Source organism: Pimephales promelas, chromosome 6 (genome assembly GCF_988280905.1).
Source record: "Pimephales promelas chromosome 6, fPimPro1.hap1.1, whole genome shotgun sequence".
Classification (NCBI taxonomy): Eukaryota; Metazoa; Chordata; class Actinopteri; order Cypriniformes; family Leuciscidae; genus Pimephales; species Pimephales promelas.
In genome coordinates, this window is record NC_142774.1 from 4120759 (window position 1) to 4242654 (window position 121896).

The 121896-nt window shown below is 37.1% G+C and overlaps 9 protein-coding genes across 14 annotated transcripts in view; 6 read left to right on the forward strand and 3 right to left on the reverse strand.

Annotated features, from left to right (window-relative positions):
* Positions 1-10814, reverse strand: part of LOC120488878 (cadherin EGF LAG seven-pass G-type receptor 2-like) — a 20281-nt gene extending 9467 nt beyond the window's left edge. Inside the window, exons 1-14 of the mRNA XM_039685495.2 lie at positions 10664-10814; positions 7862-7933; positions 5682-5851; positions 5507-5551; positions 5320-5409; positions 5140-5229; positions 3935-4048; positions 3221-3334; positions 3046-3139; positions 2658-2770; positions 2392-2565; positions 1448-1573; positions 1097-1348; positions 887-985 (exon numbers count right to left, since the gene is read on the reverse strand). Of these exons, the coding sequence (XP_039541429.2) occupies positions 887-985; positions 1097-1348; positions 1448-1573; positions 2392-2565; positions 2658-2770; positions 3046-3139; positions 3221-3334; positions 3935-4048; positions 5140-5229; positions 5320-5409; positions 5507-5551; positions 5682-5851; positions 7862-7933; positions 10664-10739 (1629 nt within the window). The 5' untranslated portion in view covers positions 10740-10814. The remainder of the gene's footprint in view (positions 1-886; positions 986-1096; positions 1349-1447; positions 1574-2391; positions 2566-2657; positions 2771-3045; positions 3140-3220; positions 3335-3934; positions 4049-5139; positions 5230-5319; positions 5410-5506; positions 5552-5681; positions 5852-7861; positions 7934-10663) is intronic.
* Positions 10815-15051: 4237 nt separating this feature from the next.
* LOC148978471 (cadherin EGF LAG seven-pass G-type receptor 2-like) lies at positions 15052-31725 on the reverse strand. The gene is made up of 25 exons (XM_089131958.1): positions 31582-31725; positions 30274-30342; positions 27266-27435; positions 27091-27135; positions 26904-26993; positions 26725-26814; positions 25417-25530; positions 24928-25041; positions 24753-24846; positions 24350-24462; positions 24084-24257; positions 23191-23316; positions 22840-23091; positions 22656-22754; positions 21393-21565; positions 21132-21280; positions 20668-20975; positions 18550-18660; positions 17938-18129; positions 17737-17828; positions 17220-17384; positions 16423-16620; positions 16012-16107; positions 15838-15856; positions 15052-15717 (listed from the first exon to the last, which is right to left on the reverse strand). Exons 1-25 carry the CDS (start codon positions 31655-31657, stop codon positions 15703-15705), a joined length of 3144 nt encoding a protein of 1047 aa, XP_088988084.1. The 5' UTR covers positions 31658-31725; the 3' UTR covers positions 15052-15702.
* A 3985-nt stretch (positions 31726-35710) lies between these two features.
* LOC120488910 (cadherin EGF LAG seven-pass G-type receptor 2) lies at positions 35711-49685 on the reverse strand. 2 transcript variants are annotated; one of them, XM_039685515.2, is made up of 23 exons: positions 49520-49685; positions 49095-49114; positions 48891-48980; positions 48711-48800; positions 46839-46946; positions 46375-46488; positions 46200-46293; positions 45936-46048; positions 45670-45843; positions 43883-44008; positions 43533-43784; positions 43349-43447; positions 42691-42863; positions 42428-42576; positions 41963-42270; positions 41593-41703; positions 40212-40403; positions 40007-40098; positions 39494-39658; positions 37463-37660; positions 36632-36727; positions 36486-36504; positions 35711-36366 (listed from the first exon to the last, which is right to left on the reverse strand). In XM_039685515.2, exons 1-22 carry the CDS (start codon positions 49593-49595, stop codon positions 36486-36488), a joined length of 2859 nt encoding a protein of 952 aa, XP_039541449.2. In that variant the 5' UTR covers positions 49596-49685; the 3' UTR covers positions 35711-36366. The 2 variants fall into 2 exon arrangements, with proteins under 2 accessions (XP_039541449.2, XP_088988085.1); XM_089131959.1 differs by lacking the exons at positions 35711-36366; positions 36486-36504 and having other exon boundaries at positions 36628-36727.
* A 16542-nt stretch (positions 49686-66227) lies between these two features.
* LOC120489387 (uncharacterized) lies at positions 66228-70481 on the forward strand. Its single transcript, XM_089132835.1, has 6 exons — positions 66228-66418; positions 66555-68421; positions 68632-69356; positions 69456-69525; positions 69742-69783; positions 70202-70481. Exons 1-6 carry the CDS (start codon positions 66238-66240, stop codon positions 70269-70271), a joined length of 2955 nt encoding a protein of 984 aa, XP_088988961.1. The 5' UTR covers positions 66228-66237; the 3' UTR covers positions 70272-70481.
* Positions 70482-71452: 971 nt separating this feature from the next.
* Positions 71453-80723, forward strand: commd1 (copper metabolism domain containing 1). The gene is made up of 3 exons (XM_039686016.2): positions 71453-71663; positions 72848-73135; positions 78340-80723. The coding sequence occupies exons 1-3, from the start codon at positions 71490-71492 to the stop codon at positions 78445-78447; spliced, it is 570 nt and encodes a 189-aa protein (XP_039541950.2). The 5' UTR covers positions 71453-71489; the 3' UTR covers positions 78448-80723.
* Positions 80724-82656: 1933 nt separating this feature from the next.
* b3gnt2a (UDP-GlcNAc:betaGal beta-1,3-N-acetylglucosaminyltransferase 2a) lies at positions 82657-99831 on the forward strand. 2 transcript variants are annotated; one of them, XM_039685766.2, is made up of 2 exons: positions 82657-83411; positions 96515-99831. In XM_039685766.2, exon 2 carries the CDS (start codon positions 96535-96537, stop codon positions 97777-97779), a length of 1245 nt encoding a protein of 414 aa, XP_039541700.2. In that variant the 5' UTR covers positions 82657-83411; positions 96515-96534; the 3' UTR covers positions 97780-99831. The 2 variants fall into 2 exon arrangements, with proteins under 2 accessions (XP_039541700.2, XP_088988087.1); XM_089131961.1 differs by lacking the exon at positions 82657-83411 and adding an exon at positions 91931-93806.
* Positions 84459-91921, forward strand: LOC148978472 (uncharacterized). 2 transcript variants are annotated; one of them, XR_016168794.1, is made up of 2 exons: positions 84459-91331; positions 91775-91921. XR_016168794.1 is itself a non-coding variant. In XM_089131960.1 (2 exons), exon 2 carries the CDS (start codon positions 85252-85254, stop codon positions 91132-91134), a length of 5883 nt encoding a protein of 1960 aa, XP_088988086.1. In that variant the 5' UTR covers positions 84459-84620; positions 85064-85251; the 3' UTR covers positions 91135-91768. The 2 variants fall into 2 exon arrangements, 1 of the variants encoding a protein (XP_088988086.1); XM_089131960.1 differs by lacking the exon at positions 91775-91921 and having other exon boundaries at positions 84459-84620; positions 85064-91768.
* A 1153-nt stretch (positions 99832-100984) lies between the features above and the next one.
* Positions 100985-109075, forward strand: LOC120489021 (uncharacterized). Of its 2 annotated transcripts, none has more exons than XM_089131962.1 (10): positions 100985-101144; positions 101215-101245; positions 102371-102784; positions 104191-104412; positions 105704-105763; positions 105867-105955; positions 107890-107948; positions 108029-108180; positions 108276-108413; positions 108529-109075. In XM_089131962.1, the coding sequence occupies exons 1-10, from the start codon at positions 101085-101087 to the stop codon at positions 108909-108911; spliced, it is 1608 nt and encodes a 535-aa protein (XP_088988088.1). In that variant the 5' UTR covers positions 100985-101084; the 3' UTR covers positions 108912-109075. The 2 variants fall into 2 exon arrangements, with proteins under 2 accessions (XP_088988088.1, XP_039541587.2); XM_039685653.2 differs by having other exon boundaries at positions 100986-101144; positions 104191-104844.
* An 831-nt stretch (positions 109076-109906) lies between these two features.
* Positions 109907-120054, forward strand: elmod2 (ELMO domain containing 2). 2 transcript variants are annotated; one of them, XM_039685870.2, is made up of 9 exons: positions 109907-110044; positions 110660-110807; positions 112066-112094; positions 112216-112313; positions 112882-113011; positions 113164-113297; positions 113384-113452; positions 113537-113670; positions 119187-120054. In XM_039685870.2, exons 2-9 carry the CDS (start codon positions 110663-110665, stop codon positions 119342-119344), a joined length of 897 nt encoding a protein of 298 aa, XP_039541804.2. In that variant the 5' UTR covers positions 109907-110044; positions 110660-110662; the 3' UTR covers positions 119345-120054. The 2 variants fall into 2 exon arrangements, with proteins under 2 accessions (XP_039541804.2, XP_088988090.1); XM_089131964.1 differs by having other exon boundaries at positions 110022-110134.
* The last annotated feature ends 1842 nt before the right edge of the window (positions 120055-121896 follow it).

Sequence of the window (121896 nt, forward strand, 5' to 3'; positions counted from 1 at the left end):
ATACTGGAGCATCTGGAATACTGGAGCGTCTGGAATCTGGAATACTGGAGCATCTGGTATACTGGAGCGTCCGGAATACTGGAGCATCTGGAATACTGGAGCGTCTGGAATACTGGAGCGTCTGGAATCTGGAATACTGGAGAGTCTGGAATACTGGAGCATCTGGAATACTGGAGCGTCTGGAATACTGGAGCGTCTGGAATCTGGAATACTGGAGAGTCTGGAATACTGGAGAGTCTGGAATACTGGAACGTCTGGAATCAGGAATACTGGAGCGTCTGTAATACTGGAGCGTCTGTAATACTGGAATACTGGATTGGGTTACTGGACTGGAATACATTTGGATTGTTGATTTTTTGGATTATTTGTCCATGTGTTTGACCCTTTGCTCGTAAAATGGATTACGATTCTGGATTGTCCTAATAAAGCTGCATTTGGATCTTCAACCGAAGTCTCAGGGCAGTCCGTAACTGTTGCTCATTGTTAGTAAATATTAGTTAATGGATCAAATAACCTTAACTAATGGAATCATATTCTAAAGTGTTATCCAAAATCTTATGTCATAGCCATGAGTTCTTTTTTTGTGTGTGTGTGATGAGCGGGCTTTTAAAAAAATATGCATCAGGCAATCTGTTAACAATCTGAGGTAATGCCATTGTGAAATGGCCCCCCAGTTTTAACTCTGTAAATGTTTTGTGCTGGCATAACTGTAGTAACAATAGCACTACATTAGAACTAGAATTTTTCTGCCTCTTTGTGGACATATTTACAGTATTAAGGTGGGAACACACTACACTTCACAATCAATACATTCACTATTTGTATGGAACAACATACATTTACATCATGCAATAATACAAATGAATAGAAATGATGTACAATGTACATTTCTCTGTGGGATTGCATGATCCATAGCAACAATGACCACATCATACACATCCTGTGTCTCTCGATCCAGCTCCTCAATAGCTAGTAGAGTCCCATCCTACAAGTGAAGGAAATTAACATGTTTTTATAAGATCTGAACATTACAATGTCATGTTTATAAAAATATGTCATAGACTGTAGATATCATGTACTGATTAAGTCCCCTTACCTCTCTGAATCTGAATATTTCATTCTGTGAGAAAGTAGTGATGGTGACACGACCGTTGTCTCCAATGTCAGCATCTGTGGCTGAGATTTTGCTCACATCTCCAGGTGATGAGGGTGTGTACACACCTTCCTGAATCTCAATGATCTCTGGGAGAGGAAGGAATTGTGGGTTGTTGTCATTGAGGTCCAGAACAGTGATGATGACCTGAGCTGTGGAGCTTAAACCATCGACAGGCTGGTCTACAGCTACAACCTGAGAAAGACAACGCAAGCATCCCATACAGAATGAATAGTCATCCTGAACATTTTGTAAGTAGTTGCATTTAAGAAATGAATGTGATTGCTTTTGTACCTGTAGGATGTAACTGTCTACAGTTTCTCTATCCAAGGTAGCGTCGCTCCGAAGTGATATTACTCCTTGACTGTTGATAGCGAAGGTATCGCTAACCATGATAAAGTGACCTTTGGAGAACCCACCCTGATCGGAGAGAAAACTAGATAAGGTAAGTACATTAAAAAAAACTTTGAATGTTGGCTTGACAAAGCCTTAAATGGAAGTTTATATCAGCTTGGTTTAAGTTTGAAGACTTGGGGAGTTAGATGAGAGTTTTAAAGGTGCAGTATGCATAGGGAGACCAGAAGTCCCGAAATCTAAGCTGCTGTCCCGAATTCCGAAACCGGCCTTAATTGTCCCGAAAATTATACTAAAGCAAAATCTTGATATAAAACATTAAAAAACTGTCTGTGGAAGTTGAGTCGTCCTGCAGCCAGCCCCCTCAAGTTGCAGCAGCCGCAGCCGCGAGGACAGTGAATGTGCTGGCAGACAGTCTAAACTTTTGTTTTTTACGAACGTCAATTTCGCTCTTGACGCGCGAATGGATTCAAAGTGTTCACTTTGAGTATACTTTGAGTATACTTTGAGTACACTTCGAGTATAACTAGACTTTGATATTACTGCTGATAAAATTACTGAGGAGCTTATATACAGTATGTATACAGTGATAGGCGTCATATTCCTGTAGGTAGACGTGGATCAGCTGAGAGTCAGGTGATGCAAGCTTGACTAACGTGACCTGCCAGAACTGGTGCTACACTTGATTTTTGGGTGAACTAACCCTTTGAGGTGTTCGAATTTGTTAATGTGTGGTTAAGTGGTTGCTTAGTTTTTTTGAGTTGTTGGTAGCTCTGGATGATTGGATCATCATTTTTGGTGTTTAAAAATGGTTTACTGTATTTTTTATTTTTGTGTTTTTTATCTACTTTACAAAGAGACAGTGATGTTTTCAGGAACTGTACCAGGTCTAGATCAGTGACTCTAGTCTGAAGCACAAACTGAGACTGTGGTGAATTTTCCAGAATAGATACGGTGTACTCATCCTGGTCAAATTTTGGAGGGTTGTCGTTCACATCCTCAATGGTGACGGACACCACAGTGTTAGCCGTCTTACTGGCATCATCCTGCTGAGTTGCCTATTTATAAGGAAATCATGAATAGAAAATATTAACAAACACATTACTGAAACCTCTTTAGATTCATGAATGTCTTCAGAAACGTCTGATACCTGTATGTAAACCGTTATCTGGTCGATTTCCTCTCTGTCTAGTGCCGTTTTCACAAAGATGACTCCACTGTTTTGATTGATGTCAAAGTTACTCTGATATTCATTTGGAATGACTGGAACAGAAATGTGGATATTTGCTGTGTTATTATCAGAAACTTAATATAGAATATGACTATATTTCTTTATTCAAACGGAAGTGTGTTATTAGCAGTGTAAAGTACTTGTTTTATCACAATTACTGTGCTTGACTAGAGTTAGGTAGATTTATTATCAGAATTAAAATCAGTGTTTCACTCTTGCTCTCACGCATCTACAGTAAAACTTTATTTGGAAACAGGTGGAGGAGGTTATTTATATTAGGACTCGTGTCATGTAAGTGTGTTATCACCTGCTGTTATGTTGTAAAGTACAGTCTCGTTGATGCCCGTGTCGCCATCTTGAGCTTTTATGGCCTCAGGAGTGACTTCTGAAAACGGTCCTACCTGTGCATGGACAGAAAAGACATGAAGGGTTCATTTGTTTGATCAGACATGCGTTTAAATATTGATCATGACGTCATTTACCTGATTTTCCTCAATGGATGCCTTGTAGAAACTGTGATCAAAATAAGGGTTTAGATTGTCAAAATCTTCAACTGTTATTGTAACTGTTGTGGTGTCACTGAATTCTTCTTTGTCCTGCAAGGAAACATAGTGTTTTAATACTATCTACATTAAAATGATAGTTCATCCAAAAAAATTATATTTCAATGAATGGGAAATAGCAGTTTGTACAATTCTACTAAACAGAAGAAAGTAAGTCCTGCACTCTTAGAAAAAAGGGAAATGGAGTGGCACCCTTTCAAAATGTATTACATATATTTGTAACAATGAGCCCATTCTCATCCCAAGATATCGTCAATATGAGACGCAGATATATATGGGCCAGAAGGCGCCTCCTAGTGGTCTAACCCTAACCCTACCCCAGACCTAAACCTACCCATAACCGAAGCGTGTTATATTGACACTAAAGGGTGCCATGTGCGTTAGATATAATGCATTGTCAAAAGTGTCATATATGACGCCCTGGGATGAGAATGCGTTGTAATAATAGGCTATGCCTGCACCGTTTAGGTGTAAAGAAGGATACAAAGGTGTACCTTTTGTAAGAGTAATGCCCCAGTGACAACTTTTGTGGGTGAGTAAAATAATTTTCACTCTTGGAAAACTATTCCTTTAAATGTAAAGCAATGCTTAGTAAAATGGATGTGGGACTGGCATGTCAAAGTTTGTCTTTACTTTGTCTGTAGCTTGCACAGTGAAGATGTACTCTTGAGCATTGTCGTAGTTCAGACGTTGTTTCAACCTGATGTTTCCGTCACTTCTCACTTCAAATTCATCTGGTGCTGGAGACTGTCAAGAAGACATGATTTAAATGACACAAACTGAGCTCACGCATTATTACACTCAAATATTTATATATTTTCTAAAAAATAACTGAATACATTGGTGTTAAATATGATCTAGGGGCGGCAGTGCCTCAGTGGTTCATGTAGGTTGTCTACAAACCGAAAGGTTGGTGGTTCAATCCTCGGTTCCACCTGACCAAGTGTCGAGGTGTCCATGAGCAAGACACCTAACCCCAGCTGCTCCCGACGAGCTGGCTGGCGCCTTGCATGGCTGACACCGCCGTCGGTGTGTGAATGAGTGTGTGAATGGGTGAATGTGAGGCAAATGTAAAGCGCTTTGGTGGCCATTAGGTCTATGAAAGCGCTATATAAATGCAGTCCATTTACCATTTAGCATCTATATTAAATATTTCAAAAATTTTAAAACATTGATTAACCGGCATATAATAAAATTAACTTAGAAATCATTTAAAATTAAATTAAAGTTTTTTGTAAACAATTAACCAATCACAGAGCATGATTAACAGAGCTTGACATGTTAGTCATGGTGATTCTATTTTGATGTGTCTGGCTGTATTCTGCTTTTCGTTTGAGATTCTCTGAGAACTGCTCGAGAACTCCTGGCTGTAATATTAAGCATTTAAAGGACAGTTACTCAAGTCTGTCTGTCTGCACAGCAAGAAAACAAGTAAGTTAGAATTATCGACTCGGCTGTAGTCGTCTGGAAATGGCAATATATCTAGACGTGCTAGCGTATGAGTTGTGGTAGTATAGTTCATTTTAGGGAAACAAATCTATAATAGTTAGGTTTGAGTAAAAATCTATAACAGTATCTATATGGTAGTCTTCTAAACAAAAGTGAGCATACGCATATAAAGCAGATCCAATTTTATCTCTTAAATTTAGTTTTTCTTTTTTGGGAAAATGGATCAAACATGTATGATTATTTTTGCACTTTTTGTCCAGCTATGTAGCAAATCATAGGTCAAGTTTTCAGAGAAATGTAGTTCCAGGAACATGTCTACTATCACGGTATTCTATAATTTTACTTTTGTGAAAGCCTGTTATGTTTGTATTATATCAAATTAGACTCACCTGTATAGAATATGTAATATTGTTTTTTTCTGGAGAAACATCAGCATCTTCCGCTATAACCCTGAGCACATCTGAACCCACCGTTGTCGTCTGGAGCAAAAGACACAGTTTACAAAGAGATGCGAGTCTCTGAGTGACCAAACACACTTCTGCTGTTTAAAGATGTGACATTACACACACCTCTGACACTGTGGCGCTGTATGTTTTATTCTGGAAGATCGGAGGATTGTCATTGACATCCTGAATATCTAGCGCCCGTGCATTTTTCAGCTGAAATCCACAATGAAATATTTGTAATGAAGATTTATGTGAGGATACCTATTTCCATCATTCTTATTGAATTATGCTAATGTGTAAATAAACATACCCCTGTGTTTGAGCAGGTCACTGAATAATACAAACTCCCTCCCGACTGGAAGAAATAAAACACACAAAGAGACACACAGTATGTGGCACTTTCTTCCATTATAAAAGTAATATGTATGGTTATGTTCTTTTTATATTTATATACTTTATCTAACAAATATAATAGTGAAACAAACCTCCTTAAGTTCATCAGCATCCAGTGGTTTGATGGTTCGTACAGTAGCGTTTGAGGTTCCATTGAAGTAAATCAGCTCCAGAAAGTTTTCAGCAATGGAATCAAAATATCCCTCCAGCACCAGACGATCATCAGGTCCGATATTAGTGATGAAAATAACCTCTACATTTCCTGAAGGCCAGATCAGATGCATATTTTAATACTCTTCATAGACTGTCTAAAACATAATGCCAGTATTGATCAATCATTACTACTTGTAATACTTGTAATGCTGCGCCCAGACGGAAAAGTGTTTCAAATGACCACAACATTAAAACATTTCAGTACATTAATAAAACATTAAAGGGGTCATGAATTGAGAATGAGAAAAATAAAAACATCCTGTTAGTTTTAGAACTCAAGACATCCTTGTTGTGTCAGTAAATCAAGCCTTCACATTGTTTCTGTTATTTACATTGTGATTAAATTATATCCAGAAAACAATCAAAGAACGCTCCCTTTGCCAATGACCTCCCAGATGACCCGACCCCTATTCTTAAGGTCATTCAACTAACTTACTTTTGAGAGTTAAAAAAAATTCTTTCTGTGGACATTTATATTTTCCATAACGAAGGTCTTCAGCAATTGGCCACGGACTTTGAGAGAGCGTAGAATTGTCTTTATCAAAGCACTGCCTGCAGCTGCAACTATGGAAGCTGGTTTCCACCATTGAATAAAAAATATAAAAGTGAATTGCTTTATTACACTCAATTCTGACTTCATAACTCACAATTCTGACTTAATAACTTGCAATTGCAACTTTTTATCACTGAATTCTGACTTTATATCACGCAATTCTGACTTTATATCACGCAATTCTGACTTTATATCACGCAATTCTGACTTTATAACTCGCTATTCTGACTTTATATCACACAATTCTGACTTTATATCACGCAATTCTAACTTTATAACTCGCTATTCTGACTTTATATCACGTAATTCTGACTTTATATCTCACAATTCTGACTTTATATCATGCAATTCTGACTATATCACGGATTTCTGACTTTATATCCCGCAATTCTGACTTTATATCTCGCAATTCTGACTTTATATCTCACAATTCTGACTTTATATCACGTAATTCTGACTTTATAACTCGCAATTGCGACTTTATATCACGCAAATTCTGACTTTATAATCACGCAATAATGACTTTATAACACGCAATTCTGACTTTATAACTCGCAATTGCGACTTTATATCACGCAAATTCTGACTTTATAATCACGCAATAATGACTTTATAACACGCAATTATGACTTTATAACACGCAATTCTGACTTTATAACTTGCAATTGTGACTTTATAACACGCAATTCTGACTTTATAACTTGCAATTATGACTTTTTTATATCTCGCAATTCTGACTTTATAATTCGCAATTGCGAGTGCGACTTTATATCGCGACTTTATATCAATTGCGACATTATAACTCGCAATTCTGAATTGATATCATGCAATTCTGACTTTATAACAAGAAATTATGACTTTTTAACTCACAATTCTGACTTTATAACTCACAATTCTGACTATAACTCGCAATTCTGACTATAACTCGCAATTCTGACTATAACTCGCAATTCTGACTATAACTCGCAATTCTGACTTGATATCACGCAATTCTGACTTTTTAACTCGCAATTTCCGACTTTATATCTCGCGATTCTGACTTTTTTTGACTCGCAATTGAGACTTTATAACACTTTATTTTGACTTTATAACTCACAATTCTGACTTAATAACTTGCAATTGCGACTTTTTATCACTCAATTCTGACTTTATATCACGCAATTCTGGCTTAATAACTCGAAATTACATCTTTATATCACACAAATCTGAGATAAAAAGTCAATTGTTTTTTTTGTTTTGTTTTTTATCCGGTGGCAGAAACAAGCTTCCAATCAGAGGGCTAAAATAAGGGTAGGAAAAATGCATTTTATTTCTAAATAATTTTTGATGTAAAAATCTGAGTAATGTAATAAGTGCATAGGAAACATTCTAAAATACTAAATGCAGTTCATGACCCCTTTAATATTACATTAATCAAAAAACAAATTGTTGCTTGTAAATGAAAAACTAATATTGTAGACTAGTTTATACATAGTTAGTTTGTTAAGTCATGTGGACATTTCTTACCTGTATATCCCTCCGGGACACTCCCTAAATACTTATTAGTTCCAGTCTCACAGTTTATCTCTGACGAGGTACCTTAAACAACAAGTCATTGGTTTAAGGACTTAACAAAAAGATAAAAGGCTAAATATAGTAATACACAATATATTGAAAAAGAGAAATTAAGCATTCAGTTTAAAAATTGTTGAAATTTAGCTGAAATAGTATGGCTCAACTATGGGGATATAATTGTTGCTTTATTCCAAATTATTATGATCCACTAATAAATGTAAAGACATATATAATGAGATCTACGAATAATCTTTAGGAGTATCACTTAAAGTAATTAACAACGCATTCTCACCCCAAGGCGTCACCTTTGACCATGCTTCAATATTTGACGTTTTAGGCGCCCTTTAGCGTCACTTACATGACGCGATCCTATGGCGTCATCTAACTGACGCTAAAGGAAAGCGTCAGTTAGGTTCTCAAACTGGGGGCCGTGGCCCCATGGGGGGCCACTAGATGGCGCTAGGGGGGCCGCAAAGAAATTCTAGAATATGAAATTATTTAAAAAAATTATTTTACCTGTATGTAAGTTTGGATTGTCCTATGTGAAATCTGCATTGCATGATTTCTTTTATATTGTAAAACTTGTATAAAATTGTATGTCTTCTATATTGAAAAAGTATTTCTTTAAGTAGAGTAGAATTTTTTTGTTTGTTTCTTGCTGAAAAAACAGATTGCTGTTCAAATTTGCAAACCAAACTTGAGCCACTGTCATTTACTACCTTAAAATGTAAGAAGTTTAATGCACTTTTTTACAATCAGCAAATTAATTTTTCAGTGTTTATCTTTTACTATGAACATCACAAATGTTCAGTATTCAATACTTTTGTTGCACTTTTCAGACAATATTACTGTTAACTGTCAAAACCATTTTTTATAAAAAAAATGTTATATTTAATGAAATGTACAATTATACTAATTTTGTATATTCAAAGACATAAAGCTAAAAACAGAACTGTTGTTCCAGCATTGTACAAATTCATTTGTTTTTGGTACAATCTAAAATTTGTAAGTAAAATTGTACGTTTGAGGATGTTTTCGTTATGAGTTTTCTTTTGGGGGGGCCACAAAAGGATTCACCCTACACAAGGGGGCCTCCTCCTAACTGTTAGAGGACGCGGTTAGGTTTAGGTGTGGGGTGGGGGTAGGGTACACGCGATCCTAGGACGTCATCTAACTCAGTGTTTCCCAACCCTGTTCCTGGCGGCACACCAACACTGCGTGTTTTCATTGTCTCCCTAATCAAACACACCTGACTCAACCCATCAGCTCATAATCAGGTGGGTTAATGAGCTGATGGGTTGAATCGGGTGTGTTTGATTAGGGAGACAAAGAAAACACAGTGTTGGTGTGCCGCCAGGAACAGGGTTGGGAAACACTGATCTAACTGACGCTAAAGGGCGCCTAAAGCGTCAGATATTGAAGCATGTCCAAATGCTTCCCAAGGCGTCAGTTAAGTGACGCCTTGGGGGTGAGAATGGGCTGTAATTAAATTCACAAGTAAATAAAATGACATTTGGCAATAAAATATTCACAAATATGTGTTTTATGTCCCAAACACAACTCTGCCCACTCCGCATTTGTGGAATTTGCTCAATTTTTCTGGTGTCAAGAGTCAAGACCATAGACTAAAAAAATCAAGACATGTAGAGTGGAGACAAATTTACAAATAAGTAGACTCCACCCACCGTCTACTCAAGTCAATCAGACAACAGCCACATTGCCCAGACCTATCATACTCTAGCATGCCCTCGCTCCAACCAATCACGATTTGCATTGCACTGAAATTATTTGTTCATTCTGCATTGGCTCAGACTACCCTATCTCACGACCAATTCGTACGAATTCGTACGAGTGATTCAAAAGTGGCTAATTCGTACTAATTCATACGACCTCACTCGTACAAATTTGTACGATTTGTCTAAACCCACGTGACGGTTATGTTTAGGGGCGGGGTCAGGGGTAGGTCATTCGTACGAATTCATACGAATTGGCTAATTCGTAAAATATGTACGATTTAGCTAAATCGTACTAATTCGTACGAGTGAGGTCGTACGAATTGTTACGAATTAGCCACCTCGTAAAATTCGTACGAATTCCCGTGAGATCGGGTTGGCTCAGATAGGAAGTATAAGGTCCATACAAATTGGTTAAGTAAAAGATGTTTAACATTTTTATTTCGTTGGACCATTACGTATCAATCCAAGCCACAGTTTTAACTCCACCCACCGTTTCTTCAAGCCAATCAGATAACGGCCACATTGAGCTGACTATCTATTTGTGAATTTAGTAAATGTTTGTGAAACTCCAAACGTATATTTGTGGATCTCATTCTATTTATTTGTGAATATGTCTAAATGTTTATTAATTTATTTGTGGATCATAATCTATTAATACGGAATAAAGCAACAATCATATCTACTCAACTGCTATTCTCAAATCTTCTCCTTGCATAAATCATTTGCCACCATGGCATGCAAGTTGTTCAGAGAGTAGCTAAGTTAATGAACAGTGACTTAGAATAGAAAATATAAATGATGATGTAAACAAATCAACATCATCATGAAAAGTATTTACTTCATTAGAAGACCTTTGTCCTGTAAAACATGTTTATAAACAGGCATGTACCATAGATAGATAGGTCTGGATATACGATAGTCGCATTTCTTTTCTGGTAAACAACACAGTCAAATTAACAAAGTTCCAGTTCTGCCCACCATCTTAAACTTCAGCTGGTTATGAATAAATTTGACTTACCAACAGCACTCCTTACACCGTGTACATGAAGACAAGCTAAAATAAATAAAATGTAGAATAAATCAATTTTTTCCATAATTCACTGTCAGTGCCGCCTGTATTATGAAGGCTGGCAGGGAAGAGAGTGAATATTCCTCGTGTAATTTCCCCATCTGAGCTGTTCCTTATTGTATGCCATAAACATGTTATTATCCGGTATCAAAGTGTCAAAGGTGCTTCATAAAGGCCAACAGGAGTGTTGTGGGAGGGATCTACTGGAAAGAAGTTGATGATTCAAAAAGTTGACAAGAATTTTATAGAATAGTTTATAGTTCAGTCAGTGTTTCACCAGTAGACCAATTCAACAGTAAAAGTTTATAATCTGAGTGTGATTGTATTTCAAACCAATTAATACAGTTATAAATATATTTTAAAAAAATCTTATATATGTTATCGTTTATAGTAACCTTATCAATATCAGGAGTCTTTGCCCTTTTTCAGGCCAGGGTAGAAAGATTGAGTAAGGAATCCTATTACATTGTATAACATTGAGTGTTGCATTTTAGACTTGTATTTTTAATACATATTAAAAAAAAAATCTCTCAAAGACTAGCCTTTCACTCAAATATAAAGACTTCTGTAAAGATACGTGAAAACAATATATATTTCACTCTGCACTGCTGTATAACTCAAAAGTTTATTATTATTATTATTATTATTATTTAGGGCTGTGCAAAAGTTAATTGAGATTAATCGCATCCAAAATCTGTGTTTATATACAGTAATATATTTGAGTGTGCTGTATATAATTATTTTGTATATATAAATACCTATGCATGTATGTATATATTTAAGAATGATTTGCGCTTAAATTCTGTATATATATATAAATACATAATCTATATTATATAAATATTTTATATAGGAATAACACATTTTCTTAAACATATACATGCATGTGTGTGTATTTATATATACAAAATAATTATATACAGCACACACAAATATACTATGTAAACACAGACTTTTATTTTGGATGCGATTAATCGCAATTAACTTTTGCACAGCCATTATTTAAATACTCTTTTCAAAGATTCATTCCCTTGTTCTGTTTCTCATTCACTTTCACTTTTCCATTTTGCATGTATGCATGATTTTTATTTGTTTAGATTAGTTATGTGTTTGTGATTTAGTTCAAACTTTTGTGCACATCTCTCACATGTGCATTTCTTGTCATTTACATGTGTAGTAAAATGCTTCTTTTGATTTAAGAATTTTTATTTGGACTGGAAACAAGACAAAAATACTAAGTAAGAAAAGCATTTTTTTTGCAGTGAGGCTACAAATCCACCACAAAACACAACTCATCCTACCTGCAGGAAAATAGATTCAACAAATATAAATTATGAATTGCAAAAGGAATTATATAACGTTATTATTTTCCCCTGAAGTTCATGTTACTAAAGTTCACTCAGGCATAATCGGTATAATTTGATTGTTTCGGGTTGTGTTGTTAGTTAAAGGAAGAGCAGTCAAAGACATTTTGTCTTTTTGTACAAATCTGAAATTAAACAAGGGTATGTGATATAAAATAAAATATTTTAAAATACAAATAAATCCATACCTGCAATCGTTTATGTTGTTCTTTCACAATCTGTAACATTATTTAGTTGCTACCTATATTTCTACTGCACTCTGCATGGTAACAAACTATACAGAACATAGAGAAAAAAAAACATTTAAATGAATGATCTCTCAATTGGCAAAGTCAGATTTGTGGCGATCTTGTTGCCTTTAAAACAGACAAACTGCTTGTTAGTGTTTTCCTGTTGTTAAAATGATACGTCTAAACTGTTTGTATTTATTAAATTAATTTAATTTTTTTATATATATATAGATATATATATACACAGGGGTTACAGACCGGAACGGTCCGGAACTGCATTTGACATTAAGAAGATACCAAATATCTTCTCATTAAACGGTCTGCAAACTTGCAAAGTTCTCAATGCTTCGTTTTGCATGTAGGGACCCTCATTATGTTACTGTGTTAGTGTGGGGCTATTTTGAGCCTTGTTAGTGGTATTTTTACTAATTATATGCCCCCATATACTAGCGTTATAATCTAAACAGTTTTTAGAGATAAAACTCTTTACATTCGATTATCATGAAAACAAATCTCAGAGAACCGTTGACTAGGTACCAATGTTTTATTAGACCAAAGGTTAATTTTGTGCCTTTAAACATATTGCCTATTTTGTATTATTTAAAATTATTTTCAATTTCCAAAGCTTGTAGAAGTTGGCAATACTGACCTGGTAGCCTTTGAGTAAATTAACTTGTTTACGATCATGATTCAAACATATAATTATCAGTTAAGCCTATGTTTACATATGTTTTTTTCACTGACACAAACGAAAATGAAAGACTATCAGTCAAAGTTCAGCTTTAGGAGGAGAAAAAATAGGGCAGGATAAGGAGACTGAGAGAAAAAGAAAGACATTGACAAAATAATCTAATGCGCACTGACATGTAAAGCTTTTTATTATACTTTTTTTGGCCTTCTAAAGTCTTAAATTGCACATATGTAGGCAGTGTTCGAATTATACCGTGAGCTTCAGGGGGTACAGTTATTTCGACTGGTGACGTCACTCTCCATTTTATATAGGCTTTCTACACACATGAGAATCACTAATCACCAGTATGTGCTTTGTAAAGCAAAATCATTTTACTATAAAAATTCAGGATGATGAATGTATCAATCCATCATCTCAACAGTTATTATTATCAATAAAAATGTGGATGCAAACCACACGAGGGTGCATTTGGCGTCAGTTTTGAATCAGGGTAGCCTTCGTCGAGCCGCAATTACAACCAGCCTTGGAACACGCAAATTTACATGGTTTGAAAAACGAAAATGAACAGTTGTTCTATTTTTAAAACGCAAAATTTGAAATATAGACTACACAAATGCTGCTAAAAAACAACAACATTTTCATTACTTTTGCCCCTTTATTAAACATTTAAAATGTTCAGAAATTAATATGGAAAAAATCGATCTTGGTGGTCTTTAAGGGCAAATTACAACCGAATCAGAACAATGACAATTTTTGATATCAGGAATAACAAGCTACAATGTCGTCTGCCATTTTAAATGCGCAAGACCTCAAATTAGAATGGATTCTGATTGGCTTTCAGTGTTTTGTCGTTTGACAGCTGAAAAAAAAATCATACTGAAGGTGATCCCAAAGATATCCTTCATTACACCTTAATCGTTATAGTTGTGGTGTGAACTCTGCTTAAGCCTAGTATGAATGTGTGTAGTGTATGAATGAAATTTGAACGTATACTACATCCACCATTGTGTTACTCTCACGTTACCTACCAGTATCAGTTGCGTCGCTTCACTGTTATTCTCAAATCCTCTCGCATATTGGCAAACCGAATTACCATTAGTCTAAAACCCCTGCATGGCAAGGCCCTGTATTAACATGTAAAACTATGTTTTGACTATCCATAAATGTATATTGGATCTTGTCAAAATATTATTTAGACTAGAGGTATCTACAAGTATATTAGCACCAGTAAGAAATCTGATTTGGGATAGCCTATCTTTAAATACATTTTGACTAGTCAAACTCCATTTATCTGTAACAGCATTTAAGATCTTCATACATACATCTTCATAAAACAAATGTTGCAAACTTTTCTTCCAGCATTTTACTAAATTAAATACATCATTAAAAGTAACAATTAGACATTTTTTTTAGTATATGTTGTTTGATGGAAAATTCCAAACCAAAGCATTCAACCAAATTCCTTCATTAAGGACCCTTTTTCTAGCCTATAGCAATCTAGATGCACCCTAGCGGCAGCAAATTTTATTTTGCAGCCAGGGTCTAGCAACTCTCCGTTGGCTTTCAAGCTAGAAAAACCAAACTCTAGTCAGGCCAATCACATCGTGTATAGAGTTGGCAGTCGGGCTTAACATAATGATGACAGAGTTGCAACGGTTCCTTGCTACGTGTAACTTTCGAATCGGCTTTGGCCGTGATTATGTTAAGCCCGACTCTCTGGAGGATTTAGAGTTAAGCTTTTCTTTGAGAAAAGAACAAAGAACGAAAGAACAAAGAAATTCTTAAAAAAGCAAGATGTGTTCATAGTTTTGCCGACCAGATGCGGCAAAAGTTGAATCTATTACTAGCTCCGCTGGTTGGAAAACGCTCTGGTTAGTTGTAGCGCTAATCCTATTGCATGCAGAGGGACTTTGAAAGATAACCATTTATCCCGCACCGCCAATGGTGAATTCCCATAAATATTTTACCTGGAAATGTAAGTAAATATCTCTAACATAACACACTTTTGTTAGTTTACCAAATGCCAAATGTGAATTAAAGACACAGAAGCTATATTTAAAAAATAAATCTACATTTATTTACATTTATACATTTGGCAGTTCTTGTATTCCTTGGGAATCAATCCAATGACTGGCGTATCCAGCACCATCTCTCCTGTTTGCTGTACAGGACTGCTACATCTGTCTTAACATCTGTATTTTTCAGTATGAATTCTGTTTTAAAATAACATTTCAGTTCAGAATAAAGTGTCAGTGACGTCCGACTTCATGTCGGGTGATCCAGACAGCCACTGTGAGACAGTAATGCGTAATGAGTGGAGCAAAGTGATGCTCGTCTCTTTGAAGGGAATTGGCCCTGTGTTGTGTCTGTTGTGGCTTGAGTTTGTCATTGACGGCTGATCCTGGAACTGAGGACACATGATCAGAGATGTTAATCCTGTAATGCTGAAGCCCAGAGCCTGATTTCTGTCTTTAGAAGTCCCGATGCTTGAGTTGTTTCGTCCATAGGAACTCAACCCTTAACAGCTGCCTACACCTCAAGTTTAGGATCAGGGCTATAAATGTTACTTAATCAAGACATAAGTTCATGAAGTCTTGTACACCACTGAGAAGAAGAGGAGCTTTGATCCATCAGGGTGTTTTCAGAGGGCAGAGATGCTGTTTCCACCATTATCACTTCCATTCTCTGATTCTCTGTCAATTTTTATTCAACCTCATCCTGGGAAACACAAAACATGAGGAACAAAACTATAAATAAGAATTTATATTTCATGTTTAATGAAAAAAATGATACTTAATGAAAACTCTGTGAGTTTGTTGTTACAGCAAAGGGCTTTACCCTTATTGGTTCTTGGTCTCTGTTAACAAAAGAAGAAACATGTTTAGTCAAACATCTCAATACAAATCAATGCAGATAAAACATGCTAACTGATGCATAATATCAATTTTGTGTTTGAGAACAATCTTTTCAAACTTTTTGTATCAGATATTTTAACGATATTTTTGCACTTACACGTCGAAGTCAACAAGGCGGTCAATACTGACTTTCCTTTCAGGTAGATCAATGCCAGTACTTAAACTTTGTCCATCAGACTTGGTGCCCTTTTTCCTGCGTCAGCAAAAATATATATTATTACTAATTTACCAAACATAATCAGTTTCTTCACTTTGAAAAAATGACCCCTAAAACATGAGCAATGTTCAACTTGAAACATAATTTTATCACTAAACATTACAGCGTTTTAGGAAAGCTGTATAGTACACATGAAACAGAACAGACAATTTAATCAATCCTGATTTCATGTTGACTTTAAGCTGTTCTTTTCATGTTAGTTACAAATTAAGTTATTATTCGGTCATTCACGAAAGAAAGAAAGAAAGAAAGAAAGAACGCAGTTACTGTATATGGCCAGTAATATCTTACCTGACAAGATGGATAATCTTCAACGCTAAAGTCACACTGACTACAGCCAGCACAACACTGACAGCGATGAGAGCGATTGTGACGGTTTGACTGGATTCTCCAGAGCCTCCAGAACTGTCCTCCACTTTGATTTCCAAACCAGGTCCAAAAACTTTCTCCAGCTCAAAAGTTAAATCTTTGTTCTCAGTGTTCAGTTTCCTGTGCAAGTGAAGATATTTAAGTTTCAGGCCATAACACTCTCTCATCCTTATTATAATTACATGTGTAAGAAAATGTGGGCAGTCTGGTTGAGAAACAATCACTCCCTGAGAAGGCAAAGGACCTTTCTGGAAATTAACATTTGAACTCTCTCTTGTGAATTAGCATCACCATTCGAGACGCAAGTCTCACCTAAGCATCATCTTAATCTACACAGTAAAATCCCCAGCGTTAAATGAACACTGAAGCAGTGTTGAAGTTAATGAGATAATGAAGTGAATAATTGAGTGATGATTGGGCATTATTAAAGACACCAGATGTTAACAAGGAGAATCACTGAAGGAGAAAACCATAATTTTTAAGTCACCATTATGGTGATCAGTGTTTGGTTTAGTTGAGCCTTACATATTTGCTACATATTAAGACTGTTTACGTGCGTTTAAGCTGGGAAATCTGGCACCCGATTGAACGAAGTTGAACTGAGAGAGCATGCTTTCACAGACACCAGAATCAGAATGAACGCGTTCACAGTAACGTTCATTCATAACGTTCATCTTTTTACAGTTTAGTCTGAATAAACTAATATTAGTTCAACTTACTCTTTGACCTCCGTGGCTTGGATGAGCGCACCACTGGAGTCCATGGCGATGAAACTGGTGTAAGTCTTGCCTGTAGATTCTCGAAGATTGGTGCGCATCTCAGTCCTATCCTCAGCTCTCACACTGAGGATTTTCACAGTCCAGCCTAAAACTTTCCCCATTGAACTGAGGAAAAAGCACACTATCAGATGGTCTATTGAACAATAAGAGCAGGTGAGAAGTACCAATTCAGTCCAATTTGTAAAACAGTTTTGTTTTGTCTTATTTAAAATGGTCTTTACTGACATTGTGTGGAAAAGAGCTGTATGAACATTTTCTTTTGTATTTCAGTGAAAACAGCAGAAGCAACAGATTAGGAATGCCATGAGGTGAGTAAAATAATTCATTTTTAAATTATTTTGAAAATTAAAAATAATTTTTTCTATTTACATTCTTAGCTCAAAACACATTAACACTTCACAAATGGAAATGCTCTTATTCTGTTTACATGTTTCAATAACAAACAGAGATTACTCACTCTTCCATCTCTGCTATATTCTTCTCCACTATGTATACGGGCTGGTTTAGGGAAATGACTGCAATGCTGTCAAAACTTTGTTTTACTTCGATCTGCATGTGGCAAACACAAGAAGCCCATCTTTGTAAAGGTGTTCTGTTCTCAATCAATGCCATTGGTCTTACAAAGCTTTCTCTTTTTTCTCCCTCTGTTTCTGCTCACCTGTAGTCTTGTAGTCGTGAACAGCCCATGTTTATCAGTGGCTTTAACCTGAAAGGTGAACTGATTGTCTCCGAATCTGGATGCATCCAGTACGTAGATTTGACCAGTGCTTGCCTCCACATCCAGCAGAGTTGTAGACTCCATCAGGGAATACTTCAGTTCTGAGCTCTCGCCCACATCAGGGTCCCATGCCTGAGGGACACACCACCACATTTCAGCCAGTTTAACTACAATACATTTATGAAATCAATTGTAAAAATTGGATTTAATTTTTAATATTAATTACATCTAATAAAGTAAGCAGCTCATAAACATAAGTTATCAAAAGAATTTTCTTAATAACCTGTTAAACATGAAAGTATTTTCTACTTAAATATGAACGGTTCTTTAAAATTGAGTCAGGAATCTTAGAGTTCTATGTAAAACCTCACTGAACCATTTTTCTAAGCTGCTTTGGGGAAAACATTTTAGAGATCAAATGTTAAATGTCAGGAGAAAAAACAGTAATATTAGTAAGAGAAATGTCTGCCTTAGTGAACACCACTAATTATAAAATAGATCAGACTACATCCACTGCATTTATATCTGATGAATAAGCCAAGCCACACTCACCTGGACCTTCACTATAGGATATTTGTATGGAGCGATACTGAAAATCTCTCCTTTATATATTTCAGCGTCAAACACAGGAGCCTCATTCACGTTCTCAACCTGAACACTGACCTGAAGATTGTGAGAGAAAAAAGTCAAATACAAATATAAATGACCCCTGTGACAGCTTTCTCTTAAGAAGATAAATTTTGATTTCGATGTGCTTGAAGAGAAGTACTTAGACCAGAAACTTACTCTATTCTAAGTGTGGGAATGCAAACACTTCAAACACATGTAGCTGCACAAGCTTGTGTCATTGCATTCTGATACATATGTACATGTATTAATGTAAATTGTGATTTACATTACACGAGAGTAGATGTTAAAACTTCATGCTGATTTATACTTGGCTTTCGCCAAGGTAAGCTAAGACGTAGCTTTATAGTAAACTATGCTTCTCTATCCATTTACGCTTCTTTCCATATGGTGGTGTGACTCCCCTTCTGTCCGGCGTTAACGGCTGCAGTGTACTTGCCGCGTCAGCACACACGACGGCTGCAACTACAGTGTGGTCTCCCTAGTGGACCACCACGACAACCGTCTGGATTGAGCCGAGTAGGGGACATCTCTAGGGTCTTCAAGTGGGCACCTTCCGTCCTCAGTGTTTCGTCGACTAGCCCACGACACATCAAGAGGGCTCGACAGTGACCCTGGCGTCCCAGAGTCACCCCCCTCGTCCCCCACTCAACTCAGCCCAGCTTACTGACCCCTACAGAGACCTAACCACAATAACGCGCAACCCAACCATACGCTCCAACCCGTTTGATAATGGCTGTCGAGCCCCATTGGTGCGTTATTAAGCAGTTTCAGTGGCAAACGGTTCCGTATGGCATACCATCTACCGCAAACCACAATATCTGGCCAACCACCGTCATTCAAACAATATAGACAGGAACGTAATGACTGTAATTTCAGTGCAGCCTATACAAACAGACTCTTCAAGAATTCTACGAAACCGTAGCGTGGCGGCCTGTACATAGCCAGCTAGAATCTTTCCGTCTCAACCACAGCCAGAGCTGCTCCTTTCTGCTGCTTCAGATAAGTTCTTTACTGTGCGACGCAACCTCAGTGGCCAGATGAGTATACCGCAATTTCTTCCTCTCATATGCTTCATCTACCGCATCCTCCCATGGCACTGTTAGCTCTATCAGCTGAACAATGCGTGCTGATCCAGACCACAAAAACAATATCTGGTTGTAAGTTAGTGGTAACAATCTCAGGTGGAAAAATAAGCCGTTGATCAAGATCAGCCAGCATCTTCCAGTCCCTAGCAGTTTCCAGTTGTCCTGGGCGATAATTGGTGTTAACACCTTTTCTTGGTGGTTGCTCGCCTGGGCGGAGGAATATTGTCTTCTGCGTGTAATGTTTTGCAGGCGGCAACTTATTGGTCATACTACGCTTGCCCTCCAATGATAAAGCCAAACATTGCAGTACTTGGTCATGGCGCCAAGTAAACCGACCCTGGCTAAGAGGCACCTTACATCCTGTCAGAGTGTGCCTTAATGTGGCAGGTGATGAACACAAAGGACAAGAGGGATCCTCTCCTACCCAGAGGTTTAGGTTCTGCGGTGATGGGAGGACATCATATGTTGACCTTATAAGGAAACTGATCCTACTCTCTTCCATTGACCAAAGGTCTTACCAGCCCAACTTGCGTTGTTCCACACTCTCCCTGCTTGGCCTGGCAAATGGCCTTTATACACCTCATCTTCTCCTCCTGCTTTCACACCTCGTTGACTACCAGCTTCCTCCTTTGGGCTGGGCCTGCCTTGTGCCACTTAGGAGAAGCTACGCTAAGCCCAAAACCCCCTCTTCCATGCTGTACCTGTCCCACAATATCCCCAATATGAAGGGCAGCCTTTGCCTCTACTACAGCTTTCTCTGCTGACCACTTCCTACCAGTTTTTAACACAGGGGCTGCCTCCCTTACACATTTGTCACGTGACTCTACTAAGGTCATTTTCCAGCCTGACTTTGGCACACTTAAACTCCTCGGTTAAAGCAGAGACTGGCAGCTGCAATACAAGCTGCACTTGAGTAGAGTTTGTTTCTGTCCTCAGTTTATAGTAAGAACAGTACCGTTGTCTCTGCAGTGTTTGCAGGAGTTCTGGAGTCTATGGCTTCTACTGTGAGGATGTACCACTCCTCTTCCTCCTTGTCCAGGGGTCTCAGAGCTTTTATGGTTCCCTCACCATCCACAGAGAAGATATCCTCATGTGTCTTCATGTTATAGCTGACTGAAACCAGTGGACTTCCTGTGAATGCCTTGACCGTCCCCACTGTTGAGGCCTCAGGTTCATTCTCCTTTATTGTGAACTTGTAGGAGGAGTTTTCAAAACTCACACCCTCAGTGAGAGAGGCAATTTTGAAGTAGATCAAGACTTCGGCTACAGAGAGAAGAAAGATGTTAATCTTGACTTATTTATTAGAGAAGATTTGAATACTGAAGAGGGAATTAACGGCTCCCAATAAGAATTGCCCACATTATCTAAATTTTTTAACACCAGAATCTCTACAGGAATTACGCAAACTAAGCCCCAAACCTTCATCAGATTTTGGTGGTGTTCCATGATCTGTCGCTATGGCAGTGAGGTTTAGCAGTGTGTCTTCTGTGACCTCACTAAGGTCAGAGGTCAAAGTGATGTTTCCTGTGTCGGCATCCAATGCGACCATTGATGAGCCTTCAGAGAAACTACAGAAACACAACATTCATGCATCTGTCTTAAAGGAGTTATGTAGGTACGTGTGTTCATGGTTTAGCCTTCAGATTATTGATCTTAATGAAAGTTTAGTCTTAAGATTACCTGTAACTGATTAGCGAGTTGATTCCAGCGTCTTTATCTGTGGCCGAGAGCGTCAGCAGCACCGCTCCAACCTTGGCATCTCTAACCAGAATGCTTTTGCTGTATGTGTCAGAGCTGAAAACTGGAGCGTTGTCATTGACGTCTGTGATACTGACCCTCAATGTGGTGATGTTCTGCAGAAAATGAACCCCACAAATCCTTTGTAGTGCAGACCAAAAGTTCATATTTGCAATGTGTAGTATCTAACTTAAAGGAGTAGTTCACTTTTCAAAAAACTTTTGCTGATAATTTACTCACCCCCGTGTCATCCAAGATGTCCATGTCTTTCTTTCTTCAGTCGAAAAGAAATTAAGGTTTTTGATGAAAACATTCCAGCATTTTTCTCCATATAATGGACTTTACTGGGAACCAAACAGTTTAAACGATTTCAGATGATGAATCTTATCAAACGAAACGATCGCTCATTTAAAAAAATAGTTTAAGTTTTATAAGCTCAAATTCGTTCATTTTGTTCGTTGAATGAACCAAATGTCTTGTAAAAAGATTTGTTCATTTTGATGAACGAGTTCGAACAGGAGAGTCACGAACGTGCGTCACAGAACAGAGCATTTGAGCTTATAAAACTTAAACTTTTTTTTTTTAAATGATCGATCGTTTCGCTTGATAAGACCCTTATTCGTCGTCTGGAATTGTTTAAAGTCATTTGAACAGTTTGCAGTTTGTACTGAAAGTGTCTTTTGGGCCTTGAACCGTTTTTTTTTTTTCCGACTGAATAATGAAAGAAATGGACATCTTGGATGACATGGGGGTGAGTAAATTATCAGCAAAAGTTTTTTCAAAAGTGAACTACTCCTTCAAGGATTGTACTTGTATCAGGTATCAAGAGCTTTGAATATCAATATAGAGTTGGATCTACAGATTAAAATAGATATAATAATTCTGCCTCTGGTTTGCTATATGTGTCATTTGTAACCTTTGTAGCAGGGGTTCTCAACTCTGGCCTTGACATCCACTTTCCTGTAGAGTTTAGCTTTAGTATCAGATATCCAGAGCTTTGAATTTGTACTTTTTTGTCATTTGTCACAATTTGTATCCTGGCAGATATTTACACTCTGACCTCCATATATTGCATAAAGCTTAATGGACAGATTGGAGCTTGCATTTCGAGATATGCACTTGCAGTCCATGAAGAGACTCAAAACTGCACTGAAGTGCAGAGTCACATCATGGAAATCATTAAAAATTACATTAATTACAAATTACATTTCCCTGTGCCATCCCATGATCCATAGCAACAATGAGCACATCATACACATCCTGTATCTCTCGATCCAGCTCCTCGATAGCTTCTAGAGTCCCATCCTGAAGGAATGAAATAAAGGAATAGATTTTTAGATCTGAACATCTGACAATACATTGTCATGTCTAAATATGTTTATGTCCTCACCTCTCTGAATCTGAATATTTCACTGTGTGAGAAAGTAGTGATGGCGACACGACCGTTGTCTCCAATGTCGGCGTCTGTGGCTGAGATTTTGCACACATCTCCAGGTGATGAGGGTGTGTACACACCTTCCTGAATCTCAATGATCTCTGGGAGAGGAAGGAATTGTGGGTTGTTGTCGTTGACGTCCAGAACAGTGATGATGACCTGAGCTGTGGAGCTTAAACCATTGACAGGCTGGTCTACAGCTACAACCTGAGAAAGACAATGCAAGCATCCCATACAGAATGAATAGTCATCCTGAACATTTTGTAAGTAGTTGCATTTAAGAAATTAATGTGATTGCTTTTGTACCTGTAGGATGTAATTGTCTACAGTTTCTCTATCCAAGGTAGCGTCGCTGCGGAGTGATATTACTCCTTGACTGTTGATAGCGAAGGTATCGCTCTCCATGATAAAGTGACCTTTAGAGAACCCACCCTGATCGGAGAGAAAACTAGATAAGGTAAGTACATAAAAACAAACTTTGAATGTTGGCTTGACAACCTTAATAGGAAGTTTATATCAGCTTGATTTAAGTTTAAAGACTTGGGGAGTTAGAAGAGAGTTTTAAAGGTGCAATATGTTTCCTAAACGTCTGCTAGCATATTATGGCATTTTCGTCAAAAAGTTACATACACCTTAAGTTTATCAAGCGACGAGAATACTTTTTGTGCGCAACCCTCCCTGAAAATAAAGGCTTTATTCAACAATGCATTTTCTTCTGTGTGGGCCTCTGAGTGAGTTCATTAGAGCGCCACGACGCATGTGCAAGAAATTAGTAGATCAGGACCACTATCGCAAAATATAATATGACAATTAGCATCCAGTTTGGATTGGCGATATGTTTCTTTTCTGGGCGAGAACTCCCTGTAGCATAGCATGGATAAGAGCAGCAATAACCCCCCTTAGGGTAAACAGAACAGAACCAACATGAATGTATGCATATATAATAAATTCAAGATTTTAAAGTACAACATAATTCGAGAATTTATTCTGATTCAGGCGAGAGGAGGAGCTGGGGATGGAGGAGGGATACTGTATTATATGCATACAGTGATAGGCGTCACATTCCTATAGATAGATGTGGATCATCGTGGAGTCAGGTGATGCGAGCTTGACTAACGTGACCTGCCAGAACTGTAATTTTTATTTTTGTGTTTTTTATCTACTTTACAAAGAGACAGTGATGTTTTCAGGAACTGTACCAGGTCTAGATCAGTGACTCTAGTCTGAAGCACAAACTGAGACTGTGGTGAATTTTCCAGAATAGATACGGTGTACTCATCCTGGTCAAATTTTGGAGGGTTGTCGTTCACATCCTCAATGGTGACGGACACCACAGTGTTAGCCGTCTTACTGGCATCATCCTGCTGAGTTGCCTATTTATAAGGAAATCATGAATAGAAAATATTAACAAACACATTACTGAAACCTCTTTAGATTCATGAATGTCTTCAGAAACGTCTGATACCTGTATGTGAACCGTTATCTGGTCGATTTCCTCTCTGTCTAGTGCCGTTTTCACAGAGATGACTCCACTGTTTTGATCGATGTCAAAGTTACTCTGATATTCATTTGGAAAGACTGGAACAGAAATGTGGATATTTGCTGTTTTATTATCAGAAACTTAATATAGAATATGACTATATTTGTTTATTCAAACAGAAGTGTGTTATTAGCAGTGTAAAGTACTTGTTTTATCACATTTACTGTGCTTGACTAGAGTTGGGTGGAATTTTTTTGTATTATCAGAATTAAAATCAGTGTTTCACTCTTGCTCTCACGCATCTACAGAGAAACTTGATTGGGAAACGGGTGGAGGAGGTTATTTAGATTAGGACTCGTGTCATGCAAGTGTCTTCTGTTAACAGCACCTGCTGTTATGCTGTAAAGTACAGTCTCGTTGATGCCCGTGTCGCCATCTTGAGCTTTTATGGCCTCAGGAGTGACTTCTGAAAACGGTCCTACCTGTGCATGGACAGAAAAGACATGAAGGGTTCATTTGTTTGTTCAGACATGCGTTTGAATATTGATCATGACGTCATTTACCTGATTTTCCTCAATGGATGCCTTGTAGAAACTGTGATCAAAATAAGGGTTTAGATTGTCAAAATCTTCAACTGTTATTGTAACTGTTGTGGTGTCACTGAATTCTTCTTTGTCCTGCAAAAAAACATACTGTTTTAATATCATCTATATAAAAACTATATATCTAAAATAAAATATTTCAATGAATGGGAAAAAGCAGTTTGGACAATTCTACTAAACAGAAGAAAGTAAGTCCTGCACTCTCAGAAAAAAGGGGCATTGGAGTGGCACCCTTACAGAATGTTTTACATATCTTTGAGGTACTAATAATATGCCTGCACCCTTTAGGTGTAAAGAAGGATACAAAGGTGTACCTTTTGTAAGAGTAACGCCCCAGTGACAACTTTTGTGGGTGAGTAAAATAATTTTCACTTTTGGGAAACTATTCTAAATGTAAAGCAATGCTTAGTAAAATGGATGTGGGACTGGCATGTCAAAGTTTGTCTTTACTTTGTCTGTAGCTTGCACAGTGAAGATGTACTCTTTAGCATTGTCGTAGTTCAGACGTTGTTTCAACCTGATGTTTCCGTCACTTCTCACTTCAAATTCATCTGGTGCTGGAGACTGTCAAGACATGATTTAAATGACACAAACTGAGCTCACACATTATTACACTCAAATATTTATGTATTTTCTAAAAAATAACTGAACACATTTAATATTCATATTTACACATAGTGTTAAATATGATCTAAATTAAATATTTCAATTTTTTTTATAAATTGATTAACCACCATATAATAAAATTAACTTAGAAGTCATAAAAAACTTAAATTAAATTAAAGTTGTTGTAAACAATTTAAACAAATAACTTGCCGTTGTTGACGTCAACTAGACAAAGGAAAAGCATCGTTCGTCGAACGATTCATATCAGCGACTCACAGTCGACTCTTACTTTTGAGTGACAATAACTTTGTATACGGTGAACTTTCATGTTTAAAACTTTGTATGTTTTCGTTCACTTAGATCTATGTTACACACTACATGAAGGGCAATTTTCAAAAATCCATAATAGGTACCCTTTAATAGAGCGTTATATGTTAGTCATGATGATTCTATTTTGATGTGTCTGGCTTGCTGGCTTGCTGTGATCTTCTTTTCGGTTGAGATTCTCTGAGAACTGCTCGAGAACTCCTGGCCATAATAATAAGCATTTAAAGGACAGTTACTCAAGACTGTCTGTCTGTCCACGCAGAAAGAAAACAAGTAAGTTAGAATTATCGACTGGATATGGCAATATACTGTATATAGACATGCTAGCGAATGGACTATGGTAGTATTAGTTTTAGGGAAACAAATCTATAATAGTTAGGTTTTAGTAAAAAATCTATAACAGTATCTATATGGTAGTCTTCTAAACAAAAGTGAGCATAATCATATTAACATTTAGCTGATGCTTTTTATCCAAAGCGACTTAGTAATGCTATATACATCAGAAGTCGGGCGCGTCTGGAGAAACTAGGGGTTAATTGTCTTGCTCAGGGACACATTGGTGGCATCACCACCCCTTATCCACTGCGCCATCACCACCTGATATAAAGCATTTCCAACTAAATCTCTTAAATTTTGTTTTTCTCTTTTGGGAAAATGGATTAAAAAAATTGTATGATTATTTTTGCACTTTTTGTCCAGCTAAGTAGCAAATCGGTCAAGTTTTCAGAGAAATGTAGTTCCAGGAACACGTCTACTATCACGGTATTCTATAATTTTACTTTTGTGAAAGCCTGTTATGTTTGTATTATATCAAATTAGACTCACCTGTATAGAATATGTAATATTGCTCTTTTCTGGAGAAACATCAGCATCTTCCGCTTTAACCCTGAGCACATCTGAACCCACAGCTGTCGTCTGGAGCAAAAGACACAGTTTACAAAGAGATGTGAGTCTCTGAGTGACCAAACACACTTCTGCTGTTTAAGATGTGACATTACACACACCTCTGACACTGTGGCGCTGTATGTTTTATTCTGGAAGATCGGAGGATTGTCATTGACATCCTGAATATCTAGCGCCCGTGTATTTTTCAGCTGAAATGCACAATGAAATATTTGTAATGAAGATTTATGTGAGGATACCTATTTCCATCATTCTTATTGAATTATGCTAATGTGTAAATAAACATACCCCTGTGTTTGAGCAGGTCACTGAATAATACAAACTCCCTCCTGACTGGAAGAAATAAAACACACAAAGAGACATACAGTATGTGGCACTTTCTTCCATTATAAAAGTAATATGTATGGTTATGTTCTTTTTATATTTTTATACTTTATCTAACAAATATAATAGTGAAACAAACCTCCTTAAGTTCATCAGCATCCAGTGGTTTGATTGTTCGTACAGTAGCGTTTGAGTTTCCATTAAGGTAATTCAGCTCCAGAAAGTTTTCAGCAATGGAATCAAAATATCCCTCCAGCACCAGATGATCATCAGGTCCGATATTAGTGATGGAAATAACCTCTACATTTCCTGAAGGCCAGATCAGATGCATATTTTAATACTCTTCATAGACTGTCTAAAACATAATGCCAGTATTGATCAATCATTACTACTTTTACTACTTGTAATGCTGCGCCCAGACGGAGAAGTGTTTCAAATGACCACAACATTAAAACACTACAGTACATTAATAAAACATTAAAGGGGTCATGAATTGAGAATGAGAAAAATAAAAACATCCTGTTAGTTTTAGAACTCAAGACATCCTTGTTGTGTCAGTAAATCAAGCCAGTGACTAAACGGTCAACTTCACATTGTTTCTGTTATTTACATTGTGATTAAATTATATCCAGAAAACAATCAAAGAACGCTCCCTTTGCCAATGACCTCCCAGATGACCCGACCCCTATTCTTAAGGTCATTCAACTAACTTACTTTTGAGAGTTAAAAAAATTCTTTCTGTGGACATTTATATTTTCCATAACGAAGGTCTTCTGCAATTGGCCACGGACTTTGAGAGAGCGTAGTATTGTCTTTATCAAAGCACTGCCTGCAGCTGCAACTATGGAAGATGGTTTCCACCACTGAATAAAAAATATAAAAGTGAATTGCTTTATTACACTCAATTCTGACTTCATAACTCACAATTCTGACTTAATAACTTGCAATTGCGACTTTATATCACACAATTCTGACTTTATCTCGCAATTCTGACTTCATAACTCACAATTCTGACTTAATAACTTGCAATTGCGACTTTTTATCACTCAATTCTGACTTTATATCAAGCAATTCTGACTTTATATCATGCAATTCTGACTTTATAACACGCAATTCTGACTTTATATCACGGATTTCTGACTTTATATCTCGCAATTCTGACTTTATATCTCACAATTCTGACTTTATATCTCGCAATTCTGACTTTATATCTCGCAATTCTGACTTTATATCTCACAATTCTGACTTTATATCACGCAATTCTGACTTTATATCTCGCAATTCTGACTTTATATCTCACAATTCTGACTTTATATCACGCAATTCTGACTTTATATCTCGCAATTCTGACTTTATATCACCCAATTCTGACTTTATATCTCACAATTCTGACTTTATATCTCGCAATTCTGACTTTATATCTCACAATTCTGACTTTATATCTCACAATTCTGACTTTATATCTCACAATTCTGACTTTATATCACCCAATTCTGACTTTATATCTCGCAATTCTGACTTTATATCTCGCAATTCTGACTTTATATCTCACAATTCTGACTTTATATCTCGCAATTCTGACTTTATATCTCACAATTCTGACTTTATATCTCGCAATTCTGACTTTATATCTCACAATTCTGACTTTATATCTCACAATTCTGACTTTATATCACGCAATTCTGACTTTATATCTCGCAATTCTGACTTTATATCACCCAATTCTGACTTTATAACTCGCAATTCTGACTTTATATCTCGCAATTCTGACTTTATATCTCGCAATTCTGACTTTATATCACCCAATTCTGACTTTACATCTCGTAATTCTGACTTTATAACTCACAATTGCGACTTTATATCACGCAAATTCTGACTTTATAATCATGCAATAATGACTTTATAACACTCAATTCTGACTATAACTCGCAATTCTGACTTTATATCACGCAATTCTGACTTTACAATTCGCAATTCTGACTTTATAACTCGCAATTCTGACTATAACTCGCAATTCTGACTTGATATCATGCAATTCTGACTTCACAACTTGCAATTCTGACTTTATAACTCGCAATTTCTGACTTTATATCTCGCAATTCTGACCTTTTTTGACTCGCAATTGCGACTTTATAACACTTTATTTTGACTTTATAACTCACAATTCTGACTTAATAACTTGCAATTGCGACTTTTTATCACTCAATTCTGACTTTATATCTCGCAATTCTGGCTTAATAACTTGCAATTGCGACTTTATAATACGCAATTCTGACTTTATATCACGCAATTCTGACTTTGTCACAAATTCTGACTTTATATCACGCAATTCTGACTTTATACCACGCAACACTGACTTTATATCTCGCAATTCTAACTTTATATCACGCAATTCTGACTTTGTCACAAATTCTGACTTTATATTACCCGATTCTGACTTTATACCACGCAACACTGACTATATCAGGCAATTCTGACTTTATATCTCGTAAATCTGACTTTATAACTCGCAATTTCCGACTTTATATCTCGCAATTCTGACTTTTTGACTCGCAATTGCGACTTGATGTCACTCAATTCTGACTTTATAATCACGCAATTCTGACTATTTTGACTCGCAATTGCGACTTTATAACACTTTATTTTGACTTTATAACTCACAATTCTGACTTAATAACTTGCAATTGCAACTTTTTATCACTCAATTCTGACTTTATATCTCGCAATTCTGGCTTAATAACTTGCAATTGCGACTTTATATCACACAATTCTGACTTTATACCACGCAACACTGACTTTATATCTCGCAATTCTGACTTTAGAACTCGAAATTGCATCTTTATATCACACAAATCTGAGATAAAAAGTCAATTTTTTTTTTTTTTTTATTCGGTGGCAGAAACAAGCTTCCAATCAGAGGGCTAAAATAAGGGTAGGAAAAATGCATTTTATTTCTAAATAATTTTTGATGTAAAAATCAGAGTAATGTAATAAGTGCACAGGAAACATTCTAAAATAATAAATGCAGTTCATAACCCCTAAATATTACATTAATCAAAAAACAAATTGTTGCTTGTAAATGAAAAACTAATATTGTAGACTAGTTTATACATAGTTAGTTTGTTAAGTCTTGTGGACATTTCTTACCTGTATATCCCTCCGGGACACTCCCTACATACTTATTAGTTCCAGTCTCACAGTTTATCTCTGAGGTACCTTAAACAACAAGTCATTGGTTTAAGGACTTAACAAAAAGATAAAAGGCTAAATATAGTAATACACAATATATTGAAAAAGAGAAATTAAGCATGCAGTTTAAAAATTGTTGAAATTTAGCTGAAATAGTATGGCTCAACTATGGGGATATAATTGTTGCTTTATTCCAAATTATTATGATCCACTAATAAATGTAAAGAGATATATAATGAGATCTACAAATAATCTTTAGGAGTATCACTAAAAGTAATTAAATTCACAAATAAATAAAATGACATTTGGCAATAAAATATTCACAAATATGTGTTTTATTTATTAATTTGTGGAATTTGCTATTTTTTTCTGGTGTCAAGAGTCAAGACCATAGACTAAAAAAATCAAGACATGTAGAGTGGAGACAAATTTACAAATAAGTAGACTCCACCCACCGTCTACTCAAGTCAATCAGACAACAGCCACATTGCGCTGACCTATCATACTCTAGCATGCCCTCGCTCCAACCAATCACGATTTGCATTGCACTGAAATTATTTGTTCATTCTGCATTGGCTCAGATAGGAAGTCTAAGGTCCATACAAATTGGTTAAGTAAAAGATGTTTAACATTTTTATTTCGTTTTATTTCGATTTTATTTCCATTTTATTTCGAGACCATTACGTATCAATCCAAGCCACAGTTTTAACTCCACCCACCGTTTCTTCAAGCCAATCAGATAACGGCCACATTGAGCTGACTATCTATTTGTGAATTTAGTAAATGTTTGTGAAACTCCAAACGTATATTTGTGGATCACATTCTATTTATTTGTGAATATGTCTAAATGTTTACTAATTTATTTGTGGATCATAATCTATTAATACGGAATAAAGCAACAATCATATCTACTCAACTGCTATTCTCAAATCTTCTCCTTACATAAATCATTTGCCACCATGGCATGCAAGTTGTTCAGAGAGTAAGCTAAGTTAATGAACAGTGTGTAGACTTAGAATAGAAAATATAAATGATGATGTAAACAAATCAACATCATCATGAAAAGCATTTTACTTCATTAGAAGACCTTTGTCCTGTAAAACATGTTTATAAACAACAGGCATGTACCATAGATAGATAGATATTAAAAATCTGGATATACGATAGTCGCATTTCTTTTTTGGTAAACAACACAGTCAAGTAAACAAAGTTCCAGTTCTGCCCACCATCTTAAACTTCAGCTGGTTATGAATAAATTTGACTTACCAACAGGACTCCTTACACCGTGTACATGAAGACAAGCTAAAATAAATAAAATGTTGAATAAATCCATCTTTTCCATAATTCACTGTCAGTGCCGCCTGTATTATGAAGGCTGGCAGGGGAGAGAATGAATATTCCTTGTGTAATTTCCCCCTGAGCTGTTCCTTATTGTATACCATAAACATGTTATTCTCCGGTATCAAAGGTGCTTCATAAAGTCCAATAACACAGGAGTGAAGTGGGAGTGATCTACTGGAAAGAAGTTGATGTTACAAGAAGTTGACAAGAATTTTATACAATAGTTTATAACTATATAGTTCAGTCAGTGGTTCACTAGTAGACCAATTCAACAGTAAAAGTTTATATCCCAAATCTGAGTGTGATGTATTTCAAAACAATTAATACAGTTTTAAATATATTTTTAAAAAAAATCTTATATATGTTATCGTTTATAGTAACCTTATCAATATCAGGCGTCTTTGCCCTTTTTCAGGCCATGGTAGAAAGGTTGAGTAAGGAATCCTATTACATTGTATAACATTGAGTGTTGCATTTTAGACTTGTATTTTTAATATTTAAAAAAAAAAAAATCTCTCAAAGACTAGCCTTTCACTCAAATATAAAGACTTCTGATATGTGAAAACAATGAATATTTCACTCTACACTGCTGTATAACTCAGAAAAGTTTATTATTATTATTATTATTATTTAAATACTCTTTTCAAAGATTCATTCCCTTGTTCTGTTTCTCATTCACTTTCACTTTTCCATATATGCATGATTTTTATTTGTTTAGATTAGTTATGTGTTTGTGATTAAGTTTAAACTTTTGTGCACATCTCTCACATGTGCATTTCTTGTAATTTACATGTGTAGTAAAATGCTTCTTTTGATTTAAGAATTTTTATTTGGACTGGAAACAAGACAAAAATACTAAGTAAGAAAAGCATTTTTTGCAGTGAGGCTACAAATCCACCACAAAACACAACTCATCCCACCTGCAGGAAAATAGATTCAATAAATATAAATTATGAATTGCAAAAGGAATTATATAACGTTATCATTTTCCCCTGAAGTTCATGTTACTAAAGTTCACTCAGGCATAATCGGTATAATTTGATTGTTTCGGGTTGTGTTGTTAGTTAAAGGAAGAGCAGTCAAAGACATTTTGTCTTTTTGTACAAATCTGAAATTAAACAAGGGTATGTGATATAAAATAAAATATTTTAAAATACAAATAAATCCATACCTGCAATCGTTCATGTTGTTCTTTCACAATCTGTAACATAATTTAGTTGCTACCTATATTTCTACTGCACTCTGCATGGTAACAAACTATACAGAACATAGAGAAAAAAAGACATTTAAATGAATGAAATTGACAAAGTCAGATTTGTGGCGATCTTGTTGCCTTGAAAACAGACCTTGTTGCCTGTTTGTTATGAAACGTCTAAACTGTTTGTATTTATTTAATTAATTTTTTTATATATATATATATATATATACAGGGGTTAAAGACCGGTACGGTTCGGAACTGCATTCGACATTAAGAAGATACCAAATATCTTCTCATTAAACGGTCTGCAAACTTGCAAAGTTCTCAATGCTTCGTTTTGCATGTAGGGACCCTAATTATGTTACTGTGTTAGTGTGGGGCTATTTTGAGCCTTGTTAGTGGTATTAACTAGCGATTTATTTTTACTAATTATATGCCCCCATATTCTAGCGTTTTATAATCTAAACAGTTTTTAGAGATAAAACTCTTTACATTCGATTATCATGAAAACAAATCTCAGAGAACCGTTGACTAGGTACCAATGTTTTATTAGACCAAAGGTTCATTTTGTGCCTTTAAACATATTGCCTATTTTGTTTTATTTAAAATTATTTTCAATTTCCAAAGCTTGTAGAAGTTGGCAATACTGACCTGGTAGCCTTTAAGTAAATTAACTTGAATGTTTCAAACATATAATTATCAGTTAAGCCTATGTTTACCTATGTTTTTTTCACTGACACAAACGAAAATGAAAGACTATCAGTCAAAGTTCAGCTTTAGGAGGAGAAAAAATAGGACAAGATAAGGAGACTGAGAGAAAAAGAAAGACATTGACAAAATAATCTAATGCCCACTGACATGTTTTTAAAGCTTTTTATTATACTTTTTTTGGCCTTCTAAAGTCTTAAATTGCACATATGTAGGCAGTGTTCGAATTATACCGTGAGATTCAGGGGGTACAGTTATTTCGACTGGTGACGTCACTCTCCATTTTATATAGGCTTACTATACACATGAGAATCACTAATCACCAGTATGTGCTTTGTAAAGCAAAATCATTTTACTATAAAAATTCAGGATGACGAATGTATCAATCCATCATCTCAACAGTTATTATTATCAATAAAAATGTGGATCCAAACCACACGAGGGTGCATTTGGCGTCAGTTTTGAATCAGGGTAGCCTTCATCGAGCCGCAATTACAACCAGCCTTGGAACATGCAAATTTACATGGACCCAAGACATCAAACTTATCTACAAATACATTATTTGAAATATTTAATGTAGCCCATGTAATTTTTCTCCATTCGTTTTTCTTTTTTAACCCGTATTTGAAAAACGAAAATGAACAGTTGTTCTATTTTTAAAACGCAAAATTTGAAATATAGACTACACAAATGCTGCTAAAAAACAACATTTTCACGGCTTTTGCCCCTTTATTAAACATTTAAAATGTTCAGAAATTAATATGGAAAAAATCGATTTAGCTGGTCTTTAAGGGCAAATTAGAACCTGGAATTTTTCCCACAGTGCTGAATCAGAACAATGAAAATTTTTGATATCAGGAATAACAAGCTACAATGTCGTCTGCCATTTTAAATGCGCAAGACCTCAAATTAGAATGGATTCTGATTGGCTTTCAGTGTTTTGTCGTTTGACAGCTGAAAAAAAAAATCATACTGAAGGTGATCCCAAAGATATCCTTCATTACACCTTAATCGTTATAGTTGTGGTGTGAACTCTGCTTAAGCCTAGTATGAATGTGTGTAGTGTATGAATGAAATTTGAACGCATACTACATCCACCATTGTGTTACTCTCACGTTACCTACCAGTATCAGTTGCGTTCCTTCACTGTTATTCTCAAATCCTCTCGCATATTGGCAAACCGAATTACCATTAGTCTAAAACCTGCATGGCAAGGCCCTGTATTAACATGTAAAACTATGTTTTGACTATCCATAAATGTATATTGGATCTCGTCAAAATATTATTTAGACTAGAGGTATCTACAATTACAGTATATTAGCACCAGTAAGAAATCTGATTTGAGATAGCCTATCTTTAAATACATTTTGACTAGTCAAACTCCATTTATCTGTAACAGCATTTAAGATCTTCATACATACATCTTCATAAAACAAATGTTTCCAGCATTTTACTAAATTAAATACATAATTAAAAGTAACAATTAGACATTTTTTTTAGTATATGTTGTTTGATGGAAAATTCCAAACCAAAGCATTCAACCAAATTCCTTCATTAAGGACCTTTTTTCTAGCCTAGCAATCTAGATGCACCCTAGCGGCAGCAAATTTTATTTTGCAGCCAGGGTCTAGCAACTCTCCGTTGGCTTTCAAGCTAGAAAAACCAAACTCTAGTCAGGCCAATCACATAGTGTATAGACTTGGCAGTCGGGCTTAACATAATGATGACAGAGTTGCAACGGTTCCTTGCTACGTGTAACTTTCGAATCGGCTTTGGGCGTGATTATGTTAAACCCGACTCTCTGGAGGATTTAGAGTTAAGCTTTTCTTTGAGAAAAAAAACAAAGAACGAAAGAACAAAGAAATTCTTAAAGGAAGATGTGTTCATAGTTTTGCCGACCAGATGCGGCAAAAGTTGAATCTATTACTAGCTCCGCTGGTTGGAAAACGCTCTGGTTAGTTGTAGCGCTATCCTATTGCATGCAGAGGGACGAAAGATAACCATTTATCCCGCACCGCCAATGGTGAATTCCCATAAATATTTTACCTGGAAATGTAAGTAAATATCTCTAACATAACACACTTTTGATGTTAGTTTACCAAATGCCAAATGTGAATTAAAGACACAGAAGCTATATTTAAAAAATAAATCTACATTTATTTACATTTACGCATTTGGCAGTTCTTGTATTCCTTGGGAATCAATCCAATGACTGGCGTATCCAGCACCATCTCGCCTGTTTGCTCTACAGCACTACATCTGTCTTAACATCTGTATTTTTCAGTTTGAATTCTGTTTTTAAATAACATTTCAGTTCAGAATAAAGTGTCAGTGACGTCTGGCTTCATGTCGGGTGATCCAGACAGCCACTGTGAGACAGTAATGCGTAATGAGTGGAGCAGAGTGATGCTCGTCTCTTTGAAGGGAATTGGCCCTGTGTTGTGTCTGTTGTGGCTTGAGTTTGTCATTGACGGCTGATCCTGGAACTGAGGACACATGATCAGAGATGTTAATCCTGTAATGCTGAAGCCCAGAGCCTGATTTCTGTCTTTAGAAGTCCCGATGCTAGAGTTGTTTCCTCCATTTTCAAGGAACTCAACCCTTAACAGCTGCCTACAGATCAAGTTTAGGATCAGGGCTATAAATGTTACTTAATCAAGACATAAGTTCATGAAGTCTTGTACACCACTGAGAAGAAGAGGAGCTTTGATCCATCAGGGTGTTTTCAGAGGGCAGAGATGCTGTTTCCACCATTATCACTTCCATTCTCAGATTCTCTGTCATAATTTCTCTTTAACCTCATCCTGGGAAACACAAAACACAATTATGACAAATAAGAATTTATTTTCCGTGTTTAATGAAAAAAAAAAGATACTTAATGAATTATACTCTATGAGTTTGTTGTTACAGCAAAGGGCTTTACCTATCTTGGTTCTTGGTCTCTGTTAACAAAAGAAGAAACATATTTAGTCAAACATCTCAGAACAAATCAATGCAGATAAAAACATGGTTAGCTACATGGTTTTCAAAGTATTTGTATCAGATATTTAACAATATTTTGGCACTTACGAGTTAAAGTCAGCAACAATGTCAATACTGTGTCTCCTTTGAGGTTCAACTGGGTCAGTTCTGCATCTCCTTTCAGTTTCAGCTGTGCCCTTTTTCCTGAGGCAGCAAAAATATGTATTATAACTAATTTAACGAACATATTAATTTGCTTCACTTTGAAAAAAAAGCCCCTAAAACATAAGCAATGTTCAACATGAAACATTTTATCACTATAAAGACAACACATTGCGTCATTTTAGAAAAGCTGTACCTCTGGCAGTCCAGGTGAAACAGAACAGACAATTCAGATCAACCAAATAAAGAAAATCAATTCTGATTTCAAGTTTATTTTTCAATCAGGAATTATTTTCAAATCAGGTGACTCACACACACACAGTCACACCCACTACATATTTGATAGCCATTGATAGATAGATATATAGATAGATAGATATTGATAGATAGATAGATAGATAGATAGATAGATAGATAGATAGATAGATAGATAGATAGATAGATAGATAGATAGATAGATAGATAGATAGATATTGATAGATATTGATAGATAGATATTGATAGATAGATAGATATTGATAGATAGATAGATAGATAGATAGATAGATAGATATTGATAGATAGATAGATATTAATAGATAGATAGATAGCTATTGATAGATAGATAGATATTGATAGATTGATAGATAGATAGATAGATAGATAGATAGACAGATATTGATAGATTGATATTGATAGATTGATTGCTAGACAGATAGATAGATAGATAGATAGATAGATAGATAGATAGATAGATAGATAGAAATAAATGCAGTTACATGGCCAGTAATATCTTACTTGACAAGATAGAGAATCGTCGCCACTGAAGTCGCAATGACTAGAGCCAGCACAACACTGACAGCGATGAGAGCGTTTGTGGTGGTTTGACTGGATTCTCCAGAGCCTCCAGAACTGTCCTCCACTTTGATTTCCAAACCAGGTCCAAAAACCTTTTCCAGCTCAAACGTTAATTCTTTGTTCTCAGTGTTCAGTTTCCTGTGGAAGTGAAGATATTTAAGTTTCTGCCCATAACACTCTCATCTTTATTATAATTACATACGTAAGAAAATCTGGGCAGTCTGGTTGAGAAACAATCACTCCCTGAGAAGACAAAGGACCTTTCTGGAAATTAACATTTGAACTCTCTCTTGTGAATTAGCATCACCGTTTGAGAGGCAAGTCTCACCTAGGCATCATCCTATCAATAGGCCTATGGTTTAATGTGAACAATTATCATACAAAACTACACATGTTTGGTATCATTTGAAATGTCTCAGTTTAGAGACAAGTTTAGGGATAAGTTGTACGCAGAGGAGGGTGTGTCTTCCAGGCAAATGGCATTCTGCTCCCAAAAGGTGTAAACACTGAATGCAAATTCCCATTGTTAGCAAATGTCTCATAAAGAAATGCAATAAGAGGCTTGTCGCGATTCTGTAACTCAGATCAGCCCATAATGTTGAAGGACCTCAAAGACTTCAGCATTATGTATTTTTCTAAATGTCGGGTTTAGCCTACATCTTTACTCTTTATCTCTGAGCATTTTGATGTTATTGTATGGATTATCTTTGAACTGATTATGACATTGTCATGATACATTTACCTGACATAATAAAATTGTAAACATTTGATTTTATTCTGATTTGCTCTGGAATTGTTTTCCCAAGTAGATTTGTAACAGATTCGTTTGTTACCGCAAAATCTGCGACAGATTAGTGTTGACTAGTATTTTGCACTAATTCAAGTGTACTTGGTTTTTTATAGACAAGAAAAGAAGTGAATTTCTGTAACCAAAATGCTAGCCTGGATGCCAACTGAACTTAGCCCCGCCCCCAACATTTGAGGATGGGAAGGTCTGTTGGACTTTATCCGTTGTGAAGCAAGAATGCACGAACCAAAGCTGTTCAGACCAATCAAATTGTCAGGGCGGGCTTTATTCGATGATGGACAGATGATCAACCGTTACGTTATCATCCACGTCACTATAGAGCGCTTGGATTGAATCCGTTTACAACAAAGAATGGCTGCCGCTGGAGAATTTAGATGTTTAGATTCAGCCATCGTGTCGACAGCGCATTCATTTTAAAAGAGGAGCGGAGAACCGCGATCAAGGCATTTGTTGATCGGAAAGATGTTTTGCCGTCCTTCCTACGGGTTTCGGTCTATCCAGTTGTGTGCAGTGGCATTTTCTTTTCTGGTTCAGTTGAAACACACACCATAATCACAGCCCAATGGAGCAGTATCACTCACATTCACACTAGAATTGGAGTATGATGACGTCAGGCTAGCAAAATGCTGCTTGGCCAACCTAAATTTGGGTATGTCTTACTTCTGTTTTAATTTAATGTTACTTTGTGTACATGGGAAACCATGGCATGGCCAATCCAAAACTTTTATAAGAGAAGTAATGTTGGTCAACTTATATCTGTAGTAGTGTTCATACCTCTACCTGAAGTAAACGTTACTTTAAATTTAAGTGTCTACTACACCAAAGTATCTTTGATTGTGTATGCAACCGACTCGGGTATATATAGACAATACCTCTGTTCCCCTAACCCTAACCCTTTTCTTTGTTTGATAAATTAGTTTGATATATTACTCAAAAACATTAGGTTAACATTTCAGGATGTGGTGGCAGCAAGTAATAGCCTCTTTATCAGTCAAAGATAAAATGAAAATGAATGTATTCAGATCTCAGATCAGTTTTAAAACGAATCAAAATTATAATTGATTTACAGTCGGAGCACTGACCACAAGGCTATCAGCTATTGAATATTTCCACATCATCTTTTTACAGTTTAGTCTGAATAAACTAATATTAGTTCAACTTACTCTTTGACCTCCGTGGCTTGGATGACCGCACCACTGGAGTCCATGGCGATGAAACTGGTGTAAGTCTTGGCGGCAGATTCTCGAAGAATGGTGCGCATCTCAGTCCTATCCTCAGCTCTCACACTGAGGATTTTCACAGTCCAGCCTAAAACTTTCCCCATTGAACTGAGGAAAAAGCACACTATCAGATGGTCTATTGAACAATAAGAGCAGGTGAGAAGTACCAATTCAGTCCGATTTGTAAAACAGAAAAAAACTATTATTTTGTCTTATTTGAAATGGTCTTTACTGTATGACATTGTGTGGAAAAGAGCTGTATGAACATTTTCTTTTGTGTTTCAGTGAAAACATAGCAGAACACACAGATTACGAATGCCATGAGGTGAGTAAAATAATTCATTTTTAAATGATTTCTTAAACAACTCAAAACACATTAACACTTCACAAATGGAAGTGCTCTTATTCTGTTTTAATAACACATACATGTTTCAATAACAAACAGAGATTACTCACTCTTCCATCTCTGCTATATTCTTCTCCACTATGTAAACGGGCCGGTTTAGGGAAATGACTGCGATGCTGTCAAAACTTTGTTTTACTTCGATCTGCATGTGGCAAACACAAGAAGCCCATCTTTGTAAAGGTGTTCTCTTCTCAATCAATGCCATTGGTCATTTGAAAGAGTCTTTCTCTTTTTTCTCCCTCTGTTTCTGCTCACCTGTAGTGTTGTAGTCGTGAATAGCCCATGTTTATCAGTGGCTTTAACCTGAAAGGTGAACAGATTGTCTCTAAAACTGGAAACATCCAGTACGTAGACTTGACCAGTGCTTGCCTCCACATCCAGCAGAGTTGTGGACTCCATCAGGGAATACTTCAGTTCTGAGCTCTCGCCCACATCAGGGTCCCATGCCTGAGGGACACACCACATTTTAACTACAATACATTTATGAAATCAATTGTAAAAATTGGATTTAGTTTTTAATATTAATTACATTTTATGTTGTTTTGTATGTATGACTGTTAAATAAATAAAAAATACATTTTATAAAGTAAGCCGCTCATAAACATAACCTGTTAAACATGAAAGTATTTTCTACTTAAATATGAACGGTTCTTTAAAATTGAGTCAGGAATCTTAGAGTTCTATGTAAAACCTCACTGAACCATTTTTCTAAGAGAGGGGGGAAATGTTTCAAACATCAAATGTTAAATGTCAGAAGAAAAAGCAGTAACATTTATAGTAATGTCTGCCTTATGGCTCTTTCAGACTGCACGATTTTCAAAGTAGTCAGGTCGCTGCTCTTTTCACACTGCATGACTATCTTGGCCAGCATTCAGTCGCTGCTGTGTTCACACTGGCCGATGGATCGGCGACAGAAGGTTTCACACTGCATGACTTTAGAAAAATCGCCGACAGACTCTGTCTAGCACGCTGCACGCAAACTACATTTCACAACAAACACGCGTGAGATATGAAAAGGAAACAACGCGCGACACCACACGTGCAAGACCGGAGTTCTCACGTGAGACTTTTTTTTTCGACCCGGTTGTGGTACAGCTGGTGAAACAGACACGAGTGCTCCTGCCAAATTTCTACTAATTTTTCTTCCATTTATTGTGTCCAAATAGACCGAGAAGAAGCTTTTTTTGTTGAAACAATGCCATATCATGTTGATATGTGATCTATAACTCCTCCCCGAACTCCCTGCTGCTCTGTATCTTGCTCTCTCACTGGCTGCCGGTGATCGCCGATGTAGTTTTCAGTCAAAACACTTTTCACACAGCAGGATTTTGAATCGCCGACAGGTCCAGATATTTAGCATGCCAAATATCTCAAGGGCGTCGGCGACTCGTCGGTGATTCTCTCAGTTCGCGTCTTTGTTCATTCACACTGCGTGATTGTCACTCGCGTGAACGAGCGCCGATTTGCCTGTGATTTCGGGCATTTGTCGGCGATTTCTCAAAACCTGTCGGCGATCCAAAATCGTGGCTAAAATCATGCAGTCTGAACTCGGCATTAGCGAACACCACTAACTATAAAATAGATCTGACTACATCCACTGCATTTATATCTGATGAATAAGCCAAGCCACACTCACCTGGACCTTCACTATAGGATATTTGTATGGAGCGATAGTGAAAATTTCTGCTTTATACATTTCAGCGTCAAACACAGGAGCCTCATTCACATTCTCAACCTGAACGTTGACCTGAAGATTGTGAGAGAAAAAAAGACAAATATAAATGAGCCCTATGACAGCTTTCTCTTAATAAGATAAATTTTGATTTCGATGTGCTTGAAGAGAAGTACTTAGACCAGAAACTTACTTGATTCTAAGTGTGGGAATGCAAACACTTCAAACACATGTAGCTGCACAAGCTTGTGTCATTGCATTCTGATATATATGTGCATGTATTAATGTAAATTGTGCACTTGTTTCTGGGCTTAGTTTAAAATAAGAACAGTACCGTTGTCTCTGCAGTGTTTGCAGGAGTTCGGGAGTCTATGGCTTCTACTGTAAGGATGTACCACTCCTCTTCCTCCTTGTCCAGCGGTCTCAGAGCTTTTATGGTTCCCTCACCATCCACAGAGAAGACATCCTCATAGGTCTTCATGTTATAGCTGACCGAAACCAGTGGACTTCCTGTGAATGCCTTGACCGTCCCCACTGTTGAGGCCTCAGGTTCATTCTCCTTTATTGTGAACTTGTAGGAGGAGCTTTCAAAACTCACACTCTCAGTGACAGGAGCAATTTTGAAGTGGATCAAGACTTCGGCTACAGAGAGAAGAAAGATGTTAATCTTGACTTGTGTATAAGATAAGATTTGAATACCGAAGAGGGAATTAACGGCTGCCAATAAGAGTTTCCCACGTTATCTACATTGATTTAACGGCAGAATCTCTACAGGAATTACGCAAACTAAGCCCCAAACCTTCATCAGATTTTGGTGGTGTTCCATGATCTGTCGCTATAGCAGTGAGGGTTAGCAACGTGTCTTCGGTGACCTCGCTAAGGTCAGAGGTCAAAGTGATGTTTCCTTTTTCAGCATCCAATGCGACCATTGAGGAGCCTTCAGAGAAACTACAGAAACACAACATTCATGCATCAGTCTTAAAGGAGTTATGTAGGTAAGTGTGTTCATGGTTTAGCCTTCAGATTATAGATCTTCTCTTGGAAGTTTAGTCTTAAGATTACCTGTAGCTAATAAGTGCGTTGTTTCCAGCGTCTTTATCTGTGGCCGAGAGCGTCAGCAGCACCGCTCCAACCTTGCCATCTTTAACCAGAATGCTTTTGCTGTAGGTGTCAGAGCTGAAAACTGGAGCGTTGTCATTGACGTCTGTGATACTGACCCTCAATGTGGTGATGTTCTGCAGAAAATGAACCCCACAAATCCTTTGTAGTGCAGACCAAAAGTTCATATTTGCAATGTGTAGTATCTAACTTAAGGATTGTACTACTAGTATCATCTATCAAGAGCTTTGAATATCAATATAGAGTTGGATCTACAGATTAAAATAGATAAATAATTCTGCCTCTGGTTTGCTATATGTGTCATTTGTAACCTTTGTAGCAGGGGTTCTCAACTCTGGCCTTGACATCCACTTTCCTGTAGAGTTTAGCTTTAGTATCAGATATCCAGAGCTTTGAATTTGTACTTTTTTGTCATTTGTCACAATTTGTATCCTGGCAGATATTTACACTCTGACCTCCATATATTACATAAAGCTTAATGGACAGATTGGAGCTTGCATTTCGAGATATGCACTTGCAGTCCATGAAGAGACTCAAAACTGAACTGAAGTGCAGAGTCACATCATGGAAATCATGAAAAATTACATTAATTACAAATTACATTTCCCTGTGGCGTCCCATGATCCATAGCAACAATGAGCACATCATACACATCCTGTATCTCTCGATCCAGCTCCTCGATAGCTTCTAGAGTCCCATCCTGAAGGAATGAAATAAAGGAATAGATTTTTAGATCTGAACATCTGACAATACATTGTCATGTCTAAATATGTTTATGTCCTCACCTCTCTGAATCGGAATATTTCACTGTGTGAGGAAGTAGTGATGGTGACACGACCGTTGTCTCCAATGTCAGCGTCTGTGGCTGAGATTTTGCACACATCTCCAGGTGATGAGGGTGTGTATGCACCTTCCTGAATCTCAATGATCTTTGGGAGAGGAAGGAATTGTGGGTTGTTGTCGTTGACGTCCAGAACAGTAATGATGACCTGAGCTGTGGAGCTTAAACCATCGACAGGCTGGTCTACAGCTACAACCTGAGAAAGACAATGCAAGCATCCCATACAGAATGAATAGTCATCCTGAACATTTTGTAAGTAGCTGGATTTAAGAAATGAATGTGATTGCTTTGTACCTGTAGGATGTAACTGTCTAAAATTTCTCTATCCAAGGTAGCGTCGCTGCGGAGTGATATTACTCCTTGACTGTTGATAGCGAAGGTATCGCTAACCATGATAAAGTGACCTTTAGAGAATCCACCCTGATCGGAGAGAAAACTAGAAAAGGTTAGTACATCAAAAACTTGGAATGTTGACTTAATCTAACAGGTTGCGCATGTTGAAGCAGTGTTAAAGTTAATGAGATAATTGAATATTTGAGTGATTATTGAACATTATTGAAGACACCTTATGTTAACAAGCAGAATCACTGAAGGAGAAAACGGGAATTTTCACAATGGAAGTCACCATTACGGTGATCAGTGTTTGTTTAAGTTGGGCTCTTGACCCTTACATCACTAACTTTAGATTTTGTTTGAGTTATAACAGCCAGACGAACAAATAGAAAAGGTGATCTGGTGGTGTTGGTTGTGTTTTAACATAATCATTATATCACAATCATTTGACCCCAATCTCTGAACTCATATAGGCTAGAACCCTATTTTTGAGTTGATTTTACCTTATGTGTCATTGTAGAGAATACCATTTTTAACATTTTCAATGAAATCCAAATGAATCAAATCAATAATAAAAGAAATTTCTTAAAAAAATAGTTTATGTAGACATTAAGAACATCATACACAGACATCTCATCATCATTCAAAACTCATTCATGGCTCCCATCATGCTTTGCTGCATGAATAAATATTGAGCTTTTGTTCAGAGGTGATCTGTTTGTCACCATTGCTGAGATTCATACAGTAATTCTTGACGTCTTTCTCTGCATTGAAATGTTGTTTTTTTCAATTTGATCATTTGGATTTCATTGAAAAGGTTATACTCTACAATGGCAGTGCTGTTATAATCCATAAGGTAAACTTTTTTATTTGTTCACCTGGCTTTTATAACTCAGATACAGCAGCCAAACAAAATCTTAAGTTAATGATGTGAGGGTCAAGAGCCTAACTAAAACAAATACTGATCTCCATAATGGTGACTTAAAATTCAGTATTTGTCCTTCAGCGATTCTGCTTGGTAACGTCAGGTGTCAATAATGCTCAATCATCACTCAATTATTCACTTAATTTTCTCATTAACTTTAACACTGCTTCAGTGTTCATTTAACACTCAGCTCAGAGTTAAATTGGATCGCTTAAAATTAATTAATTCCATTGTTAAAGTTACAAATTAATTATGTTAAACAAATTATGTTTGTTTTACGTAACCCAGTTATGTGGAACCTGTTTACATAAAAAAGTTAAAGTCAACATATTTTTTTGAGTGTAGGTGTGTGCTGTCTGCCACTTTAAGACCGACTGCACTGACCAACATCCGGCTTTTCTCAACTATTCACTTACGACATACTGTAAACGAGAGAATCCGTGCCGGGAAGGGCAATTAGATGGGTACATTGACATCATTTTGTGTTTATGTGTCCGTTTAAGGCCAAGAAAGCGCAAAAAGGAATTAATTATGTGTTCTAGCACTATCTGAAATGCGCCTCTCTCTCTCTCTTTCTCTCTGTGTGCACTTCAACTGTGTGCGACTGTGAGTCCAGATTTTCGCCTCTTCTTCTGCGTTTAAAATTGTTTGAATGTGTAAATTGGCAAATCAAAACATCTAAATTATAATCTTTCACTCTATGATGGTTCAATTTGGCAGTTAGTCCGCAAATCACACGCGTGCCGAACCGTGGGACCTGGTCCGTACAGTTCTCATGAGTTTTACCGTTTTAGACACCATTTCAGAAACAACAGTACAGTACCATGTCTGGATCAGTGACTCTGATCTGAAGAACCAACTGAGACTGTGGTGAATTTTCCAGAATAGATACGGTGTACTCATCCTGGTCAAATTTTGGAGGTTTGTCATCCACATCCTCAATGGTGACGGACACCACGGCGTTAGCCGTCTTACTGGCATCATACTGCTGAGTTGCCTATTTATAAGGAAATTATGAATAGAAAATATTAACAAACACATTACTGAAACCTCTTTAGATTCATGGATGTCTTCAGAAACGTCTGATACCTGTATGTGAACCGTTATCTGGTCGATTTGCTCTCTGTCTATTGCCGTTTTCACAGAGATGACTCCACTGTTTTGATCGATGTCAAAGTTGCTCTGATATTCATTTGGAAGTACTGGAACAGAAATGTGAATATTATTATCAGAAACTTGAATCCGAAAAACCAACAGCCCTAAACCAATCCATAATCCTACCCTAACCTTAAGTATATGTAAATCAATGTTACTCAGTACTTGTGTAACCTAGAAGTCTTCTGTTAATAGCACCTGATTTTATGCTGTAAAGTACAGGCTCGTTGATGCCCTTGTCGCCATCTTGAGCTTTTATGGCCTCAGGAGTGATGTTTGAAAACGGTCCTACCTGTGCATGGACAGAAAAGACATGAAGGGTTCATTTGTTTGATCAGACATGCGTTTGAATATTGATCATGACGTCATTTACCTGTTTTTCCTCAATGGATGCCTTGTAGTAATTGTGATCAAAATAAGGGTTTAGATTGTCAAAATCTTCAACTGTTATTGTAACTGTTGTGGTGTCACTGAGATCTCCTATATCCTGCAAGGAAACATAGGGTTTTATTACTATCTATAGCTTCAAATTATAGTTCATCCAAAAACGTATATTTCATTGTATGAGAAAAAGCAGTTTGGACAATCATACTAAACATCTGCTTTTGTTTTCCACAGAAGAAAGTAAGTCCTACACTCTCAGAAAAAAAAGGGCAATGGAGTGGCACTCTTTCAACAACAGGTATTATATGTACCTTCAAGGTAGTAATATGCCGTGTACAGGTTTAGAACAACATGTGGGTGAGTAAATAACGACAAAATTTTTACTCAAAAATTATTCCTTAAGAACTATAGTTAGTAAAATGTAGGTTAGGATGTCAGAGAGTTTGTCTTTACTTTAGCTTGGACGGTGAAGATGTGCTGTTGAGCTTTGTCATAGTTCAGAGGTTGTGTCAAACGGATGTATCCGTCACTTCTCACTTCAAGTTCACCTGGTACTGGAGGCTGTCAAGGGTATGTCATTATTATTACACTCAAATTCAGATCACACACTTGATATCAATTCACACACATACTTAAACACCCTATATAAAGAGACTCGTACATTTTCACACTCTTTGTGAAGTATACGCTCATTCCATGTTGTTTGAGATGTTACCAAGATTTTTGTGATCTGAATTCTCTTGCTTTTTTGATTTTGGACTGGTATCTCTTTGGAGATTTTGTTCTTTGCCTCTACTGTGTTATATTGTTTGTTGATCGCCTGACCTCTGCCTGTTGGATTTTGGACTCTTTGGCTTGTGGTAGATTTAAAAAAGCTGCGCATCTGTCTTGTAGTCCATACTTAACAATATTGAAATGTCTTAATTTTTTGCTTTTCTCTTTTGTGAAAATTGGACCAAATATATTGATTAATTGTGCACTTACTCATTTTGTCCACACTGAAAAAAAAAGTTGAAATTTACGGTAAAAAAAAAACGGCAGCTGTGGTTGCCAGTATTTTATATGGTGGCAACCTTTATGTTTTATATGGGACTTAAATTTACGGGGGGAAAAAAAAACAATGTAAAAAAAACCTGTGAAATATACTGTAAAAAAATGTCAGCTTGGTTGCCAATATTTTACCGTAACAAAAATATGGTATGCCATAAAACCTTAAATATTTAAAGGTTTCCACCGTATTTCAACACAGCTCCCAGTTTTTTACCGTAATCTTTACTGCCGTAAAACCAAAAATATTACTACCACATTTTTTACGGTAAAGTACTGGCAACATAGCTACCAGTTTTTTTACCGTAATCTTTAGATCACTGCCGTAAAACCTAAAATATTACTACCATATTTTTTACAGTAAAGTACTGGCAACACAGCTGCCAGTTTTCTACCGTAATCTTTAGATCACTGCCGTAAAACATAAAATATTACTACCATATTTTTAATCGCTTTAATTTAAATTTTTAATTTTTAATTTAAATCGCTTGCAACCAGCTGCCAGTTTTTATGGTAAACTTTAGTTCTGTGCTGTAAAACATAAATATTTCTACCATATTTTTTACAGTAAAGTACTGGCAACACAGCTGCCAGTTTTCTACCGTAATCTTTAGATCACTGCCGTAAAACCTAAAATATTTTTACCACATTTTTTACAGTAAAGTACTGGCAACACAGCTGCCAGTTTTCTACCGTAATCTTTAGATCACTGCCGTAAAACATAAAATATTACTACCATATTTTTAATCGCTTTAATTTAAATTTTTAATTTTTAATTTAAATCGCTTGCAACCAGCTGCCAGTTTCTACCATAAACTTTAGTTCAATGCTGTAAAACATATATTTCTACCGTATTTTTTACAGTAAAGTACTGGCAACCACAGCTGCCAGTTGTTGTTTTTTTACCGTAAATTTTAGTTCATTGATGTAAAACATAAAAATTGCTACCGTATTTTTTACAATAAGGTACGTTAAATGCAACAGGAAGGTTCATTTTTACAGTGTACTTCCAAAATCCATACATTTAACAGTATTTTATTGTAAAAATTACATGAAATGTCCCGTGAGAGCTATTACAGTTTTCCACTGTATATAGGGGAATATGCTGTTAAGCAATTAACATGTCTTTCCGTTGCTTTTTTTTTGCAATAGCAATTAGCAAATTCCAGTCCAAGTTTTCAGAAAAATGTATTTCCAGGAACATGTCTACACGGTCAACAGTAATTCAGTTTTTGTGCATACTGTACATCAATTACATTAGACTCAGTTTAGACTCACCAGTATAGAATATGTAATTCTGTTGTTTTCTGGAGAAACATCAGCATCTTCCGCTATAACCCTGAGTACATCTGAACCCACAGCTGTCGCCTGAAGCAAAAGACACAGTTTACAAAGAGATGTGAGTCTCTGAGTGACCAAACACACTTCTGCTGTTTAAAGATGTGACATTACACAAACCTCTGACACTGTGGCGCTGTATGTTTTACTCTGGAAGATCGGAGGATTGTCATTGATATTCTGAACTTCTGACTTCTGGGTGTTTTTCAGCTGAAATGCACAAATGACTTTTATAATGAAAGTTTATTTGCTAAATTATTATTTTTATAATGATTTGTTTTATTGAATTATTGGATTAATAAGCTATTGTGTAATTAAACATACCTCTGTGTTTGAGTCGGTCACTGGTTTCACATAATAAACAGATAAAAGACCACATAAGACAAATTAAGCATTCAGTTAAAAAAATTTCTGAAATGTTTTAGTGTCGTGACATGGCTCATCTCCAATCCCAGAAAATATTCTCTTTATGTACATGTGTATTTGTCGACATTGCAGCAATTTAAAGAATGTAGAACGAGAGTGAGCTGAACAGTTTACACTTAAAAGGAAATAAACTTAATGTAAACAGATCAACACTAAATCCTGACGAGCATTTTACTTCATTAAAAAACCTTTGTTCTGTAAAAAATATTTTTGAGATGAAAATATTAAAAAAATTTTGATAAACAACAGCGTCATGTCAGCAAAGTTCTGCCTCCTATCCAAACATTTGAACTTCAACTGGTTATGAATGGATTCTGACTCACCAATATCACCCCTTACACTGTGTACATGAAGACAAGCTAAAATAAATAAAACCGAGAATAAATCCATCTTTTCCATAATTCACTGTCAGTGCCGCCTGTATTATGAAGACTGGCAGGGAAGAGAGTGAATATTCCTCGTGTAATTTCCCCATCTGAGCTGTTCCTTATTGTATGCCATAAACATGTTATTCTCCGGTATCAAAGTATCAAAGGTGCTTCATAAAGGCCAATAATACAGGAGTGATGTGGGAGTGATCTTCTGAAAAGAAGTTGATGTTACACGTTTATTTAAGGATATTTGAGATGTTTTAAACTCAGATTTTGTTACCGAACTTGTTTTGAGTTTGTACCACCACACCTTCTCATGCAATATAGACCAATACAACAGTAAAAGCTAACATCTCAAATATCCCAAAGTACAGTTTTAAATATATAAATTACTTTTTTCTTAGTATATACCTTATCAATATCAGGAGTATTTGCCCTTTTCAGGCTATGGACCCTTTATAAATATAATATTGAGCAAGGAATCATTGCATTTTAGACTTGTATTTTTAATGCATATTATTTTTTAAAATCTCTCCAAGACTAGCCTTTCACTCAAATATGACTTCTGTAAAGATGCATGAAAACGATGAATATTTGACACAAAAGTTTTGATCTATTATACTGTGCTTATCACCAACACAATCAAAATGACAAACACTGCTTCAAAATGATTAACCTATACATTTATAACATCAAAACAAATCAAAGGTTACTGGACGATAAACAGGGATTATATCTTACCTTGATGGTTTTATAGAACAATTTGTAAGTGAAACATTTACGTTACACCAATACAGTTTACTTTAGCAATCCACACAAATAGACTTGTGCTGGTTTCTTCTGCTTTCCCACGACTGTGGAGGCACACATGCAGCTTGCTGAGAAATTAGCAATTTTTTTGTTTATTGCATGTTTAACTGGCAGAAAACAAAATGTAGGCCTATGAAAAAAATACATATAGAAAAAAAATATTCCATTGTCAAGTCAAGTCACCTTCATTTATAAAGAGCTTTTAACAGCCTGGATTGTTTCAATTCAGCTTCACAGCCGTAATAGACAGTACCGTAATAGATTGTTTAGGCTTTACAACAGCATTAGGATAAAGTTGTTGTCCAGCTAAAGTTAGTTTTGATTGAATCACTTCCATTGCTAAGATCATTAGTTATTAACTTGGGGGCTGCTAACACGACACCGTTTACTCCATTGACTTGACTTGGACAAAAACTACGGTAAAAAAACCTGTTGGAAAGTGTCTTTTGCAGCGATTTTTGTGTGTGTGTGAGACCTCCCCAGACCTCGGTGAGTTTCACTTTTCTCGGGACAGCAGCATGTGTCCAAATTTCGACCTTAACCATTCTATTTAATCAGAAACGTCCTTGAACGGGGCTTTAAGTGTAAAATATCCGCACAAGACAGTGCCTGGTGTCTCGAGAACGCACTCGCACTGGATATTAGATGCATTTCTGGGTAGGATCAAGTTTCTCTCTGTGAAAAAGAATGTTGTAATACTCATGTTTGTGTGTTTTTAAAGTGTGTGTGTGTGTGTTTGGGTAGCGTGTGCATGTATAGACACATGCACAGATCCAATGGCTCAATGTTTGCAAGCACACATGTAAAACTAAGCCTTAAGACAACTTGTCCCACTTGTGGACAATAAAGGAACTAAAATAAAACTTAAAACATACACTAATGTCAAACATATACTAATGTACAACTCTCTTAAGTCTCTAATGCTCAACAAGACTGAATTTGTTTCAGTAAAAACAATATATATAATTATTATATATATTATATATATTATTATATTATATTTATATTTATATTATATATTATATTATATTATTATATTTATATTATATATATTATATTATATATTATAATATATATAATTATAATTATTTCAAAATACAGTGTAAAAACAATAATATTATGAAATAATATTAAAACATTTTTAAAAAACTGTTTTCAACACCGATAACAATCATAAATGTTTCATCATATTAGAAAACCGTTGTGCTGCTTGATATTTTGTTTTTCAGGATTATTATATATTATTAGAAAGAAAAAAGCAGCATTTATTTGAAGCGGACATGTTTGCTCTCTCTTCTGGTAAATTTAATCCACCTTTTTTAGGCCAAACTTTTGAACAGTAAACACTGGTTTATATGTTGGTTTTACTTAACAATGAATAGGTTAGGTTAGGAGAGAGAGTCCTGCAGAAAGGGCTGTGACCTGTTACACTGGTTTACACAAAATATTAATCTGCACAACTGTTTACAACATTGATAATACTCTCTATATTCTGCTTGTTAACAGCAGGTGTTCATCACTAATGCTCAACAATCACTACAGATTATTTTAATTATCTCACTGCAACACTGTCAAACATAATTTTTACTATTTGTAATATGTTTTTTCCTGTGGGGTTGAAAGGGTTAACTTAACAGTGTAAGATAAAAAGACACACCCACAAAATGTATTTTAACAGCAATCAACTGTAAGTGTAGAGCCTCTGCTTCAGTCCAGGAGACATTGGTAATATGCTGCAGCATGTTGCTTTATTTAAAAGGAAGTGACTGTGTAGTTGCTGGTCCAGTAGAAATCTCTTTATTTGGTTTCATATGAAATCAGTTCACAGTAATACGTTGGTCACGTTATTAATGCATTATAAATTTGGTCGTCAATAAATTTAAATGACAGTTGGTCAATTTAAGGCAGTCGGTTTCTGCAAGTGAAATTAGTTAACTTGAGTTTTGGTGCATTTTTACTGTACAAATAACAGTACAATTGCCAGTATTTTACAGTAAAAAAAAACCTGGTAAGGTCTAACAGTGAAGATAAAGGTATACAAATAAAAAAAAGTTGCAACTTGCAAATGTATTTTTATTCAATTAATTTTCAGTGATAAATGAATTCATTTAATCTGTTCAGATTATTTTCTCCAACGTGACTATTTGTCAAGTACATTATAGGAGAATTTGAGTATATTTATACCCTAATGGAAACTAGCCATGGTTTTACCACAGCATTTGCAGTACAACAAAATGAACCATGGTTTCACAACAACCTATGGTTATAGTCATGATTACCATAATTTTACTCTAGTATTACAGCAATATTACTGGTTGAACCATGGTTTGTACACTGAAAAAAATAATATGCTTTATCTAGCCTAATCAATAAAATTGTGGCAACATATTACAAGCAATATTATTAATTAAATTGTACAAATTAGAATTAATTAGAATGTTAATTTGATTAACTATTACTCAATTCTAATTTGTTCAATTTAATAAATAAATCTGTTGCCACAATTTTATTGATTAGATAAAGCATATTCATTTTTACAGTGTAAAAAAACAAACATGGTTCGTACAGTTTTGCCATAGATAGTAGTGATTTTCACAAAACAAATAGTTTCAAAGCAGCTTTACAGAAAATTAATGTATTAATTAAATAAATGTTAAACGCAACCAACACCATCAGATCACCTTTTCTATTTGTTCATCTGGCTGTTATAACTCGCGTACAGCAGCCAAAGTGGGTCAAGAGTCCAACAAAACTAAACACTGATCCCCATAATGGTCACCATTTTACATTCATTTTCTCCTTCAATGATTCTGCTTGTTAATTTCAGATGTCTTCAATAATGCTCAATCATCACTCAATTATTCACTTAATTATCTCCTAAAATTTAACACTGCTTCAGTGTTACTTATAACATAACACAACACTCTGAGTGTGTTAATTTAACACCGGGGATTTTGCTGTAACCATTGATGAATAGGGTTGGGTATCGAGAATCGAGTATCGATTGGAATCGGGACTAACTTTTCGTTTTTCCCGGAATCGTTTAAAAGTCAAAATTTCGATTCCTAGTTTCGATATTCACTGTCCGCCAAGCGGAAGAAGAAACCGCTGAACAACACCAACGAAGAAGCGTCTACCGGCGGTCTACGTCGCGGTCCAAAGTGTGGCTTCACTTTTCTAAAAATAACGAAATCTTGGCAAAATGCAAAATTTGTGACAAAAGGAGTATTTTTACAGAAGGAGTATTTCCTTCAGAAAGGATTATTTCCTTCAGAAAGGCCGTTGGTTAGCAAGGTTAGCTTAACTTTTTTGACCCTGCCTCTTAAAAGAATCGGAATCGAGAATCGTTAGGAACCGGAATCGAAACAAGGAATCGGAATCGAAATCAGAATCGTTCAAATTCAAACGATACAAGACCATTTCACAAGATGTAAACAACACTGGTCCAGAAACACTTCCTGTTGCAGTTTGTAACTGTTTTCTTTATTTCACACGTAAAGAAAACATCTTAAAGATGTTTGTTTAACTTTTTGATTCAGTTTTAAATGTTCTGTTGGTTGTATTTTATCCCAGCTTTTATGTGGTGTTAAAAAACTGAAACAGGAAGTGCTTCTGGGCCAGTGTTGTTTACATCTTGTGAAATGGTCATGTTCAGTTTTGATGAGAGAAAAAAAAAAAAAACGAGACGCTTGGCAAAAGATCTACCACTAGACCAAACAAAAATTTGCGGAGCGATGCATTTCTTTACGGGTTAAACAGCGAAGGCTGCTCAGCACTTTTGAAAATGCACTTCCTAATGCGTCTCTTTCCCCACTACATTTCGAACCAAACTGACGCCCGTGTAGTTCTTGTGTTTCTCTATTTTCTGTTCTTGTTGTTCCTCTTTCCTTCCGTGTTCAGATGTATCCATTTATTTCATTATTTGACAGAATGTAATATGTCCTTTAGCCCAGATCATGAAAAAAAAAAAAAAGATCAATAGGCCTAAATTTGCTGAAAAGTCGATTTTGTGTTATTTTTCTTATTTATCATAATTGTCATGATGTTCATTATTTCACAAATCTTTCTTCAATTCTAAAATCATATACAATAGAAAATAGCCCATCTAACTGCTTGATTCCACTAACCCAGTCACTCACGTTATGAAATAAGATATTCTTGCTCATCAGGATTGGCATAATATCTAGAGGAGTTGAGCAATGGATTTTTTATGAAAAGGGTTTCTGGAGGTAGTTCAACCCTCATCAATTCCAAACATATTTTATGATTACCCAACTCCCACACCTTTATTTCTATTCAGCATTAATAATCATAAGCAACTGTTTCTTTAGTCACTATAACTGTCAGTCATGGGTGGGTACTGGAAGGCACACGAAGAGGAAGCATAAGTTCCAATCCAAAGTTTAATAAGATAATACTTGGAAAAGATGCCAACACACACTAAACACAACGTAGACCGAACAAGCAGTGCAGAAGAAAGGAACATCTTATTGTAACATCTTGATTATTGGAATGCTATATTGCCTAAGGGTTCTATTGTGAAGTTACAATTGACAAAATGCAGCAGTAATAATGAAATTAAAAGGCAGAGAGCACATGACACCAGTTTTAATGGCATTGCATTGGTTATTAGTTCATCAAATAATTGATTCTATCATTTATTGGTTTTTAAAACACTCCAATTTGGCACCTCCATACATTTCTCATCGTCTGTCAAGATACGTCCCAAATCGTAGTTTAGGATCCTTTAATGCTGGTCTTTTGTTTTGACATGTTATAGTAAATCATAAATAATCTGGTGGTACTTGAATGAAGTGAAAGAGGCTAGTCAAGTCAAGTCACCTTTATATGCACTATTTGTATAATATATATAATAGCTAAATAAGATAGCATGAAAATAACACAAGTTTGTTTCTAGAAGAAAATTGAGTCATGGTCCACCTGAAGTAAGGCAGATCAGTAATATTGTTGAATACACTCAAAAAAAAAAAAATGAACTAGGAAGGTTGTGCACTTTACATAATATATTTATATATAGTTTACGTATAATAATTGTGTTTTTTGACCTGAAATGTTTTTTTTTCTATTAAGGTCTATGTAATTGTGTCTCAACTTGACAGTACAAAATCCTAATGTGTTGTCGAAACACAAACCATTTATGTTAATTAAAAAAATGTGTACATCCAGAGGGTGGCAGTATAGTGCGAGCCGAACTTAATTTTATTGTGTTCAATCTGCTTAAATCTACGAACAACTTAAGTTTGCTTAATCCGTTTGTGTTGGATTACATGATTGATTTGTGTTGCCTTAACTGAAACTGGGCAGTGCTTTTAGTTCCCAGCATGCTATGCATATAGTTGAATTAAGAGAGAATAAATGTTAAAATTAAGTGTTATTTGATGATTTTTTGAGAAATTTAGAAAAGGGGAAGACTTGATAGTCTGTAATAGTGTTTAATGTTAAATTACATTGGAATTATTAAACCTTTAAAATTACAGTGGGTTACCATTGTGGAGAAGAGTGGAGCATTTTGTTTGGCTGTCGACTGATTTCATTATTTTCTATTGCTTTGGATGAAGGAGCAATATGTGCTAATATGTGCTTCTGCTAGCAAATAGTCCATCAATTTAATTAAGTCAATGTCACTGAATCAAATGGAATATAAATGGATGAATGAATATAGTAAAATGCCTTTGAATCATGTCAGAAAGCCTTTAAAAATTCACGTTGAGAGTACTTAAATTGGGTAATTGAAAATTACATAATTCCATTATGTTCAAGTTACATGGACAAATTATGTTTGCTTAACGTAATCAAGTTATGTGGAACCTGTTGACAAATTAAAATGAATTAAAGCCGAGATATAATTTTTTTGAGTGTATTAAATGTCCCCAACTAAGCAAGCCAAAAGCCAAGGCAATAGTGGCAAGAAACCAAAACTCCATCAGTGACAGAATGGAGAAAAAACCCTTGGGAGTTCTCCTCTGGCCAAGAAACGAACAGTGTATGATTATGATTCAGGCAACATTACAAGTCAGAAGTCAGATTGGATCAGAACATTCACAATATTTTTCCAGTTCCATCTGGTTGGAGGTCAAAGTCATCACGCCGGTATAGAGACGAGTTTGTGGAGGTGTCCATGAGGCCTTCACAGGGCTGACGAGGCTGGCACTTCAGGGATGCGTTGTGGACGTGTCCAGGCGCAGGTTCACTGTCTGATCTGGATACGGGCCGGATCCGGCTGACTTCATTAAACCTTAGAATAAATGGAAAGACTACATTCTTATGATGTAACACTTGCATCGGGTGTTATAGGATGTGTCCCAGGTTGGCTGACCTAATAATCATTGAACTGATTTGAATAACAGAATAATGTTCTATGTGTATGCCAGGTTGAAGTGTTTTTAGTCTAGATTTAAACTGACAGATTGTGTCTGCCTCCCGGACAATGTTAGGGAGACTGTTCCAAAGTTTAGCTTCTAAATAGGAAAATGATCTACCGCCTGCAGTTGATTTTGATAGTCTAGGTATTATTAACTGGCCAGAATTTTGAGATCGCAATAGACATCTAGCCTTGAGGTCACGAACGCATTAACTAACTGTTCCGAATTTTTCATTGAAATGATGCGTCATGTAATTTAGATATATTTTTAAAATGGAAGAATGCGGTTTTACAGATACTAGAAACATGACTTTCAAATGAAAGGTTGCTATCAAAGAGCACACCCAGGTTCCTAACCGATGACAAGGGCTTGACAGAGCAGCCATCAGTATTAGACAGTCGGACATTATTTCGGGTTATTAAGTGAGGATGTTTTTTTGGCCAATAATTAGAATCTCTGTTTTGTCAGAGTTAAGTAGTAGAAAATTACTAGTCATCCAAAATTTTATATCAGCTTTGCATTCCGTGAAATTCCTAATGAAATCTCCCAAGGGTAGTACGCACAGAGTGAACTGCAATGGTCCTAGTACTGAGCCTTGTGGTACACCATGCTGAACTTGTGATGGATCTCTTCATTTACTGCTACAAACTGATAAAGGTCAGATAAGTAACCATGCTAGTGCAATTTAAACATAAATTTCAAGTCTATTTAAAAGAATATTGTGTACTTCAGACATATCTTTTTAAAGTTGCTAATCAGGATAACAATATGGTGTGTAGTTGTGTGTAAGTCTGTTTTATGTTTTATTTTACCTTCTGATTCTCAGTTGTTTTATAGAGAAATTTAAAATATGTTTGATTTATATTTTATATTGATAATGGCTTGGATATCCCGCTGTAAAAGATCAATTAACTTCTTGTATTAATTGGAATTATTTTGGTCGTGTGTGTGTGTTTTGCGCAACCAAACATCATAAGTCGAGCAGAATTCAAAAAAAGGGTAACACTTTATTTTGATAGTCCACTTTAGACATTCAACTAACTATAAGTAACTTTGCCGATACATGTCAACTAACTATCATTAGAGTACTAGTAGACTGACTATTTTGTTGGTCCCCCAACAGACATTCAACTGACTGTAAGTAACTTAGCAACTACAAGTCAACTTGTTCTCCTAACCTGAACCCTAACACCTAACCCTAACCTAACAGTCTACTGACAGTCTACTACAGCCTACTAATACTCTAATGACACTTAGTTGACATGTAGTTGAAAAGTTAATTATAGTTAGTAGAATGTCTAAAGTGACTATCGAAATAAAGTGTAACCAAAAAAAGTAACTCAACCTGCCTGAGCTGTTTTCTTTGTTCCACAAACTGTTTTACAGAATATAGTGCCTTAAAACACCTGAACGGTTGGTTTGGGTGGATGAAGAAGAAACCTTTGGAGGAAACAAAACTCAGCAGGGAGAACCCCCCCCCCCCCCCTTTTTTTTTAAACATGCTGAAAGAAAAGTAACTCTATTACAACAATGTTGAAGGTGCAGCTGCATTTGGAGGCGACTCTTATATAAGACAGAGAAGACTGAGGAACATTTAAAGACTCTCATTCATCTGTATCTCCAACAACAAAACAACTGGTAAGACATTTAAATATGTTTTTGTACAATTGCAGGTTCTTTGCTCAAATTGTTCACATATGTACTTTGTCTAATAACAAACAATATATTGTTGAAAAATGTATACTTTTTAATCTATTTAACCATATGTTTATAGAGCTAAATCTGCTATTTTTTTATTTTTTTAAGCTCGATATACAATCACATTAAGGTGAATTTTCAGTAACTATAAGTGAATATCGCAAAATACAAACCGACAAAGCCTACATTAAGACCCACCACTGGCTCCACAAGAAGACCCACCACAAGACCCACCACAGGCTCAACAAGAAGTCCCACCACAAGACCCACCTCAAGACCCACCACTGGCTCCACCACAAGACCCACCACAAGACCCACCACTGGCTCCACCTCAAGACCCACCACTGGCTCCACCTCAAGACCCACCACTGGCTCCACCACAAGACCCACCTCAAGACCCACCACTGGCTCCACCACAAGACCCACCACTGGCTCCTCCACAAGACCCACCACAAGACCCACCACTGGCTCCACCACAAGACCCACCTCAAGACCCACCACTGGCTCCACCACAAGACCCACCTCAAGACCCACCACTGGCTCCACCACAAGACCCACCACTGGCTCCACCACAAGACCCACCTCAAGACCCACCACTGGCTCCACCACAAGACCCACCTCAAGACCCACCACTGGCTCCACCACAAGACCCACCACAAGACCCACCACTGGCTCAACAACAAGTCCCGCCACAGAGTCCACCATAGTATCAACAACAAGCACAACCACTGTCTGATTTTTGATGTTAGTGTGTGTGTTTCTACATTTTATTCTCTCAGAATGTATTTAGAAATGGAAATTCAGAATCTTTGGCAATTAAAAATATTGATGATAAAAATGTAATAATAAGATGAAACCTTTTTTTGTGAGTTATGACGTTTGTAAAATATTTTTCTTTGTGATGAGATATATATATATATATATATATATATGTCGCTTAGTTAAATTTTTCTCCCACGCCTTTAATCTCATGAAGCCGAGCTGCCTCCAGCTTTATATATATATATATATATGTATGTATATGTATATATATGTATATATTATGTATATGTATGTATATATATAATGCTGGAGGCAGCTCGGCTTCATGAGATTAAGGGCGTGGGAGAAAAATTTAACTAGGCGACACACAACCTTTTTCACTTAAACATGAACATCTAAATCTCTTTTAATTCTCAAAAACATCTTCTGTATATGATTGACAGAAATAAGGTCAAGCTGGTTTGTAATAAGGGATATTTCATGTATTTTCAGGTTATTTCATCTAAGGCTGTGTCTGGAAGACAGTTGTAATTCTTTTGTTTCTCTTTTCTTCAGTGCTTGTTTTCATCAGGTGTCTTCAAAAATCGAACAATCATCGCTCAGTTAATCACTTAATTATCTAATTACCTCTAACACTAACACTAGTAACACTTCAGTGTTACTTTTAACACCCTTCTGGTGGTTCCCATATGAACACCGATTTACTGCAATTTATTTCCTCTGGCCAAGAAACGAACAGTGTGTGATTATGATTCAGGCAACATTACATTACAAGTCAGAAGTCAGATTGGATCAGAACATTCACAATATTTTTCCAGTTCCATCTGGTTGGAGGTCGAAGTCATCACGCCGGTATGGAGACGAGTTTGTAGAGGTGTCCATGAGGCACCTCATAATAATCATTTAACTGATTTGAATAATAGAAATATGTATAATGTTCTATGTGTATGCCAGGTTGAAGTCTAGATTTGAATTGACAGATTGTGTCTGCTTCCCGGACAATGTTAGGGAGACTGTTTAAAAGTTTAGGTGCCAAATAGGAAAATGATCTACCGGCTGTAGTCAATTTTGATATTCTAGGTATTATATTAACTGGCCAGAATTTTGAGTGCTTGTGCTCTTGCGTGTGCTCAAACACAAGAGCGCAAGCACTCATGGTACACGGCCACTGAGACTTTCAACACACCGGAGAAAGCATCACACAACATGCTGGAAACTCATGTAAACTCCCACTACAACGTTGCAATAATTTTATCAGCTTGACTGAACTAATGCTCCATGCTCATTTCAGTGTAACAGAGTAGGAAGTAACATTACTGTACTGAACACGTCTGGAAATGTGTATTATAGACAATATGATAGTAGTGGGATGAGTGACGTTAGACAGTAGATCTAGTAGCCTACAATAAAAGTTACATCCTAAAGCACCTACTTTTTGTTATCCTGAAACAGCGCCTGGTTGTGGAAGAAGACCGTCACTGCATCAGCTTCCTCTGGATTCCAATAATAGGACTGCATGGATAAACTTTATATTTAATGGCGTTCCAGCTGAGGTAAAACATTGTCCGTCTGTTCCCTTCATTTCACTGAGGATTGTTTTGTAAACAAGACTGGATTTGCAGACCGATTAAAGGGATAGTTCACTTTGAAATTAATTTTTGATATGTTTTAGCTCACCTCAAGGGCATCCAAGATGTAGGTGTCTTTGTTTCCACAGTATTTTTAATTTTTACATTTTTTGGTCAAACCGTTGTTGTCTGTCAGTTGTCTGTCTGGAGGTGAAGGGGGTCCTCAATTGGTTCACCTCAAAGAGCATGCACCGAGAAGTCAAAATTAAACATGATTTAATGACTCGTAAATAAGTACACATTGATGGCCTAAGAAACGAAACGAGCGGTTTGTGTGAGAAAACGAACAGTATTTTCATAGTTTTACCTCTTGTAATCATAGCCATAACAAAATGATCTGATGGCACGGGCGCTTCGGTCTGTGCATGCGCCGGAAGTGATCGCTTGCGCGCCTATGACACTCTTTGTTTATACAGAGATTTCGGAAGTTTTACCTTTCACTAAACATATTTAGATATACGGGAAACCGCAATGGAAGATGATTTTGGTATATCTAAATATGTTTAGTAAAAGGTGAAATCTCTGTGTAAATATTTAGTGACGTCACACGCAAGCGATCACTTCCGGCGTAACATTGAACTGATTCAGTTCGGTTCAGTTGGACATTGAACAACTGATTCAGATCACTTGGATTACACGAGGTAAAAACGATATAAATACTGTTCGTTTTCTCACAAAAACCGCTCGTTTCGGGTCTTAGGCAATCAATGTGTACTTACATTTACGAGTCATTAAATCATGTTTAATTTTGACTTCTCTGTGCATGCTCTTTGGTGGACCCCCTTTGCCTCCAGTGTATGACTGATAGACAACAACGGTTTGACTGAAAAATGTCAAAATTAAAAATACTGTGGAAACAAAGACACCTACATCTTGGATGCCCTTGAGGTAAGATAAAACTTACCAAAAATTAATTTCAAAGCGAACTATCCCTTTAAGAGTAAAGAATGGTGCTGTGCCGTCCATATTGGATTCGACAGGAATGGTGCAACACACGGACTCTGGGTCGAACATGTATGGGCAAATCTTTCCGGTGGCCATTTTACAACATTGGACGTTTTCAAAACAATTTCCCCCAAGTGCATCGACGGGTGAGCTGAAACTCATCACAATATGCAAAACTGTTATCCACTCACAGCAGTGGGCGTTTACTTCCAAGTCTTCAGTGCGACACGCCCACAAAAACCGAGCATTTTTCATCTAGGCTCAAAACTAGAGTAGAAAATAGCCTATTACTAATTTTTAAATAAAATTTAAAAAGCCAGTTCATGACCCCTTTAAATACGCACAGGTGAGCGGAGTTACGCTATGCATATTGCCCAGACCCATGGCATTTCTTTGCTATTGGCTCATTTTATTTTGTTTGAAGCTGATAGGCTTTCTAAGCGAAAATCCCATTCGTCGTCATCCGACAGAACACGGAGTGACAACGAAAGGGAACACAGTTTTACTCAAATTCATCAAAATAGATTTGTTTCGTTTTGGAACCAAACTCTTCATATTGTTTGGCTGTTATATGTGAATAATAACAGCCAGATGAAGAAATAGAAAAGGTGATCTGATGGTGTTGGTTGTGTTTTAACAGAATCATTATTTCACAATCATTTGACCTGAATCACTGAACTCATATAGAACCCAGTTTAGGTTTACTTAATTCATTGTAGCATCACTGTCCTTGTACAGTATAATAAGTTTAGGACTTCACAAGGTAATCCATCAATTTTTTTAAAAGTGTCTCAAATACAAAATAAAAATATTTTTGGCTTTGTATTGATTCGATTTAGTTTTTAGACACACAGAGATCTAGAATCAGCCTGTGAATCTCAACAATGGTGACAAAAATAACGCATGTTGCAGTACATTCTGGGTGCCACCAATCAAAACTCATTCATGGTACCCATCATGTATTGATGCATGAATAAATAATGAGCTTATGATTAGAGGTGATCTGTTTGTCACCATTGCTGAGATCCATACACTAATTCTTAATGTCTGTGTTTTATGCCTACATAAAATAATTTCTGTAACAAGTTATCTTGTTACTGTTTTGATCATTTGGTTTCATGGAAAATGTTAAAAATATGATGCTATACAAAGCCAGTGCTGCTATAATTAATAAAGTAAACCTTATTCAGAAACTGGGTTCTATATGAGTTCAGTGATTCAGGTCAAATGATTTTGAAATAATGATTATGTTAAAACACAACCAACACCATCAGATCACCTTATCTATTTGTTCATCTGGCTGTTACAACTCACATACAGCAACCAAACAACATCTGAAGTTAAGGATTTAAAGGTCAAGAGCCCGACTTAAACACACACTTATCTCCATAATGGTGACTTAAAATGACAGTTTTCTCCTTCAGTGATTCTGCTTGTTATCATCAGGTGTCTTCAATGTTGCCAATAAAAACATAATCTTCAACGTCAGTCTGTTATTCCGATATTTTTGTTTAAAAAATGTGTAAATTCTACTCATTTTAAATGGTTGACTTTTAAGTAATTAATTTGGTTAAACATTACTCGATTCTAATTTGTTAAATTAAATTAATAATATTGATTGTAATCTGTTGCCACAATTTTATTGATTATAATTAACATATTCAGTCATATTCATTTTTTACAATGTAGAGCTGAGTATCATCTGCGTAACAATGAAAACTAATGCCATGCTTCCAAATTAAATCTCCCAAGGGTAGCATGCATAGAATGAACTGCAACGGTCCTAGTACTGAGCCTTGTGGTACGCCATACTGAACTTGTGATCGACATCTCTTCATTAAGACATCTCTTCTTTTCCTACAAACTGATAACGGTCAGATAAGTATGATTTAAACCATGCTAATGCAATTCCACCAATGCCAACATAATTTTCAAGTCTATTTAAAAGAATATTGTGGTTGATGGCGTCAAATGCAGCACTAAAATCGAGTAACACTGTAGATAATACACAGTAGAGTAATACAGCCATGATGGGATGACAAGAACAAATCATTTGTAACTCTAATGAGAGCTGTCTCAGTACTTTGGTAAGGTCTAAATCCTGACTGGAAACCTTGCAGAGACCTTTTTTTTTTTCTCATAAGGAACATAGTTGTGTTTCTAGTAATTTTTATTTTTAAAAAAAAGTAGATTCGAGATCGGCCTGTAAATGACTAATTCTCCAGGATCAAGTTGTAGTTTTATTAATGATAGTGGAGGGGAAGCAAGGGGGGATTGGGGGTCTACTTCAGACATATATTTTTAAAGTTGCTAATGTAAGAAAAAATGATGTGGACTTCGAAGATCTCAAAAATGAAGTTAATTACAGCATAGCAGTCGCAAGGCACATGAAGCACCTTGGGTTCACCGGCGTCAGAATGAACCCCGAACATTTAAATCTTCAACCTTTTATCCTGTTACTGTCCTTTTAATGTAAATGAAGTTGCTCTTGTCGTAACAGCTGTGTTCTGTCTTTGATCTTCTTTCAAATAAGAACGGCCCAAATATTTAAAGCAATACGGCCAAATGTTTAAGGTGATAACATCTCTTTGAAGTCCCCTAATCAAGATGGTTCTTGAAGACCTGCTGTCCTTCCCACGCTATAGGTGATGAACGTGACTGTGATACTTTTAAGATTGTAAGGAATTGATTCTATGATAAAGAAGCTCTTTTGAGTAAAGGAACATTTCAATATAATCTATATTGGAGTGGAAGTTTGATCGGAGCAGACTGTAATTTCTTACACTATTCAGGATAATAATATGGTGTTGAGTTGTGTGTAAGTCTGTTTTATGTTTTATTTTACCTTCTGATTCTCATAAAGATGTTTTATAGAGAAATTTAAAACATTTTTCATTTATATTTTATATTGAGGTCAAACTACTACCAATTTCTTTATTTTACATTGTGAACCTTTTATAGTTGTTTTCGAATATTTTTTATATTGACAGGGAAATTTATTTTCATGCTTGTAAAGCACTTTGAGTTATGTATGAAAAGTGCTGTACAAATAAATGTTTATTATTATTTTTATTTTTATAGGTACCATGCAGGAGGTATTATAAATTTCATCAATGTTTACTATGTTTTTAATATCTGTCAAAACCTTTGTTTTATTTCTAGAAAGAGCTATTCAAATGATAGTGCCTTGAGCAAAACCACCAATGCACTAAATCACAGGCTTGACATGAAATTGTCAGGTCCACCTTGATGACAAATCCACCCAAAAAAGAAAACAGTAAAGATTTATTTAAAAAATGTATCTTCTCCTCTTGATTATTCTTGTGCTCTATTATATTCAATTCAATTCACATTTATTTGTATAAACCATTTCACAAGATGTAAACAACACTGGTCCAGAAGCACTTCATGTTTCAGTTTTTTAACACTACATAAAAGCTGGGATAAAATACAACCAACAGAACATTTAAAACTGAATCAAAAAGTTAAACCAACATCTTTATGATGTTTTATTTACGTGTGAAATAAAGAAAACAGTTACAAACTGAAACAGGAAGTGCTTCTGGACCAGTGTTGTTTACATCTTGTGAAATGGTCTATAGAGCATTTCACAGTACATGTGAGCAGTGTAGTTTGAATATAGATGTAAAAAGATGTAAAAGATCTATTACCTTCTTGTTTTAATTGGAATTATTTTGGTTGTGTGTGTGTGTGTGTGTGTTTTGCGCAACCAAACATCATGATCTAAAGTCAAGCAGAATATAAAGGAAGTAACTCAACCTGCCTGAGCTGTTTAGTAAAAAAAACGTTTTGACAGAATTTTGTGCCTTAAAACACCCGAACGGTTGGTTTGGGTGGATGAAGAAGAATCCTTGGGAGGAACCAAAACTCAGCAGGGAGAGCCCATTTCTGGAACATGTTGAAATAATTTAGTAAAAAAGTCAATAATGGTGGGACGAACCGAAAGCACAGGTGCAGCTGCAGGTGGAGGCGAATCTAACATATATAAGTGTGATGGATCACAGATAGAGAAGACTGAGGAACATTGAAAGACTCTCATGCATCTTTATCTCTAACAACAAAACATCTGGTAAGACTCATTTAAATGCGTTTTTTGCCCTTGTACGAATTGCTTACAGGCGTACTTTGTCTAATAACAAACAATACTTCTTGTTGAAAAAAGTATACTTTTTAATCTATTTGACCATATATTTATAGAGCTAAAATCTGTTATTTTTTCATTTCATTTACTAGAAAAAGCATCAAAAGAAGCTTGATATACAATCACATTAAGGTGAATTTTCAGTAACTATAAGTGAATATTGCAAAATACAAACCAACTTATAGATGTACTTCAGAAAAAAAGTATTAGAGGGCTAACAAAATGTTTAAATTTATCTCTGCTTTCACTCTCCTTGTTTAATCTCCAGATATTAGAGCATAGATGAAGAGCATAAACCCAGTGAAGATGTTGGCCGTGTTGGCGCTGGTTCTGCTGTTGTCCAGTGTGATTGAGGGACGGATTTTCAGCAAATGTGAGCTGAAAGCAAAGCTGGAGGCAGCTCGGCTTAATGAGATTAGGGTTTTCGGAGAAAATTTGGACACGAAAATTCTTGTAGCTAGACGTGAGTAATAGAGTTACTTTTCTTTCAAGTTCCCTTTTTTTCTTGCTCAGTCTTCAGATGCCATATTGACATGTCACATAAGGGCTTTTAAAACCTTCATTACCTTCTTCCATCTGTTTCTTTCTATCTGAGGCAGTTGTCTGCATGGCCAATGACTCAAACTTCAACACCAGCTTTATTAAAACGATAACTGAGGACATCCCACTTCAGCCATTTACCTCTACATTAAGACCCACCACAAGACCCACCACTGGTTCCACCACAAGACCCACCACTGGCTCCTCCACAAGACCCACCACTGGCTCCTCCACAAGACCCACCACTGGCTCCTCCACAAGACCCACCACTGGCTCCTCCACAAGACCCACCACTGGCTCCTCCACAAGACCCACCACTGGCTCCTCCACAAGACCCACCACTGGCTCCTCCACAAGACCCACCACTGGCTCCTCCACAAGACCCACCACTGGCTCCTCCACAAGACCCACCACTGGCTCCACCACAAGACCCACCACAAGACCCACCACTGGCTCCTCCACAAGACCCACCACTGGCTCCTCCACAAGACCCACCACTGGCTCCTCCACAAGACCCACCACTGGCTCCTCCACAAGACCCACCACTGGCTCCTCCACAAGACCCACCACAAGACCCACCACTGGCTCCTCCACAAGACCCACCACAAGATCCACCACTGGCTCCTCCACAAGACCCACCACAAGACCCACCACTGGCTCCTCCACAAGACCCACCACTGGCTCCTCCACAAGACCCACCACAAGACCCACCACTGGCTCAACCACAAGACCCACCACAAGACCCACCACTAGTTCCACCACAAGACCCACCACAAGACCCACCACTGGCTCCTCCACAAGACCCACCACAAGACCCACCACTGGCTCCTCCACAAGACCCACCACTGGCTCCTCCACAAGACCCACCACTGGCTCCTCCACAAGACCCACCACTGGCTCCTCCACAAGACCCACCACAAGACCCACCACTGGCTCAACCACAAGACCCACCACAAGACCCACCACTAGTTCCACCACAAGACCCACCACAAGACCCACCACTGGTTCCACCACAAGACCCACCACAAGACCCACCACTGGTTCCACCACAAGACCCACCACAAGACCCACCACTGGCTCCTCCACAAGACCCACCACAAGACCCACCACTGGCTCAACCACAAGACCCACCACAAGACCCACCACTGGCTCCACCACAAGACCCACCACAAGACCCACCTCTGGCTCCACCACAAGACCCACCACAAGACCCACCACTGGCTCCACCACAAGACCCACCTCTGGCTCCACCACAAGACCCACCACAAGACCCACCACTGGCTCCACCACAAGACCCACCACTGGCTCCAACACAAGACCCACCACAAGACCCACCACTGGCTCCACCACAAGACCCACCACAAGACCCACCACTGGCTCCACCACTGGCTCCACCACAAGACCCACCACAAGACCCACCACTGGCCCCACCACAAGACCCACCACTGGCCCCACCTCAATCCCCACCACAGGCTCAACAACAAGTCCCACCACAAGCCCCACTACTGGCTCCACCACAAGACCCACCACTGGCTCCACCACAGGCTCAACAACAAGCCCCACTACTGGCTACACCACAAGACCCACCACTGTCTCAACAACAAGCCCCACCACTGTTTCAACAACAAGCCCCACCACTGTTTCAACTACAAGCCCCACTACAGGCTCCACCACTGTCTCCACCACAGAGTCCACCACTGACTCCACCACAGAGTCCACCACTGGCTCCACCACAGAGTCTACCACTGATTCCACCACAGAGTCCACCACTGACTCCACCACAGAGTCCACCACTGACTCCACCACTGACTCCACCACAGAGTCCACCACTGACTCCACCACAGAGTCCACCACTGACTCCACCACTGACTCCACCACAGAGTCTACCACTGACTCCACCACTGACTCCACCACAGAGTCCACCACCACAGAGTCCACCACCACAGAGTCCACCACCACAGAGTCCACCACCACAGAGTCCACCACCACAGAGTCCACCACCACAGAGTCCACCACAGAGTCCACCACTGATTCCACCACAGAGTCCACCACAGAGTCCACCACTGACTCCACCACTGACTCCACCACAGAGTCCACCACCACAGAGTCCACCACCACAGAGTCCACCACCACAGAGTCCACCACCACAGAGTCCACCACCACAGAGTCCACCACCACAGAGTCCACCACCACGTCCACCACTGATTCCACCACAGAGTCCACCACTGACTCCACCACTGACTCCACCACAGAGTCCACCACCACAGAGTCCACCACTGGCTCCACCACAGAGTCCACCACTGACTCCACCACAGAGTCCACCACTGACTCCACCACAGAGTCCACCACTGACTCCACCACAGAGTCCACCACTGACTCCACCACAGAGTCCACCACTGACTCCACCACAGAGTCCACCACTGGCTCCACCACAGAGTCCACCACTGACTCCACCACAGAGTCCACCACTGACTCCACCACAGAGTCCACCACTGACTCCACCACAGAGTCCACCACTGACTCCACCACAGAGTCCACCACTGACTCCACCACAGAGTCCACCACTGACTCCACCACAGAGTCCACCACTGACTCCACCACAGAGTCCACCACTGACTCCACCACAGAGTCCACCACTGACTCCACCACAGAGTCCACCTCTCGCTACACCTCTGGCTACACCACTGACTCCACCACAGAGTCCACAATGGTCGAGAAGAGACGCCGCCGTAACATTGCCGCTTTACCCAACCCCAATAGGGCTGTCTGGCGCCAGTATGGAGTATTTCAGCTCAGTGATAAGTGGGCCTGTGATTCCGGCCTGGTGCCATCACTCAATATTTGCAAAATGAAATGCACTGGTAAATTAGAGTGAAAAAAGCCATATCAAATGTTTTTTTTTTTAATTACTTAATACAGATATGATTAAAAATGAACTTTTAACTTTTTTTCTACCAAAGCTTTTTTGGATGATGACATCACAGATGACATTGCCTGCCTGAAAACCCTGCTGAACAGAACTACTTACTTGTAAGTGTGCACAAGCTCAAACAAATACATTAACAAAACACAAAAATATGCTTACATTCTTATTTTAGCCACAGAGTGTGTTTTAAAATTTTTCTGTATATTATCAAATGTGTTTACACCTTAATAAATTGTTAGAAAATTAAAGAAATTTAAATTGTAAGAAGTACATCTTCTCTAAATATAACATTCATGAGTCTGTGCCTTCTTTTGTGACAGGCCACCAAACCCCCAAGTCAGCCTGTCTGATATGAGCAAGATGTAAGTATTTTTGTAAGACTTTATGATTGTAGTAATTATGCTGCGTTTCCATGTAAACCTTAGTAGATCGAACCAATGCCACTAATGGTGTCTCCTTTCAACTTAGGTCACAGTGCTTTTGAGAAATACATGCGAATAATAATACACAAAATACATATAAAAATATGTATATAGTAATAAATTTTTGTATAAAATAATATTTCAGGGTTGTTTCGCTTATTGAGTAGCTTTGTGTATATTTTAATATTCCAATTTTCAACATGTTGAACTAATGTTTGAGCTAACAGAACTAGTATACTGTAATTACTGGTGTTTTTGTTTCATAGGACAAAAGCAGAGTAATTCATTATTATGTTATACATAATAGGCTTAAGAAATCAAATCATGCCTGAATGTGATTGTATTCTCTGTGTTACAGCTGGGATATGTTGTTGGTGAATGGGTGCCGCTCTGTTGTTCCATTATCGTATTTCCTCCAGTGTTTTTAGAGAAATATCTGCTAACTTTGATTGAATGGTAATCAGGTCAAATAAAGGTTGACAACTGTGTGAGTTTAAATATCTAAAGACTCTAAAACAATGTTGTATTAAATTGTCTATTAAAGCTCTTTATTGCTGGTAAATTTTTTATCTAAGCATTTAATGAAAATATCTCTGTTCCTTCCATTTCATTTATGGTCACTTGATTAAACTGCATTAAAAAATGTACTAAATTGTAATACTCTAAATGACCTTTCTTTCTGCACTTGTGCTGTTGATTCATCCCCATGCTGATGACACTTTTATATGCTCCTCTTTTCGGCTTTTGAAAGTTCTGTACAGAAACACACACACAGTAACATGTCCATTTTAAATAGAAAAATGCTGCCGTAGGGCCATTTTTATAAATCCCTTTTTAAAAGTATTTCCCTTAGGTCGATCTTTTGGATGGGAACTGAGTATTAATGAACTGATTAATGTCCTTTGCAAGTTGTATAAACTTAGCCATTATGTTGGGCTGTGTCTTAAGATCTATTATGACCCATTAGCAGTTAGTCAAGGGACGTTAGTCTTATTTTTTGGCATCAAATTAGGCCAATGTACTTTTTTAAGTAACTAACGTTCTAAACTAAACTCATGAATGGTCTTAAAGAAAAAAAAACGAAAAAACTTGTAGATAGGGGTCTCTAAAGCTTTGTTTCGTAATAACAGTTTTTTGAGATGTTGATTTATGCAAGCAATAAAAAAGTCATATTAAATTATAATTATGAAACATTATCATATTTCCATAAGAGTGCTGCATTTGATCACAAAATTAATGTCAGTCTTTTTAAAGACCAAAGAGAAGTTATTGTTGTTGTCATGGTGAAACTGTAGCCTGGCTGCGCCCTCCTACGCACTTTCGCTCAATTTCATTTTACTTCAGTAACTACTTAAGTACTACAGTAACTATCTCTATGTGGAAATGAAATGAACTAGAGTCTGGTTGAACCAGGCAAGTGAAACTGCAGATCCAGACTAAAACTGTGACGTGTTTGGTGTCGGATCAATTCACTAAAATATAATGTCCACTTCAGTGGACAAAAGTCTATTTCTGGGTCCCAGGAGGATTACGTTTGTGTTTATATCATATTTAACGGTTCTGGTAAATATGAAACAGAAAAATACCGGAAGTGAACGCGCGAGGACGCGTCACGCGGATCACATGATCCCTTGTCAACATCCAACATGGCTGACGCGGACAGCCAGAGATGTGTGAGCGCTTTATTGAACGGAATCGCACAGAGACTTTATTACGGCAATACAGAAATCACAGAGGAGTTTCTGAAGAATGAGCTCTACGCCGAGACGACGCAGGACGAGTTCCGCGCGCTGCATGATAAGATGAGATCGCTCCTCAAGGTATCGATACACTCACTCACTATACATACGAGTTTTACATTATAACGGGGACGTTGATTGATATTTCTGCATCAAAATACAAACGGAAACATTTCATAGAGAAGTTTAATTGTTTAAAACTAAATGCAGGTGTAGTTTGCATTATCTGTCCACCGCTAGAGAGCAGCAGATTTCTTGCAGCGCCAATGCTCGTTTGACAGGTCGTTAGATGTCACTTCATTGTTTAGTAGAGCATAAGAAACAAATGTAGGGGGGAAAATATATATTTTATGAGAACGTGTATCATTCCACAATGCGTTCACTCCTTAGGTAGTATTCAGAGGTATAAACTACGGTATACTAATCGACGTTATGAATTTTTTCATGTGATATATCACGAAGACAGTAAATAACTATACATAACAATTGCTGGCTGCAATAAGATTTATATTTCTTTTGCATAAATACTAAATTACAAACAATTAGATAATATATAAATGTGTAAACATACTTATAAAATATGTCAAATAAACAGTTTAATACTTTAGAAGCGTTTTGGTTCTTTAATCCTAGTATTATATATATATATATATATATATATATATATATATATTAAAATAAAGAAATAGTTTGAAAAAAGCTACAATATTGTCATTTTTACTAGCTAGCTCTATAATACATTTCATTTCATATAGCTTACTGTTCATTTTATTTAGTAGTTCTGTCTAATATTTGGTCTAATTTTCCATACATTTATACAAAATTACTTTTAAACAGTGACTTGTCAAAGAAGGCAGCAACAAATAACATAAGAACCGCTTTATATTATCACATATAACGTTACGTTATATTGCGAAAGTACCTTTACTTAATTTTGTGATGAGACCATGACCAACATTAAAATATTTTGCAGATTATTCCAAGTAACACCGGCATTATACTTACAGCCTTTCACAAGCTCTGTTCAGACATGAGAAACATTAAGAAATAACAGGTCATATGAGAGAAGATTATGGTGTACATCAGTGTTAAATTGTGCTCCAGTGTTAGATTGAGCTCCTGTGTCTTCAGCGCTGTCAAAATAAAAGTCTGCGTCTGACTCCTATCAGCCAACACTAAAACTTGTCGACCGATACTGATAATGCCAAATATCAGCATTTATCCCATACTACCCCCATAACCTGATCTGTCTGTCCCCCCTGCAGTCTATGGCATCAGCGGACATGGATCAGGCGCAGCTGGAAGCGTTCCTCACGGCGCAGACGCGTAGGCAGGGTGGCGGCGGCGTGAGCCCGGAGCAGGCGGCCGCTCTGGGTCGCTTCTGGAAGACCCACCGGACGCGGGTGCGAGAGAGTCTGTTGGCTCAGAGTCGCTGGGAGCCGGGCCTCAGGGGCCTGAAGTGGAGGGTGGACCTGCACACGTCCGCCAGCAGGGGGCAGGTGTCCAACAGTCCCGTTGCACTGGTGGAGCTAGAGCTCGGCCGCACCGGAGAGGTGAGAAACGAGGGTTCAAGTCATGCAAGTTTAAGTTCGCTTGGGAAATGTGGATACTTCACACACCTATGAATATGCGTAGACATGTCCCGAAAAAATGAAGTCACACCCATCTGTGTTGTACTGCACATTGGTCAGTAGTTGTGACATGTTGGGTGGGTGTTCGGCGATGTGTGTGGAAAAACCAACCTCAAAGTAAAAATCTGAGAGTATTTTTTCCATCAAAGAGTTTACATTGATGTTATACTGTAGTGAAAGTATTTTGCATTCGTGAAGGAGCAAGATTTATTGTACAGGTAGAAGATATAAAGTATCATGTTTATCTTAAGCCCACAAAAAAGATTTTATACCAGTTGTGACTTTTTTTTTACATTTTTTTTATTACATGCTATAGGTACATTTTTCATCTTGATTGACAGCTGTTCTGAAGTCGTGAATAATCTTCTGGGAACTGCACAGCTTACATTGTTTTATGTTTTTAGCACCAATAATACATAGTATAATCGAGTCGACAGCACGTCATGTTGCATGTCCGTTAACCACCCTCTGGACAAATGTTGTATAAGCACTATTTATTTAGTCAGTGTAATGCAAACTGGCCTTTTGTGTTTATGTGTGATAGGCTAGTCTAAATTTCAGGTGAAAAGAGAAGTTATTTTTTATTGAAATGATACCATGGCACAGTTCAATTCTTGTTGACTGACTGATGTTCAGAGGTTTTGATTAATCTTCTGTAAACGCACAGCTGTGCTTCGCTTTCTATGATGACGGTTTTCCTGAAACTGCTACATTGAATATCTATGGAAAGCATGAATTAATAATTAGGATAATACAGTGTAAGTGGAAAAACACTCTACATGTATTCCTTTTGATTATTAATGATGTATTATTAATAATATGAATACATTTTGTTACATTTATTTTAGGGCTGTAAAACGATTAACCGCATCCAAAATAAAAGTTTGTGTTTATATAATATATATGAGTGCACTGTGTATAATTATTTTGTGTGTATATATATATATATAAATACACACACATGCATGTATATTTAAGAATTTTTTTTATTTATATATAAAATATTTATATATAATAATATGAATTATGTCTAAACATACATGCAGTATATACATGAAAATATTTCTTAAATATATACATGCATGTGTGTGTAATATATATATATATATATATATATATATATTAGGGCTGTCAAATGATTAATCGTGATTAATCACATCCAAAATAAAAGTTTGTGTTTACATGATATGTGGGTGCACTGTGTATAATTATTTTATATATATAAATACACACACATGCTTGTATATATTAAAGAAATATTTCCATGTATACACTGTATATAGATTTATATATAAATTATATTATATATAAATATAGATATTTTATATATAAATATTTTTTTCTTAAATATACGTGCATATGTGTGTATTTATATACATAGAAAATAATTATACACAGTTTACCCACATATATCATGTAAACAAAAACTTTTATTTTGGATGTGATTAATCATGATTAATCATTTGACAGCCCTAATATATATATATATATATATATACAAAATAATTATACACAGTGCACTCATATATATTATGTAAACACAACCTTTTTATTTTGGATGCGATTAATTGCAATTAATTGTTTGACAGCCCTAATTTATATTATAGTTTATTAGTCAATATTTGACAAGTCGATCAAAAAAGGTCATCAAAGTTGTCCTAAGACAAGAACGAGTTTTATTTTAATTCATGTATAACTTTGATGAAAGGTTTTGATCCACTTCAAATGTTGATTACTGTTTATTATATATATATATATGCATTTACATTAAATTTACTTTATACATTTGTTTATTATATATATGTAACTTTAGCAATTTATTTATGAATTTTCAGTAATTTTGCAATGTCACTATTACAGTAAAACTATAGTTTTCTTCCATGCATATTGTTGTGTAATATACCTCTAAATTGAAATATCACACTGGACATCATATCATAAACTGTTTGTTATTTACAGAAACACCCTCATAAGCAAAGTGTGTAAGTCCTCAAAATGTTCCTGAGGTTTTGATGGAGCTCTAATCCATGTCTTTATTTCCCCTGTTATCAAGAGGTCTGGGTTACAGGAAACAGAAAGCCATTAGTGACATTAGCCGTCATTACTCTCTCCGATCATCATCCGCTCTTTCCGATCAAGGTCATTTGGGGGTTTTACGTTTGCAAATTTTAGATGCTTATCCCAAATATCTGCTGTATGTTGTCATTTAACCAAGACAGCCTTCTTTTTTCTTTTTGATTTTCTTATTCTTTTGATTTGTTTTATGGGTGGGTGGGTGTTCGTATTTATCTATGCTTGTGATTTGTTCTTATTTTGTACCGACTTTTCACTTGTTCACTTTATTAGTGTTTATTTTAAAGTTAGTTTAACGTTTATTAAATGTATTTTTAAAGTTTATTAGTTAGGCTAGTAGTTTTTGCTGTGGTAAGTGTGCTTTTAGTAATAAATGGAAACCAAAGTTACCCCCACCCCCAAAATATATTTATATTTCTAGCTGATCCAAAAAATTGTCTGATCCGTGACTCAAAAACCATAATATGATCCGAACCGTGAGTTTTGTGAACCATTGAACCACTAAAGTTGTTTTTCACGACTTATTGCACTTAATAACTCATTTTAACGTCAAGCAAGTCCATCTGTTTGTCTCTTTCACCTCTAAAGTGTCTGTGGTACGTGTATATGAAGAGTTCAGATGCAAAAGCCTCTAAATGCCATTTGAAATTTTCATCTTTAATGATGATTTTTGTCAAACTTGTATATTTAAGTTCAGTAATTTCACTTAAATAACAATTAATAGGTAATTATCATTGCCATTTAAGTGAAATTACTGAACTTAAATATACAGGCTTGACAAAAATCATCATTAAAGAAGAAAATTTCAAATGGCATTTAGAGGCTTTTGCATCTGAACTCTTCATATATACATGATATAGCAAAACTCTAACGAACGATAGACGTTTTATACCATAAATAATTTATTCATATTTTTGTGCGAATTGTGCACTGTAAGAGGATCCTCCTTTCAGCTGTAAGTGGCTCTCAGACTGTGTTTGTCTGAGTGCTCTGATTGTTTGGCATCATTGGTGCCGTGTGCAGAGAGCTGCATTACACGCCGTGTGATTCATGCTCAGAGAATAGGGGACTGTTGGGTATTCAATTCTCTTCGGAGCAGCTGGAGAGCGTAAGGGTCCCTCATCACGGCCACAAAGATGCTAAAAGAGGAGATTGATTCTTCATCCTGGGTCACGAGATCAATTACTGCCTGATAAAACCACGAATCATTCTCAGTGCCGTGTTGTGTTTGGCCGGCAAGAAGGAAACGAGATTTCCACACATCCACTGCCTAGTATGGTTACATACTGTTTAGTCCAGTTATTAAAAAGAGTGAAAATGGCATTTTCTAACCCTAAACGCCTTCGTCATTTTTCAGGATGGAGCTGTTGCCTAGTTGTCTGCCACATCCGTAGTGTGAGATATCAGATCATGTTTCTGTTTTCCTGCAACTAGATTGCACAGATGAATTTGCTCCTTAATTGAACTTGTTTATTAAAAATCGTTGTCATTTGTGCTTTTCGATGTAATTATATTTACTTTAGCGGTTACAGGTTATGTGATATGGCTATTGTGACTAAACAAAAGGGGCTTGACATTAGGGTTGGGCGAGATAGCAAAAAAAAAAAAAATATATATATATATATTTAGACACTTGTAATGTAATGCAGTTGTCATAATCTGACTGCGTAATCTGCTTCTTTTCCTTTTAACTCCTCAGTATTTTCAACTAGAGCCAGACCGATATATCGACCGCCGATATTTGGCATTTTCCATATGTTACGACCCCTCCAAACTAATCTAGGGGTTAGAGGAGTAACATTAAAGAAAACCTTGTAAAACTGTGGAAATGGTAGTGTGTGTCAAGAAACAATAAGCGAAACCAAACTGCCAATGAAAATAATGATATTTATTATTCAAAAGATAAGGAATACCAAACGAATGATAAAGTAAATTAGGAACAGTAAGGAAGCCAACAGCCTCCAAAAAAATATATATAAACAATTATATAAAGAGAAAACAAAGATAAGTCATAAATAAAATAAAAGAAAGTAAGCAACAATTTACCCTTAAGGAAAAAGGGACTAAAGTGACGCCAAAATAAAGAAAGAAACAAAAGAAAAAAAGTCTCGTTCTGGCCTACAAGGAAGAAAAGAAATAGTCGAATAAACTCGTTATTTTTGTTTGTTTTTTCGCACAAAAAGTTTTCGCGTCGCTTGATAAACATATAGTTGAGCCACGGTAGTCACTTGGGATATATAAACATTTTCTTCATTGACTTTTTGGGCCGTCAAGAGGCAGTCCCTTAGGAGCCAATGTGGTAGTTATACAGCTCTCAAATTTAATCAAAAATATCTTCATTTGTGTTCCGAAGACGAACGAAGGTCTTACGGGGTTGGTACAGCATGGGGGTGAGTAATTAATGACTTAATTTTCATTTTTGGGTGAACTAACCCTTTAAGTATGGTTGTCATTGTGTTACTTCTACTTTTACTCAAGTAAATGTTTATCTGGTTATTTATACTTTTACTTAAGTACTGAGATTCAGTACTTCCTCCACCACTGATACTACCCATATTCATACTATATAGAACAAACTTTTTCTAAGTCACTAAATAAATTCAAATAGTAGTACCTACTCAATACGTGATTTGATGGACATAAAATCGGTTCACAAGTGATATGAGAGATAAGAGACTCGGTAGGAAACCAGTTCAGTCAGTGATGAACAGTCTAGCATCACTGCGCAAAAAAACAACCAAACTGACCAATCAGAATCAAGAATTCCAGGAAAACCGTTAGCAAATGCAAATCGAATCTGATTGTTTAAAAACATTCTATTTATTGATTCTAAGTTACAAGTGCAGAATTCCGAGGACTGAAGTCGGATTCTCTGCTTTTAGAGTGCGGTCCGTGCAGCGAATCGGACACCGCTGTGTGGATGCGGGTGGACTCTGCAACAGCCGAGTCAGCAGCACTTCTGATATATTACACGTCATGTGTTGTGGAAAATGATTTTGGGTCACTTCAGCTTCACCATTCACAGTCTCTCTCTCTCCCTCTCTCTACTTCAGAGCTCTGAGTTTGTGTGTTTGGAGTTTGATGAGCAGAAGGTGAATCTGGTGCTGAAGAAGATGGCAGAGCTTCAGGAGAGCATCGACAGCGTCGTACATCGCAGCTAGAGCTTATCTGCTTGTTCATAGGTGTGTGTGTGTGTGTGTGTGTGTGTGTGAGAGAGAATGTGTGTAGAGACTTGTATTGTTATTTTCATCATAAATAATCATTGTCAAACCTCAAACTTTGATATCTGAGTTTATTAACCCCTTAGCTGTCACCCCCCCTTTTGAGAATGGGGGTTAAAATACACTATTCAAACTTAAATGGTTGTAATTTAAGAATGCTTTGGAATATATACCCAAGTTTGGTCTTGTTTTAAAGAAAACACTCAGCAGAATATTGCTGAAGTGAAAACACTTCAAAAAATGAAAGTATGAAAAAGTTATGGAAGTTTAAATTTATAGTAAATCAAATATACTGTACTATATATTTTTTATTTTATATAAAATATATATTTTACAAAATATTTTTTACTCTAAAATTTCTATAAAATCAAAGCCATAAATCTTATCAAGTTATGTTCCAAATTTGAAGTTGATATCACAAAAATTGATGTTCCCATGTGATTTTGTTTAGGCGTAGTACCAAAAATAGCCACCGGGTGCCATTGATTTCCATTGAATTTAGTTGTATACATTCTGCCTTAACAAATTAATAAATTTCTGTCCAAATATCAATTCTGTCACAAAATTTGGAACCTTGAGACTCTGACCTTTCTGACAATATCAATTTTGTCAAGATTAGAAAAGGTTTTGATCATAAATTATGAAATATAATGACGCCCAAAAGGGGAGGAGCCTGATAAAACAAGTACCGTTTCTATGGTAACGCAACGTTCAATTATAAAACAGTTTTCACAGGATGAATTCTGAGTTTATAAGCTTTCAAATGATACCTAATTTATGATAACTACTAAAATATGTGATATAATAAAAAAGGCGGTAAAAAAATATATTACATTTTAGAGGATAATAAATATAAATATTATCATTTTTAGAGGATAATATTATACTATAATTTTTTATTTTTTATTGAAAAATACTAGATTATATGTTTCATTATGAACTTTTAGCATAAAAACAGAAGTTTCAATGATTAAAAGTGGGTGCGTCGACTTTTTGTGACAAAGGTCAAAACTCTTGTTATGATGCAGATTTTTTGGAGGTGCACTCTTGTCATAAATTCATCAGTTACTCTTCCTACATAATTTTTAACACAAACCAGGGGTAGAATATCTATTTAGAAGTCTTAGACCTTTCCAGCGATATATAATTTGTCATAATTAGATTAGGATTTTATAGAAATATAGTGAAGTAAAGTTAGGTGTCCCGGTACCGGGACGGTGACAGTTAAGGGGTTAAAAAAAAAAATCCTCTCACAGTGTTTTAGGTTCTGTATTGTTTCAGTGTTGGTTTTCCACTAATATAGTTTGATAAAGGAAAAAAGGAAGTTTTTTTTTTTCCACCACCACGTCCCTTTAGGGGCTCGCACATGACACAGGAACATTGTGAATGATGCGCTTGAATGGGCCCGTCCAAAGTGTTCCTCGTGTTTTGAAAGCTCTCAAATCCTAGCAACCACCGCAAACCCTTTACACACATTATGAACAAGTCAAATCTTGAGCTAATCTGCTCTTGAGTGTAAACTCCTTGAAAGAGCCAGTTTCATTGATCAGGATGCAATTACCGACAAACCCACTTATTTCATCACTTAAACACACTCATTTGTAGTCCATACTCGTTTGAATATTCATAATACAGAAATACTTCCTCTACTTTTGTGCTTTAAAGGAGAATGAACCTTTTGTCTAAAAAAAAATTGGTACTTAGTCAACCGTTCTCTGAGATTTGTTTCCATGATAATCGAATGTAAAGAGTTTTATCTTAGCATATGCGCTAGTAAAAAGAAATCGCTAGTTTATACCACTAACAAGGTTCAAAATAGCCTTTATGAGTCTTCCCCTACCATCCTAGGAAAAAAAATATCGCTCCCCAGATGTAGATCTACATTTTGCGTCGGACATTTAACGTGTACATGCACGCGGATAGCTCAAAATGCGTATAGATAACACGCCACTTGACTTGAAAGTGCCGTGTATGTTTACGCAAAAGTCATGATGTCTGACATGTTTGTTTTTTAGTCCGGAACAAACGAACCAAGCAAACTGAGACATAAATTGAACCACCAAACCCTTAATTTGAACCAAACCCGCCAACCTCGCTTCACAGGGATAATTGTGCTTTTACATAGTCACTTAATAACTAAATTAAGTAATAACATTAAATGATCTGACATGACCTGTAAATCTTCTTATGTATGCGAGTTAATATTTATTATGTGTGTGCAAACTGCGAGATGATTTAGTGTTCTAGGAACAGCAGATATTTATTACAACAACAATCATGATCCGCCTTTATTACGGCTGTGCTTTTGAGCGAAGGTCATCATTCTGAAATTCAAAACAAAGTTATGTTGTTAATCTGTACTTATTTATAGATAAGATCACCGTTCCCATATTTTAAAAAAGGTAAATGGTATGTTGTTCATGATTAGGATACAAATAAGTGTCTTATTATGCAAATGCCATTTGTTTGTTGTAAAAAAAAAATACATATATTTTAGATAAAGCATAATTTAACACAATATAAAGCTAAATTTTCTGTATAAAATATACATTATTTTACTTTTATTCAGTGTTTATTGTTAGAAAATAAAATTGCCAAACTCATATGAAATGAATAGGAAAAAAAACAACTTTAAATATAAAGATTTAAAGATTTAAAGACAACATTCACTGACTTTTGATGTTGTTAAATTTTGGATGATACTTTGTAGCCCTTCATATTTTATTTTTATTCTGTGTGTGTTTGGAGACTCAGTATTTACTAATGAACTGCGATGCCACCCAATCTGTTTAAATATTTAAGAAGAGTTAACACCCATCAGGTGAACGGGTTGAGACGTGTCAGGTCGCGCAGGTGTGAATATCTGGACGTGAACCAGACGAGGACTGTTGTGTGTTGTTTATCATCATAGACCAAACACATCAGTGTGCTTTTGTTGCTGCTCGACCTCAAACGGATGGTCCTCGTTCTGTCATTTACAACAAATGTGTGGTTTAAACAGCCTATGAGCGGGTGGACAACCAATCAATTATTCAGATGAGAAGACAATGGGTGTAATTGTGGCCTTTGAAAAGTATCATATGAGTTAACTAGTGATGAATGAAGCAAGGTAAACATCTCTGAAGAAATCATCTCGGTGCGCAAGTTTAAACAGTAGCCTACTGAGGCAGAAGCTGACGCTCTTATGTGAATGTGTGCTGCTAACTAACGATTTCATTCGAATACCGAGTCATTTGTTCATTTTACAAGCCTGATACTGACAGAACCAACTGTTAATGCTGCCATTCTGGGTTTATTGTGCACATACAATACAATACTGTTCTGGACTAACAAATATCAGGAGAATAATTGATTTGAACAAACAAAAAAACATTTGGTCTTTCTTACATGAAATGATTCTCATTACTAAAATAAAAATAGCAAAGAATCTTAGTTGTTTTTGTAGTGAATTGAGTACCTATATAAAATTTTAGGGCTGTCAAACGATTAATCGTATCCAAAATAAAAGTTTGTGTTTACATAATATATATATATATATATATATATATCCCTGTGTATAATTATTTTCTCTATATATAAAATACACACACATAAATATTACTTATATATAAAATATTTATATTTATATATAATATAAATTATATATAAATCTATATACAGTATATACATGAAAATATTTCTTAAATATATACAAGCATGTGTGTGTATTTATATATATATATATAAAATAATTATACACAGTACACCCACATATATTATGTAAACACAAACTTTTATTTTGGATGCGATTGATTAATCGTTTGACAGCCCTATAAAATTTGCTGTCTAATATTAAAAACAGGAGAGGGTGACTTTAATACATTATGCTTAATTTGATTTTACTTTTACTTATTAAAGGGATACATATAATGTGAAATATATAAATAAATAAAATGACATAATAACTGCAATGTTGTTTGGCTGCATTCATATTCCACTGCTTTTAGGTAACAGCCAATTAAGGAATTCTTTATACAAAACAAATTAAGTGAATCATAAAAAACTATAAAATGTTTTCCTTCCACGTAATTCAAAATATATTACAAAAGTGTTTAAATGTTTAATTAAATGTCATTCCTTCATTATTGGCCATTTTTTTTTGCATGTAAAACCATGGTTAAACTTAGAAACGAAAGTTGATCTACCTTAAAAACATAAGTAAGCTCAACTTGAAAATAACCTTTGTTTCAACTCACACATAGTCAAGACAATTAAGTTTAATTTTTGAAAACTTGAGTTCAAAATACCCAGCTGGTCACGATAATTGGAGTTAACGCGGTATGAAATAAGTTCAAATAGGCCGAATTGAATGGGGTGTACACAGTATGCGTAATGTGCTTTCAAGGTGAAGAATATGGGTTTGTTAGTAACCCTGAGGCAAGTTTTAGGCAGTAATCGGAGGAATACAAACAAGCACACACAAACACACACACAGAGAGAGACATTCGTTGAGGACATCTTGTACAGTGGTAAATAAGCAGGTGATGATATGCTCAAACTTAACCCCACCCCAAACCTCTTGATATCAGTACATGTAAAGCTAAACATAAATAGTAACGGGCGTTTTCGCCGTGTTTAACTGTGTTCGTGAGATTATACCAAATTTTGCATTGGCATAGCTCAACCTGTGCACGTGCGTGGCCGTGCCCGTGCGCGCGGCCGTGGTCTGAGGAGACTCTGACCTGCTCGAGGACACGCGGTACCGCTCTCTGGCACGGCTAGCATGGGAGACGAACTGTTAACCGGACTTTCAAGTTTACTGAAGAAACAAACAACTTAGGTTCCGATCGGTGGATTAAGAGCAAAGGACAGAGGAAAATGTCCCTTCATTGAAGAAACATCAGTTGTGAGTCGCTGTTCTACAGGTGAGAAGAGTCGCAACTGCACGCACCTACATCATGTACAGGTAAATCAGACTAGATTAGAGTTGCGAGTTAGAACAAATAGTAGACTAGCCTACTACACATGAATGTTTTAATTTAGGTCTGTTACTCACTTTCACCACCCTGATATTTATTAGGAGAAATAAACGTTTGATCGTATTATTAATTTCAACAGGTAATTTAGATTGATGACAGACCATCTATCTATCTATCTATCTATCTATCTATCTATCTATCTATCTATCTATCTATCTATCTATCTATCTATCTATCTACTGTCTGTCTGTCTGTCTGTCTGTGTGTCTGTCAAATCCTTAAAAGGATAGTTAGTTTGCCCCAAAAATGAAACTTTAATCATTATTTTCTAGCATCTTGTCTTTCTTGTGTTTTTTGTGTGTTTATTTTGTGGAAAACAAAAGTACAATTAAATACGTTTTACATAGATCCTTTGACATACTATGACCACTAAATGTTTATAATACAATGCTATATCAGATTAGTAAAAAAAACAACAACAATTGTATACAAATAACATTACAATGTCCAGAAATCAACTTAACATTGAGAACTCATGTTTAATGTTAGTTTCATTCTTACATCTATAAATTAACGTCATCTGGATAGCCTATGTTTTGCATTTTGTCTACGCCTATGAAAACATTATAATCTGATGACCCGTACGTGAAAAAAATATGCAGCTAGTTGGACCAATCATATTTTTTATTGATGTCCACCATATTTGTAATTTTTGGTAAAAATTTCAGTCTGTTTCTCACATAAAGCTTTGCATGAATAAAGTGGATACATTATGGACCACATTCATGGTGCTTTTTCCTTGTTTCTTTCATAAATTATAGGCCTATCTGTTGAATATAAAAAATGTGTGTTGGGAAAAAAATCCATATGTATCTAAAAGGGTGAAAATATACAGATTTTTCATTTTTAGTTGAACTATTGCTTGAGTACTCCGAGATCTAATGAACACACACAACTCATTGCTGTTTACAGTAGATTGAAGCATTAGTGTACAAACTGGTTTGCGTGTGTTGCCCCTTTAAGACGTTGCCCCTTTAAGACATTGCCGCTTTAAGACTCGTTGCCCGTTTAATTGATGACGCAAAGTGTTCCTGTGAGGAAGAAATGCGAGCTGATCCAAGTTGGAGTGTTATATGTGTGCGTGCATCCTATAAAGTGAGTTAATTCTTGTCATTATACACTTAGGAGAAAGTTCATATTGTAATCTTGTGTATAAGTGTTGTTTGTTGAAGCTATTGAAACTAAATTCGAGTGTTCTATGGTGCCTCTCTAACGATCGTTACATGCATGATCATATTCATATCTGCCGTCGAATTATGCGATCGTTGATCATCATACTGCTGTCATATTTTATGTTGAAATAGATTGTTTTCTTTATTTAATATGTTGGTAGTAAATTGCAAGTATAGGGTTGAGTTGATGGCCATTATAGTTAAATGGCCTATTCTGATGCTAATATTGCTAATCGTGGCACTATTGTATTTAACTCTTATTGCAAGTTATATTCCGCACAGATTGTATCATTGTTTATTGTATTGGATTGTTAGATAATTGGATCTGAAGTCTGTATTTACTTATTGTTATTTCTCTTTGTACAGACCACACACAAACATACTCCAGTAAAGATATGGAAAGAAATAACAGTGGTTGACTGAGTTCCTGGGTTCTGATAGGCCCATCCAGGGCGAGTGTTGCTTATCCTTCAGTCCTTAAGAGATAAAGTCAAATTACCAATTCCAAAGCCAACAAATGGTCCTTCGAGCCGGAGACACTTCCCTGGATTGAGATGTCAGCCAGTTCTACACCAGTAAACCCATCGGTTCGTCCAAAGCGCCGTCCAGCCTATTTACAAGATTATGAGGTGGATTTCCCACGTTTTCATAGATCAGCTTTACCAGTGAGTATTAGAGAAGCAGCAGTGGAGTCGTCTGATGATGATGATTACTCTCCATCACGTATTAGAGTATCTACAGCGAAACCTCAAAGAGCACAGTTTACCGGCTTTTCTGGCCCTCCGAGGCTGACTGAGCATCATGACCTCCCGAACCCTCTACAGCAGCGAATTTCTACCTCTTCTCGCCAGTCATTACCACAATATCTGAATCGACAGCTACAGTTTGAATCCAATGCAGAGTCCCTTCCACATGGTGATGGATACCAGAGTGATCAGTCAACTGCTAGCTCTATAAAGTTGCAAAGGATCTCAGAGGAGAATGCTAGACTCCATGAAACACAGCAGGCCATTAAAGCTGACCTTGAACGATTTGAGACGGCCAAAGATGAGTTGATTGAGCTTTTAAACAGAGCTTGTAGTCTCCAAAGGCCCTTATCTACTCCTAAGACCCAGTCTAATCGTCCATCAGTTAAATTTCACCATGCCGAGCATTTGAGTGATGAAGACTGGCCAGAGCCTCCTCCACCAATCACGTATGAAGAGCCCGAAGCTATGAATAAGCACAACAAGCAAAGGCTTTACAGCAGTACAAGGGCAATACCAACTTTCAGTTCCCGACTCACTTCAATGGAGAAGTCTATGGATTTTCACCATCCAAGTCAGTATGATGAGCATCTGAGGTATGGTCAATACCCTCCCCAAACGACAAGTCCTCAGTATGTTTATGACCACCCATGGGAATCATTCACACGTCCAAATTCTGAACATCACCGAATGGCATCCTATAATATGGCACCTTCCATGGCATCTATGGAGCTGACTGAGAAATATTACAAAGGACCATGCCCCACCATTCCATTCTTCCGCAACAAAGATCCAAGTGAGTTTGCTCGATTAAAAATGGCCTTAGACAACCTCTTGCCACCTGACAGTACTGAAATGTTCAAATATCAAGTCCTGGTTGACCATCTGAAATTGGACGATGCATGTCTAATAGCAGACTCCTTCTTGCACTCCCCTACACCTTACAGAGACACCATGATGGCCCTCAATGAACGGTTTGGTCAGCCCCACCAGGTAGCATTAAAAAGGATTGCTACTATTCTTGATTCTCCTGATATAAGCCGCAATGACCCCTCAGCCTTTGAAAAGTTCTCCCTTCAAGTGCAGTCTTTAGTTGGTCTTCTAAAGACATTGGGCCAGGCGGGTAGCATTGAGTTGCAGTGTGGGTCGCATGTTGCACGCCTCCTCAGTAAGCTGCCACCTGAAAGACGGGCTGATTTTCGCCGCCACATGTTACACCGGCCTGGGGTGACATACTCATTGATGGATCTGGCCGACTGGCTAAAATATGAATCTTGGTGCCAAAGCTATGATGATCAGTCAGCAAGAGGAGAAAGCCGACCCAAACGAGAGTCTCGGGTAGCTCCATGGTCACGCCGAACCACTGCCACTGTTCTGACTGGGTCTGGGAACAGTGCTGAGGTAGCAAATGCTACATATTCTTCTGATAAGGCTGATGAGAAAGCTAAGAGTAGGCCCTCAGTATATTGCTCTTACTGTCAGAGCTCTGATCATGCATTCAGTCAATGCCCCAAAATTCCAAACCTCACCAGAGATCAGCTCTCAGAGTGGATACGTGCCAATAGGAGATGCTGGCGTTGTGGCCTTGCTCATCAGGCTATCCACTGTGGTCTAAAGAAACCATGTCCGCTTTGTCAGAGAAAGCATCTGCGAATCCTCCATGTGGTAAACGAGAGGCCTGTCATAAAGGTATCCAAAACAGAGGCTTGCCTAGTCAGCTCAGCGACACAAATGTTGTACCTGAACAAACCAGTCAGCAGTAATAAGGTTTTACTCAAAATTGTCAGAGTGTTCTTACACCATGGCAACTGCACACTGGACACATTCGCAATCCTTGATGATGGTTCTGAGCGTACGATGCTCCTGCCAGAGGCAGCACAGAAGCTTGGCTTAAGAGGGACACAAGAAAGCTTAGCTCTGAGAACCATCCGTCATGATGTGCAAACCCTTGATGGAGCTTCAGTCTCATTCTCCATTTCTCCATACTCCAATCCGAAGAAGCGATATCTCATATCCAGAGCCTTTACTGCCCCACAGCTTGACCTCGTTGATCATTCTTACCCCATTCCAAAGCTGCAGAAGCAATACAAACACTTGGTTGGACTACCACTGCAGTGTTTTGAAAGGGCGAAACCTCTTGTCCTTGTTGGTGCAGATCAAACACACATAATCTCACCAATTGAGCCAGTAAGACTTGGTCCACCTGGGGGTCCAGCTGCAATAAGAACCAAATTAGGATGGACACTCCAGGGCCCTACCAGCCTGTTGGAGCAGAGACTTGAGCCAAAACAGTGTCTCCACATATCCATTCCTCTCAGCACTACAGAACTGTTCAAGAATGTTGAAAAGCTGTGGCAAGTTGATGTTTTGCCATTTCAGAAGGAAAGAGAGTACACAAGATCCAAGCAGGACCAAAGGGCCATTGAGTTACTGGAAAGCAAGACAGTTCGTGTAGAGGTGGATGGAATACGTCGCTATGCAACACCCTTGTTGCGTAAATGTGACATGCCATATCTTCATGCTACTATGGAAGCTGTCATGCCACGTCTACGAAGTACTGAGAGGAAACTTGCCAAAAACCCGCCACAAGCTGAAGCTTATTCCTTAGAGATCCAGAAATTGGTTCAGTCCGGAGCCATCAGAAAGCTCCTTCCAGAAGAAATGGGAAGTGATGGTGAATCCTGGTTCATCCCACACCATATGGTGTGCCACAATGGGAAAAATCGTGTGGTGTTTGATTGCTCCTTTCAGTTCAGTGGTCTCAGTTTAAATGATTCACTCCTCGCTGGCCCCACCTTGGGTTCATCACTTCTGGGGGTCTTGCTCAGATTCCGTGAACATGCAGTGGCCATCAGTGCAGACATCCGGGGCATGTTTCATCAGGTCCGCCTTCTTCCAGAAGATAGACCACTTCTTCGGTTTGTCTGGCGTGACTCAAAGGAAAAAGGTCCACCTGATGTCTTTGAATGGCAGGTTCTGCCATTTGGCACAACATGCAGCCCCTGTTGTGCTACGTTCGCTTTACAACAGCAAGTGAGAGAACATAGCCAACCTAACGAAGATGTGAGGTTCTCAATCGAACGGTGCTTTTACGTTGACAATTGCTTGCAGAGTTTGTCATCACCAGAGGAGGCTAAGCAATTAGTTGACAAGTTGAGGGATCTGTTAGCTGAAGGAGGCTTCGAGTTGAGACAATGGGCCAGCAATGTGCCATCTGTCATTCACCATCTTCCACGTGAAGCCAGATCGGATGGTCTGGAACTCTGGCTAGCTCATGAAAGGACAGATGTCCAGGAGTCCACGTTGGGTCTTAGCTGGAATTGCCCTGTAGATGTACTGACTTACCGTCACCGGCCCATAAACCATGGCGCTCCCACAATGAGGATTATTTATAAAGTTTTAGCAAGTCAGTACGACCCCTTGGGATATATCCTTCCATTTACTACCAGGGCTAAAGTTCTGGTCCAACAACTTTGGAGCAAGCAGCACAGCTGGGATGACACCCAACTTCCCCAGACTTTAGTCCAGAGCTGGAACGAATGGGAAGGTGAACTTCAGTTTCTTCACAAGATCAGTTTCCCAAGGGCATATGTACCAACTTCAGTAGATCAGACCAGATCTGTTACAGACCTTCATGTGTTTAGTGATGCCTCAGAGAGTTCATATGGAGCAGTCACTTACCTGCGCACCGAAGATCAGCTTGGTAAGATCCATTTGTCATTCATACTGGCACGTTCTAGGGTAGCGCCAAAAAGAGTCCTGTCAATGCCTCGTTTGGAGCTCTGTGCTGCTGTAATCGGTGCTCAGTTGGCAAACCTGTTGGAGAAAGAGTTAACTTTGCCACTTCGCCACACAGTCCTTTGGACAGACTCCACCACTGTGCTGTCCTGGATTCAATCAGAGTCCTGCCATTTTAAAGTCTTCGTTGGGACAAGAGTGGCAGAAATCCACGAGCTCACCAACTTCACTGCCTGGCGATATGTGAATTCAAGTCAGAATCCTGCAGATGACCTCACAAGGGGAAAGACTCTGAAAGAACTTGCCAAGCCTAACAGATGGAGCCAAGGGCCCCCATTCCTGCTCCTTCCACCTGAAAGCTGGCCCACAAACCCTACAGAGCGCCCTGAGATTGACAAATCTGAGCTTAAGAAATCTGCATTCTGTGGAGTCGTAGCTGTAGAGGAACCAACTGGAAATAAGTACAGGACATGGGCAGAATTAGTAAAGGCTACTGCACAGGAGCTACATGGGGCGGCTGGACAGTCAGGAGAACCTACAGCAAGCATGTATCAAGCAGCAGAGACATGCATCCTCCAGAAGGTGCAAAATGAGAGTTTTCCGGAGGAATTACAACGACTGAAAGCAGGCAAGGCTCTTCAACATAATAGCCGCTTACTCACCCTAGCTGCAGAGTATGACCCGTCTACCAATCTAATACGGGTTGGTGGTAGGCTAAGACGTGCTGAAACATTAGATCCTGCCCTTAAACATCCCATTGTCTTAGAATCTAGACATCCAGCTGTGAAGTTACTCCTCCAGGATTATGATGAAAGACTCTGTCATCCAGGCCCTGATCGGGTATTTGCAGAACTAAGACGACAATTCTGGGTCCTAAGAGGAAGAGCAGCTATCCGCAGCTTACAACATGCCTGTATAAAATGCCAACGTCTGAGAGCCAAGCCTACAATTCCCAAAATGGCAGACCTTCCTTTAGCACGCTTGCGTCTCCACAAGCCAGCCTTTCATTCAACTGGGATGGATTGCTTTGGTCCCTTTCTTGTAAAGATTGGTCGACGAGTAGAAAAGAGGTGGGGAATCCTCTACAAATGTCTTACCACCCGGGCTGTACACATAGACCTTCTGTACAGTTTGGACACTGATTCCTTTCTGATGTCACTTCGGAGGTTTATTGCACGTAGAGGCTCCCCAGTAGAATTACTGTCAGACCAAGGAACAAATTTCCGAGGTGGGGAAAGGGAACTCTGGGAAGCATTTCAGAGTATGTCACCTGAGCTTCAGCAAAGACTTGCACCATTGAAGATTGCATTCCATTTCAATCCTCCTGCAGCACCACACTTTGGGGGAGTTTGGGAGAGGGAGATAAAATCCATTAAATTGGCACTATCTGCGACCATTGGAGCACAAACTGTCTCAGAAGAAGTACTCAGGACTGTGTTAGTTGAAGTGGAGAACATCCTTAATTCAAAACCCCTTGGGTATGTATCTTCTAATGTGGCTGATCCTGATCCGGTAACGCCCAACCTTCTTCTCATGGGGCGGCTAGATAACTCCCTGCCTGCGGTCATATACCCTAAAGAAGAAGGCTTAAGTCGTCGTCGGTGGAGGCACTCCCAGGTGCTTGCTGACCACTTCTGGTCCTCCTTTATCCGCCATTACCTTCCGAACCTGCAGGTCAGACAGAAATGGCACCGCACCTACCCTAATATAACCACGGGCACGATAGTCATGATAGTGGATCCTCAACAGTCCAGAGCACATTGGCCTATTGGAAGAGTTGTTCAAGTGCACCCCAGCCAAGACTCGCAAGTGAGATCAGTGGACGTACAAGTTCAAGGGAAGGTTTATACTAGACCCGTGGCTCGACTGGTGGCATTACCCCCCATCCCAGAAGATATGGAAGAGCCCGACACACCCCCTGCAGCATTGGTAACTAACACGCAACCATCTTGAATGTCAAATTGAACACAATTTGGGGGCGGCTGTACAAACTGGTTTGCGTGTGTTGCCCCTTTAAGACGTTGCCCCTTTAAGACATTGCCGCTTTAAGACTCGTTGCCCGTTTAATTGATGACGCAAAGTGTTCCTGTGAGGAAGAAATGCGAGCTGATCCAAGTTGGAGTGTTATATGTGTGCGTGCATCCTATAAAGTGAGTTAATTCTTGTCATTATACACTTAGGAGAAAGTTCATATTGTAATCTTGTGTATAAGTGTTGTTTGTTGAAGCTATTGAAACTAAATTCGAGTGTTCTATGGTGCCTCTCTAACGATCGTTACATGCATGATCATATTCATATCTGCCGTCGAATTATGCGATCGTTGATCATCATACTGCTGTCATATTTTATGTTGAAATAGATTGTTTTCTTTATTTAATATGTTGGTAGTAAATTGCAAGTATAGGGTTGAGTTGATGGCCATTATAGTTAAATGGCCTATTCTGATGCTAATATTGCTAATCGTGGCACTATTGTATTTAACTCTTATTGCAAGTTATATTCCGCACAGATTGTATCATTGTTTATTGTATTGGATTGTTAGATAATTGGATCTGAAGTCTGTATTTACTTATTGTTATTTCTCTTTGTACAGACCACACACAAACATACTCCAGTAAAGATATGGAAAGAAATAACAGTGGTTGACTGAGTTCCTGGGTTCTGATAGGCCCATCCAGGGCGAGTGTTGCTTATCCTTCAGTCCTTAAGAGATAAAGTCAAATTACCAATTCCAAAGCCAACAATTAGTCTCTCCCTCCAGGAAGTTGACTACACCTTTAAAATCACAGTTTTCCGAAAGAGACAAATATATCTTTAGGAAAACAACATCTTCTCCTTTTTAGCCTCTACGCAGCAATGTTTTTCTTTTCATGTGCCAAGTTGTTAACTCAGAATTCGGTCACGCATGATTGACCGATACCAAATCACCACGATGGACAAAATCAAGTCCCGCTCTATATTTTTTCTTTGTTTCATTTGTTTGTTTCACTCACAATAGAGAAGAAGACTATCTCAGCTTCAGGTGCATGCCAACTTTAAGAGCATACAGCTTTCAGAAGTAGCCTATATCACAAATTACTTAAGAGGGATGGTATAATGCCCTATTCGCAAGATGTAAAATAAGTCTCTGATGACCCCAGAGTGTGTATGTGAAGTTTTAGCTTTTTAAGGTTGAGCAAAAACACACCGTTTTTTGTGTGTGTCCTTTTAAATGCAAATGAGCTGCTGCTCCAGGCACAGGGGGCGGAGCTTCAACACCTTGTGTCCATTCACTGATAATTTCAGTCAGACAAAGATCGAGAGACTCAAGAAGAAGTGACAACTTGTAGAATTCTAAAGGTTGATGAATTTATGTAGCTTATGGAGATATTTTCTAGTCATTGATTAGCATATTCAGTCATGATAATCTATATATTTGTTCCCGGGGGCGGGGTTTATGTACATTTTAGGGTTCGCGATGACACTAACCCGGTAGGAAGCTTGTGTAGTCCTTAACAGCCGTTTGTTGTAGTCCTTAAAGCAATTTCTTTAAAAGCAAATATCTCCGTTTGCTTTAAACTTTGAGCGTTGTAATTTTGCAATGTTGTTTATGCACAAACGGCAACATTACACACTAACTAAAGTTAAAAAAAAGTGAAATCATAATCAAACCACCCAGTTTGTTTAAAAAACAGTATTTTAAGAGATTAATATGCGTGTACTGTAATGGTGTGTGACACTTTAGTATGAAAAATATCCTAAAAATATTTTAGTTCTGATGTAAAATGTATTATTTTTCTCTCTTGCATTGTGATTTCCATTGCCAATCTAGCAGTTGCTCAGTCACTTGTGTGTTAGTCACTCTTAAATGCTGCACGAAACAAGCATGTGGCCTGTAAAGAAGAGGGCTGAGCCGACAGAGAGGGACTGGATTGGACTCTGCTAATAATGAGGAACCAAAAGAGTGATGGCATTGAGTCTCAGTGACGTGTGGAAAGATTTCCTTGTTGGAGTGTAGTAGGTAACGTCATGCTTGGGAAAATATTATATTACACTCATGAAATGGACCTGTTTGTTGCCCTGCAATAACTATTTTCGACACATCACGTGACGCCATCTGATTGCTTGTCAAATTTTCAGAGGCTGAATATCATTGGGCTCATATCATAATATAGACTTTTGGCCTCTATTTTGCTTTGCAACTCCATAAACCATCCCTAAACTATGGATCGATTGCTTAACGTGCCAGTCAGACGGTCTCTTCCGGTGATAGTGAGACAAAATAAACTGAATACCAGAGCTGTTTAGTCAAAGCTACACGAGAGTCTGACGCTGCACATCTGTAATTGGTGTCATGAGGAACACATGATGTGTTTGAGGAATGAGAGAAGGAAGCTTGTCACATTCAGGGTGATTCAGGAAAGAAAGACGGATATTAGGAAGAAAACAGGTTGAAAAGGGAATGTTTGGATGCTGTGGAGACTGTGATCGAGAGAGACCTTGGTTTCGGTATGAAACATTGGCTGATATGCAGCAGGTTCATCCCTTACTGTTCAGGTACAGTCGCAGGAGGAGAAACCGTGGACGCTTCCCACCGGATTCACTCATGGATGTCACCCTAGACTTACCCTGCAGATGCCCTCGCTGTGAGTCACGGACCAATCGTTACTTTAACGCTTTACTGACATCTATGCTATAGCGGACGCTTTCTTAAGGGAGTAGTTCATCCAGAAATTAAAATTCTGTCCTGTTTTTACTCATCTTTATGTAATTCAAACTTGCTGTTGTTTTTACTGTTTTTGTGGTACACAGAAGAATAGTTTTTATTCTGAGCCTTCTGAAATCCTTCAGCTTTGTGTGTCGAAAGGTTTTTCATGCACAATTCTATGCTATTGTTTTTAGGGATGCACGATATATCGGTATATGTTCATTTTTAATGTTATCATAATTTGCCTGATAATAAAATTTGGCTGATATATTAAAAGCAGAGAGATAATGGATTATTTCCTTCAGCTGAGACGCTTCAGATTCGCACTGTTCGCAATGGTGGTTTTGAATTGCTTGAAATATGATTAGAATCACTTCAAAAAAGGAAAATAGAGTTGTGCCGTCATATAGTGAGATCATGAAATCATAATGAGAGCTTTATTTGTGTGGCTGTTAAATGGTGAGACTTTTGTTTTTGTAATCAGGCTGTCAAAAATCATATAAAAACTTGGATTCAGATTTATCGGCCAATATATCGGTTATCGGCTTTCAAATATGACACATTATCGGTTATCGGTTATCGGTATCGGCCAAAATGTTCATTTCCTTGCATCCCTAATTATTTAGTTTTATTGTAGATTTTAGCGTATGTATTTGCTCTTAAAAAAAGTTCTTAATTAGCATTGATGGTTCCATCAAGAACCTTTAACATCCATGAAACCTTCCGATTTCAGGAACCCAAAATGGCACGTATGTAGAAAAGAGCTGTAATGATAATGGGTGAGTGAACAATGACAAGTTTAATTTATGGATGAACCATTCCAGCTCTTTTTACTTGTCAAACAAAATGTATACAGAAAAGGTTGCTCTTTGCACCTTCCTTTTGAAAAATGTGGTTAGTGTGTGTTTTTGCATTAACTTGTGAGATATAATAATGTGCTGCACTAACACTATAAACCTTAAGTACTCAATTCTGTTTATCTACTTATATCAATTTGTTGTGTACAGTTGTTCAGATGACGTTAAAATGTGGCCCACAACATGATCGGACATTCATTTTTCAGACATTTATGATGTTTTTATCTAAATATGTTAAATAGTAAGCTAAAAAAGTAATTTAAATGAAAAAAGAAAGAAAGAAAAGAAAATAAGAGCAATTTGTGTCATGGAGAAAGTCATTTTATTAGGGTGACATTGTTTTTTTTTTATTTAAAATAACATTCAACAATGTAATGAAATGAAGGGTACATAATAAAAACAGGAACCTGCATTAAGAAAATAAAGGTCACCAAGAACGATAATTATAAAGATGAGTGACTCTAGAATAAAGGTTCAGTGCTGTTCTATATAGAAGCCTAGGATTCTTGACTTAATTTTAAAGAACTCTTTTTGCCAAAAAGGTTCTGTATAATGACAAATGTCTTCATTTTTACACTAACAAATATTTATAGTATTCATTTAGAAGACGCTTTTATCCAAAAAGTATAAAGTATGTTTTTCAAATGTTTATTCATAAAATTTAATTAAAACTAAAAATGTAAGTTAAAACTAAATCCATAAAATGTATCCATGATGTAACCCCTAAAAGGTTGTATGTATATATATATATATATATATATAAATATATATATATATATATATATATATGAAGCACCTGATAGAACCCTTCGAGATTCTAACTTTGGCTATGTTTACACAGAAACGATTCTGAAGAGAAAACGCAAAAGTGGCGTTGCGTTATCACTTTTTATTCTGCGTTTAGATGAGCGTTTTGGGTGGGAAATCCGCGTGCATATGATGACGCAAAAGTGTGTGAAATTTAATGTAGTATGCACTCCAGGCGGCTAGGAATGCATACTACTACAACACCAAGTCCGCGCGCCTACGTACAACCTTCACTGTCAAGCAGACTTTTGCGTTTTTACCCTTTACACGGGAATGTGGCGGTGGAACGTTTTTAAGATTTCCACTCTGGAGGGTGGTTTCACTTTTTTGCGTTTTTAAGCCCCAAAAACGCCGTCGCCGTGTAAACGAAAGGCACATCCGATAAAATATTTTTACGTTTTTACCCGCGAGCGTTCTCGTGTAAACAGGGCCTTAGTCTTCTTAATTATTAGTGCACACTGCTGCTTTAAATGCTCGAGCTCTTTAAAGTCATGTGATTCTGATTGACTCTCAATGTTTTTATAGTTCATCAGCTGAAAAAAAAAATAGTTGAGGACTTCCCTATTGTCAGAATTAGAACGATTATTAAAACTTTATCATTATCGTCCTTGATGTATAAATGGATCAATTCTGATCTGGGCCACTTACATATGTGGAAATAAATTAGATTTATTACTAAGTGTCACAGATCAAAATTGATATTTCAATTTTTTTAACGTTACGGCATGTGAAAAAAAACCCGACAAAGTTTGCTAGGACAAAAAAAAACATGCTAATCTCACGCTAAAAAAAATAAAATAAAAAAAAATACATTCTGTTTGGGATGAAGTCCATACTAACTGACTTTTTATCCAACTTCCTACATTTTCAAGGTCATTGACGATTGCCCATCCCACTTTCTCCACCATTTTCTGTAGACCATCCACACCTCTGTTTCCAGACTGTACCCCAATAGGTAATGAATCTACTTCTGTGTTTATAGGTGGCCAGGGCATCTTCAAAATGAATAGGACCAAGCTGCTCGGAGTGCTGATGTTAGCCAATTTCCTCATCTACATCATGGTGGAAATGTTCCTAAGCAACGGGAAGGTCATCTCCAAACGGGAGAAAATGATGCCCAAAGTGTTCTGGAAGATGGCAAAAGTCAGTAAGGCGTTCTGGAATCGGGAGCAGGAGCGTTTGGACGACATCTACTACCTGCCCCTTACGAATGGCAGCGAGCTTCCTCATGACTTTCGGGGAATCCCGCATTGGCTGAATCACTCAAGTCCGTGCCGGCCAAACGACAAAGTGCTGACACAGATTGAAGACTTCAGTTCCCTACCACAGCGATTCCAGGATTTCCTATTGTACATGGGATGTAGGACGTACCCGTTGATAACGGACGCGCCCAACGTGTGTTTGGAGCCGCCGTACCTTTTGTTTGCGATAAAGTCCATCGCGCCACATTTTGACCGCCGGCAGGCCATCCGGGAATCATGGGGTCGCGCTGGTGTCCTCGACGGCCAGCGCATCGCCACGGTCTTCCTACTTGGGAACACGACTGCGACGGACCACTTCCCGGACTTGTCGGATATGGTCAAGCACGAAGCGGCGTTGTACGGCGACGTTGTGCAATGGGATTACCGGGACTCGTTCTTCAACCTCACCTTGAAAGAAATCCTTTTTTTGGAGTGGTTTGAGGCACGTTGTGCTTCTGCTCAATTCATCTTCAAAGGCGACGATGACGTTTTCGTCAACACGCACCATATTCTGACCTACCTAGGCAACTTTTCGACGTCCAGCACAAATGATCTGTTTATTGGTGACGTGATCACTAGTGCCGGCCCACACCGGAGCAAAAACCTCAAGTATTATATCCCTGAAAGTGTGTTTCTGGGGGGTTACCCTCCGTACGCGGGTGGCGGAGGCTACCTGTATTCAGGAAATTTGGGACTGCGGTTAAGAAAGATCTCTCGTCTGGTCATGTTGTACCCGATTGACGACGTGTTCACGGGGATGTGTCTGCAGAGACTGGGATTGGTACCGGAGAAACACGTGGGCTTCAAGACTTTTGACATTGAGCAGAAGAACAGAGAGAATCCATGTGCTTACAAAAGTTTGATTCTGGTCCATCCCAGAAGCCCACAGGACATGATAAAGATCTGGTCTTGGATAAATGACCCGAAAGTGAACTGTACCTATGTACCTACACCGGACAAGAAAGTCAGTAAGCGACGCAGCAAAAGAGCTCATTATAATCAGTAATGCTGTCTACACCGAAGAGACAACGACAGTATAGACCCTTTTACAGTTGGTAAACATGGTGACGTTTTTTTGTGGGCGGAGCTTAGGTGGAGGCAGAAAGATCCATCTGGCCGCTTCACTAACGCTAGTTAGCAAGGGTTGTTAGCTTGTTTTTTTAACAATGACTGGAGAAAATCTGATATTATCTTAATGTGTAAGGTTACTCAGTGTCCAGGACCGCGATTGTTATTTACAAAAGTTATTTTTAACGGACAGAACCAGATTGGCCGACCCGTAGCCACCTACACACTCACTCAATTCATGGATGATCTGACAGGATTAACGTTACGTTACCTCGGTTGAATGGCCTGACTTCTACACCTACCTTATAGAGAAACCGATCGTAAAGAGAAACTGAGGGCATATAAATCTTTAGATGCCTATATGGTCCTGTACAAGACTTGTGTGTACGATCCGCAGTTCTGCCGAGCCAGCGCCGAGACCACGACAATGTAAAGAGTGACATTACGGTGCGATTTTAATGATGTGAATATTTTCTAGAAATAAAAGTTCCAGATACAGCATTTTCATTTTTCATCAATTCTTGCACCAAACAACACAACAAGATTACATTTAATAATAGTAACAATTATTTAAGCTCCTTATTATGTAGCCGAATCTGTGCTGTTTTGTATTGGCCGCCTCCAGTTTTCACTTTGTTTTGCCTCCAGCTAGCGCCGTGACGTAACTGTGACGTCGGCGCAAAAGGGGTCTATATAGATATCCCTTTCAATTGCTGGCGTACTCCACACATGATAACTCTTTTACTTTGACACGTTCAGTGTAGACAGTGTACGGTGCAAGAAATTGCATTCGCAACCCATCTAACTTTCGTAACGGCATGTATTCAAAGTAAAAAAAAACAAGTTGGGTGGGGTTTAAAAGTGAGAGGGACTCTCTCCACCTGAAAGGGACTTTGTTTGAGGGGTGAGGGAAAGTTATATTTAAAAGTTTCCCTGTGGTGAAAATCAAGCTTTTAATGTTGTTTATATGTCTTTGTGGTGATTTTAATATGCTTTAAGACAAACCATGTGTAAATTCATCAGTCGACAGCATTGCTGAGTGTTTTCTCCTTAAAACTGCAGTGAACCAAAGACAGGCTCAAAAACGTTGATGTCTCTGACATTACACACTACCTTGTAACCAATCAGATCAACGTGTGATCGTCAACCAGTGGATCTCTGAGCTGAGTGAGTGAGTGGAGGCGGGGCTCATTTGCATATTCATAGAACCGCATATCCTAAATGAAGCAAGGGTGTCGAGTTACATTCAAGCTATTGAAAAAATTCTTCATTATGTAATTTTGGTGATCAAAGATTAGTTTTAAGAGATTATTGACAACAGGGGGACTTTAAATAGTCCAAGTTTCATTGGAATAATGTGAACCGATGAATGGTTCACAATGAGACCAGGAAATGTATTGAATTGAATTGAATGTGCTGTATTTACACAGTTCCTGCCTTTATTTACGCACAATTACTAAAATATGATGCATTCTGAGAAATCAGAGTGTATTTTTTCACAACAAGAATGAGCTAAAGAGACTGATGCATTGGGTTTATGTTGTGTTGTTGCTTTTATTTATGCCTTTATTTGTGTTTGGGAGCTGTTTGACTTCTATCGCATTAAACCTCTATATTCTCAGGAAGCTGTTGTTTGTTCGATCGCCAATTACTCTTGTTAGTTGTGTAACACAATATTACATGTTTTTATTAATTTGTGTGCTGTTGTGAGTTGTGACCTTTGCACCATTGTTGTAGGGCAATGTCCAGCACACACAAAGAGCTGAACGAGACTGAAGTTCACAGTCAAATCTCATTAGGCTACTCCATCAACTCCATAGGGAGCTCTAAGGATGGGATTTCCGTGAAATATTTAGTGTGAAGTTCAGTACGTTGTTCAATATGAGTGTTAATCATGTTCACAGATTTTTAATCATCGATAAAATGATTATATGTGACCCTTTATATGTGAAATTATTTTTTGTTTATCCCAATAAAGTTCTGCTGTGTCCATATTTGTCATGTTTTTCAAATGAAAATAATTAAGCAGATATGGGCAATTATGGACCATCCAGGAAATAAAAAAAAACAATGGCTACATGTAAAATTGAATACTTCCCTATTATATAATGGGCGAAGAACAGTGACAAAAGAAGTATGTTCGAATTAAGTTCACATAAAGAGTTGGCAAAAAGTACCTGGATAACCTCCTGCTTCCGGTGAGATTCTGAAGTGTGCATATGGACACTTTACTATCCCATAAGGCCACAGGAGAGGATTTGTGAATTGCAGTAAAGCGCTGGTAGTAGGTCACGTGATAATGACAACACGGCAAACGGACTGGTTCATTTATACTACACCATAAAGCATACGTCTTTAGTGCTTGTGATGTAATTACTTATTCAAAATAAGTAGGCTACTCAAGAGAGTATGTGATTTCCATAGACAGTAAAAGGTATTTCGGATTCAGCAGGAAACATTTTTGATTAGGCTACCTGATGATCCTGGTGGCACATCCTCACAATTCATTAAAAAATACAGGTTATTTGAGATATTACCTAGGATTTAAAGTACACAAATGTGCTATTTGCTATACCAAGTTTACATTCAGATTAAACATAAAGCAGTGACATATATCATCATGTATGGGAACATAAACTTTCAAAGTAGGCTAATCTCTTCAAGCACTTTGCTATGATATCATCGCCATAATTCAATTCACTTCACATTTATTTGTTTAGCGCTTTTCAAAATATATTTTTCAAAGCAGCTTTACAGAAAATGCAATTCAATCCACATTACAATTTAGAGTGATTTGTTATCACAGTTCGCAAAAAAAGGTATTAATTTAAACAATGTAATAATTTAATGCAAAAAAAAAAACCAAGCTTTTAAGTAATGAACAAATGATTATGAAAAATGTAGCTTTGCTACGTGTTGAATCAGAGCTTGACGTTATCACAACAAAATGTTTAGGAGGCTATTTCACGTGCTGTTTTTAAAAGTTGGCAGAATACTATACTAGACAGTATGTAGTACGCTAGTGCACTTCCAATTCGACACGGCCGACCTCATTATGTGTACGTGATCGAGCAGCGCCCTCTGTCGGTTCCAGAGAGCGTCGCATGTCATTACGTCATGCGCGACAGGTAAACTTCTCATTAACTGCAGATATAATACAGGTGATGCTGGCAGCTTCTTCCGTTTATGTTTTAAAACAAACAACTGAAAACAACGTAGAAAGTTCACGATCATAATTCTAAAATGAGTAGATGTATTCTTCTGATATTAATCTATTTGACGCGTTTGATAAACAGTGCTGAGGTGAGTAACTCGTCATCATAAATCATCTGATCGCTTCACATCTCTCTCATATACTCTCTGTTTTTGGCAGATCAACAGAAATGACGGCCAAGCATTCGCAGGTAAACAGATGTCAGTCACATTTACATGAGAAGTATGATAACTTTTTGCATGAATGAAAAAAATGGCGCTCTTGCTTTAGATTTAAAGTCAACCAAAAAAAAAAAAATTTTCATTATTTACTCACCCTCATGTCGTTACAAACCCTTAAGACTTTTCATTCATCCTCAGAATACAAATTAAGGTCTTTTTGTTGAAATTAGAGCGATTTATCTCCCTCTACGTTGACGCTTCAGAAAGTTCATAAAGAGATCATAAAAATAATCCGTATGAATTGAGCGGTTCAGTCCATTTTCCGTAGAGACGCGATCGCTTTATATGATGAACAGATTTAACATTGGCTTTTCATTTATATATAGCCTAAACATTGATCATTGGACATAAACAGAAACTCAAACGTGCTGCGTAAAACCTCGCTGAGAACATGCTTGAGGTTCAGTTTACCACAACTGAGTTGTTTAAACGTGAGGAAAAAAACTAAATTCAATCTGTTCATCATATAAAGCGATCGTATCTCTTCAAAAAATTTTGACTAAAGTCATAAATTCATATGGAATTGAGCTGTTTAATATCAATTCAAAGTTGTAGTTGCGTAGCCTGTCAATGGAGGGAGAGAAATCGTTAATATTTATATTTTTGTGTGAACTAAACCTTTAGTGCCCTCCTGGATTTATATTTTATTGTGTGAACTAAACCTTTAATATTTTTAATATTTTTGTGTGAACTAAACCTTTAGTGCCCTCCTGGATTTATATCTTATTGTGTGAACTAAACCTTTAATATTTTTAATATTTTTGTGTGAACTAAACCTTTAGTGCCCTCCTGGATTTCTTTTTGATGCAAAGGACCCCTTTCCTAAAATAGAACATTATTTAATAATGACCATTGAGTGAGGTGGTAAAGCTAAAAAGAAATTATGAAATTAAATGTTAATTTTGGAAAAGAAATATATGTATTTATTAACATTTGTTTTATTTGATCTTTTCACTCTAAACAAAATGTTTAGATATTTTGGTGGATAGGTGTGCTCATATCTCTCTCTCTCTCTTTGTAGACTAAATTTTAAGTAAAGTATTTTTTCATAATTAAAAAAAAAAATCTCTCTCTCTCTCTCTCTCTCTCGTTAGGTGGAGGGCGAGAGCAATACGCGTTCCATGCCCTGCGGAGCTGCCATCAGGTCCTGCACGCTGACAGCGGCGAGTTCTTCTCCCCCGACTACCTGTGCTCAAACCCCGGCGTGTGGTGCAACTGGACCATCCAGGTGCGTCCTGGGAAGCGTGTGGACCTGTACCTTGAGGACTTCACGACAGCAGACTTCTGTCAGCTCAAGAGCGATCAGATCCACCTGGACGAGTCTCCGTCGGCTGCGGGGGGGCAGATGGTCCTGGAGAGGTGCTGGAGGAAGGCCAGGTACACCTCGGTGTCCAACACTGTCCAGGTGGTGCTGCTCATCGATGGCAACCTGCCCGTCCCCTACAGGGGCTTCTACGGGCGCTATAAAGCTTTCGGGCCACTGGATAATCCTGATCTCATGTTTGATGGTGAGTACGTTTTTAAAAAAATGTATTGTTTATATATCTCACAGACACACACACACACTCTAGAGCAGGGTTCACCAATCTCGGTCCTGGAGGGCCACTGTCCCTGCAGAGTTTAGCTCCAACCCTGATCAAACACGCCTACCTGTGAGTTTCTACTGACTCTGAAGACCTTGATTAGCTTGCTCAGGTGTGTTTGATCAGGGTTGGAGCTAAACTATGCAGGGACAGTGGCCCTCCAGGACCGAGATTGGTGAACCCTGCTCTAGAGTTTAGTGCCGTCAAATTGTTTGTAAGAATATAATAGGCAAAAACTATACATAAACTATAACTATATATAAACTATACATTATCTATCTAGCTAGCTAATATTTAGATATTTTGGGGGCTAAATGTGATTTATTATTTTTTAATTTTTTTAAAGATTATAATTATTTGTATAACACTTTTTAAAATTTTGTAAAAATATACATTTATTTTTTATAAAATGTTAATATATATAATTATTTCCTCTTCATTGAAAATATTTCAATATTTTGGAGAGGCTAAATATGCTAAAATACTTGTTCTCATTACAATAATAATAAAAATAAATTATATAAATATAATAAAAAATATAATATATTTTTTTATTTTTTTTAATATATTTTATTGAGTACACACACACACACACACACACACACATATATATATATTTCAAATATATATATATATATTTACATATATATATATGAATATAAAAATAGAAGATCGTCATTTGTGATACTGAAGATGAACGAAAGTCTTAGTTTGAAAGTTTGAAATGACATGAGGGTAAGTGAGAATTTAATATTGTTGTGTGAACTAAATTTGATAAAATATGTTAATATATATAATTTCCTCTTCATTGAAAATATTTTAATGTTTTGGAGAGTCTAAATATGCTAAAATGCTTGTTCTCATTATAATAATAATAAAAATAAATTATATAAATATATAAATATAATAAAAATAATAATATAGATATAATAAATATATTTTTTTATGTTTTTTAATATATATAAAATATTTTTTAATATATATTTTATGGAGGATACACTTTTATATATGTACTGTATGTGTGTGTGTTCCTCTGTGTGTAAAATATATATATATTTATATATAGATACATACTAGTATATACTGTGTATTCCTGTGAATGTGTATATACATGCATGCATACTGTGTATTCCATAAGATATATAAAAACACATAGAAGGTATTTAGATATTTCATATAGAAAATATAGATGTTTGTCTCTAAGTTTTTCCTCTTCAATAAAAAATAAATACAGTACGCATGTATGATGGTGAGTTTTTATTTGTATTTTTCAGTAGACTGGTGTGTAGATGTTGACACCAGCTGTACTTTGTGTTTCTCTGTCCCTACAGGCGCGGTAGAAGCTGCATTAGATGGAGATGAAGCGGATGCAGTTACAGATGCTCCGCCAGCTCTGAACATCCAAACCACTTCTCATCTGACCGGGTCAGGGGCGTCCGAGACCCCCTCAGAGACTAATGAACTCCATTATGGGATAAGGGAATCCTGGGAAAAGAGTCCCGCGGATTCATCTATGGATTCAGCTCCTCGCGTTCTAGCATCTGGCTACGACGGTGAGGATTCATCCGATGATGATGCATACTATGATGATAGTTTTTCTCTAACGTCACAAGAAGGAGCTAGTCGGTGGGCCCCTGAGACCCAGCAAAACCAACCGGGCAGTGGACCGCCTCGAATCCGCTCCAGATACCAGGCAGCTCACACACACCTCGCAGACACACTCAGCGCACACACTCGCATGCCACGCATCTGGACCGAAGCTGTTAAACCCGTCGCTCTTTCTCCGTCTGCCACGCGCAGGAATGTGGACGCACAAGCACGCGCTTCCGATGAGACCGAGCCGGACAGAGCCAAAATGGCGTCTGGTGTTGGGGAAGTGAGGTGGGTGAGAGTGGGACAGCGGGATGATGGGGAAGACGTTTCTATGGAGACGACAGGGACTGAGAGCGGCGACACACAACCCAAATTACACCGCAGATCTAAAGGTGCACTCACATTCTTTACATTTAAAAAGCATCACGTTTGGCATAAAGAGAGACTCTATGACCATCGCTGGGGAGTTTTCCTATTGTAATTATTGTCATGATAATCAAGCACACCAACATTTTCTAATTACTTAAAGTATTAAAATAAACTAAATTAGTATTGTGCAAGGGGTAGTATTAACTATTAATTATTTTATTAATGCTAATAAAATAATTAATATTGTTAATATTGCATAATAATAATAATAGTGGAACATTATTATCATCATCAAAGGGATAGTAATATTAACAATATTAATATATAAAAAGTTAATGATAATCCACTTGGATAATATTTATTATTATTATTATTGTTATCATTGTTAATAATAATATCTTCATCATCCAAGGAGTAATATTAATGATTTTATTCATGTTTAAAAAATGTATAATAATAAAAAAGTAATTTTTTTAACAATTATTATAATATATTAAAATATATTATATAATATTATTATAGTATATAATATTATTTTAATTAATAATATGTATTTTTATTTTTATCATATTCAAAGGGGTAACATTAACAATAAAAGAATAATAATTATTATTATTATTAATTGTGCAATTTTTTTTGTTATAATAATATGTAATAATCATCTTCCAAGAGATAATTATTCATTTGTTTAAAAAGTTAATATTTATTATTATTGTTATTATTTTTATCATCATCATTATCATCCAAAAAGTAATATTACCAATATTAATGATTTTATTGTTTAAAAAACGTTAGTAATAATAATTAGTAGTTTTAAATATGACCAAGACATTTTAGCTTCACCTTGTGTTTTCTTGCAATAACCGTTGTTTGCATCCACAGGGAAAGCTCACTACCAGCAGACCCCAGGAAATCTCACACACTACAGTCATTTACCTGGCGGTGAGACAGACAGTAACACATTAAACTCATCATTCAGCTGCCACTTATCATTAAAATCAAAATAATGTTCTATACATTGCCGTAACATCATCTGTCCACTCAGAGCTGCTGCTGGAGGCGGGTGTCGAGGTCCGTCTGGAGCCTGAACATCATGAAGGATCCCCTTCCCTCAGATCTGCCCTCGAGGACATGGTGATGTCCACCATTATGATTCCTTATGTGTGACCCTGGACCACAAAACCAGTCACAAGGGTCAATTTTTTTTAATTTGAGATTTTATATTTGAGCTGAATAATTAAGGTTTCTATTGATGTACTGTATGTTTGTTTGGATAGGACAATATTTGGCTGAGATGCAACTATTTGAAAATCTGGAATCTGAGGGTGCAAAAAAAACCATCAAAACATTGAGAAAATCGCCTTTCGTGATTGTACTGCATCCACTCACAATTTTTTTTTGATTGTTTACGGTAGGATATTAAAAAAAAATATCTTCATGGAACATGATCTTTACTTAAAGCTACACTGTGTGATTTTTACCCCCATCTAGCGGTGAAAAGATATACGACCATCCAGTGAATATTAGTTTGATTGATTTAGTTTTAACTCCTACGGTGGCCAATGTAGTCCAAGATTAACATGGCTTCCAGTTCGACCTCGTCCATGAGTGTTAACTGAAACGTAAACGCGAAAGGCGAAGCTTTAATTAACGGGTATGTCCCTCTTTGGCTAATGTACTTTCAAGATGGAGGGGCGACATGGCGACCGACGTTAGAACTCCTTACCCGTATGTATTTTCAATGGCATATTATACACTCACGAGAATACTTTATTACTTGAACGAAGTAAATGTACATTAATGAGCACATATATTTTTGAAAGAACTAAGTGTTTTTAGCTAAAAGAGTTGCACAGTGTAGCTTTAATATCCTGATGATTTTTGGCATAAAAGAAAAATCGATCATTTTGACCCTTACAATGTATTGTTGGCTATTGCCACAAATAGACCCGTGCGACTAGTGACTGGTTTTGTGATCCAGGGTCACATGTATCCCTAAAAATTGCGATTCCCTTAAATATATATTAACCTCTTAACTGTCACCCCCCCTTTTTGAATAGACATGGAAATGCTCATTTCAATCTTAAATGGTTGTAATTCAAGAATGCTTTGGAATATAGACTTAAGATTGGTCTCGTTTTAAAGAAGACATTTGGCAGATTTTTCTCGAAGTGAAATAAATTAGGAAAGTGAAACAGAAAAAAAGTTATAGAAGTTTGAGTTTATAGAAATGTACAATGTAAAAAAATTAATTATTCATATTTTATATAAAATATATATTTTCAAAACCTGGGCTACTCTAAAACTGCAGAAAAATCAAAGCCAAAAATCTGAACAAGTTGTGTTTCAAATTTTAGGTTGATATCTCAAAAAATGAGCTTTCAGTGAGATTTAGTTTGAACTTTTTCTCTAGGGCACAACCAGACTCCATTACTGCCCATATAAGGGCGCCTCCATTTCCATATGTGTTTTGAGTGATCTGAACCATTATTTTCACAAATTTCACACAATTTATGAAGTAGAAATCCTATTCAGAAGTAGTATGGGTAGTTTGGCAGATTTTGATATGAATTCAACCTCTAGGAATCACATACAAAGCACACGCATGCGCGTTATAGCTTATTGTCATAACACAAATGGTGAATCTATATTTTTTTCTATAATATTTAAAACATTTTCAGACCTTTTTTTCTAAAATAATTGAATGGATGCTATCTTTTGAACTCTTGGCATGAAATCAAACTGAGGTTTCTAACTTTTTTTCATGATTTTTCATGTTCATTGCTATTTCAAAATAAAGGTCTAAACACGCTTTATGAGTATGAAAATATTCTTGTTGCAAATTGATAAATTACGGCTCGTGTGTAAATTATTTTGAAAATCAGTCACCAAATATGGAAACTAGAGATTGTAAGCTTTCAAATGATATATAGTTTGTCAATATTACTTAAGGTCTTTTCTAAGATATTATTGTTTTAAAAATATAATGGCAAGTGTCAACGGTGACAGTTAACTGGTTAAAGAGAATTGTCAATCTGGCTAATTTTGGGCTCAAAATTGATTTACAGATACTGGAAGCGTGTGGACTCCTCACCCTGAAGAGCCAGGACTTCAAACGACTGAAGAAGTGAGCACTTCCTGAAGCATGTTCACTGGGAGCTTCTTCTAGAAGGTGTGCTGACGCACTGTTCATGGGTTTGTTTGCAGGTTGAGTTCTGGTGTTTTCTTCATCGTGTGGCTGAGGTTTCAGAAGGCCACTGTAGGGGATGTTCAGTCGGCTCTGCGGGAGCTACAGGGAAGAACCATCAAATCCCAAACCAGCAGAACTCAGGGCGTCATTGCATCGGTCTCAACTGAAGGTGAGTCACATGACTTTTCAGGTTCCGCTTTCATAAGACTGCATTTAAGAACTAGTCTAGAATCAGTCTGTCAATTTCTGTGTGTGTTTGGACAGACATTAATGAGTGTGAGACACAAATGGTGGTGTGTGACGCTCACGCCGAGTGTGTGAACCAGTTCGGCTCATACTCCTGTCGCTGTCTCCATGGTTACCGCAAGGGAGCGAGCGATTGCGCGGCGTTTGCCGAACCTGGTAAGAGACTGATATTCAGAAGTTTATATTGACAGGTCCACACTGTTTATGGGTGATTAGTCCGCTCTCATGTTAAATAATAAAAAAACTTTTTTCCTCTCCACTCACTTTTTAGACTGTAACGATACATCAGCTCCCACAATCCTCCGGGGTGTTTACGCCATCTGTGGCCTGCTCGTGTTTCTGATCTTGCTAATGCTGTTGGTGATCCTTTATCTGTACCGTCGACACTTTAGGCGGGTGTTCCTGCTTCGTTGTCAGAAAACTAGCATTAGCAGTGTCGTGAATGCTGTTGCTAATGGCGACGACGACAACAACAACACAGGAAATGATGACGGCAGTGGTGTAAACTTGTCCAGATTCCCGCCTCCACCTCCACCCATGAGGTTCCCCAAAGATGGCCACCGCTCTCTGGACCTGCCATTATTACGCTTCAGCTCGTTAGTGCCTCCTGATGGATATAGAAGTAAAATACATGCAGAGAACCACAAGTTTTGATTGTGATGGTGTTACTCTGGTCTGTCACTAAATACACTGCACTTCACAGGGTGTGTGACTGGTCTGATTTGTACTAGTGAGATATTTTCTTTGTTTCCCTGTATGCCTTTTTTTTTCTTCCTGAGTTAGTTTATAATTCATGAATTATTTTGCTGAAAACCTGGTTTGTGTTTGGTCTATTGTATTTTTGTTCACAGAAGACTTCTCACTCTAAAAAATATAACTTAATAGAACTAAGTGCTTTCTGTACTTTGTTGTTTTCAGTGTTTGGGTTACGTAATCAGATTACTTTTTCTTTTTAAGTAACTTTTTTTGGATATTCAAAGGATGTGGGAACATGTTTTCAATAACATATTATAAAAAGCTCAGATCATGGCCATGTCATATGACCAGAGTATACTCATTGAAATAGCATTTTTAGTAGTACGAATTAAATTGGAGAGCTCAAGTTCAGTTATTATTAGTAACAATTACTATTAGAAAAATCTCAAATTCAGTTACATTTACTATAGATCTCAACATTTTTTACTAGTCATGACTATTGACTTATTAGTAGGCTGACCATTACAATAAGAGCTTACTAATTCAGCTTTTACTAGTCAAAGAAATATGTATAATTAATTGCAGAGCTTTCCAAATGCGTTCTTATAGCTATCTAATAATTCTTACTAGTAAAAATACAATTACGACGAGGAGCGCTGGGAATATAAAACGTCTTACCAATAAATTAATAATTTTCCTCAGCTCGCGTTAATTGTCTGTAGTTTTTTTTTGTATTTTGAAATTCCTTGAAAATAAAATTTTGCTTTGTTTTGTCGTCAGAACAATTCAAAAACACATTAAATAACAGTACAGCCCACTGAGGAGAGAATGTCAATCCCTCTCAGCCTCGCTTTCAAAGATGGCGCTGCTGGGACAAGTGATTCTTACTCTAACCCTTTTCAAAAAGTGTAGTCTTTATATAAATAAAATGCTCTAAATGATCGATGTATATTTTGTGGTAAAGATTAAATTATATGTATTGAGAATAAAAAGTGACCTGTCACAGAAAGGCTTGCTTGCGCCAGCTTGCGCCCTCTGTTATTCTGCGCATGCGCACCAATCTGAATCATTTCCGGGCGAAGTGACTGCTAGTAAGTGTGATCCATACAGTTACTCTACTTTATAACATTTTGTACATATTATTGAAAGCAACGACTCAACGTGAAGCAGTTTAAACGGAGGCAGTGTCATATGATTTGCTTTATCAGTTGAATATTATGCGTCTTATTTGTGTTTTTGATGCCCAATGTCTGTCTCGTGCATGAGCAACCTGTTGTGTTGTTGTCCGGCTGGTTTTCTTAAAGGATAATTTTTGTGTTATGCATAAGCTAAATTAGTCGTGTAGTTAAAAAGTTTGTGTGCTTTGTGTGAGTTCTGAGGGCTGATTTGATGGTGGACAGTGTAAACAGTCATGCACAGATCTTATTGGTTAATAGATTACTAGTAATGCTTATTCCATACCCGAATGCTTGTTGTTTTGACCTAGTACAAGGATCAGCAGCTCATTTGCATTGAATGAAGTATACATTATTTATGTGTAGACGTTGAGACAGTAAGAGCTGTGTGAATGAGCTTAAATGCAGTCTAAGAAAATGAATGGAAAGTGTCCATATTGTGGACTTTGCATTCCTGTTGCGTGCCAAATACTGCGTGTGGGAGAAAGTGCAGTAGTTGGACTGAAACTAACGGATGGTGTTTGTGTTCAGAGGATGTTGGGGTGTATCTGGCAATGTTTCTATTCCTCCTGTCTGCGTTTCTGGCTGAAATGGTTCCTCCGGATTCTCACTGGAAGATGCGAGTTACAGCGCATTTGTGCCCGATGCAAAGCCGGAGCTCTGAGGACATCACAAATAGGTGAGGAATCAGGATATATGTGGACTAGACTTGTTTATGTATGCCTTAAAAATTAATATATGGCGAATAGTTAAAGGGATAGTTCACCCGAAACGAAAAATCCGGTCATTAATCACCCTCAGGTTTAACTTTCGCTCCAAACACAAGATTTATTTCCACTTTAACGCTTCAGAAAGTTTATAAAGACATCGTAAATCCATATGAATTTAGCAGTTTAGTCCAAATTTTCTCAAGAGTGAAAGATTTATACGAACAGATTTAAGTTAGGCTTTTAACCTTCAAATGGTCTTCTTATCCATATAGATTTTTGATCATACAAATACTATATATATATTTTTTGTTTACTTCTCATCTATTCATTAATGCTGTGTTTTTGGAGATATAAAGTACTTTTGTATCCATATACCACACAATTCCTCAACTACACCATTAGCTTGCATATAAAATATTATTTTTTTATGATACATTGCTTTTATGCTCTAGGCCTTCATTTCTGTGTAAAAATTTTCAGATTTATGCCTTATTTTTTTGACGCATGAAGAAAATATATCTCGTTTTTTTTTTCACATTTCCCATTTCATTTTCAAAGTTCATTACATTTTTTTTTTACATACCTTCAGAACAACCGAATCAAGCCCAGTTTTTTTTTTGTGTGTGTGTGTGTGTGTATAGATAGATAATGTTTGAAAAGTCACAAAATCCTTTTCCACTGAGATGAAGGGAACCTTTTTTATTATTAAGTAAAAGTCGATTGGGGTCATATAGACCCCATGACCCGATTGAGGACTACTATTCACACGATGGTCGTTTGTAGTGTGAGAACCACTGAGGTGCCAATATGTGAATAAAAAGCCGAAATTCAATCTGTTTGTCATTAGAAGATTTGGACTAACCTCTCAATTCATATGGATTAGTTTTACAATCTCTCTTTATGATATTTTTGAAGTGTCAAACCGGTAGTTGTGTCAATGGAGGGACAGAAATCTGTCAGATTTCATTAAAAATATCTTGTTTTCTGAAGGCGAACGAAAGTCTTACGGGTTTGGAAAGACATGGGTTTTAGTAAATATGACAGAGTTTTCATTTTTTTGGGGTGAATTATCCCTTTCAAGGTATTGTTTAACCAAATATGTAAGTTGTGTTCATGCAGTGACCAGTTTGTAGTGATTATAAATGGTTGAAATGTGTTCTTTTAAGGCAGTATTTGAATTGCCATGCATCACTTTTGCAAACCTGTCGTTTTTGCCTTTCTTTGCAGAGTATTCTCTGAAGTCCTCCAAAAGCAAGGTATGTGTAAAGACAGTCTGTTTGCTTCAACACTTTTTTTGTCTAAGTGCTAGCTAAACATTGATGTGGACCGCAATCTTTAGCCAAGATCGATCCGCTTTAAATGTTTGTGTTTGATCAGGTATTGCGAGCAGCTTTGTCTTTGAAGGAGAGTGAATTGGAGGACCATCTGGCTCAAATAATCCGGGAAAAGAGAATCAAGGAGCAGAAAGATCCCACGTGAGGCTCTGTTAAGATTTCTTTAACTTCATTCAGTTGGGAAAATGGACTTAAAAGTGGAGACGTTCACGTTTTTTATTTTGTTCACAATTTATTATATTTTTGCTCTGACATTTTAATGATTAAAGGAACCATCATTTTTGACCAAATAGCCTCTTTTGCCAAGTTTGATGTTAAATGTTTTTGTAAGATTTTGTTTTTAACAGTATATCTATAGTTAAGAAACTTTTTTTTTTTACAAAACACAGATTACACATTACAAATATAATAATAATTATTATTATATATAATAATAAATATATAATTATTATCATAAAAACAACATAATATTTTTCAATGTATTCATGTAAAAATCTAGTTAAAATAATCAGTTTTCCGTAATTAAAACAAAATTAATATTAAAATAGCATTTTGAATACATTCTTCACCTGTATTTAGTGTAATCCATTTGTGATCCAATCGACCGAAACGCATTTTAATATCAGCTGCATATCCAACTAATACTATAGATATGTGTATGTGTTGTGGATATGATCAAGGTCTAACAGCAGTTTAACATCTCTTACAGGTTTAAAGCGAATCTTCGTCAATGCTTGTTGCAAATCAACGGATATAACAATCTGTTCGAGGCGGTTGAGGAACTAAGAAAACAGGTTTTCGACTCTGAAACCGAGGAACATGAGAACATGCTTCTGAAGGTGATCGATGGTTTACAGTCTGATGTCATACCGGACTATGTTTTGAGCTTCAGCTCTGACTGCTGTGTGTGTGTGTGTGTGTGTGTGTGTGTGTGTGTGTGTGTGTGTGTGTGTGTGTGTGTGTGTGTGTGTGTGTGTTTGCTCTCCTCCAGTTGTGGGAGCTGTTGATGCCATCAGAGAAGCTGGAATCGAGGATCACGAAGCAGTGGGGAAACATCGGCTTTCAGGGCGATGACCCGAAGACTGATTTCAGAGGGATGGGGATGCTGGGACTCACAAACCTTCTGTATGAAGACCCTTTCTGATTATGATGAATTACAGGAAGGGGGATTTTTTTGATCATTCATGGCATGCTTTTCTTTGTCTCCTCAGTTTTTTCAGTGAGAAATACACCGACGCGGCCCGACAGGTCCTGTCACATGCGAATCACCCCACGCTAGGGTAAGTCCTCTACGTCAGACAGTCAAGTGTTACTCTGCATCATCACTCACAAAGTTCGTGAAATTGATAGTTGTTTAATTTCAGGTACTCGTATGCCATAGTGGGCATCAATCTGACTGAGATGGCGTACAGCTTGATGAAGAGTGACGCTCTGAAGCTTCATTTCTATAACACAGTCTCTGGAAAACCACAAATGCAGGACTTCCATCAGTTCTACTGTGAGTACACACACACACACACGTTATAGATGGATAGATTTATATTTGAAAATATATCAAGAAAAAATCACTTCCATTGAAATATTTACAGTGATGTGAATAAGTTTGGACATCCATGCTAAAGTTGCCTAAAAAGAGGAATAAAAAATCATCTTTTGGATATTGATCTTAATGCCTTAATTAGAAAAATGAGGAAAACTCCAACCTTTAAGGACACAAATTTTCTTTGTGAATGAATAATGTATCATAAATAAATAAATGTTTTTCCTTAAAATACAGGGTGCATAAGTCAGGACACCCCTATGTTAAATTCCCATAGAGTCAGGCAGATTTTTATTTTTAAAAGCCAGTTATTTCATGGATCCAGGATAATATGCATCCTGATAAAGTTCCCTTGGCCTTTGGAATTAAAATATCCCCACATCATCACACACCATTCACATGGCATTAAGACAAGAATTTAATGCATTAAGATCAATATCCAAAAGATGATTTTTTTTTTTATTCCTCTTTTTAGGCAACTTTAGCATGGGTGTCCAAACTTATTCACATCACTGTAAAAATAGTGTATTACATTTCATGGTAACACTTTACAATAAGATTCATTAGTTAACATTAGTAAATGCATTAACTAACATGAACTAACGATGAGCAATGCAGTGTTTATTAATCTTTGTTAGTTAATACAAATACAGCTGTTCTTTGTGCGTTCATGTTAGTTCAGTGCATTAACTAATACAACCTTTGATTTTAATAACGTATTAGTAAATGTTGGAATTAAGATTAACTAAGATTAATAAATGCTGAAGAAGTATTGTTCATTCTTAGTACATGTTAACTAATGTAGTTAACCAATGTTAACTAATGAACCTTATTGTAAAGTGTTACCCATTTCTTTTAGAAGAGTGGTAGAGACAAAATTGGTGAAAATCATGGTCTAATAATTAGGGCTGTCAGTTTAACGCATTATTAACGGCGTTAACGCAAACCCATTTTAACGGCGTTAATTTTTTTATCGCGCGATTAACGGCCTTTTTGTCTTAGCAAACTTTGTAGTTTTTTCACATGCTTTTATCCATTTCGGCGTCTCGCACTCGTCATCCACTCAAAGCCGGCTCGCAAGCCCAAACGTGTGTTTGCAGCGTGCCTGTTGTTTTGTTTCCGTTCTAGCTAGATCCGCTTGCGCTTTGGTCGAAGAAGAGTAAGGTAAATATCTCAGGGCTGAGATATTGAGATATTTATAATGGCATAAATGCTACGTGGGATCTCAATATCTCAGCTCTGGAAGGGTCTAGAGCCTCCATTTTTGCACTCAGGTCTAAGTCCCATGACCCTCTATCAGAATCCAGAGTTTCAAGAAGATTGGGGAAACTTAATTTTTCGCCCAAAAAAAAAAAAACGTAAGGGGTAACACTGTCGTTTTTTTTCTGGTCGAAATTTTGAGTTTCGATATCTCAGCTCTGGAAGGGTCTAGAGCCTCCATTTTTGCACTCAGGTCTAAGTCCCATGACCCTCTATCAGAATCCAGAGTTTCAAGAAGATTGGGGAAACTTAATTTTTCGCCCAAAAAAAAAAAACGTAAGGGGTAACACTGTCGTTTTTTTTTCTAGTCGAAATTTTGAGTTTCGATATCTCAGCTCAGGAAGGGTCTAGAGCCTCCATTTTTGCACTCAGTTCTAAGTCCCATGACCCTCTATCAGAATCCAGAGTTTCAAGAAGATTGGGGAAACTTAATTTTTCGCCCAAAAAAAAAAAACGTAAGGGGTAACACTGTCGTTTTTTTTCTGGTCGAAATTTTGAGTTTCGATATCTCAGCTCAGGAAGGGTCTAGAGCCTCCATTTTTGCACTCAGGTCTAAGTCCCATGACCCTCTATCAGAATCCAGAGTTTCAAGAAGATTGGGGAAACTTAATTTTTCGCCCAAAAAAAAAAAACGTAAGGGGTAACACTGTCTTTTTTTTTTCTAGTCGAAATTTTGAGTTTCGATATCTCAGCTCTGGAAGGGTCTAGAGCCTCCATTTTTGCACTCAGGTCTAAGTCCCATGACCCTCTATCAGAATCCAGAGTTTCAAGAAGATTGGGGAAACTTAATTTTTCGCCAAAAAAAAAAAAACGTAAGGGGTAACACTGTCGTTTTTTTTTCTGGTCGAAATTTTGAGTTTCGATATCTCAGCTCTGGAAGGGTCTAGAGCCTCCATTTTTGCACTCAGGTCTAAGTCCCATGACCCTCTATCAGAATCCAGAGTTTCAAGAAGATTGGGGAAACTTAATTTTTCGCCCCAAAAAAAAAAAAAACGTAAGGGGTAACACTGTCGTTTTTTTTTTCTGGTCGATATTTTGATTTTCGATATCTCAGCTCTGGAAGGGTCTAGAGCCTCCATTTTTGCACTCAGGTCTAAGTCTCATGACCCTCTATCAGAATCCAGAGTTTCAAGAAGATTGGGGAAACTTAATTTTTCGCCCCAAAAAAAAACGTAAGGGGTAACACTGTCGTTTTTTTTTCTGGTCGAAATTTTGAGTTTCGATATCTCAGCTCAGGAAGGGTCTAGAGCCTCCATTTTTGCACTCAGGTCTAAGTCCCATGACCCTCTATCAGAATCCAGAGTTTCAAGAAGATTGGGGAAACTTAATTTTTCGCCCAAAAAAAAAAAACGTAAGGGGTAACACTGTCGTTTTTTTTTTCTAGTCGAAATTTTGAGTTTTGATATCTCAGCTCAGGAAGGGTCTAGAGCCTCCATTTTTGCACTCAGGTCTAAGTCTCATGGCCCTCTATCAGAATCCAGAGTTTTGAGAAGATTGGGGAAAATTAATTTTTCGCCCAAAAAAAAAAACGTAAGGGGTAACACTGTCGTTTTTTTTTCTGGTCGAAATTTTGAGTTTCGATATCTCGGCTTTGGAAGGGTCTAGAGCCTCCATTTTTGCACTCAGGTCTAAGTCTCATGACCCTCTATCAGAATCCAGAGTTTCAAGAAGATTGGGGAAACTTAATTTTTCGCCCAAAAAAAACAAACGTAAGGGGTAACACTGTCGTTTTTTTTTCTGGTCGAAATTTTGAGTTTCGATATCTCAGCTCAGGAAGGGTCTAGAGCCTCCATCTTTGCACTCAGGTCTAAGTCCCATGACCCTCTATCAGAATCCAGAGTTTCAAGAAGATTGGGGAAACTTAATTTTTCGCCCAAAAAAAAAAAACGTAAGGGGTAACACTGTCGTTTTTTTTTCTAGTCGAAATTTTGAGTTTCGATATCTCAGCTCAGGAAGGGTCTAGAGCCTCCATTTTTGCACTCAGGTCTAAGTCCCATGACCCTCTATCAGAATCCAGAGTTTCAAGAAGATTGGGGAAACTTAATTTTTCGCCCAAAAAAAAAAAAACGTAAGGGGTAACACTGTCGTTTTTTTTCTGGTCGAAATTTTGAGTTTCGATATCTCAGCTCTGGAAGGGTCTAGAGCCTCCATTTTTGCACTCAGGTCTAAGTCCCATGACCCTCTATCAGAATCCAGAGTTTCAAGAAGATTGGGGAAACTTAATTTTTCGCCCAAAAAAAAAAAACGTAAGGGGTAACACTGTCGTTTTTTTTTTTCTGGTCGAAATTTTGATTTTCGATATCTCAGCTCTGGAAGGGTCTAGAGCCTCCATTTTTGCACTCAGGTCTAAGTCTCATGACCCTCTATCAGAATCCAGAGTTTCAAGAAGATTGGGGAAACTTAATTTTTCGCCCCAAAAAAAAAAACGTAAGGGGTAACACTGTCGTTTTTTTTTCTGGTCGAAATTTTGAGTTTCGATATCTCAGCTCAGGAAGGGTCTAGAGCCTCCATTTTTGCACTCAGGTCTAAGTCCCATGACCCTCTATCAGAATCCAGAGTTTCAAGAAGATTGGGGAAACTTAATTTTTTGCCCAAAAAAAAAAAACGTAAGGGGTAACACTGTCGTTTTTTTTTTTCTGGTCAAAATTTTGATTTTCGATATCTCAGCTCTGGAAGGGTCTAGAGCCTCCATTTTTGCACTCAGGTCTAAGTCCCATGACCCTCTATCAGAATCCAGAGTTTCAAGAAGATTGGGGAAACTTAATTTTTCGCCCAAAAAAAAAAACGTAAGGGGTAACACTGTCGTTTTTTTTTCTGGTCGAAATTTTGAGTTTCGATATCTCAGCTCAGGAAGGGTCTAGAGCCTCCATTTTTGCGCTCAGGTCTAAGTCCCATGACCCTCTATCAGAATCCAGAGTTTCAAGAAGATTGGGGAAACTTAATTTTTCGCCCAAAAAAAAAAAACGTAAGGGGTAACACTGTCGGGTTTTTTTTCTGGTCGAAATTTTGATTTTCGATATCTCAGCTCTGGAAGGGTCTAGAGCCTCCATGCACTCAGGTCTAAGTCTCATGGCCCTCTATCAGAATCCAGAGTTTTAAGAAGATCAGAGCAACTCAAAATTTCGACCCAAAAAAAAAACGACAGTGGTACCCCTTTCGTTTTGTGCCGCACACACTCGTTTCGGCTTGCGAGCCGGCCAAATAGTAACGTTACTTTTGAGTGGATGACGAGCGCGAGATGCCGAAATGGATGCCCTTAGAAGATTCTGAATGGAAAGTTTACTTTTAAAAAGTTGCCATATTGTCCCATTGACAAGACCAAGTGATCTGTGGGTTTTGTCGTTGTGAACTGAGCTATCATCATCGCAGCACATCCGAAACACCACTTGATGATGGCCAAGCAAACACACACACACACACACACAGATGATGCAAATTCTTCACCCCCTCGTCAATATCAGGACCTCGTCAGTATTTCTTTCACCCTTTTATTGATAAACAGTGTTACATTGTGTGAGAGATTATATGTTAGTGTGAAATTGAGCACTATTCCAATGGTATTTTCAATAATAATAATAAAAAAACATTTGCACTAAACAAGCCCATGTTGATAAGAACATTAAAATGAGAAAAAATAATGCAACAAAAAGAAATCAAAAGACATTTAGAATAGATAAAAATGTGCGATTAATCGCGAGTTAACTATGACATTAATGCGATTAATCGTGATTAAATATTTTAATCGTTTGACAGCACTACTAATAATATTTCATTCCAAAATGAAAAATTAGAAATTGTATTTTGCTATATTTGTTTGCATTACATTTTCTTGTTCTTGTTTCTTTAAAAAAATATTATAAAAAAATACTGTAAAAAAATACATTTTTAAATTCAGCAGAAATGTAGTCTGTGTTGATTAAAAAAACAAATACTTCACAATTTATACTTTAACATTACTTATTTCTTTTCTTTTAATTAGTAGTATTTTTTTTTTTTTTGCTTATGTTATACTGCATTTATTCCTATTTGAGTATTATATATTACTACTAATATAGCCTTATATTAAAGTAAATATTCAAGGGTCCTAAAATAGGCTTATGTTTCTTTCATGTAAAACAAAACAAAAATGTTTTTTTTTTTTTCTTTGTTTGGTCTGTTTTTCGCTCAGAAAATCCTCTCCATTATGGTCACGTGTTTCCTCTGTCTGTTTGTAGGTTACCTAGCGTACGAGTTCGATAAGTTCTGGTTGGAAGAGGAGCCGGAGAGCATCATGGAGTTCAATCGATACAGAGAGAAGTTTCACGACAAGGTCAAAGGGCAACTTCAGGTGCCGGAGGTCACGCTCGTCATGAACGTGGACCCGGAAAAGTGACTTCAGCATTCCAGCATCATTTCAAAGACAATGGGAAACCGCAACAGTTGATTTTGTTTTCTTTTTTTTCATTGACTTCATGATAGTTTTTAGTTGAGAGATGTACAACGTGCATGAAACGTTATTTGAATATAAATAATTAAGCAACAACTGTAGTGTACATCAAGGGTGCATAGCTGGTTGTTTAGCTACATTTACCCGGTCAGGGAAAAGACTTACGCTAAGTATTACTAATAATACTTTAGAAGTGATATTTTAAACTTCCCCATCACACTTGAAGGTTTTGGTCATGCACACATGACTCCTGCTTCTTCATGTTTACCCATCTCAGGAAGTTGACGTTTCTGTTCATAAGATCTTAGGAAGTTGTGTCTGTTCTGTATGCAGATGATTCAACCTCTTTGCTTGTTGAAATGCGTTTAAGTTGTATTAAACCCTCACCCGTCGTTATCTTCTGCACAATTTTTCGATGTGGCCTATAAACACATATTTAATGTCTAATCTGTTCTGTGAATATTATTATTCAGACCTCAACTCAATTCCAAAGTACAGCATTTTTATGCACAAATGTCAATGTAACACTGTGTTGTTTTATTTATAAACGGTGTTTGGTTTTGAAGATGTAACTTTTTATTCCTTATTACCCCATTCATTTTATAGTGTTGGATTCATACCTGATGTTGAAGAATAAAATTAGTGATTGAACATTATTACGCAATGTTTGCGTCTTTTCCTTAGAGCTTTGGCAATAAGAATTAGTTAAAATATTAGTTTTGGAAAAAAAAAAAAATTAATGCACGTCTTCCATCCTATAGCTGGTCACCCTTTTTCCTTTACTTGATGATCTTAACTTATCTTGTGATGTAAGATTCAAATATGGTCATAAAATCTGCATGGCTAAGAAGCAAAATGCTATTACATTGTTGTGTCACAAAAATGAGTTTAACCAATGAACATCATGATATCATAAACATTAACCCCCTCAGACCTGAATTATGTTTCAAGTTTCTGAAAAATATAAAAGTACATTTTCCCATCTCATGAGGTTTCTATAAATGAAAACAAATGATTTTTTTATATATATAATTTTTTTCATTGTGATTTTTTTGTCCATTCCAATGGACATCAGGTCAAAACAGGTACTTTTTTTGTGCGAAAAAATAAGTTTCTCCAATCTTCTTGAAACTTTGGATTCTGATAGAGGGCCATGAGACTTAGACCTGAGTGCAAAAATGGAGTCTCTAGACCCTTCCTGAGCTGAGATATTGAGATCCCACGTAGCATTTATGCCATTATAAATATCTCAATATCTCAGCTCTGGAAGGGTCTAAAGCCTTCATTTTCGCACTCAGGTCTAAGTCTCATGGCCCTCTATCAGAATCCAGAGTTTTGAGAAGATTGGGGAAAATTAATTTTTCGCACAAAAAAAAAAAACGTAAGGGGTAACACTGTCGGTTTTTTTTCTGGTCGAAATTTTGATTTTCGATATCTCAGCTCTGGAAGGGTCTAGAGCCTCCATTTTTGCACTCAGGTCTAAGTCTCATGGCCCTCTATCAGAATCCAGAGTTTTGAGAAGATTGGGGAAAATTAATTTTTCGCCCAAAAAAAAAAAAACGTAAGGGGTAACACTGTCGTTTTTTTTTCTGGTCGAAATTTTGATTTTCGATATCTCAGCTCTGGAAGGGTCTAAAGCCTCCATTTTTGCACTCATGTCTAAGTCTCATGGCCCTCTATCAGAATCCAGAGTTTTGAGAAGATTGGGGAAAATTAATTTTTCGCCCAAAAAAAAAAACGTAAGGGGTAACACTGTCGTTTTTTTTTCTGGTCGAAATTTTGATTTTCGATATCTCAGCTCTGGAAGGGTCTAGAGCCTCCATTTTTGCACTCAGGTCTAAGTCTCATGGCCCTCTATCAGAATCCAGAGTTTTGAGAAGATTGGGGAAAATTAATTTTTCGCCCAAAAAAAAAAACGTAAGGGGTAACACTGTCGTTTTTTTTTCTGGTCGAAATTTTGATTTTCGATATCTCAGCTCTGGAAGGGTCTAGAGCCTCCATTTTTGCACTCAGGTCTAAGTCTCATGGCCCTCTATCAGAATCCAGAGTTTTGAGAAGATTGGGGAAACTTAATTTTTCGCCCAAAAAAAAAAAAACGTAAGGGGTAACACTGTCGTTTTTTTTTTTCTGGTGGAAATTTTGATTTTCGATATCTCAGCTCTGGAAGGGTCTAGAGCCTCCATTTTTGCACTCATATCTAAGTCTCATGGCCCTCTATCAGAATCCAGAGTTTTGAGAAGATTGGGGAAACTTAATTTTTCGCCCAAAAAAAAAAAACGTAAGGGGTAACACTGTCGTTTTTTTTTCTGGTCAAAATTTTGAGTTTCGATATCTCAGCTCTGGAAGGGTCTAAAGCCTCCATTTTTGCACTCAGGTCTAAGTCTCATGGCCCTCTATCAGAATCCAGAGTTTTGAGAAGATTGGGGAAAATTAATTTTTCGCCCAAAAAAAAAAACGTAAGGGGTAACACTGTCGTTTTTTTTTCTGGTCGAAATTTT

What these genes read in the sequence shown, in the direction of transcription:
- LOC148978471 (XM_089131958.1), bottom strand. Translation starts at nt 31,657, where the DNA reads ATGGAAAAGATGGATTTATTCAACATTTTATTTATTTTAGCTTGTCTT. An exon ending in AACTCGCTAATCAGTTACAG is followed by an intron (nt 21,281 to 21,392) that starts GTAATCTTAAGA and finishes GTGTTTCTGTAG; the next exon opens with TTTCTCTGAAGGCTCATCAA. An exon ending in ACCACCAAAATCTGATGAAG is followed by an intron (nt 20,976 to 21,131) that starts GTTTGGGGCTTA and finishes TTCTCTCTGTAG; the next exon opens with CCGAAGTCTTGATCTACTTC.
- LOC120488910 (XM_039685515.2), bottom strand. Translation starts at nt 49,595, where the DNA reads ATGGAAAAGATGGATTTATTCTCGGTTTTATTTATTTTAGCTTGTCTT. An exon ending in TCACGACTACAACACTACAG is followed by an intron (nt 40,099 to 40,211) that starts GTGAGCAGAAAC and finishes TGCCACATGCAG; the next exon opens with ATCGAAGTAAAACAAAGTTT. An exon ending in AATATAGCAGAGATGGAAGA is followed by an intron (nt 39,659 to 40,006) that starts GTGAGTAATCTC and finishes CTTTTTCCTCAG; the next exon opens with TTCAATGGGGAAAGTTTTAG.
- LOC120489387 (XM_089132835.1), top strand. Translation starts at nt 66,238, where the DNA reads ATGAAGAGCATAAACCCAGTGAAGATGTTGGCCGTGTTGGCGCTGGTT. An exon ending in CTGAACAGAACTACTTACTT is followed by an intron (nt 69,526 to 69,741) that starts GTAAGTGTGCAC and finishes CTTTTGTGACAG; the next exon opens with GCCACCAAACCCCCAAGTCA. An exon ending in CTGTCTGATATGAGCAAGAT is followed by an intron (nt 69,784 to 70,201) that starts GTAAGTATTTTT and finishes TCTGTGTTACAG; the next exon opens with CTGGGATATGTTGTTGGTGA.
- commd1 (XM_039686016.2), top strand. Translation starts at nt 71,490, where the DNA reads ATGGCTGACGCGGACAGCCAGAGATGTGTGAGCGCTTTATTGAACGGA. An exon ending in AGATGAGATCGCTCCTCAAG is followed by an intron (nt 71,664 to 72,847) that starts GTATCGATACAC and finishes TCCCCCCTGCAG; the next exon opens with TCTATGGCATCAGCGGACAT. An exon ending in AGCTCGGCCGCACCGGAGAG is followed by an intron (nt 73,136 to 78,339) that starts GTGAGAAACGAG and finishes TCTCTACTTCAG; the next exon opens with AGCTCTGAGTTTGTGTGTTT.
- LOC148978472 (XM_089131960.1), top strand. Translation starts at nt 85,252, where the DNA reads ATGTCAGCCAGTTCTACACCAGTAAACCCATCGGTTCGTCCAAAGCGC.
- b3gnt2a (XM_089131961.1), top strand. Translation starts at nt 93,623, where the DNA reads ATGTTTGGATGCTGTGGAGACTGTGATCGAGAGAGACCTTGGTTTCGG. An exon ending in ACCCTGCAGATGCCCTCGCT is followed by an intron (nt 93,807 to 96,514) that starts GTGAGTCACGGA and finishes CTGTGTTTATAG; the next exon opens with GTGGCCAGGGCATCTTCAAA.
- LOC120489021 (XM_039685653.2), top strand. Translation starts at nt 101,085, where the DNA reads ATGAGTAGATGTATTCTTCTGATATTAATCTATTTGACGCGTTTGATA. An exon ending in GTTTGATAAACAGTGCTGAG is followed by an intron (nt 101,145 to 101,214) that starts GTGAGTAACTCG and finishes TGTTTTTGGCAG; the next exon opens with ATCAACAGAAATGACGGCCA. An exon ending in TGCATCGGTCTCAACTGAAG is followed by an intron (nt 108,181 to 108,275) that starts GTGAGTCACATG and finishes GTGTTTGGACAG; the next exon opens with ACATTAATGAGTGTGAGACA.
- elmod2 (XM_039685870.2), top strand. Translation starts at nt 110,663, where the DNA reads ATGTTGGGGTGTATCTGGCAATGTTTCTATTCCTCCTGTCTGCGTTTC. An exon ending in TCTGAGGACATCACAAATAG is followed by an intron (nt 110,808 to 112,065) that starts GTGAGGAATCAG and finishes CTTTCTTTGCAG; the next exon opens with AGTATTCTCTGAAGTCCTCC. An exon ending in CTGGGACTCACAAACCTTCT is followed by an intron (nt 113,298 to 113,383) that starts GTATGAAGACCC and finishes TTGTCTCCTCAG; the next exon opens with TTTTTTCAGTGAGAAATACA.